Consider the following 128,674-nt stretch of genomic DNA (forward strand, 5'->3'; position numbering starts at 1 on the left):
TAAGTATTGTTTGATTGATATCTATGGGTAAAATACCAGAAGTACTAGTGGCCGGCCAAGGTAATGTTGTTTAGTGTATAATTACTGGTGTTTAGGGTATACTGTATTGATAAATCTAAGGGTTACCTGTACCCTCAGACTGTTGAGATCCAAATACAGAAATGGGAATCAAACCTTTTTCCATGATATGAAATGTAAAATTACATAATTTTAATAAATATTTCATTTGATAAATGTTTCTTGTGCAATAAAAAAAAAACAGGCTCTTAGAATTTTTCTAAACTTAATGATTACATTGAATGAGTTTAGCTTTCTTACATGTATTTCCTTTTCTTAAATTTACCTTGTATTTAACTCACTCTTTCTTTGGTTGGTTATAAGGTCATTAATTTTACAACATCATTCAGTAACGGGTCTTTTCCTTGTTCTGACTCCGTTCTCCTACCACACTACTACTGGAAACAAGGTGGCGCCCTCGGATAGTACCGTTAACAGTTAACTCTACTACGCCGTTAACTTGTGAAAACCACACCTACCCTTCCCACCCCCTAGACTGAGCAAACTGGGACCGCTACAAATTGTTATATCAGTTTTTAAAACTTTAAAAAATATTTAGTTGTAATTATTAGACTTTTCATATACAGATGTATTAGAGAATTTAAAAAGAGAAAAGAATTTTATTTTATTCCAACAGCAACATGTGCAGTTACTATCAAGATGCAATCTTTCGGAAGATTGACCATTTTTCCAAGTATCGAGACCAGTGAGAGTACTTAAATTACAAGAATTAAACTGGGAAGTTAAGCTTTTGCTATAAATTGAGCTAATAACTACTTTTTACGAAAATATATTTTAATAATCAAATCAAATTTTGTTATAGTATATCCATATTGTTACCTTTTGTACATTAATTTGAATAAAGTTAAACACTTTATTTTAAATAGAAGTTGTAATACCAAAACTTCGCATTTAAGAACATGTTTTCCTTAATAGATCGATGTGAACTTGAAATAAAAAACTATAGTACTATGTTTAATGCTATAAATTTCAATAATCCTTCAATAATTGCTATATAAGATAAAATTATTAAACTTTACATAATCCGAGTTCATATCGTGATGTATCACTTCCTGCAAATAAGCCTACCATAAGCAAATTATTTTTGCTGTGTCAGCCGCGGTTCTAGTCCCTGTACGTTACCCCTATTCATTTATTATAGAAAATTCTTCAACTTTATAGGGGTGGAGCTTTTTTGAATCTACAAAAATTATTTTGAAATATGGTTAATTTGGAAATACCATTTTATTTGTTATGTTCAAGAGGATTATTGTGATGAACGCTTTCAGCCTGGCTTAATTAATCTTCCAGCTGTTAATTCTCTGAATAAGCGCAACGGCTCTTACGAATTCGGAGTGTCACCATGTTTAGTTGAAAACTTAAAAAGTGCTCTCTTACTATCAGGGCCGTCCGAAGGGGGGGGGCGAACGGGGCGGTCGCCCCGGGCGCTGCGGCCAAGGGGGCGCCGCGCCGCGGCTAGGATGTGCCTTACTCATAGTCAATATTAAATTTTTAAAACAAAATTTCAACGATATTCTACTATATACATACAAACCCCCAATCCGGTGCCTTAATATTTGTTAAAAAGAACTTGGTTTGAACCATATACTTAAAAATACTGTTTATTTTTAGTAAGTTAAGTTTGGCAACACCGCGCGGCAAAAACAACTTTCGCAACACCGCACTCGCAACTCCAACTGTCACTGTCATTGCGTCTACACCGTATAGGTTAGGTTGCTAACTACTCTCGTGTGTTTAGTGTTTGTAGAGACTTAGAGCTGTGAAATTAAGCGAATGTGTACGTGAGAGGTGAGCTTCGTATTGTATTAGTACCTACATATACAAAAGCTACAGACATGTGGTAGTTAATATGTGTTGGTTGTCATATGTATTGGTAATAATAATTATGTAAATGTTGTTTCAACCAAGGTACTATGTGCACTCTAGCTTGCATGTCGTAGCGTAGGCATAAAAAACTACGCAACATGTAGACCAACAGATTTAAACATTATTTTTTAATTTCATTTTAAGTAAACAAGCAGAATTTTTTGAAGAAGTTTCATTTTATTTGAGATTATTTTATTAAAATGTCTAAAAAACTATCAGGTCTAAAATGTCTAAAATGCAGCAATTGATACTGAGCTCATGGGCAAAATACAAAAAGAAGCCGAGAGATGGCAAAACATACTAAGAAGAATTATTGCTATTATTATTTACTTAGCAGAACACAACTTGGCTTTTCGTGGAAACTCAACAAAACTTTTTACAAAAAATAACGGAAACTTCCTTGGGCTTATCCAGTTACTAGGAGAGTTTGATCCGGTTATGATGGAACATTTAAGATGCATTGAAGAGAGTGAATATCGAGTTCAAGTGATAAGTGTCAATATTCAAAATGAGTTGATAAACTGTCTGGCAAAGGAAGTGAAAAACAATATAATCGAGAAAATAAAGCTGTCACGGTACTTCTCAGTTATGTTGGATTGTACGCCAGACGTAAGTCATAAGGAACAAACATCTCTCACCATTCGCTATGTTCACGAAGAAGAGGAGATCGATGGTGAAATTGTTATTGAAGAAAGTTTTATAGGCTACACGATTACTGAGGAGTCAACAGGGGAAGCATTGACTCAATTGTTAACAGAAGAGGTAGAGTTATGTGGTTTGGACATGAGTAACTGCCGCGGGCAAGGGTACGACAATGGCGCAAACATGGCAGGAGCTAAAAACGGGGTCCAATCACGAATATCCTCAGAATATCCTTTAGCTGTATTTACACCCTGCGGATGCCACAGCCTCAACTTGGTTGTTGCAGATGGAGCCAGATCATCCGTCAAGTCTACTCTACTTTTTGGAATCCTTCAAAAGATTTACACTATTTTCGCATCATCTCCAAAACGTTGGTGCATTGTCAGTGACCATGTTAAAGGTTTAACTTTGAAAAAGGTTTGTGAAACAAGATGGGAGGCTCGAATAAGTTCTGTATCTGCCGTTCGATACCAGTACAAAGACGTCCTTGACGCACTTGTAGAACTGAGTGAAACTGTCAATGACCCTACAATCTCATCTGAAGCTAAGTCCCTCCAAATTCACATGGAAGATTTTTCATTTCTGGTTTGCCTTATTGTTTGGCACGATGTTTTGTTTGAGGTAAACTTGATAAGTAAAACCTTACAGGGTACTGATATTGCTTTAACATCAAATCTGCTGCAAAAAAACTTTACAGTTCATAGATGATTTTCGTAAAGACGGTTTAAATGACTAAGTTTCAAAAGCCAAAGAGATTTGTAGTGAAATTGACGTGGAACTATTGTTTAAAGAAAAACGCCAAAGAACAAAAAATAAGCTTTTTGATTATGAAAGTAAAAGTGACTACAAAGCAACCCCAGAAGAAGAATTTAAAAGAAACGTTTTCTACCCACTATTGGACATTATGCAGGCTTCCCTAAAAGAAAGGTTGATTCAGTTTTCAAACCACAATTTGAAATGGGAGTTCTTATACGACCTTAAACAACTCCCTCACGCAGAACATTTGAAGGAATGGTGTGAAAATTTACAGAAACACCTATCGTTTGGGCAAACCTCTGACATAAGCGGAAAAGAACTTTATCAGGAACTCCTTCATGTAAAAACTATTGTGAATGAAGTAAGCCTAGCTAAGGCAACCCCATTACAAGTTTTAAAAGTGATTAAGAAGACAGACAGAAAGGACCTATACACAAACTTATGGATTGCACTTCGAATCCTTCTAATTGTTCCCATATCTGTTGCCAGTTGTGAAAGAAGCTTTAGTAAGCTTAAATTAATAAAAACCTACTTGCGTTCTTCAATGTCTCAGGAGAGACTGTCATCCCTTGCCATGCTGTCTATTGAAAATGAAGAATGTAAAAGGCTGAAGTTAGAAGACGTTATCAAGAATTTTGCTAGTGCAAAGGCCAGGAAGATTTCTTTTTGAAAATACAACTATCTCTGTCAAAGGTAAATAATAGTTATGACATTAAGATTGAAATAGTTATGCATTGCGTTTATATCTGTTACTACTATTAATAGCCCTAAAGTTCCACAAAAGTATTGTATGCCAAAGAGCCAAAGTAATAATTTCTTTATATCTATGTATATAGGTCTATTCAATATTCTATTATCTATTCTAAAACATGTTTAAATGTACATATATAATATATTTGGTATTTTTTTACACACAGAAAACTGGAGTATTTATTTACATATAACAATTTCCAAAAATTCCTTATCACTTGGTATGGCTGTACTGACGAAATGTAATTTTTATGTGGGGGCCCCCAAGGCATGATTTGCCCCGGGCGCATTAAATACTGGGGACGGCCCTGCTTACTATCCATATTATATATTACGCACATGATGGTTAAAGAATCTAGAACAGCAAGTCTAGAGTCGGGTATCAGAGTAAACTCAAAACGCTTCTACAATAGTCACATGAGAAAAAGGACAAATGAAAAACATCCTTAGAAACTACTACCTGTCCAGTAGAGGATATAATGGTCTTTGAGTTAAACTTACGATAACGTCGTCTGAAAACCTGGGATATCCAGATTATTGATCCAAATGTAAAAGAACAAAATTGTAATTATTCCAGAACTTGTAAGATGCAATCGTTTTTGAGTTAAACAAAAAAGATTATATGGTACATCACCCAATTGAACTCTTCACTTGGATCTGATTACTATGCTGTGAAGGTGTTGCATTATTTTCTATCGTATCATTATATAGTATAAGGTCACTAATATTTGTGTGGAGCTGAAGCTATTCCTTATGACTATATTATAATAATGCAACAAACGGTTGCATAGCCTGGAGAAGTGGTTTGTCTATAAAACTGGTATTCTGTGTATACTCAGGTATACCTTTACAGGGCTAAAATATAGAAATATTGGTGTAGATAAACTCAGTCCCAATCCAACTATGAGTCTCAATCTTAAAGTAACTGACCACTAACAATATCAGAGATTCAAATAAAAATTACTTACAATTAATAGAGCATATTGTTAAAAGATAAGTTTGAAGTCTTATTTTTAACAGCAGGACAAGGCAATAAAAGAACAAAAGGTAGTACTCATAGTTGTTACAAATAGTAATCAATTGTTTTGACTTTCAAGGTATCAACAGCTAGGTTTGATTTTGATAAACACTGATATGAGGCTATCTAACATATAACCTACGTTGATATGCCAATCTCTAATAGTTTAGTCTGAAAGAGCTATGCCAATTTATGATAAACAAATCTGGTTTCACCAGCTCACATATTAGCACCCTATTATCCTGAATAAATAATTAATTTCACTCTAGTCATCTTTCATATACTTTCTGTTCAAACATTAACATATCTTTATATGTTATCTATTTAATATGTCTTCCGAACAGGTATGTTAAAGGACTGTGGCCAACATTTTATTTAAAACTCAAAACAAAACATTATTCCCAATTATTGGGGACACATGTCATTTAATTCTTAAATTAAGGATTTTGTATGCTTATGGGTCCTTCATAAAGCCACCGTATATACTTCCAGGAGAAGGTCAAGACCTGGTCATAATATAATTACAAATCAGCGTATTTAATTGAAGGTAATCTCTTTTTACTAGTTTTCTTTATACTTATTAGATTTTCGATCATCTTAATGTTTGTTTTTTACTTCATAATTGCTTGATATTTAACATAGTTACATATGATTTGTGCTTAGTTCAAAATCGTCTTATTGTTAATGCTATTTATATTTCACTCTGTTTATGTTATGATAAACTTTGCGGTATAGTAATTTTTAACTAAACCTTTCTATACAATAACAGACAAATTTTGATAGGGATAGCAGCGTTTACTGTCTTGTCCTTGAACCACAACGCAGAATCTCATAAACTACCCCCACTATGGCATTAACCTCTAATGCACAACAAAATTTACTTGAGATATCAACTCACTGCAATGGCTTAACCTCCCGAAAATTGCTAAATTCGGGACGGCGACCATGTTTAGACGTGACCAAGCTTCGCTGTGAGCTGTCACTATCCAGAAGGTCACCTCAAATGATCAATGTCTAAAAAAGAAATCGTCACCCTGAATGAGTATGCTAAAGTTAAAGTTTCCATTTTTTGACAAGACATACATTTTTTGGCAGTTGCCAGGATCACAATAGGGCAAGACTGCGGGTATCATTGCACCCTCTAGGAGGTAACATTACCATGGAGAGTATTTCAAAGGGAAAATGTAACAGAACCTCCTGTTAAAAAGTGAACAGAACATAATAGGCAAGTCTGAATATGATAAATTATGTTTAACTTAGATCTTAGAGCATTTACATCTGAGCTGCAGACTTTCACTCCTGGTTATACTTCTTTATTCACATACATTCAACAGTTCTCAAGTTTATTCCTCTATGAAGAATTGTGTTATTATCGTGGCTGTTTTAATCAAATGCTGCTTCTTCATATTATGAAAACATAACTCAAAATAAATAAATATTTCGTTTATTACGTTATATCATTATTATTTACTGTCTACTGTGATATATGTTCGTTAATATATAAACAGGTTTGACACAACATTTTCCTTGCATACGAGTTTCCAAAACAATTGAAATGCCACAACACTTGTTCTTGACGGTCATCAGTACATTTAAATGATGTTAAAGCTACAGAAAATTAACTTGGTAATTAGAACATTAAATTATATAATTATTTTGGCGTAGAATCCTTTAGCATTTCGGTTTTAATTTTTGTACACCATCATTTTCAATTTCATTGTAAGAAACATCTGGTGCCAATAACGTAGCCAGGAAAACATTTTGGAGAGTCTAGACAACTGATATTTTCCCGTAGCAGACAGAGAGTAAGGCCCCATTTTGATCCTTAAAAAGTTCTTGACACGTTTCTTTGTTGAACACGATCTTTCAGCAGTACATGTCAGTAATACTGAATTATTTAAATAATGATAATCGTTTACTAAAAAAGTAATTGAAAAAGTTCAAAATTTGTGGGGGTCCGGACCCCTTGGACCCCTCACTGGCTACGTCCTTTTCTAGTGCGGTAAAACGTAACTGTGGATTGTTTTCTACATTTGTGGAAAGAAGAGAAAGTTTTACAAGAATATTTTCTATACTCGTATTTACTCTAATATTCGAAACGATATCTGTTTGGAGGTCGATTTCGTTAACTTGTTGGTAAAAAAACACGATTGGTAAAACTACCTGAACAGAAAGTTGTAATACTATACCCACAAAAGACCACGGATCTAAGCTAATTAGCTTGGGGTTGTTTTAGGGGGTTTGCGGTCAACTTTTGCTGTCAAAATTTCCTGGTCAATGTTTTATGTTAATCATCCAATCTTGGTGGACCCTGGATATGAGTTCGTCCTGTTAAAAAGAAAGTAACTAATGAGGGAAATTATCGTGAAAGTTTGCGATGTCGGAAAACAAATTTTAGGATCAGGACATTAAGACTATGTGTTTGTTAATAAATAAGTCAATCAGCGATATTCCTCCCAGGCATAATTTCCGTACATAACACCACACTGTTATAAATAAATTATTATTATTTCTGAAGCCCAAGATTTATTTATTGGCTTACACTCTCAGTACTTCCGTATACAAGTTATCTACTTTTTTTTAATGAATGAGACTTTTAAAAGTAAGGGAATTATTGCCAGGATTGTAAAAACTATTTTAACCAATAAAAACCACAGGAAAACATGGGCACGAACAGAACTATGACAAAATACGCCTAAAAAGATATAAACAAATGCTTAAAATCAAGAAACAGTAAAACACAATGAAATAACTACAAGATAAAAAATATTACGTATATAATGTTTTAAAGTTAAGACTTGATTTCAAAAACAACATTGGTCAAGCCATCCCTGCACCTTAGTAAAGTCAATTCAAAAGAAGTAAAATACTAAAATCTTAAATAGCAGTTGTTGTGCACGAGGGAAAAATCGCTGGAAAACTAAAATGAAATATACAAAGTTTATGGGCCATCCAAAAAGTAGTGATTACGTGCAATTAGAAACGATTAATTTTTTTTTATAAGGAATTGATGATGCGATGACGTAACATCCTTTTCTCTCTTTCTAGTTGCCATAAAATGCATTTTATTCTTGATTTCTCCTTATTTTTATCGAGGTTACAATAAAGACACAGTTGTTGTAAAGTACTGTAATGTAAGATAGATTTTTAGTTTGTAAAGAAGTTGTTTATTAAAATATTTGATTTGAGTAAACACTGTTACTATATTATCATTACTATATTACAAATTTGCCCTGGAGATGAGACGCATCAAAAAAATGGTAGTGAGTTGATTTCACCTAATTGTGCGGCGTCCCCAAGCCACACGCCACACGGCACGGCAGTACACTGTTAGCGTCAAAAAATAAACAGGATTTTAAATTTAACTAAAGCCTCGAAAACTAATTTAATATTTTCAAATGTAACAAAATTAAGTGCAACTGGACCTTATTTGCAAGAATATAGAATATATTTGAAATAAATAACGCTATGACTGTTATGTCCTGAATAAACGAACAAGTAACTTTTTTAATTCGGTTTTTTGAGGTATGGATGCTAAGGAAGTTAAATATGTGATCGCATATAAAGATTACAATCGGTTTAAAGAAATAATGTTACAATAAGTCGCTAAAATTCACCATAAGCAGCCTATTGAGTATAACTTGCGTCTTTTTAAAATATAGATCAGCCACATGCCTCAAGTCTTAAAGCAGAGCTATAAACAGAACAGTATAAAACTCACAGAGAGAAGAACGATGAGCCTTACATCCAAATACGCCATTGTCCATCCAAAGACAACTTGTTTAAAGATCAAGTAGACCAAAACAACACAAAGTTATCTGAAGTCAACAAGTAGGCGTAATATTTGAGCGAACCGGTATACTAACATCTCTCTAGATGCTGCTGATGAGTAAAATCCGATCAAATATACAGTCACCTAAACCAATATATTAGACCTATTTTCAGAGCACTGGACATTGTCTAAAATGGAATCTACATTTTCTTCTTCGGAAGAGTATTTCATCTCTTATTTTAAGTTTGTTATATTCCAGGATTTGGTGATACTTCTACTGAACCATAGCTTCTGTGTGACGGGTCATAGGCAAATGAAAGTAAATAATTTATAAAGTATAAGTAAATATTTTTATACTTCATTAGTAAAAATCATAATTTTTTAAATCTACTAAAGAATATTGAATATTGAGCTGGAAGTTAATTAGTTTCCAATGGCAATACACTCTAATTTTCTCCTGCTAATTAACATAGTAAATGATTATATCCTTCAAAGATTAGTTAGTTATCAATGTCTTTTAATGACTACAAATTGGAACAACATTAAAACGTACTACTCTCTCGTAGTTGAATGCTGGCTAATCTTGACTCCTTCCATGTTTGGATACTTCAAATACAGTTTGGTGTCTCGTTTGCCTTCTGCAGGCGCTACTTAATCGTTCCGTTGATCGTTTGGTACTAGTTATTTATTGATCTACCTACGTACCTTGACGTAATCGGTCCTACGAGCCATGTAAAGATCCTGAGACAAGACCGTAGATTGGCCAGGATCAGGCTATGTTGTAAATAGGATTGGTTCACAAAATTAATAAATAATAATTATTAAATAATTCTGTACTGTTCTCCCTCGTGTCCGTGTAAATTTGCAGAACTAAAGCAGTGTTAAGATATGGTAATGGATTAAATTTAATATAATTCCCTTCTATTGAATATATCAAAGCTATCATAAAACAAAACTTATACGAGTTGAAATTTTATAATTCTAAGTCGTTCGGTCAAATAGACACTAGCTTGAGGTGTTACCATGCTGTGTTTTAGATAATATTTATTTTAACTGTGCATTGTTTGTTTGTTGAAAGTACGGTTTATGTATAATTTAATCAAGTCATTACAACAATTAGTGCACGAGGCGGTTGTTTCAGGAAAACGGCTTGATTATGGAAACTATACACTTATTAAATTATTAGTAACTACGACTTCTTTCACAGTTATAAAATTATTCATCCATGTCTTGAAGTGCAGCTCAGTTAACTCATTACACTGTGAATTCTTGAAAAATAAGTTACGTATTGTTGGTGGATTTTAAATTAGTCATAGACAATATAGCATAATGAAGACTGAAAACATTAATATGAAAGTAGTTACAGGTAAGTAATGATTGAGTGAAGCCTCGAGCTACTTTTATTTATTTGTAAGATTTGTAAAAGAGTAAAATACTAAATGTATTAGCGTAATATTACAGTGTTTCCTTGTAAGGCACGTTTTGGTAATATACCTGGAGCTATGTCCCTTAGTCTTATTGCACTATTACTTAGTTTCCAATATTAGGTTTTTTGTTAAATTTTTATATTAGCATCAAGCACCTGCTTTCTTCTGAACTTAAAATAATTCTTCTGATTAAACATGAGTTCCTAATTTCATGGCTGTTGTAATTGTTTAAGACTTTTTTCATCTTAGGAAATGTTTCCCCAACACCTGTTTAATTTTTATATGAAATATTACATAAAACTGTTAGAATCTTATGTGAGAGAATCGTGCATACGTGTACTCGTGTTATATAAGTTAAGTAAGTCTCTGTAGATAGGTAAGTTCCATTTAGGTTTTGGCTTATAGACCAAGCGCTACTATTGAAGGTAATAAAATATATTGGCTTCGTATAGCCAACTATTAAAATTAATTTGATATAAACATAAATATGACATATTAGTTATGAATTAAATGGTTGTTTTAATTATAGACAATAACAATAAAACAACGAATTGTCCATTGCAGTTAACGTGTAATCTACTCGCATATACAGTATTATACCAACACAAAACAAGACGGGTAATAATTAATTCAAACTTACTTTAGAGGTATAAATTCCTTTAGTATAATGCCCTATCACTCAGATATAAAGCTGTAATATAAAGCTGTTTGGGGTTTGTTTTAAGCAAATAATCACAATTGATAATCCACTTCATTGTGATATCTTAAATTTATGTTTAGTTAAAAGTACACTGTTGTTAATATGTACTAATTCAGCCGTACGCTATGCGAATGGTGTGGAAGTGAAAGTTAAGAATGGTAGTCCATGGATGTCGGCGTGGACTAACTGTCCTACTCTGCAAAAATGTGACGTTAGCCACCCTTGTCAAAATCAGGCGTGGACCTACAGTCCTACAATCTGGTTCATCGAGGCTATGTCAGGTACTGGCCGAACTTCTTGGAAGCAACTTATAATAAAACAATTCAAACTGTTTAATAAACAATGTAAGCTTAACACAATTTTCAAGTTATAGTTCTGTGACTTTAAATCTGGTTACTTAGATCAGCGGCTATTCGATATTTCGTAAATAAATAATATTGTTCATGTGAGATTTCTATGTCATAATGAACGTGATTTTATAAACGTGAATCTCCAAAACTGCTTAACTAATTTATATGGAACTTTATATACATGTTTGTCTTACCTCTCAGATGCTTGCTATGGAATAGCGTTGTTTAATTCTGAAGATCAACTGTTTATATAAAGTTATTTGAAACAATTTGTTACTTTCTAAATGTAAAATTATAATTTAACTTAATACAATATCCAGTACATATCTTTTATCAGTTATTTAGTTTTTGTTATTATCGTTTGTGTAATTCATTACAGAAATATTTTGTCTTTTAAAATAATAGTTAAAGTATTGTTATAATAGAGGAATTAATTATACTTGTTAATGGCATACATAATCCTCTCCATTTATTAAATATATTCTTCATTTTTGTCGTATCCGATACATGGAGATGTATCAAATCCGGGCTGACCTTGAGCTTATGGATACATCAGCTAGCCGAGGTTTTAGCCAGTGCATATTATATACCGTACTATGCATCAGTATGTATCACAGTTATGCTTAGATCTCACACCTTTGGATCAATTTCAGAACTCATGACGCCGGGACTCAACATTATTTACAACAAATTTTGTAATACTTCTCGAGAACATTGTGACTTGTATGTCGGGGGAAACACTCTTAGATTTTGGAGTTCCATCTCCTACACAAGATCAAGGAACCACTGTTGTCAACAGTATGCACTTAAGTGAACTGCCATATGATGTCTTTAGCAGTTTCTTTATCTGGTGTTCTCTTCAATTAGAAGCAACATGAACTAGAATTAGAAGATCTCTGTTGAGGATCTTGACAGAACACTCCAGGGCATAAGGCCAAAACAGTCTTATATGTGGTGCTACGTTGGTTTTGCCTGACTAGACAAACTCTAATCCTTAAGTTATAACTATATCTTTAAGAGTAAACTTGCTTGTCCATCTGCACATGACTTGATAGCAGATGATTTTTCAAGCTTATTGATCAATATTCATGATGGGAACCTTTTAGATGAAGTTTGAAGAAAACAATATTCCTGGAAACCTTTGCAATATTGAGAGAGATTGGTCGGTTGAGTGGACAGAGTATATCAAAACATTCAACAGGCCGTTACGGACTGTGTTTCATGACTGACAAAAAGGCTAACTTCACTTCAAAACATTATTCGGCCCACTGTGTTAACAGTTTCCTGTTGGTGAAGCTTCCAACTGAGCTCATGATTCACGGATCCATGGATTATGTAACTGAGGTCAAGGATGCTGTAGATTTCCCTGTGAGAATTGTGCGTACTCCCGATCCACCAGGGGTACTCCCGCATGTCACTTACCTCAAGGTTTTGTTCCAATCATTTAATTTCAGCATCTAAAGACACCCCAAATTAAGTAAGGGTACCAGACAACAATGGAAGACTTAAGAAACACGTCATCGTAGCCACAATTTTCACAAGTGTATACCTTGGAGAAACTTTTTTATACTAAGAATCCTTTTAATTTTACTTTAACTGTAAATGTCTGCAGTTTCCCATAAAAATGTGTTACACCAAGACTGTCAATAAATCTCTTGACTGTTTTTTCCACGGTCAGTTTGAAGTAACTTGCTCCGGAATCAGTTCATCCAATAGCCCGGTCATTCTCCTGCAGGAGAGAAATACCAGGAATATTGTTTTTAATAACCACTTCATAAAAGCCAGTTGTAAAATAACGATAAACGGGTTACAAAAAAAGAAACTGTTCTAATCCAGTGTAGCATAATGCGCTCAGGCCCATTTATATGATTAAACCTATTCGATTCAAAACAACATCAATCAGTAACAAAATTTAAGTTACTCTTTAAAATTGTGGTTTTAAAATTATTTAAATATTCAAGTTTAATAACTCTTTTACTATTCTGTCAACGGCCAAGTTTTTGGAACAGGTTTAGACTAACATAACTGTTGTCAAATGGATTCGAGTTATCCGTTTTCCCAACGCTACCTGCAGTGTAGTGCCTGCTTATCTGTTCGACGCAACCTGAATACAAACTAAACGTTGCCAACTCAGCGCCTTGTCTGGACAAAAGTATGAATTACTGATTTAATGTAGATAGAACATTAAGACTACAGAGAACTGACGTTGCCCACACATAACGTAATAATTCTATGGCATTACCCTACTAGCAGTGTGAAACGTTCTTTATTACACAAACGCTTTTCCAAAAACATTAACAACTCTAAAAATGTTAAATATAAATAATATAGTAGCATGAAATATAAAATATTTATTTGTTATATGATTGACTAATCAATATTTATAATAATATCAGTGTAAAACGTATTGTTTGTGTGCTGAAATGCATCAAGTGCTTTTATAACTTAGCAACGTTGGCTTAAGAACTCATTTACTTTTTTAAACCTGATATTTTCAAACTCGTCTACAGCTCAATCGTCCACTTACAAACTTGGTGTATTAAAATAATTTTCCTCCGCAATGTTTGAGAAATCTGGTTGAAAAAAAGCAGTAGTTCCATTCAGTGAAATTATTCTTTAAAACGGTGATTAGGAGAAAAAAGTTTGAGTGGTTTATGTGTATCTTGAAGAGTCTCTATTACGTTCCCCGGTGGAAGAGGTGTGTTGGAAGTTAGGGAGAGTGGTTCAAAGATAAGGCTGTGATTACAGTAGATTATTCTTTAAAACATAACATTAATATAGCTAATTTAGGAGCAGTCGTTATTTGATACAAAGTCACATTTAAGAGAAGTCCCATTTTGGGCTGGCAGGCTCTCTCCGGCGGTGATGGACGGTCGTCCAGGAGGGTGGTTGGCCGTGGCCTGTAGTTATGCGGGCCTCCGTACGTCGCTGCGATGGTCGCTATCTGTGGATGTTCCGAAGCTGCTGCCGTCTCAAAGAACTTCTCTGCTGTCTTTCTTGCAGATTATTCTAGGGTTTGGGCCTGCAAAGACTTGCGTATTGTCTCGTTACAAACAATCCAGGGCTGTCTCGTGGTAGATCGGAGAGCCTTGTTCTGGATTGTCTCCAGTATCTTACGATTAGATAGGCTGCAAGTGGCCCACCAAGCGGTGGAAGCATAAATAGTGATAGATCTTACAACCGCAAAGAAAATTGTGACGACGCTCATAGGCAGAGTCGACCACGACTTATCAACGGCCCTGTAGAACCCGTGATTCTCTTCGCCTCCTCCGCCTTTCTTTTAGCATTTGGTCTAAAATTTGGTTTGGAGTCAAGGATTACTCCGAGATATTTTTCATGCGGCTTCCACGCAATCAGCTCATCGTCCAGAGTCACGGAAGGCGGGAGTCTCTGTGGCATTCTGCAACGTTTCGTGAAACAAACAGCCGTGCTCTTCTCCGTGTTGTTGGAGATGCGCCATTGTTTAAGCCAAGGCGAGAGTAAATCCATCTGTTGTTGCATGACGTCAGCTGCTCGCGTCGGCTGAAAGCTCCTGCACAAAAACATGACATCATTCGTATACATAGACAACGTTACTCTAGGTACCAGTGGCATGGCATTAGTGTAAACGAAGTACAGTACTGGTTCTAGCACGCTGCTCTGAGATGCGGAATGTTCACCTTGTGAGATATGAGCTAGGAAGGTGAACTATAGCAGGAGGAACTGGTGATTCTGCAGCCTGTACAGGAGTCTTTCGTGCCAGACCCTGTCAAAAGATTTTCTGACATCTAGAATCACTGCAACAGAGCTCAGGTTATAATTAACGTTGTCAATTAACACGTTAACAACTCGAAATATTTGCTGTGTCGCCGAATGATGACGCCTAAATCCAAGCTATTGTGGTCGGATGAAGCCATCCAGGTAAGGAGATATTCTGGAGAGGCGAAGTCTTTAAATAGTTTAGAGATTGTAGGAAGTAGTGATATGAGGCTCAAGTTCTGTGGTAACTGGCAGGACTTTCCTGGCTTGGGGATGAGGATGACTTTAATCACCTTCCAGCTGGCCGCGAAGTGATGCATTAGGACAGCTTAACCAGTGATCAGACACACCAACAGTGATACAGGAATTGCTAGGAGGGCTCTAGCTCCAATACCATCTAATCCGGGAGCTTTTCGCGGTTTAGACTTCTTGATGGAGGCCTGGACCTCTTCAAGAGTGAACTGCTCTAGCTCTGCCCAAGAGAGAACTAAGGGCAAGATTGTGAGTGACCGCGACCGGACAATATCTTCAGAACGGCTCCTACGGTACAACTGAACACCCGGGCGTCTAAGGGACGTTCTAGGACGATGGATTGACAGACAGATGAGATCACGCAATGTGTCAACCAATGAGAGGCGGACATTAAATCGGTAGATCAAACGGTCACTTGGATAACAACAGTGATGTATAACTTGAAATTCCGTAACGATTAACAATAACCAATAACTGCTGTTTCTCTTGGAGATATGGTGGTTTTACTCCAAACATAACAATCCTATTAACTATGACTTAAAAATAATTAATAAAAAGTAATTTCTTTTGTTTAGGGAACTTGCTTTAAGCATGGTGACAAAACTAAGGTGAGGATGGCGGAGGGTTGCTCCATACTATAACAGCATTGCCAGAATATAGCGATCCAACCAATATTTGTAGAGATACAATGGAAGTCAAAAATATGTAAGCATCTTCACTCTTCTCTCACAAACTTCTGCTATGCCCAGCGATACGATCGCACCCCCGTTTACAAATTAGTGTTATATTTCAGCATTGTTCAGGATTTAAAGTTAAGTGAACATCCATTTGCATGAACATTTACATTTTTTTGTAATATGATCTAATAATTTTTGCAATGGCACCTCGGTAGAGTCTTTTGTGACAGAAATACAAATGGAGTAGCAAGCTTTTTCGCTTCTTGTGTAGTTTTATAGGAAGGATATATATTTTACAGGACCTCTATCATCTCATATTGCTTACGTGTCAACTTAGCTTCAACAAATATTGATAACGCTTTCTCAGGTGTAAACATTTTTCACTCATGTTTTTCACTATCTTTTAATAAGTTTTTACAAGATTTCACCTTGTCTGGAGGCGAGCTTACTATTTCTTTAAGAACAGAGAGGTTTGCCAGTAGCCCGAAGGCCCATGTGTATGGCATGAACGAGTTCTTCAACAGGAACTTGAGAATGTAGAGAAGAAGTTTTACAACGCTTTGTCCGTTCACTACTGTCTTTAAAATCCAACACTGGTCGTCCTATTTTATTTACTGATTCTTTGGTTACCGGAAAGGCTACAAACTTATTTAACCATTCTGAATCAAAGGTTTCCATTTATCTGCATATATTTTACCTTGTCCCATCTCATTAAGACGGTGCTTGAAATTAGATAAAATCTTTAAAATTAGGTTTTCCTGATCCTCTGTGTAGATTAAAGTTTCTTTATATGTCTTCCTATCAGAATTTATAACATTGATCATTGATTCTGTATTAGTGAAGAGTGAATGTTTTCAGTTGATCCTAGAACAACAAAATTGTCTTTTAAATTCATATTAGTTTTCTTAAGTAAATTGTTAATTTGAAAATTCAACCAAAATCTGATTAGCAATCTTTTCTTTATGAAAAGAAAGATAAAACAGATAAACAATAGAATATGGTACATTTTGATTTTTGCTTTAGAATCTTACTAAAAGTTTGTATGATCTTAAAGTCATACGTGATACTAGAAAAAATAAAAAAATTATGTGATCCTGTACAAATCAGTAGTTAACTTCTAAATCTATTTTAGTGTGTAAATAGTAAGTACTTACGCCCAAGAACACTCTGCATATCTAACTTTATATACTTGGATTCAAATATATTAAAAATAATAATGTCAAATTTCAGTTACACTTTGCTTTTCGACCACACTCTACAAAGCTACATGCAACATTGAACTTGTCTAGTAGTATTTATTTATTTTATTTATTTTTATTTTACATGCTCCAAAACAGGTAACAACCCAATTACATTGGGGCAGTTCTCTTATTACAATACAATATATTGTGGGTTAAAGTCCCCAACCACATGCAACAAGCAATAAATTTTAAAAGCAATAATAATTGAAACTACTACTTAATAATAATTATACCTACACCTTAATTTTAAGGAATACACACGCATATATATCCTTTATGTAAATAGACATAACTCACTCAAATAATATATAAATACAACAACAAATAAATAACAACAATAAGTAAATAACAACAATAAATAAATGGCCAGAATAAAAAAAAATAACAATAACAATATATAAACAACAACAATATGTGAGTATAACATGCATTTGGAATTCACAAATAAATCAATTGTACTTTAGTTAATAATCAACAAACAAGCATACATATCAACATATTTTAAGTTGTACATTTCAACATGCAGAAAAAAGCAAAACAATATGTTGTGTAATATATCTATTCTAAAAATTTAACAATTTCATAAATAAATTAATAAATAACAATGTTATACATAATTATTAAGATCTCAGTTTAAGAAGCATTAGACACTTGTTTTTAAAAGTAGAATCCGTTTCGAAAAATATATCTATATCACCTCCACCTGAAAGCATCATATTATGTGATCTCACCATCCGGAGCAGAGGCGAGGATGCGTGCGCCACCGTCCGCACGTGTGGCAGTTCAAACAGTAGCCTGCCTCTACTGTTAAAGCTAGGGACCCTAAAACTTATAACCCCCAGACCCTCAGCGCTGTCCACCCGTCCCTGAACCAGGCCCCTCAAAAACATCTGCTCCATCACATCCCTCCTCAGGCTCAGACTCTCAAACCCAAACAGACTCATCAGCTCTTCATAAGGAATCAAATATGTATAAATATTAAAACATTTATAATAGAGGTAGCGTAAAAATCTTTTTTGAACCCTTTCTATGGCATCTTTGTGTATAACATGAATGGGATTCCATATAATACAAGCCGCCTCCAACCTGGACCTGACCAAGGCTCTATATAATGCAATCAATGTTCTAATATTAGTAAAATTTATTCCTTGCCGAATTATAAACCCCATCATTCGATTTGCAGAAGAAATACATCTAAAAACATGTTCGCTAAAAGACAAATTGCAATCAATGTAAACACCCAAATCCTTTATTGAATCAACCCTTGAAATCAATTTCCCATTTAAATAATAATCTTTATTAATACAATTTTTTGACCTACTGAATGTCATAACATGGCATTTAGAAATATTAAATTCCATTTTATTATCCACTCCCCACTGATAAACATTATCCAAATCCCCTTGTAGTTCATTGGCATCAGATTGATTTGATATTATTTTTAGTAAGTTTAAATCATCAGCAAATAATAACGGTTTGGAAAAAGTCACACAATTACACAAATCATTAATCATAATAGTGAACAAACATGGGCCTAAATTTGACCCTTGTGGTATCCCTGACTGAACCTTAAAAGATGACGATACATGACCTTTATACAACACATATTGATTTCTATTAATTAAGTAAGAAACAAAAAAGCGTATTAGACTATCAGAGACCCCATAATAGTGCATTTTCTTTAACAAAATTAAATGATCTACTCTATCAAAGGCCTTGGCCAGGTCAAGGAAGACAGCATCCGTCTGAGTCATCAAATCCAAACCCAGTAGTTTTGTATTATCATTACAAAACTACTAATAACATTCTAAATGCATTATCTATTAGTTGAACTATACCTTTCCGAGAATTGATACTGAAAACCATCAAAGGTGATAGTTGGAAAAACTATTTTTGGCCAGCTTTATCTCTGTTCTGCCCCACTATGTTTTAGTAAGGACTGAAATAAACTTCAGATATTGGACAAGGTATTGGACAAAAATCTTGAATATATTTGAATCAATACATTTAAAGAACACGGTTTATCAGCGGAATATAGAATAGAAACCAGGAGCTAATTGCAGAACAAAGTTGATCATCAACTAGATCAGGTGTTTATAGATTGAACTGCACAGACTGTGAACATTTTTACATAGTCAAACGGTTCATATGTTACTATAAAAACATAGTGACATTCCCATGACCTATGTTCCTATGGTCAATGTTCAAGATCATTTAAAACCCACTTTAAAGAGCACATTGCAGTCCTTAATAAAACTTACAGACAGTCTAAATTTGTTGAACACCTGAAATATTACAACCATTATTTTGCGAGCATAGCAGATAATATGGAAGTATTGCATCATTGCCCCAAAAGACAAAGAATAAATAGATTAGAAGACATAGAAATAAAAAAGGCCATTTTTGAAATAAGAGTTTTCTGGAAGAAGAATTTATGTTTTGTATTTGATCTATTTGCCTATTATTGACCAAAGAACATTTCAAGAAAGAATTGAGCTATAGGCTTGAAATTTTGCAACATTAGCGAAGCTTGTTATGTAACATATGTTGTGCCATACTCCTCTCAATCAATGTTATTTTCTTATTATGGATAGTTATTGACAGTAATAAATTGAAGAGTTTTAGATAAACTGAAGTCATCAGCTAGTTTGGAGAACATTAGTCTTGTGTGAGGTTACAGTTATCTATAGAATCAAAATTATATGTATTGTCATTTTGGTTAAAAGATATAAGACTCAAGTTCAAGCCACCAGCTATATATTCTGCTGCCATATCACTTATATAAGTAAGCTTCTCAAATCAACTGAGTTCAGAATAAATTCCATAACCCTTAAATTCTTGATTACAGTAGTAACTACAGGATGTATGAAACACTATCATCGACTAACTTATATCTTGTATTAAGATTAAAATATAATGTGATAGTGTCATCCAAGATTTTTCAATTTACAATGGGAAGGCTGTTCTGAAAAACTGGTACTACTTAAAGCCTGAGTTATTTGCTTTGTATTTAATGTACGGTATCTGAGAATGACAAACCTTTTAAATAATTATATGCAGGGGAATTTTCTTATACTTATAGATACACTATTTAGATTTGTTTTCAAGCTTGCAACTCACAACGCTTTAAGTTATTCTCATTTTAACTATTTAATCTACCATTATGGTGCAACCCTTACTATAAATATCAACTTTCCCCTTGCTCATTCCCTTCTTACTGACTATTTCCTTTGTTTTCCATACTTTAGGTAAATTTTTATTACAAGTATCAATTTCTATGTTTTAAAAAGACAACGAAAAATAAACTATCTAATAGAAAAGTTTAGTACTGTTTCCTCAAAAAGAATACCTTGTCAATACAGTAAATGGGATCTTTTTTTATCGATCTTGAAGTTACTGATATCAGTTTAGTGATTATACTGGTAGTATATTAACAGTTCAACCAGTGGATATCGAAGTTAATTAAATTTCAATCCGGTTCTTGATAGATATGAGAACAATCTTGACTAAACCAGCTGTAGAAAGAATACAATATAAAAGGGTTTTGCCTTATTTCCTATAAAAAATCTAATGCTTACTTCATTTCCTGTCAGATTGAAAACCAAACAAAAATATAATGTTACAATACTTAAGCAGTTCAGCTTTATTAAATTCCACAGTTAAAAAATAAAATAACATAAGATTTTAACTATGTTTTCTGGTGACTAAATTGAGACTTCAATTTTATCAAACCATAGACTGTGGCATATATATGATCTTTGCAGTTGAACATCTTATCCAGAGTGTAATTGAGAAGAGATTGTCTATTGATTCTTGTATGCTGCATCGTGGGTAAATTGACTGCATAAAAAACGGTCATCTTTGGTTTATTTACTGTACAACAGATACGTATTACAAATAGAGATGAAATAATGGCCCTCATGACAGAGAAACAGGTAACAGCTATCGTACAGAAACAGTCTGATATTGCTCCACTCATCAAATGGACTAAAGACAGAAAACCTAGCAAAAAAAGAGATCTACCAGATACCATGAAAGTAAATTGTAAAAACTATTACAGCTATATCTCTGTGGACGAGGAGGAAGTTGAGAACATATTGGTGGATGCAGAGGATGAAACTTCAACAACTAATAATCAAAGTAAGAAAACCATGAGAAGACATAAATCAAAGAAACATGGATACTCGGTGGAAGTCCTCACTGCAATGAGGAAAGCAAAACTAAGTAGACAAGTACTGATTCTTTCGGACAGCCACGGTAGTGACATATTAAGGGAAAGACTACATCCTACTTTCAATGCCATGTATCTCATCAAACCTAATGATAAGCTATGTGATGTCACCAAGGATGTTATGAACTTGACAGACGACTTTAATGAAGATGTGGTGACTGCCCACCACATTTATCAGACCGCCGAATCAACGATTAGAACCGGTCTTTCTGATAAGCCGCGTGCGGATGGAGGACCGGTGGTCTGATAAGGAGGAGTCTAGATTGAGTCAGGGACGAGTGAGGTCGTCTGATCGGCGAGTGGCGGTGACGGAAATATTACCTGTCGCAAGTCTTATTTTTATTATTTATTTTAAGAATGTTGTGTTACACTATGGATTGATTTAATAATCAGGGGGGGGTTAGGTGCCGGAAAATTATAGGGGGGTCATTGTAAATTATAAATTGTTAGTATGTTGGGACGGGTTTGGTCGTGATGGGAGGTCGGCGTGTCGGTATGTGTAAATTCGTGTCGGTATGTGTAAATTCGTGTCGGTATGTGTAAATTCGTGTCGGTATGTGTAAATTGGTGTCGGTAAGTGTAAATTATCTTTGGCGTTATTAAATTGTTTTACGATTTACTTTTACTGTTTTGTGCTTAAATTATAACTTAAAATTCTTATCAAAGCTGGCAGGAGAATATTGTGTAATTAGGATTATGGTCGCTCCACGGTCTTCATCGTGCAGGCGGGTACAAGCCTAGTCCTGCACGGTGACACGTTGCTTCCAAGAAATCCATCAGAATCGTCACAATTGGTAGCAGAGCGAAAACTATAAATTTTATTGAATCAAATTATTTTACATCTGTTTTCAAAATCCTTGGTTAACTAAATTCTTAATACTTCATTTTCAAATCTTATATAATTTTTTTTAATAGAACCTAAAACAAATCATTCGACATTATATAACTTTTCTAAATTGAATATGTTCTACACTTATTACTAAACAAGGTAATATCAATCTATTTATTTTAAAGAATATTTTATTATCAACAGATTATTATTATCGCGAAGCATTAATTAGTTTGCCTTTTAAATTGCCGTGTTGTTAGTGTTTAACAATTATCTCCTGCCAGCAATTAAATTATTTAGCCATACTTACGATCTTTATGTATTTCATTACCTTGATTATAATACAATAATCGATATAATTAGTTTCCAACGCTGCCGACACCACGCCGACAATGGAGAATTGGCTTACATTTCAAAATTATTTTGTTGAAATTAATATTAAAAAACCTTTCATTTTGCATTACAAACATATTAATTATGAATGATTTATTTTGGAAAGTTTTCGGCCATATTGTAATAGACATATATACGAGTATATAACTAATAAATATGGGGAATTGGCATCATAACAAAAGTAATTACATTTCAAAATTTATTTTGTTTACATTGGTACTAATAAACTTTTATTTTGCAAACATATGAAATATTAAATATCAACACTTAAATTCGTTTATATTTGGTAATACTTCTAATAGTCACATATGTAATTAATGTAAAACAATTGTTCAAATGGCATATTTTCAAATTAAATCAAAATTTCAATTCCAACAGCTATGCTTGAATAAGTACATATACAGACAGTACTGCTAGTCTATAAGAATACAGAGTTGCGATTGTTGTGAAAGTTTGCATAGATCTATATAAACGAATACAACTGGATTGAGCTAAATTTATTTCAAGTATCCAAAATAAACCTATAAAAATACCAAAAAATGCATAAAATTACATAAAATGTAAAAAAAAAAATAAGTAAATGTCAGGATACTTTCAAACCAGTAAATGCTCACTTTCACAAATTTATTTCTTTCCCATATCCACTACACGGTGTGTTTTATTCAAGCAAGCTTTGGAAAACACTAAATTTTATATAATTTAATCTTATTACAACAGTAATCATCATCTTATTATAATAGATATTGGATACTAGATGGCTGGTTTTCTAGTTTTACTAATTAATTAGTGATACATTTATTACTATTTATTAATTTATACATTGATGATACGTTTATTACATTAGCAGTCAATAAGGTCTCTTTAATTCAAACCATACTTGATTATTTTAGAGTTTCCGTGTTTAAAAAATCGATCTTTAATGATTATAACAGTTAATACCATTTACAGGAGTAATTTCACATATAAATTGGGAGGTATGTTTTAACGGCAATATCAAGCTACAATATTGTATTTTCATACTATTCTGTTGATTGAAAACATTCAAAATTATAGCTCTCATTGAAGTATATTTAATCGTATCTATTAGGCCAATAAAACTTTATTTTAGATTAATATTGATCAAAATTATAACTTTTATTCATTCGATATAATTTTAAAACCACTAGCAAAATCAGTTCATATTATATTTTGGTTCCAGGATGGGGTGTAGTCAGTTAAAGTAGAGGTAAAGTTATATTATACTGGTAAATACCATATATTTTTGTCTGTTATCCCAATGTTTCATAAATGTCTGCAATTTAGTATGTTATTTTCAGAGCTACAACATGCTACAATATTAGTAAGTACAAATTATATATTACGTCTCTCTATAATATCAATAAAGCTTACATTATTTATATCCTCTTCACCAAGAATTGAAAAGGTAAGTTAACTGATGGTGCGGTAGTATAGTTGCTGGAAATAAATCTAATCTTATCGCCTTATTATCAGTACCGGAAGTAGGCCCTATTGTTTGCCTTCTGCTGGGATTTTACAACATGCTTTGAGTTTACTTAATTTATTTAGTACACTCATTTCAAACTTTGGTCTTTCATATTATCGTGAGAAAATCTCGGACAGGACAGTTGAGAAAGTGGAAGTTGTGTTTGAGAGTTATTTAAAGTATTGGAATCAATTGAATTATTGAATTTAAATTGTAACGTGTTAATTAGTACGTATACTTAAATAATTATTGTTCTTATTTATTGTAATCTGTAGATATTGAAACTTTGGATATTTTTTCACTGGGTTAAAAAAGTAATTAACTTATAGAATAAGTCGAGTAAAGTTATGATACAACAATATTAATGAAAATTAAACATTATAGATTTTCCTGTTTATTTGCGTGTTTGAAATATCTCTTATATATATGCATACTGTTGGTAATTAATGGTTTGATTTAAACAATGGCTTATTCGCACCCGTTATAGAGATTTGTCTTTAGCTAAAATTAATATATTTTAGACTCGGTATAACTCATGCAATTTAATATATTTCTTGCCTCCTATTTTTAGAAAGCCCTACGCCTCGCTCTTACATAAATTAAATGAATAATTCTCACGTAATTCAATTAATGGGTGACTCACTAGCCCGACGTTATTTTTTCTATTTAAGTAAGTTCAAAAGTTCACAATTAAAGGTTGAGACAAATTTTAGTTTTTCCGGACTTAAAGTATGTGATTTAAAAGATAAAATCAAATCACAGCGACCTTTTTTAAATTCTGATTACCCTCTATTCCTGCTGATCGGCACAAATGATATTCTGAACACCACGCCTGTAGACATTTTAAAGCAACAATTTGTAGCTCTATTGAAATGCATTCGACGGCTATGTCCAAATTTACACATTCTAATCTCTCAGCTTCCGGTTTATCCTCGTATTCAACGGTGCAATCACACAGTTAATAAATTAAATGCCTTCAACCAGTTTTTATCTTCATTGAAGTCGGTAAACAACATTATTGTTCCTACTCCCACGGTCATTTATAATCGAAAGTTATTCCATAAATTTTACCCAAATTCGGACAGACTAGACAGCGTAAATTTTAACAATGAAGGGTTTCTACTTTTAACAATGTTATTGAAAGATATATTAAAAAAAAAACTCTTGAAACCAGTTATTAAAACCAGCTAAAATAGAATATAGACTTGTTATTTTAAAACTGAATTAAATGCTTCATAGGTTTAATATACAGACTGTTGTTATGTTTTCTGTAAAAAAATACTTCAATGCCAGTAAGTAATAAAAGGGTATCCATAAGATAAAATATGATGCATATATAAGCCTTAAGTAATAATATTACTAAATATAATAATTTTTTATCTATCCAATTGAATATTACGCTTAAAATAATTGGCCACTATAATAAAATTGAACTATCCAATGAAGCACTCAATTATTGCAGTAATTAATTAATAACAAATATATAGTAAAAGTGAAACATACAACAATATTAATTGGTAAACCCCTTATGGTTACAATGGTACTGAATACCCCTCCATCTTTACATAATAAATAGTATTGTGATATTAGTATTGATATAATTTAGTAATTGATATAATTTATTTTTATTGAGTCAAGCAATAAATAAGATGTTAGAGTGCGAAGATATCCTCAAAGAAGACTTTAGTGTCACTGATCCACCGTATGAATGGGAAAAACGCCCTAAAGAACTGGCTTGGGTAAATCTATTAAATGCATCTCAGGCCAAAGAACAGTGCTTATGTTGGGGAATAACTCCAGCACCTAAATTAGAGAACAATCGTGTTCTACTAAAAGAGCGTATCAGTGGAGCCAACTGTCAAGCAACTGTTCTTAATCCAACAGAGTCGTCTACTAGCCATACAACCACAGACATTCAGAGTCCCGTAAAGGCGGCGCCAGATATGCGTCATTCGGCAAGCACCGATTGTTTGACGTTCGGCGAACTAGTTGTCTTGCTATTTTGCCGATTAACGAGCAGACGTCTACACACATGTGAGGTTTTCCGAGCACGTGTTCGTTCTGGGAATAGCAAATAATCGTCAACATGGATGTCGATGTTGATGATGCTCTTCTTGCTTTATCACGCTTTTATAATTTTAACTGGAGGATATTTACTGCTAAAAATGAAAAGGAAACCTAGAAGAAGGAGATGGTGGGCGGTATCCGTAAATCGTAATAGAAGCCAGTAAGTACCTTGTGTAAATAATAACTGAATTTTGTTTGTTATCCCTGGGAATGTTGGGACACTTCTCAATATATAGTAATTGCACTAAGATTAAGCTATAATATATTGTAGAACAGCTTACCCAATGTTTTGTATATTTAGTTAGGTATACAGTTTTCAGCTAATACGTTTAAATAAAAAAATACCCCCGTCGCAACTTACGTACTAAGCATATTTAATATTTTCGATGACACACACACATACACACACATAGTATTTATACATGGTTTTATATATATATATATATATACACCATGTTATGATAACTTATATATATATATATATATATATATAAGTTATCATGATCTTGGGCTTAAGTCTTACCATGCCACCTACAGTAATAATTAACACTTTATTGCATGTTTCTGATTTCAGGTACAGCGGTACAAACTTATTAGCAGATTTGTTAAAAGAGCCTTCTGGACAGTTCCAAAACTTCTGTAGAATGTCTAATGAAGATTTTTAGTTCACTACTAGCAAAAAGTAACACCTTTGATTGCTAAGAAAGATACAAAGTGGAGGAAAGCAATACCACCGAATGAACGTTTAGCCATAACCTTACGATTCCTAGCAACAGGAGATAGTTTAAAAGCCTGCATTACTTGTTTAAAGTATCACCCCAAATAATAATCAGAGATAATTCCAGAAGTATGCAGCTCAATAATTGAAGTACTGAAGGATGTTATTAAGGTAAGCATAATAAAATTTTCAAACTCATTTTATTCGTCACGTTGTACAAGAACATTTACATCATTTACGTATTATTGTTATTAGGTTTAGCATTTAAACAATAAGTATATATTATTTAGTAACATATTAAGTAACCAATTATTTAAATTTGGAAAAGTAGTTTTCAAGTCCAACATTTTGGAGGATGTTCACTATTTTCAGCATCAGAACATACTACAACAGTTCCAGAGAGAGCATGTAATTCGTTGGAATCACTTGGAACTGTGTACAATGTTAAAGTTTCATCAGGACATGGGGATGAAATTTAGCAGAAGCTGACGAGGAAGGTGATGGTTGCATGAAGTAGGTGTTGCCCCCGATGTTGCAGGTCCTTTCACCATTCTCATTTCAAAAAGAACGTTGTCAATCCGGTGCATACATATTTCCCTTGTAGACTCGTCCATCGATTTTAATTTTGCCGCAACTAATTCGCCGTATATGTCACATAAGTGTTTTTTCTTTTTTTGGTTGAAGTGATTGTAAAGTAGTAAACGCAGCATCCATCTTCTTTTTTATCTCAATTTCTTCAGCTGTTCTGGACTTTTTTTCGTGGTGGAGGTTTAAAGGAAGATGAGGCATAGTTAGGCGAAGTTGTGGCACAAGCAGGTAGAACAATAGCTGAAAAGAAACATTACAATATAATGGAATAAAATATATATGCAAAGCACAATTTTGTATGTCATGTTGTAAAGTTACAAAAATAATTAAAGACAAATTCATTAAGTATCTTAATAACACCAGTACTACAACGGTGCAAATTATGGGACTCCCACACGAATTACGGTGATGGATAGTCAATAGAAAAAAACACATTACCTTCGTTTCTTTGTTCAGGCTCTTCCCTGCTGGCAGATGGTACATTATCTGATAAATTTGGCAAATCTATGTTCCTTTCGGCTTGGAATTGCTCTTCATTTGGATGTGGAGCCACCTGAAATCACAAATGTAGTAACTTTGTATAATGTAAAGTATTACAATGACACTAATTTTAAATAACATTTTCAGCTTCCTGCTACTGCGACTGAGTGGAGAATAATTAGTCGGCATTTCGAGGAACTGTGGAATTTCCCACACTGCATTGGTACTATTGATGGGAAACACGTAACAATTCAGTCACCCAATCAACAGTGGATCCGAATTCTTCAATTATAAGAAATACTTCAGTATTGTACTCATGGCGCTGGTTGACGCTGAGTATTGTTTTATGTTCGCTGATTGTGGCTGTCAAGGAAGACTGAGTGATGGTGCAGTTTTTAAAAACACTGTACTCTACAACAAAATAAAAAGTAAGAGTTTGAATTTACCTAACGATGAGCCGCTACCAGGGAGACAAAAACTGATGCCGTATGTATTTCTTGGTGATGATGCATTTGCTTTAAGTAAGCGACTCATGAAGCCATTTCCAGGTAGCCATGAACAAGGTAGCAAACCCCGCATTTTTAATTACCGTCTATCACGAGCCCGAAGAATAGTAGAGAATACGTTCGGAATAATGGCTAGTGTTTTCCGTGTACTAAGGAAGCCAATGCTACTACAACCTGACAAAGTGGCACTAGTTACTATGACCTGTGTTATTCTGCATAATTTTTTTAAGAAGAAGCAGGACATCACGATCGATGTACACTCCAGCGGGAACCTTTGATTCTGAAGATAATGGTATGGTTACAGGAGGGTCGTGGAGGGAAGATACCGCTGATATGACATCTATGTTACCTCTACAGAAAGTGCCTAGGAAGCCAGGTACCGCAGCAAAGGAATACAGAGAAGAGTTTGCTGAATACTTTATGAACAATGGAAAAAATCCCCTGGCAAAATGACTACAGTTAAATACATGTGTACCCTGTACCATTGATTTTAATAAATTAATATAAATATTTTACACTCTGAACTAAGTGTCTCTCTTGGCAGGTTCTTATCTTTGAGAAATCTTTCCATGATTTCATAAGCAAACCAATTTGGTTTGTATATATCATCAGATCCGCTCCACTTTTACAGCTTTCCTTAACCTTTTTCAAACACGTTCTAAATGAAGCCATCAGAGAGTCTTTTTTCTTTTTCAATTCGGTGACAGAAAACTTGTTTACCCATCTTGCTTTCGATTCTTTTACATGCATCGTATATTTCATTTCTATTTTGTGATTGGGATGAGAAGGGTTCCAAATAACTGGTTCATTCTCATAGTATTGTAAGAAATCCAACACCAACTCATTAGGCCACTCCATACCTTAAAATAAGAATAAAATTATTGTTTATGTTATTTTTCTTAAGTTCATAAAAATGTTAATGAGTTAATGGGGAACCCCGGTCAATAACTGTATAGGACATGAAAACCCTTAAAATTGTAACTTTAATCATGACAAAATATTAAATATTTAATATTTGTAGGAATTTTTAAAACATTTAAAGAATTCAGTTTATAATTCAGTAGCCTGGTCATTCACTAGTTTTCAGCCAAATAAGAACTACTTTAACCTCAATTTAAGAAAATAAAATTCGTCTTACCCAATAGTCAATGAGGCTCTGATGACAAAATTGGAAACCGTGAACAGTTCTTATCTCCCAACCACAAAGCCGAATGTGTGGATGAAGCAAAGTTTGCCTTTTCCCAAATATTCGTCCACTTTGATGTGTGCAAAAGACCGACACTGAACGGGAAACAACGAGCACTAATGTTTGCTGCTTGCCGAATAGACAAACAGGACATCCACACTGCTCGCGATTCGGCGAGTCGCTGCTCGGTGCTTGACGAATGACGCATGTCTGGCGCCGCCTTAAACCGATTGGATGCAAATAGTCCACACAACGGCAACCGCTGTGGGAAACCAAATTGCGTCAGCCTTGTCGCAGATGCAGGGGACTTCACCGTCACCCTCGACATCACGCGCAATGTTCCCCTCTGTGTTAACTGATTTAATTACAGCTTTACCATCGCTTGATGGAATAGTTATTAGAAAACTACTCGATTTTGTTATAAAATTTAGGGAAATTTTGATGCTAAATTTAGCTAATCCAGACAGCGTCATATTAGCAATTTTACCTAAAACTACAGGTCAATTAAGAAATATCTGGCTACAAGCTATTTCATCAAAACAGAATCCGGAAAGTCTAATTACCACCGTACTCGATACTTTTCTGCCTACTAGAGCTCGTCAACAGGCCACGGTCGAACTTATATATAGAACCCAGAAACCAAATGAAACACTGGTTAGTTTTATCAATGATATCAGACCGTTAGCAGAATTGCTTATACCGGCTATTTCACCCCAGGAGATGCTTGAAATTGTCATTACAGGAATTAACCCTCAAACCAGAGCTCGATTAGCGGGTTTTCCGGCTCCAGCCACCATTTCTGAATTGTTGAGCTTAGCCCCCCGATTACAAGTAATTCAAAATACGGAAAACCGGTTCACACAAGATTTAAATTCACCGGAGTATTATCAACAAACTGGACCACAGGTCCATGGTGGACGTCAACTAAACCAATCTTATAGACAAATAGGGAGAGGCAATGTAACTTATAATCGATATCCTATACAAGATCAGCAAAATAGTTTTCATAACCGCCGCAGTCAATCGGGACAATTTACTCAACATAGACCTCCTTTTCAAAATATGAATACAAACAATAGGAATCAACTATATAATCGATTCTCCAGAAATCAATCTCAACGTGGGTTTTTAAAACTACAAAAGAGGGTTCTAATGGGCGGAGAATCCCCTCTTCTAACTTTAACCGCCCGTTTTGATAAAATCAAGCCAGCAGTGAAGACACCTTTCACCAAGTCGGCTCAAGCTCCTTCTTTCCCGGGAGTTCAGTTTTGTACAGTTCCTTTGACTTTTCGCAAGTTAATCATTAATTCTTTGGTAGATTCGGGTTCTTCATTCTCCATTATATCGAATGCCTGTTTTCAGAATTTAAAGAATATACCAAGGGTGATAAAATCTGTTTCAACCATACATGAGTCAGCCATTTCAGCCTCGGGACAAAATATAATATTTAATTTAAAGGTTATATTACACTTCAAAATTTCAAACTTGTCTTGGGATTTTCCTTTTCTTGTCGCCTCAGAATTACCAATGCCAATTATTCTGGGCTGTGACTTTCTAACTAAAACTAGGGTGATCATTAATATGGCAAATAAAACATTAACTTTTCCATATGGCACTCCTTCGGTCATGTATCTCGCTCAATCAGCTGAATTACCAAGTACAACAATATGTCCAATTAAGTTAGGGGAAAACCTCTCATCTGATCAAGCGGACCAACTGTTAGGACTAGTAAATGAGTTTCCAGAAACAATTACTACTAAATTAGGCCGTACAAATTTGGTCGAATATCAAATCAAATTAAATTCTGATACAATCGTTAGAAATAGGCCCTATCAGTTTGCTCCACCTAAAATGGAGGCAATCAAGGAACATGTGGATCATTTATTGGCCAACGGAGTGATTAGACCATCAATGTCTCCCTATGCGTCGCCAGCATTTTTAGTACCAAAAAAAGGCGGAAAAAACGCGCATGGTAATTAACTATAGACAGCTTAACTCATTAATAGATCTTGAGGCAACTCCCATGCCAACTATAGAATCTGCTTTCCAGCACTTAGGGCAAGCTACTTTCTTTAGTTTGGTGGATTTAAATCAGGCATATTTACAGGTCCCTTTACAAGAGAACTCAAAGAAATATACAGCTTTTGTTCTACCTTTCGGGCAATTTGAGTACAATTTTCTGCCTTTCGGTCTTGCAACCGGCTCTCAAGTCCTAACACGTTTAATTGATCAAATTTTTGGAGATATAAAATACAAATATGTGTTCAATTTTTTCGATGATTTGTGCATATACACAAACGGTACTTTTGATCAGCACTTGTGCCATCTCCGAGAAGTCATAAATCGGCTAAAGCAGGCAGGATTAACCATCAATCCAGATAAAATGACCCTGGCAGCAAATCACATCCAATTTTTAGGTCACACATTTGCCAATCATACCGTGACGATTCACACGGATAGGTGCAAGCCAATAGTTGAGTTCCCCGCTCCTAAAAACTTGAAACAGCTAAATAGATTCTTGGGTATGACAGCCTTTTATTCTAAATTCATTAAATCATTTGCAAAAATAGCGCAACCACTTAATAGTCTAAAGAAGAAAGGCGTAAAATTTACCTGGGGGCTTGAACAACAATCCGCATTCGAAACTTTAAAAACAGCCTTGACATCAAATGCAGTTTTGAAAATGCCGGATTTTAATCGATCTTTTGTTTTACAAACCGATGCATCAACCTCCGCCTTAGGTGCTTCACTCAGCCAAGAATATAATGGCAACTTGATGCCAGTGGCATTTGCTTCGCGACCACTAAACAAGCATGAGCAAAATTATGACACTCTTCAACTTGAATGCCTGGCTGTTGTCTTTGCCTTTTCCAAATTCCAACAGTATCTTGAACATAGGGAATTCCTTTTGCAGACGGATTGCTCGGCATTATCCTGGCTTTTAAACCACCCACGTCAAGTTGGAAAAATTTCTCGCTGGATTACATTTATAAATTCGTTTAAATTTCAAGTACAACATATCAAAGGATCGGATAATGTAGTTGCTGATTGTTTATCGCGCCTGTTCGAAAACAGTGAACCAACTGAAGTGCACGCAAATAATTCATCGGAAAAGCCATCCACCTTACCACAAGTGGCACTCTTGGCAGGATTCCCAGAAATGTTTAAAGATATTGGTACTCATCAACGTGAAGACCCTGATCTCTTAAAGATTATAAAGTCGAGTAATAGGCCCACTAACTATCAACTTAGTCAGGGAGTGTTGATGTACAAAATATCGGACAGACATACAGCTAGAGTGGTATTACCTTACAAACTCATCGATATGGTTATTAAATATTATCATGAGTCCCCAACTGCAGCTCACTTGGGCATTAAAAAGACACAAAAGCGTATTCTTAAAATATTTTGGGCCCAAAAACTTGATACAATAATAGCAGACCGAGTAAGATCATGTCAAATTTGTCAACGTTCCAAGCAGGCTCAAAACTCTAGAGTGGGTAAACTTGCATCGGAAGTAGTTACAAGACCTTTTGAAAAGATATTCATAGATCACATTGGCAAACTTCCTAGATCAAACAAAGGCAACCAATATCTGTTGACGGTAGTTGATGCGTTCTCCAAGTTTGTTATTCTGTTACCAGCTAGAAATGCTACAGCAAAAACTACAGTGGATATTTTGTCTAAAAACGTTTTTTCTCTTTTTGGGTTCCCAAAATTTTTAGTTTCAGATAACGTATCCCAGTTTAAATCTAGACATATGGCAGACATGTGTATGACTTACGGTATCCAACATATTTACACTTCTGCTTACTACCCGAATCCTAGTCATGCTGAGCGGGTTAATAAAAATCTTAAGGTGGCACTACGAATTTTTCACGGACATAACCACAAGACTTGGGATGAGAACATTCACTGGCTGCAGGTAGCTTTTAACTCAGCATCACATGAAAGCACTAAAGCAACTCCAGCTAGCGTATTTCTAGGCCGGGAAATACAGCATCCACTCGAATTGGCATGGAATCTCGATTCATTACTGGCGCAAGAACCGCTACAAACAATCCAACAGCGTTGGGACAATGCACTCTCAAACTTAAAAAAAGCTAGGTCAATTAGGGAACGCTTATACAACGCTGGTAGGACAACTACCCACATCTCACAGGGTGACTGGGTTATGTTTCGAAATAATCCAATTAGTAAAGCTGCTGAGAACATCAACAGTAAACTGCTCCCCCTGTGGTCCAAACCTTGTGTGGTGGAATGCTTTACATCACCTGTCACAGCTAGACTCGTCAATCCTACAAATGGGAAGTTTATAAGAAAGGCTCATATATCTCAATTAAAGAAGTTTTTCATGCCTAAATATTAAGTCCGTGGTAAGCGACCATATTCCTACACAATTCTCCCTAGGTGATATTAGTTCAATGTTTCTTTTCCTCTTCTTTCACACTCTAACATTCTTCTTACACATTATTACACTTTTGGGTCCTCTGTTAGCGGCTGCTTGCACGGCTGCTGAGTCTGAGGGAGTTTTCTATGAGGGCTTCCCTACAGTGGTCTGTGGTTGATCGTTGGTGGAGTATCTAAATATACACTTTGAACACACTATGGAGATGAAGTCTGAGTTTCCTCGGTTGGTGGGTTCTTTGTATATTGTAATTTTTTTTTCATAAATTCTTTCTATATTGCAATTTTACGTAGCTTTTGGGTAAAATAATCTATGGTAAAGATGCATTTTTTTTATTATATTTTTAGTGCGCATCCTTTTACCGGATTGCTTATCAACCAGGAAATGCATAGATTCTTTTGAACATGTTGATCACATGGTCAAATTAATTTTTTTCTTCTCCATAGATATACACAATCAGACAAGAAGAAAATCTACACATCTCTATTCTATCCTTACTTTTACTAACAACTAACGTCTTACCAAAATGTAGGGAAATCTGTAGGAGTCATATTGTACAAAAACTAAAAATACTTTTGTGCTATTTTGTGTAATTTATGTTGTAATATATGTTGTGTTTAGGATTTGATTTAGTTATGTTGAACAGATAGGTTTATCCTGTCTTAAACTATTCAGACGAGTTACGAATATAAACATGATAAACGCATTAATCGTATGAAATACAATAATCGTTATTACTCGTAGCATCGTATGCTGCTCGTATGTGTGTTGTGTGTGAATTTTGCAAATTTAATGTGATCAAACGAACAGTTGCAATATCTATGTTTTTCTAAATAATTAAATGTTATTTATTGCTAGATATATATACACCGTCTACATTCTACGTGAATTTTGTGCAAGCGAATATATGAGTTAGGTGTTGATTGTAAATGGGTATATTTAAAAATACCTTTCCTTGTCATTTCACTATTATATCTTAATGTATGTTTTCCTTGTTAGGGATACCTTTGTTATTTGTGTGCTTATTTATATATTCGTGTATCCGACCTTTAATCGTAAAGTGGATCTATTTTTTTTATATAACGGAGCTATTTTTGGATATCGCATAAGCAAGTTATGATCCAGCCGGACGACCATCCCCAAAATTTTTCGCCGTATATTACGCACCTTAGCTTTGCGGGAACATGGGCAATGTCACACACTAATTTAAAATATACTACCTCATTACTAAAAATACTACAATACTTCGCCACACGACACATCAAAATCCTATCATATTCCAATTAATTCCTAATTTAAGAATATGTGAATATTTGTAAATACGCGCATGTGTATTCCGAGCACTTTCCACATAAATTAATCCTTACCAAATTCTCCACCCTGACAATGGCCATTGTATAACTGAAAGCTATACATACCATGTGAAGAAACAGTGTTGTCACTGCAATTGCAAATGAAGTCATCGGATCAAGAACGGCAACATCTAAAGAAGAGACGTACCCACAGTGTAAGCACCAAAACACATTACCTCAAAAAACTCTCGTCTCTGGAAGAAGACACTATCTTCACTAGAAGTATCGCTAAAACCCACAGGACTGTATACGCAAATCGACTGCAAGCAGAACAAAGACAACCTATAAGGTCGCCAAAAACCAGGCGCGTAAACCACTCTCTCCGCACGGAATCCACATGCAATTTTATTTTCAGGATGACCAGAATTCAATCCTAATCCCTCACATACACTACACATCACATAACAACTTTCTGATTGTATCGAACTCTTTCCTGTTCGGGGGGTGGGTGTGTGACATTTTCCCGTTGTTTCAGAATATATACAAAATATTAACGGTAGGTGCGATCGCCTATTCGGTCATTACTTGAAGGGTGACTAGTACAAGAGTAGACCAACAGTTGGATTTTGTTCCATCATTATTATCAATACATAATTGGTCCTCCTGTCGTCACCCGCTCTTCGATTGGTGGAGAGCACCCAAAATTTTTGGATATTCCAAATTGAAATTTTTATTAACTATATGTTTCTTCCTTCCCACTTCCTCTCCATTTTTTTCCTTTAGGGGGGGAGATTGTGGTGACTGCCCACCACATTTATCAGACCGCCGAATCAACGATTAGAACCGGTCTTTCTGATAAGCCGCGTGCGGATGGAGGACCGGTGGTCTGATAAGGAGGAGTCTAGATTGAGTCAGGGACGAGTGAGGTCGTCTGATCGGCGAGTGGCGGTGACGGAAATATTACCTGTCGCAAGTCTTATTTTTATTATTTATTTTAAGAATGTTGTGTTACACTATGGATTGATTTAATAATCAGGGGGGGGTTAGGTGCCGGAAAATTATAGGGGGGTCATTGTAAATTATAAATTGTTAGTATGTTGGGACGGGTTTGGTCGTGATGGGAGGTCGGCGTGTCGGTATGTGTAAATTCGTGTCGGTATGTGTAAATTCGTGTCGGTATGTGTAAATTCGTGTCGGTATGTGTAAATTCGTGTCGGTATGTGTAAATTCGTGTCGGTATGTGTAAATTCGTGTCGGTATGTGTAAATTGGTGTCGGTAAGTGTAAATTATCTTTGGCGTTATTAAATTGTTTTACGATTTACTTTTACTGTTTTGTGCTTAAATTATAACTTAAAATTCTTATCAAAGCTGGCAGGAGAATATTGTGTAATTAGGATTATGGTCGCTCCACGGTCTTCATCGTGCAGGCGGGTACAAGCCTAGTCCTGCACGGTGACACGTTGCTTCCAAGAAATCCATCAGAATCGTCACAAAGAGGATTATGTAGTAGTTCCAGATTTAATGATATTCCGGAATTGGTGAAGGAAGTGAACACTAATTTAGATCTAAACATAGATTTTATAACAGGTCTAACTTCTTTCACAAATTTAATTTGTCCTGGTATACATTTCCGTTTTAATAATCCTTATTTGAATAAGAGTATTATGAAAATTAAAGATATCGATAACAATCAAAACTGTAAACTAGGTGAAAAAACTTAAACATGGTGCTTATGAGCAACCTCAGGACGTCTAGGGCATGCCATACTAGACATGGATTGCATTTGAACGAACAGGGCAAATCCAAACTTTGTACGCACATAGTGAACACCATTAGAAATGATCGCAGACCAAAAAACATAGTTTAGTTCCCAAAAGTCAAATTGAGAATGAAAATTTTTGTAACGCCAATAAGTCTTTTGATGCAGGAAATACTTCTCTGCCCGATTTTCAAGGGTTATCTAACAAAAGTCTAGTTGAGTCACAGCAAACTTTGCAGTCAGTATTAAGTAGTCAAATAAGTAGTCCTATTGAAATGAATCATACAGGGGAAGTATGTACCAATGACAATTTTTTAGAAAACAGTGTTCTATCAACAACAAAAATTACTCTTTAAATATTTTACAAATAAACAAACAATGTATTAGAAACAAAATATTAGAAATAGAACACTTTTGTAAAGCAGAGAGAATTGATATAGTCTTTTTGGCAGAACGTTGGTTTACTGATGATCAAGTTGATACATTTGAACCTTTGGGTCTTATTCCTGCTAAAATAATTTGTAAGAGTAAGTTAAAGAATGGTGAAGTTGGTATTTATACCAGACCTGAAATAAGATTTACCAATCTCAATTTGAAAAACTTCTATTCAGAAATGAATCTGGAAGTTTTGTGGTATTAAACTGTTAAACACAACTGGTCATATTACTATTTTAAGCATTTACAGGTCACCTAGTGATAACATGGAAAGTTTCTTTAGTTTGTTTGAGCAACTTATAAAACAAGTTATAAAGGGTTTAAAAGAGGAATTTCTAAAATTAATTCTCATTTTTTAATTTATTATTTTTCGATCAATTAATCCATTTTTATAATACAAACAAACATAGACTAGGACAGACTAGTTGGGATAATTGCATTATCCAAACAGGATTAATTTATTTCTTAGATAGTTTAAATGATGATATTCTATATTTATACACATCATTTGATAATGACAGCAAGGAGGAAGAAGATGCCACAAACCAATTGCTTGATATTATTAAATAGCTTTGTGTTCAGTATTATTGACAAGTGGGCAGTAGTAAATCAGTAAAAATATAATTGTAGAAACATCCAACATAAATTACATCAGGTATGTTGGCTAAACTACTGGCTTCCAATATATTGAACAGGCATTATAGCAAAAATACATCCGATCAACACGAACCAGGTTGGTTTGGTATGTCTGTTTTCGGATATTGAACTTAAAAAAGATTAATTAAACCCTATTAGATACACATGACATATTTATTTTCTTTTTTTGGAGCCTCCACTGTTTTAATGATTAATATGATTTTGCCCAAAACACTTTAAACTTGTGGTTTATTCAATAAATTATTAAAAAATCATCTTTTTTAATTAAAAAAAATTAGATTAACGCTTTTGGACTATATTGATGTCTATTATTAAATGCATAAACATAATTCAAACACTTTCTAGGTTGTGTATTGTATTATAAGACTTTAATTTGAGTTTTATCTCACTCATGATGTGGCGCACACCGCAACAAAAGATCAAAGCTGTTAAAATCGCCATAGAAAACCGAGTGATAAATAGTCTGCTTGGTCTGTTCCACACGATACGTGTTGCCAGTGACCTGCTTAGAGGGATTAACTGGGCTGACAAGAAGATGAATATGGTAGTTGTAATAAAGCTTTTATTAATAAAATTTACAATTTTACTTCTATTCTGTACAGAACTTAAATAAAACAGAGAATTAAAACAACAACATGAGCATCTTAAAAGCTAATTTCCTTCAATGAGTAACTGACTGCTCCTTCCTAGAGACTATATGTACAAGTAATGACTCTGTCTTGGCCGAAGCAAGGCAAGATAGTTGAGGTGAGAGGACTGTCACTGACCACTACGTCATTGTCAGCAACATACTAGTCACACTCCAGATTATATTGATGCTGAAGTACGCAAATAACATCTTCAGCCCTTGGTGAGCCCAATAAAATCTGCAAAAAGAAAATAGATTAGTTCTACATTTACTAGATAACAAAATTACGCTCTGTTGCAGTCACAAGGTTTATAATGCAAGACATCAATGCAAGCCTGAGTTGTGGCGCAGTGTTGCCAACTGTAACAGAGAAATAACTGATGATGGGATAATGGATTGAATCCAACAATCGATCAATCGTTACTGCTTATCTTTACCTCTCATCTATCTTCTTGAATCCTTTACCTTCACTACATAAATTATCACAAGTTTACACTACGACACAGAACGTGAGGAGAAAAAATAAAGTAGAAGAACAAAACTGATGAAACAACCAGGACGAAGCGAGACTTCGCGTTGCTTCGTACTGAGAATCAGCTGATATGACAATGCGGCAATGCAGTAAGGTGAGGGGGGAAGTGGGGTGCAATAACTGCCCATACGGCCAGGCTTGAAATGATATGTCTCGTACTTTTATATGATTTAATTATTGTATTAGTAAAAGGTTATTATGATTGTTTGTTGTTTCTCATTCAAAATTTATAACAAGCCAACCAAGTTAAAATATTTTTGTACATGGTTCAGTAAAAAAATACAGTACAAATTAGTATAGTTAATATTGATTAATATTGTGTATAAATCTAATTGCAAGATAACATAATTGAATTCATAATATTAGGGAATTTTGTTCTGACAAATGAAATGACTGATTTATTAGCAGAATTTAGAGACAGGGGCTATTAAAGAGATGGTTATCAATTTACAAGAAATGGAAATAACTACCTGAAAACTGAGATCAATGGTTTGAGCACCATTACTTGTTACTGGAACTGTACTACAAAATTCAGTATTCACACAGGGTTCTGATCCAGTCTGTGTTGAATTATAGAAGATAACGGATTATTATAAGAATCATTATAAAGGCGCTACATAACCTCTTGGGAAAGACGAAAACAAGGTTAAAAACAGTTTAAATGGGATGAAAATAAGATTTAAGTACTGTATGTGGATATTCTCTTTATAGGTTAAACTAAACTTAAAGAGTTTCTTCTACTTTTGGATTTTCTTCTTGTTTAACAGCAGTTTTCCTGTTTCCAGGTTTGGATACTAGAGTTTTCATAAATGTTTTAATATAAACTTTTTTATATAATAAATTAATAGACACACAATCAACACAGGAGTACAGGAGTTGCATAATCCTATAAATGCTAATTAAAATTGCTGGTGATTCTCTCCTTAATCAGCTACAGTTGCATGCTCACGTTTTTTAGTCAACTGAGGAATGTACACAAATGACAAAACATAAAGAACAGCAAACTGCATTACTGCAGAAAAAACTCAATTTAAACTAAAAGCGAAGTCATCCCACTCCCAATCTTGAGTATAGTGCTTGCTCTTCTACACTCTTAAGAGGTATTGCCGCCAAGGCATTGTCAGGTAATAGAATGCATCAAACCAAACAAAGTAGAATTATAGAGCGTAGGGTATATACATTTGGTAAGTATTTTCATGTATTGCAGTTTCTCATACAGAAATCAAATCAGAAAATGTCATTATTAAAAGCTCTCTCTAAAGTTTTGGAGCTGCTGTCCATTTACTAAACATTTATGGTCTATATTATTAGTTAAGGAGATTGTTATTGTACTTGTTTATTTTTGTAAGTTGGATTAGCAAAATTAGTATTGTTTGTTTTTATTTTAAAGTAAATATTACCAACTGGTACAGAATTATAAACAAAGAGTGTTAGAATTCAATATTAACTAGTCTAAAATATCATTTCAAGATAATAACATAACATAAACTATTTTCTTGCTTTTTATAATTACTTAGGAAACAAGAAAAGGCATGACAATACATCAGCAATGTTGGTAGCAACATATTATACAGCTATTGGGGCACTTGCCTTGGAAATTAAATTCTGTTTTATACATTAATGTTCTCATACTGTTACAATATTTTCAATCATAGATTACTTATTGAATTGATCACTTTATGTGTGCCTTTTAACATAAAAATATATTATGGTAGTACCTTATTAAAAAAAGAAATAAGAATATTAAAAAGTTCTCCAGAGGAAAATATCCCGTCCCCCATATTTATTATTCTGATTCAAAAGATATCATAAGTATAAATGAATTAAACTATAATTTGAGCGGATCTACTGTAGTACCTTCTGAGTCGCTTCTGAGCCTGAGGCACTGTGCTGAGGTCATCCTTCAGCAGGTACTGCCGTACACCCCTAGTGTACCAGTAGAAGTATTTGTTCCAATCCAGCTGACTCATGTCAAAGAAGAACAGTTGCTGGTCTTTTGCCTCTAGACTTTGCCAGAGAGCTTGTGTATTTGTGTTCTTGAAGTCCCAGGTGCGGGTGCCAAAGTAAGCTATCACGTCAGAAAACTTGTTGATCTTCTTGTAGATTTTCAACAGACTGAAACAAGAGGAATTTTTTAGAATTGGGGAGGAAAGGTATTACCTAAAACATAAACAGGGATCTAACTGTCAATCAATCAAAGACTTCTGGAAGAAGACCTTAAGCTATGCTATTTTCAGTCTGTTACCACACATGTTCATCTATTCAAATATAAATGTTACAAGAATGTTCTAGAGCTCTAATATTATAGCACAAAGCAATAATTTTATGGAGTCCTTTGTGAAAACTTCAGCCACATTTGCACTGTTTCTGTAGTACATACATCTCTATTTTATTTATTTTTTTTAATAACGTAGTCAGTATTAATATAATATAAGAGTTGTTTTTTACCTATCCCCATGTTTCATCCACTTTTATGAGTTAAACAACTAATGTACTAAAAATTTGAACATTGATTTGTCTGCTGAGAAAATTTTTTACATAGGTAATTTGTAATGTGAAGTTAAACACTGTTTTAAGCCATGTTATAAAACTAAATTATACCATTTTCAAGAAATTTCAATTGCAGAACAAGAAATGAACTAAGAAAGAAGAATGGTTTTTAAATAAGCTGTTTAATGGTTACAAAATAGCTGCTCTTTGCTGTTGTTCTCTTCTTGGGCAAAGCTATTCAGCTGCTACTACAGATTTGAGGCGCTGTTTTAACATAGGGCTAATATTTAAAACTGTGTTATAAATGGAAACTTGTCTGAAATCCATAAATATTTCACTTCTCAGAAACTTAGATTTTAGTGTATCAATGCTATAATTATAAGAATATGATTATTTCTTAATACTAAATGTTTATAGTTTATATTCAGTGTAGATTTTCCTATAAGAAACCCTGTTTCATACTATTTTCAAAGAAAACAGAGCACTTTTTAAAAACTTTACTTCTTTACTATTGAGGGCCTTGGTAGCTTTCACTTGTCTGGCAGAAAAAGCTTAAATATATTGAATACTTCATGAACTGTTTTCCAATTTCCCCCCATTGTTTAAAGAGCTGAATTGTAAAAAATTATATAAAGATATATGAGTTTTTTTAATACTTGGTTGTTTGTCCACAAACATATTTTTTCCTGTAAACACCATTTATGTATTAAATTAAAAATCTTATAATAAAACCATATTGATGAATTCTTGTAATTTGAAAAATTTAAAGAAGGGCTATTTACTATAGAATGGCCAAATTAATTCACATTATTGTCAGAAATATACACAACTGGGAAAGGTTAAAGCGATTCTCTAAAATATAATACTGATGAACAAAGAATTTAACATTAAAAATCAGTTACATTTCCTTCTGGTGGTATGTAAATTAAATGCTTACCATCGATGTCTATATGGATTATTATAAATTTACTATTAATTATAGAGGGCATGTGTGGAGAAAATCCCCATGAGTATTCATTTCTAGCTAGTTTATACCTTGCAGTAGAACTTATACTGAGTACAGCAAAAACTGATGTGTCACTTAAATCTGGGCAACCCTGTGGATGGCAATAGCAGCAAATGTCAAGATATTGGGGTGCAAGGATAGATCGATAGGTCTAATCTACTGTGGGGGGATGACAGTTGGAGTTGGTGGGTCCTTAAGTGTTGAAGACAGTGGCTAGCTTCGACATAAGCGTGTTACACCCCCTGCCTGCTATAACAGAGACTGTACCCTTCTTCCAAGGAGACATTAATGTCCAAAATCCCTCCTCATGGATCTCGACCCTACTACAAACTTTACTCCTCCAGAATATCCTGTAACTCCAGATGCAGTGCAAAGGTCCTTTTAGGACTAAGTGCAATTTCTCAGATTCTTGTCCTTAGAGTACATAAAAACGGATAGAACTTTTACATGGAGCCAGTTATTCCACTGGTAACCACGATATTATTTTGAGCTCCAAGAGAACAAAATCAAGTCACAATGTTTTCTTTCTCAAAGACATAACCTTTCTTTAATTTAAATACCTGAAAACCGAACTCATGTTATCAGTAAGACTCTTCATAGTACTTACTTTGTACGTTTCCCAAAGAGCATGGCAATGAGGTCGATGATGATTGCGGGAAGGAAGTGAAAGAGCACCACAAACAACTTGTTCATGAACCAGCTGGTATGGAGGGTAAGGCAGATATACCACATGGTCTGGAGGGGTGGCACCTGTAGACCATGTGTGTAGCTGAGAGACATAAAGTCTGCCCATGTGATTGGTCTCTCTGCCGAAGGTACATAGTTGAATATTGGAGGCACCATTGGCTCCTCCTTTGAGATGTTCTGGTTTGAATCTTTGTTGGATCTGGAATTAACAAAGATAATTACAATTTCTATTGTCACTAATTCAGCTTTCTATGCCTACAAATAAAATTACTCATAAGTACATCACATTAATCGTCTTCGGATTTCAAGCTCAATTCTGATTATGTGCACCAATTAAAAAAAAATTAATATAAAAATAATTAAATTCGTAAATTTTACTGGGTTTTTAAATTATACTTTTTAAGAACGCTTTTTTCTTAGATCATTAACAGCTAACACGCTATGTAGGATCTATATTAATTTTACAGTATGAGAAACTAAATAACTCTTGATTCCAAAACTCATTGAATCTAAACATTAGAGAGGGAATACAAAGCAACAGATATTTCTGTAATGCGTGTTACAGTACAATCTTAAATTTCTTCATAGTAATGTTTATAAAAATTTATGTGTTAAAAAAGCATTTTCTATTTATTTGTGTTAAACGCTATCCTAATTATTACAGCTTCTATTTCATAATTATCAAAACGCATGTAAATCTAACCCTTAAAAATCGAAATGATACCTTCCTATAAATGATTTGTCAGAAGGAAAACTTTGCAATGGTAACAAATAGCTGAAACTTTCCGTCAAATAAATTGGTCATAATTTCTTTACCATAGCGACCCTTCTATCTGAAAACTCTATTCAGACTAAAAACACAATTATAATATGCTACAAAACCTCTCTCGTCATGTGCAATTTTACTACCAAATACTTTACTTTGCATAATACTATATAGTTGTGGTAATTCTAGTTTGGGATGTTGATTGTGTTCAGTTTCAATTGTATTTTTCCATGAAAACAATATGTAATTTTGTTGAGAGAATATTTAGGCAGATGTGATGTGTGGTATTTTCAAAGTCGCCATTCTTTGTTTAGTGTTATGTCTGATGATGGATGGATTGAAAGAACAGGAATTTCATTTACAACTACCACTGTTGCCAGCGATGGTGTCTATAATTTTTAGTGGGTTCCAGTGGCAATTTGATGAAATTGTTGAGCCTTTAATCTTTAAATTGATGTGACTCATTAATAAATATAACTGGTTAAAGACTTATAAAATAAAATATTTCTGACGGTATCCATAAAATAGACTTTATAAAAAGAGATAATTTAAATTGTGTTTCACAGTTTTAATTAAAATTAACGGAATATTAAAAATAAATCTTGTTACTTTGAAGCAAGAATTTTTGTAACAATGCAGTTGATCTAATATAATAAAAATATATACTAAAATTGCTCAAATGTGACTTAAAATTAGTTTTTTACTGAACATATTTCTTAGATAAAGAACTTCAAAATATGAATGATGAAGTATTTGGCCAGATGTTCATAAACTACAACCATATGCTTGCATTGTGCATTGCTGCATTTTATCCTATATGCAGCACAATAAAATTGTCTATAATGCAACATTATTTAACAATAATTTGGTTGACAACATTAAAAAAATTACTTTGTCTTTGTTTGCTATTAGTTTTCTATAAAACTCAAAACAATTTTACTGTGGGAAAAGCAATCTTCATAATCTTAGTTTATTCTCTATAAGAGTACAAAATTTGATGTTTATTGGATGCAAAATAAGGATAAAATCAAAATTACAACCAAATACACAACACAATCGCCTGTCTGATGACAGTAGGAGTGAGGTTATGCGACAGCATAATTCAATGTGAAAAAGATATAGATGACATATATGTACTACCTACTGTATACATAAATATTTGCAAAAAAGTCATAGTACGAGTATATTTGTTAATCATGATTTTACGATATTTTATGAATTATAAATAAAACAAAAAGCTGGCTACAGATAGCTGATGACTATATATAGCCCGCTCATCCTAAAAGTGTTAATTAGGTAATAAGCACAGGTACATGGACCCATATTATGATGAAATGTATCTTATTTTATCAAGAAACTCCAAATCGGATACATTCTCTGAACGCTAAAACTATATTCGTTAGATCTTTTCCTACAATTTATGGGAAGACAGTTAAGAATACAGTTGAAATCTCCTGATGTTCAAGTTAGAATATTAAGGACTGGCTGCAAAGAAATTACCTTGATTTTTCCCCTTAAGAGCAATGCCTCATGCACTTTTACGCCCTTAGTAGGGGTATGAGAGATCAAAAAGGTATGATGAATACACATACAAACCCCTCTTAGTTTGTCCATTTCAGAGATTTTATTGAAACAAAATACACATGTGTTTTACTTTTGGAAAAAGATTCCTACTAGGAAAAAGGGTTTTTCCTAATAAATTTTTCCAATAACAATGTTGAAAAAAGTAAAAGGCGTTTGGATGCGTATTGACCATATCTTTAAAATATGACACCTCCCATGATTCTACGAATAAAATAAGATCGTAATGCGCTTAAAGTTTAACATTGTTCATATGGGTCTTTAAACAAGATGGCCGCCAGTACTGGTGATGCAGCCAGCCATACACTGTGGAGTACTCACCTGTTGGCGACATGCCAGGTGGCAGCGATGATGGCACTGCAGGACATGTCTACTGGGACGATCTGTGCGGAGACTGAAGAGTCACACTGGAGGGTACGTAGAACCCCTGTACCACAGCCCACCACCACTCCTGTGGCTCCGTACAGGTTGTCTATCCACCCTGGGATAGGTTCCGAGTTGGTAGCCACCACTGCACATCACACACATCACTCAGTATTCCCTCATCCCTTATTCTTAAGCCAATCTCTATGTTTGCCCTGTTATTTATAGCAAAAGCTTCTGCTGAGGATACAAATCATGTTTACTACAATCCAGCATATCAATACAGTCATCATCAAGGGAAAACATTCTTTTCAAGAACGGGTTTTTCACAGTTTTTCATAATTTTATTACTTTGCTCAATTTGAAAACCTGTCCTTACAAGAAGAAATTTGTGTCCTGTCCTAATCAGTTATACTTTATTACCAGCAAGTTTTAATTCTTTGCTGAGTTAATATTGATTTCTAAAACTACGATACAAAAAAGATTATTTCATTTGTTTAGGTTACCTATAAATGTACTAATTAAAATTGCAGTGTAGCTTGGTGTTGTGTTAGAAGCGTTTGAATTGGCTAATTGTGTTTATGACAGACAATGTTTGTGTTATAAGTTGTATCTGAACTTGTGTGGCACACTTCTAGGAAATATTCCTGAGGTCAAAATAATACTTTTTGTACATATAAATTAACTCAAGTGTAATTTCCAGGTTTAAAAGGCCACCATTGTATAAGGACCAGTCAGATTGTTTTTATAAATGGAGATGGACTTAGTTTTTTGTTTTCTTGTAGTAATAATTTGGTCATATGATTGGGGAGGGAGGATATATCTGATAAATGTTAAACTCCTAGCCATTTAGGAGAAAGAAACAAATATAAATTCATGTGTGTCCATAGAACATGAACTGACTTTTCATTGCGAAGAACTGAAGGCATTCCAATGTGTCCATGTTTATTTCTTTTTTCATCCTCTCATGTGATTTTAGATATCATATATTAGCTTACTTAGGTAATAATATGAGTTTTTAATACATATTTGTGTTAGTATGCACATCAGGCAAACACATCACAGGAGACTACTGAGCCAAGAGAATAACTAAAATATATATTATATGATATACCCACATGGTTTGACCCATGGTAAATAAAAATGAACACTGTACTTTAACACGTGGTAATGAAATATCATCACTCATGTATTTTTTTATATGGTATTTTTATAAAAACTGCAGCAATGCCAAGATTTTCAAATACGTTTCTTATTGTCTCCAGTCATGATTATTTATTTTCCTCTCCAAGCATAAAAATTAAATAAATGATGATACAACATTAATATGTACAGAAAAAATTCATAATCAAAGGATGAACCCAGGAAAAGAAATTTTTATCTGGGGCAACTGCAGTAACATTCATAGCATTTTTGATAAATTATAAAAACTTAATAAATGTCCATTTAAAAGAATTTAAATAATTGTATTCACAAATATTATTTAGTTGATCAGACAAATTTTAGTGATCAATAAATTACAAAAAACATTCATTGAAATATTTTATAAACCTGCTTCATTTCTTAAAAATAATACCTTGTTAAGGACTCTTATCACAGTTTTAATTTCATGGTTCCTAAATTAAATTTCAATAATATTGTTGAACAAGAATTTGAAAGGAGATCCATTTTATATAATTTTATAAATCATCTAACAACCAACTGTGATTTTAAGTTTGGTTACAGAAACATTAATCTACTTATACTAATTTAATAGACATTTTTGAAATTTAAATTAAATAATATTTTTCTAGGTTGTACATGTTAAATAAGCAATTTCCAACATTTTTTTCAAAGTTTTCTTTCAAAAGTTAAAAATAATAACATTTTCAATTCACAATGTACTCAAAATAAATCTTATTTAATTCAAGTAATTATTTAGTTGATTGACACTATTATTAAAAAAATTTTCATTAGAAGCGCAGACTATAGGTAGTAAGTTATGCTTAAGGGATAGGGACAGATTCTATATTAGAGTTTTAAATTTTCAAAGAGAAATTGAGTTATTATAATGTTTAATTTTTATCTTATTTTCAACAAAATTTAAATGGTATTTTCTTGTTTTAGACACTATCATAATGGATTTAAACCATTTAATTCTTCATCACGCCTTCACAAAAGCTATTCGACTAGTGCGATACAGATATGTAACAACATTGCATTCCTTTTCTTGAAGGCGTTTAAATAAATCCATAGAAATTTTAAACCACTACAACTAAAACATCAAATTAATTGAGAGAGTTATGCTGTTTTATTTATTATAAAAATTTAATAAATTACAGAAATGACATTTTTAGGGTTTTTATATAGGGAGTTTTAATACAAAAAATTACAAAGAGAAATATATATCCCTTTTGTGTGGTTGATAATGTTTCCATTATCTGCAGTTTAATATCAAAGATAATCCTGTTTAATCATACCATGTGTTAGTACAATTATAAGTAAATATTTGATAAATAAAAGCAATTATATCAATTAATTTACATAACCAAGTACATTTTATTTTCACTGCAATAAAATTTCAAAAGAGTATAAATATACTTTAGAATAACATTATTAAAAGCTAAAAACTAAATGTATTTATTTATTTATTTTATATACATTTTATAATAGATTTTTTAAATCCTAAATTACTCTTTAAAAAATATTTCTTTGCCTAAAACTATACGTAATACTTGGGAAATCTAAAAAAAACACAATACAAACAGCATCATATAACTGCCATAATAATTAGTTTCTTATTTTATGGTTGTTTCCTTTTTTACTATTTATTTTAAAGGTGTTAGAAAATGTATGTTTTTACTAATATTTTTTATAGATGAACTAAAAATGAAAGACAATGAATTAATGTTGTGTTAAATAATAAGTATATAGAAGTAGATATATATTTGAACTGACCGACAGCTGGCCTGAAAACCGCTACTGGGAGCCCCTTGCTGTACCGTAGGACTAGGTCCTCTGCCACAGACTTGGTATAAACATAAGTGTTGGGCCACTTGTCCAGGATCCTGTAACAGGAGAATATAAATTACCTTGTGGTATACAGTGGTTGGTTAGCTTAACAGCCCCATTCAAGATCTATATTTCCTCCCTAAAATCACTTTTTACTTTCTCCCTCTGATATGAGAAGCTGGAAATAGAGAACACGTTTTAGTTTAATGAAAGAGATAAAATGTGGGTATTAAGTAACTACAGCTCACATCTAAATGTTTTTATATTCAGGTATATTATTGTTCTTCCAAACAACAGAAGATTGGATATTTTAATTATCAAGAGATGAAATTCACAAGATTCAACTGACAGTTTTAATTTTTTGTTATTTTGGGTTTTCAATCAAAAGGGAAGAGAAGAGATTAGTTTGTTGGATTTAAGTTTCTGTAATCTCTTTGAAAACAAAATAAGACATGAAATAGTTATATAGATAACGAATAAATTATTTTATACCCAGTACTCAGCGCTCGTCTACCGCCCGAAATATTGAGCAGACATCTGTCTCTCCCCCTCTTTCAAATTAATAAAGATGCACTTTTACCTCCATATCTTCCAAAATATTGAGCAGGCATCTGTCTCTCCATCACTTCCAAATTAATAAGTATGCACCTGTATCTCCCGCACTCACTCAATATTGAGCAGGCATATGTCTCTCCGTCTCTTCATAATTAATAAGGATGTATCTGTATATCCCCATCTTCCAAAATATTGAGCAGGCATCTGTCTCTCCATCACTTCCAAATTAATAAGTATGCACCTGTATCTCCCGCACTCACTCAATATTGAGCAGGCATATGTCTCTCCGTCTCTTCATAATTAATAAGGATGTATCTGTATATTCCCATCTTCCAAAATATTGAGCAGGCATCTGTCTCTCCCTCTCTTACAAATTAATAAGACTGTACCTGTAGCTCCCGCTCACACAAAATATTGAGCAGACATCTGCCTCTCTCCTTTTTCCTAAATTAATCTTTGATGTCAATTCTCCCAAGATTGGACCTCCATAATGTCTGAAATAACTGAACATAAAGAGTAGGCCCAAAAATGTAACAGATCGAGGACCTAACAAGAATACAAGGAAGGACAGGAATGTCACAATATTACCACAGTTTACATCTTTAATCTTTAACAGGTGCCTAGACAAACCCAGTAGTAATTATTGAAGATTATTGATGTTATGCTGGCATTGCCAGAACTTATTCTTTACTGGCTGGAAAGTCTTTTGGAAAACCTGGTTTATGTACGGGAAAAGTTTTTTTCCTGTTAGCTTCCTTAACTAAACAAATCTAAACATTCATATTATAGGTTTGACCAAACATCCATTGGTGTGCACAGGGAATTCACTTTGAGTATGAAAGCCAAACTTGGGTGAGAATTAGGAGTCACAGGGTATAGAATATCTGCACTGGTGAAACACAGGTCCTTCCCTACAAATCGAGTTTGAATTTTTACATTTAAAACTTAGACTTTCAATTACTTTCAGGAGGCAATATTTTTGTACTATAATATTTGTGATTTATTTATGTCCAACCTGAAATATATACTATTCAAAGTTTGTTAAAAGTAGTACCGCATGGCTAATACCAAAAGCTATAGATCTGCCTGAATAATCGTCTTTAAATATTTATTCCTAATATTATTGAAATAGATGTTACATATGGGAAGATGTGTTAAATTATATTTTGATCAAACAGTAAATATATTCTACCAGCAAAAAAAAGTTAAGGGTGAGGAGGTTCTCATAGCGCCCTCTTAAACCCAAACACTGCACAGTCTATAAGCTACGTCACCTGTCACCTTTGAGAGGTGCAACCATTTTACATTTATTTGTGGTCTAAAATCGTTATGGCCCAGAAAAATATCATTATTGATCATGTAGAAACATATTTGATTCAATTATGATCTTACTCTTATTGTACTAGTAAGTGTACTGAGGCTTTCACGATCGGAAGGATTTTTCTTGACATGTTGGCTACACTGCCATGTAGCCGGATTCATCCCCTCCGCAACGAGACCGGTTCGAGTTCAGTACGTTGAGAACTGTCGATCTGACAGTATGTTACGTGAAAAATGTCAATCCAATCTCCCCCCCCCCCCCAGTGCGAAATACGCGGCGTCATCTGTTATTTCGTTTGGATGAGAACAATTGCCGTTGAGGCAATAATGAGGTAAAAACTCCATATGGTGATAAAGATATGGATAGTACAAATGTGCCCAAATAGAGTCTCGAGTTTAAAAATTGTTTTATGACTGTGCAAGAGGAGCAGAAGACCTTCAATTGTGACTGAAATTTTGGAAAAAAATTGAAAATGCGCACCGTAACGGTCACAGATTGACTGTGGATGATTTTCTACGATATTTCTGCAAATCTCCAAATCACTGCTACATGAAACCATCACAGAAACTCTCGGATATCGGAAAATGTCGACAAGGTAGGTCCAAAAACAGTTGACAGACCAACACAAGTTGAATCGAGTGGAGGCTAGGCAAGAGTTATTTGGACGGTACAAAGTCCATAGAGATAAATTTCTTCACTCCATTGTTTGGAACTATAAAGTTTTTACCTCATTATAATCCTCAACCAAACGAGAGGTGGTTGGTGTTTTCATTCCAAACGAGATAAGGGATGAAACCGCGTATATCGCACTTGGTGGGAGATCGGATTAACATTTTACACGAAACGTTTTGTCAGATCGACAGTTCTCAACGTACTGACCTCGAACGAACCGGTCTCGATATGGAGGGGAGGAATGTTGGCTACATGGCTCCTTAGCCAACATGTCGAAAAAAGTCCTTCCGGCCGTGAGAGTCTCAGTACACTTATGGGTATGCCTCGCACATAGAAGTGAACATAGTGTTCAATAAAATAGATTAGAAAAAGCTATATTGCAGCACATTTAGTAAGTACATAAACTACAGTGAAAACTTCTTGCAATCTGATTGTTGTGCAGGTTTACTTGCCAACAGTTGCCTTCCAAACTCTTACGGTATAAAAGTTAACGAGACTTAATAGAAAAACAATAACTTTTATTTCACAAAGAGTTGTTTGATTACGATTTCCATTAGGCAAAAGTGTTTAATTAATTACTTCTTGTACTTGGTATGGAAAGGAAATGTGAATTTTGCTTTTATTGGTTAAAATACTTATTTATTTTAAATGGAGTAAATGTGAACAATAATTAACTTTGCAGCAACGATGCCTGAATAGCAAAGCTACTGCAATTCTCTGTGTCTTACTCCGGTCTTTGTAACATCATTTCCCAGTCCTCACTATTTCTCCCGACTGTAACAATTTTTACAAGTTAAATGTTTCAAATTAAGAACCAGATTTTAAAAAAAATCTAAAAAATAATGCAATGAAGTTTTAAACTGGAATGCAAATTTGTATAGAAGATTGAATAATATCCACTTCTACCCAATTTGCTTCTTATGGAGTTATAAAGTGTGTATTAAATAAGAAATTAGTGTCAAAAATTTTCCAAATATTTAACCTGTAACTATTATTTATTCTACGTAATAATTGAGATGAATACAACAATACATTTAATTTCCATCCTTGTAATTTTTTAGTAGGCATACCTTATGATAAAGTCACTTTGTTTCTTAGAGGGGACCGTTAAAAACGTATATAACTATTTTAGGCGATATGAATATTCAGTAATGCATAAGTTCAACATAACATTGAACAGGAAGGTTCAATGAATTCATTAGGGAGAAAGGGTAAAAGATGGCTTGACATTGAAAAATGTTATTTCATTATTTATGTAAATCCAATCCCGTAAAAAAATCAAATTAGCTACTTGGATTTTGTAAATTTGTAAATGCTAGTTCATATGCCTTTCTTGGAAATGTTTTGGTGTCTGACGGACTATCTTCTGTGTTTGGGACAAAATTAGGATTTAAATATATATCGTGAAATTTATTCCACTCAGAAGTGTTGGTGCTATGTAGTAAATTTGGATAAGAACATTACTAAAGTTAAAAGAATGCATATTAAATTTACAGTGGATTTAATCTCAATAAAAATTTAAACTTGACCAAAATCTGATTACATTTTATAAATCAGATCCAAATTTGATCAGAATCTTAATCAGGTTTTTTCACCCTAGTGCAAACGTGATCAGAATTGAATTGAAATTATATTACAATTTAATCTAGACTGTTCTAATTCATATTAAACCCCATATCCAATTTGTTATCAAATCCTTAACTAAATTTTTAGAGTAGAAAGTTTCCTATGACACTCATTACTTTTGCTGACATTGGATATTGAAAATGTTCTTGCAAACTCTGAAAAACTGTTGAACAAAACTTTCTATTTTCTGGCCACAGCCTTTAAAAATATCGTTGAAAATAGAACATTTTTTCATTGCACCAGGATATTGCATTTGAAGCAGAATTTAGGAGTAGATAAACCTCATATAAACACTATTAAAAATTCACATTTTCACCTTCAGCCATACTTGGGCTTGGTTACATAATTGCTTGGATTTTCTACTTTAAATGCCTGTAATTCCGGAACAAATTTTCTTTTTTTCCAGGAAAGTTACATTTAAGGGACTTTACATTTTTTAAATATTCGAACCAAAAACTAATTTGAGGGTGGCACGAACGTATTTTGGCATTTTCGACAGCAACCGTGGATTATGCTACAGCGATGTTCATTTTGTTCTCGCATGTCTATCACAGAGAATGAGGCGTTAATGGTTATGACATTCAAAATATGAAGCAAGTAGATTGGCTAATATACTAAGTAAAAAATAACTGTCATTTTTCGGTTGATCAACAACTGGTTATTTACGTGCTTGAAATACTTGTTTATAAGATTACAACTGGAGCACGGTCAGCTGATGCCTTGCTTGTTGACATAATCTCCCTCTCTCTCTAGTCATCTCTACTTTCCCCGCGCGCGCCAAGCTCGACTACTGGCGAGGTTATGTCATGGCCTTCGTGAGTCAAAGACCTTGTCTCTCCTCACCCAGTCACAACTCATACTGTAACACACCTTGTTTTGGAATCCAATACCTGGAAACCGCCAGCGGAAACGATTACTACTCGCCACGGCTAGGGATACACGAGTTTTACATTTCACAACTTCCAGTGGAAAAAATTACTAAACACGGGTTGATTGCTTTTCTTCGGGGTCTGTTAAGCCTTCTACTGTAGTGAGTTTTCCTAATTTTCTCAGCCAGGGGGAGAACGTACACTGCGCGTTAGTTTGAACAGCTGCTAATCAGCGAGTCGTATGACCTTGACCTGCACTGAAAACAGAACGCGTTTAAAATTGCAGACGTTTATGAAATGCTGCGTTCTTTCAAATATCACAGTTTTTTATCTGATCAATAATCATTTCATTAATTGATAATCTCTTTACGCCTTCTTATCTTGAACACATTAATTTCGAGGACAGTACGTGGACAATCTTGTAGTCTTGTAGTTAGGTCAAAATTGAATTGGTTAACACAGCTAAGACTAAAATTAAAGATTTTGCAGGTGCCATAAAACCAACATTTGCTCTGTCAACTTATTAGAACAATTCGACCAAAGATTTGAGATAAGGAAGTATAGTAATTCATGCTAGCACACAGCTCATCGTCTGGTAAACAATTATAGGTAGTAAATTTTCGCGGGTGTTCCTTTATACATTAAATATATTTTGAAGTAAGTAGTCGTCCTTAAATTACGTAACGTCCCAGGGTGGAAGGGGGAATTTCGGTAGCGTTACCCACCGTTATTGGGGACGGTGGGAGGTTTTTCGTAACTGTTAAACCTCAATTATTAATTGCTTGAATTTGTTCACAAAATTTGCCTGGTTCCACTCAAGGATTTTAAAGTATTATTATACTTTCCTCCCTTAAAAGCAAACAGAAAGAGTCTGAATGCCTCCTTAAATAGCAAACATTTTGTTTTAATCTCTTTGTGTCAAGCGTTTTTTTCTGATTGGGAGTTTTTCATGTTCAAGCCAAACGTTGATAGCGTTCGATTAAAACTTAGTTTGGAGAAACTGTTTCTCTCACTCAAGCGCTCAGTTGTAAGTGAAATACTACACGAACAGAAAAACCCACGAACGCAAGTCAACAGCAGAAAAGCTTGACTGTCAGGACCTAGGATACCTTCTCCATGCCAACAAACGCTTTAACAAGCGGAGAGGTGGAATTTACGTCAAGTGACGCGTAAAATTCGGCGAGCTGAAGCCCTCATATCTGACTATACGAGCCGAATACTAGCAGAACGTTGGTACGCAACATTCCAAGCAGAATCTTTAGGATTGGACCATGGGCCAAACACAACACGCCGAAGGTTATAGTTGTTTTATCTCGTTCTGTTCCACTTTATTCATAACACATTATGTTTGATACAGAGAATTTACTGTGGAGGAGGACCAACCAGCTCTGTATTGCCAGCTGCAAGAAATATAGTATTAAAAATTAAATGCAGAATGTTGGGTTCAAGTTATGCAGTTCAACACTTTACCACATATAATACCTCACATCCATTTTGATAATGACTTCAAACAACATGGATGAGTGTTCCGTCCGCATAAAGAAACACTCGTATAGTTTGACACACCAAATTCTGCCAATATAGTCACGGTTAATTCGGGCAGTATCGCGGCTTTTCGGTCCGTATAATATTGCCTTAACAGTACAATAAGTCCCATGCCATGTGATGGTGTAGTGATCGTCTTGCTACGTTGTGGTTGCATCTAAATTTTATTTAAAATGTCTAAAAAATTACACGGGGAAAAACTGTTTCAATCGTCGATATTTAATTACAAAAATGCATATACCCAGAAGAAACAGCGAACGGTTCAGAACTATGTTCCACAGTTGAGGAATGCTAGTTTTATATTAATAAATCACGTTTTACTTTGGAGTTTAAAATTGTCTTTATTACATCACAATTTGTATAATAATTTAACCATGGGAGGGGTATTTGGTGGCAGTGTTACGTCATTATTGAGGGAGTTTTGTGTTACCGTTACAAATCCGTTACAACAAGGTGAGGTGGGTTTGAAAAATCCAAATTTTGCGTTACGTAATTAAGGGACAGTCCTAATACAGTTTTAATAAACCTGTCCAAACCTATCAAGATTTTATCCGAACTCACATGAGATTTGAACTTTAGACCTCTTGTACAGAATGCTCAAAACTTATCAAATTTGCCAACTGGAATGTGTTTATAAGCCAAATATAATTAATTGTGTTCACGTCCACTGTATATACGGGCAAATATCACCCAAAAAATAAACTATGATGTTTTGATGTGTTGTTTTGATGCTCGAAACTTATCAAATTTGCCAACTGGAATGTGTTACACGCCGAATATAATTAATTGTATTCACGTCCACTGTATAGGATCAGTTACGTGAAATAATCATAACTAAGCTTCACGCCTTTTCATTTTTCGCAACTGTTTTATCTTAGTTCTCAGCATAAAATTATACTAAGATATCAAACAGTGCGCTCTGTTAATCTTTGGAAACTATAAAAGTACTACGATATAGATTACTATAACTGTAAAAACATATCATACTTTGATCAGAAATCACAAATTTTGATTTCTAGTTATATACCTTGTCAATATTATAACTAATCACTCTGTTGACATGAGTTACACCGGTTTGGCTTGAAATTACATCATACTTTCGCTTGAGCCACTATTCAAAAGATATTGTTCTAATATTTCAGTTTTAAATACTCTTGGGACTTGACCTATAAGCTGTAGTAAGACGCACTTATAATATATATAAACTACAAATCTCAGATTATGGAAAGTACTTAAGAACTGCGAACCTAAGTACATAAGTTAACCTTTACATCAAAGGAAACTGCACGACCTGAATTTTACCCCATATCAACCACACACTTTTACGTGTTTATTTTGTCCCATAGAAGTATGAGAGGGTGTCTCATTCTAAATATATGATTTATATGAGTGAAACCAATGCTCCAAGGTAAGTGTATACGTTTGGTAAAAGTTCAAACAATGGAGTAAATAATGTTTTGAGATTTTTAAATAACAACCGATAACAGTATAAAAACGAAAAAGTGTTTAAATGTGTAATAATCATATAACCGATTAAGATGTCTCCTGTACTTATACGGCCAAAAATAAAAGATTGAAAGTGTTTAAGGTGTAAAGTTGTTGTTATGGACTAAAATAAAGTTTGCTCCGAGACAGTCCTAACATATCAAAATTTATAGTAAGATGTCAAGGTTTATTGTAGTGTGTATTGTATTATAATAGTTTTAGATGTATACCAACATGTAGGTTGTATTATTGATACTAATAATTTTACCCTGTAGGGGTTATATGTAACTAATAATTTCTAATGAAAACCCTACACACAGATAGTAATCTTGACTTTAAATGTTTAAATGTAATCGTATGCAGTCTGGCTTAAGTACAATCCTATATACGCGTATAGCATATATTTAAAATATTTCTTTTGATTTATATTTAACTGGGAACCATATAAATAGTCTACTTACGAGAGTCGAGGTCATCGTTTAGCCGTAATTGCTTTCAGTTTAATACAATTAGTTAACAAAATTACAAATAAAATCCGTAAGAAGAACTGAATAAAACTCGTTATAGATTTAACAGCTAAGACCTAATGAAATAAAACAGATCGAAAATAACCATAACAAAATCATGTGGATGAATGAATTATATTGACGTTGTAAAAAGTACGAAAATCGGTTAGAGTAAACGAACTGGAAACACCTGTGTACATTCAACAAGTAAACGTCATTATCTATAGCGTTAGTGTGTAAATTATCGTTACAACCTGTGGGTGTGGATGACGCAGTTGTGAATAAGATGGATAGTGTGTATCATGTAGTATAGTGTATAAAAATATTACGTAAGTATGGATAAGATAGTATAGCGTATGTATAAGATACTGTAACGTAGAGATAAGATTAGATATCGTGTGATGTGACGGTAGGAGTATGGATAATTTGTGTGACAAGTATACAACGTTATATTTTGTAGTGCTAGCGTTATAACGATTGTATAACCTGTGGATGAAACCGGGTAGCGTGTAAATAAGGTAGATAAAACGTGTGTATCAGAAAGTATACAGTATAAAATACTGTGTAACATGTGGACAAGATTATACAGCGTTCTTTATTTACAAGTTCGTGTAAGATATTAATGACATCGCATAGCGTGTCAATAAGACAGCGGGGAGTATAGATAAGATAGTATAGCGTGTGAACAACACAATGTGCCGAAACATTGCGGTTACAGAAAAAACTTCTTTCTATTCAAAACAGGTTACAAATGTTCACATCAAATGAGTGCGGCCTGAGTGAATTTTATCATCAATCTCCGGTGCGGCTAACCTTGAAGAACCGGAACTGGCTGAATCCACGCACTCCCCCCTAACGTAGTAACAGTTCCATTACAATGACACGTGCTTCACAAAGAACTGAACCACAAAAAGGTATTCAAAACCAAACAATATCAGCTTAATTTTCCGTTTTGCAATTAATTAGATTAAATGTTTTTCTTCTTCTTTACTCCAATAATAATAAAACTAATTAAAATAACGTTTCTCGATTACCTAGCACGATTATTTTTGAAAAGGGGCTTCACGTGTTATGTGCTGGTATTTGAATAATTGGAATGAATTGAAAAACGTCTATATTATGGATAAGAAATTATGAATTAGAAGTCTTCTCTAAATGGTGCTGATGCCTTAATTGGTGGTGGTTTAGATGGCTTTAGTGGCAGAATATTTAAATGCATGAAGTGAGTACTGTGATTGTACTAATATTGTTGGTAATACTCACTGAGGGGTGATCTGATCTAGCAAGTCGGGCTGGACACATTGGGTAAGCTGGCTGAGATTCTCACAACTAGTGGGCGGAGGGTAGAACTTCTCCTCTATTTGCTGAAGATGGCAGTTGGCGAAGGCGGTTGACACGTGTACAAAAGCCTATACAAATTTTGAGTAACTTAGAACATTTAGAGAACAAAAATTTTAAATAACAATTAATTGAGCTCTTTGATAAAATATCTGTTTTCAAAAATGCTTAGAAATGTTTTCAATAATGGATTATTTCTGAGCATGTTCTTTGGTTTGTGAATGAGGAAAAGAGTAAAATGTTAGTAATTAGAAATAATGTTTAATGAACACAATATAAAATCCAAGATATGCTCTACTATACGAATTTGAAAATAGTATATCGTATATATATATATTACTATACAGTATGTCACCTATAACATTGTATATCCTGTAATTTAAAGATCACAAATTCTTCTCTTTATATTCTTCCTAGAATATAATGTTTTTCTATAAATATTGATTTGAAAAAGTTAATGTTAGAACTACCTAGACAATAAATATTTAATTATAATTATCCTTCTATTTATTACGAGGCTGTATCTTCCATTGGAAGGGCGCGGAGGAAAAATTAACAGAACTTAATTACCAAACGTTTCAGATTAGTATGGTAATGGATAGCTCAGAGTTATAGATTATCTGAAATAGTTGTAGTAATTTTTACACGCCAATGCGCCCAGAGGAACAACCAATACAGTCACAAATTATTACAGCAGACATAGGTACCGAAGGACAATAAAGTCTACCAACAAGTGGATCTGGCAAAAGCGGACATAACAGCTGATGACAATATGAGCTATCCACAAAACACAAGGAAAAAAACAAAAAAGTCAAAAAAAGTGTTAACAAATTAATTAATTTAAACCGAATGGAATATTTTTTAGTACTTTTTACTTGGTAACATCGTTATATACAACCAAGATACAAAAATATACAAAATTTGGACTATGTTGGTGTTTGCCTTGCACCCTCAATGATTTGTCTACATTCCAGTGGTCTTTCGTAAGTCAATTATCAGTTTGTGCAATGTTCTTGGATTGCAACATCTGATGCGGTATTACTTCCAAATTAATGAAGAGGTTGTGTTATTAGGAAGAATTAAGAGGAAATTAATGAATTGATGTGTTCAGCGACTTACTTTGAGTCCAGGCATCTCTCTCGCCAGATCAAGCATTTCTCGTGTGCCTCTGACGTTGATGTCGACGGCTATAGAGAGTCTCTCGTCGAAGCGGACTGTTGCGGCGGCGTGGATGATTATATGGACCTTTGATACGAGGAGACAACGGTCCTGGTCCGAGAGCCCTAGGCCAGGCACGGCGCAGTCGCCCTCTATGGCTTCGACTTTGAGGCGGGCTTTGGCAGGTATTTTGGCAAACAGCTGGAACAAAACAAAATACTTATAGGTCAACATTTTTGGTATTATACCTTCATTGATTCAGCTGAAACTGTTTCAAGTTAGATGAAGTTTAGCCAAACAGAAAGAAGTGTAAAGTTCAAAGTGGATAAAAAAGGTGTATGTACTTCATAATGGTAGGGATAAATATAGGTTAGGGGGGAAGGCAAAACTTAGGATAGGATATATAAATAATGTATTGTTAAGGAAAGAAGGATATACGCACTCTCCTCTGAGACATTTTTAGTGAAAGTATATACTTTTAAGCTGTGTTGATAGTAGCATATGCTTATTATTATAAATAAAGCCTTGAACGGGGCAAACATTTCAAAATATATAAAACAGCCAAATCAACATAAAAGTTAGCTCAAGTCCATTTAAAGTTACAACCAACGTTTTGAATTCGAAACAGTTCCAACATCTTTTAATACATTTAAGTCACTAATTTTTCAAGACAAATATCTCAGTATCCATTGTTTCTAACATGGATCGACGAAGTTAAAACACCCAGAACACACACAATTTAACAAACCTTCAACAAACAAAAGTAAATAAAACTCATCCAGGAGGACAAATTTGAATGGTATAAGTACATAACCGAGATTTCCCTGAAATCGATAAGAGAATTTTCTCTAGAAATTGACATTAACCGTCAGCTGTGTTGGGAATCGAAATTGTATAGTGTCAAAACCGTTACACATCAGTTAATAAATATTATAAGTAATATTTTTAAGTTTGTCAACGTAAAAACCCTATATAATCAAAGGTAAAACATTGAAAAGCCCGACCTAAAATGGCAGCTTTTAGACTCTATTTGCCTTAGTCTTTTATATTAAAAAAACTTAAAATAAAACAATTACTGTGAGTAATTAGCGCAATGTAATAAGAATGCAATCATGTTGCTGCAACATAAATAAACTCCTTAAATTAATACAATTTTAGACATTGGACATGTTTCAGAAGCTCCCAAATTGAACATTGTATTGGCTTACATGGAAAATAGTAAATATATAACGCATAAATGCAACGCTTTCTCTCTTTGCGCCAAGTATAGAACACCAAAGTATTGCAAATAATATACTCACTACGCTTACTGCAGTTCTCTTTCCCCACACTACAGAGAGTTGTTGAATTCTAGGTCACTTTGTTTATCGGTCGATAGGTTCACAAAATAAAAGTTCGATTTGGTAGTTTTTTTGTTTTGGTAGTCTTTTGAAAGATGCCATTTTGACCATCTAAACCAATTAATGGGTTAAACACAACAAATATGTATCTATATAAGAACTTACTTTCTAGCCCATAAACATAATACGAATATGTAATTATAACATAACATGATAATACAATTAAAAAATAAAATTGGAAACATTAGAAATCATAGATTAAATTAACACGTATAAACAACTAGATAAACAGAACAGAAAAAGTTATTGGTGGAGGATTAAATAGCATAAACAACAGATTTGTCTATCGTGTAAAATATTAGTAATTTTCATAAAGAAATAAACTTTAGATTAGGGAAAAGAGAATCGTCTTATTTATAACTTGTCTGGTTGCCTTATATGTGGAACTAACTAGCTGGTGTAAGATTGCAAGAGAAATATAATAGTTTCATTGATTATATTCTTTAATTGTTCTATATATTAGAGTCGATTGGTACTACTTATATAGAACGTATTGATCCCGTGGCTTTCACGAAAGCGGCGAATTTCAAGCGTGTACAGAGGTAGTGCACTGCAATCATTAAATGGATGGTGTCAACGATGAATTTAAACCGTTTTCACATATTTCTGGATATTATTTTAAACTCCAATATTCAATTAAACGACCAAAATTGTGAATATATGCACGTAAGATAGTCGAAATTACGTTTTTCGACGTTATAGCACGGAATATTTACAGTAGGAATAAAAACAACGATCGAGCACAGCGAGCTCGTCACTATTGCAAATGCAATTATGAAGCAATTCGCCAGCCACAGTTATTGAGGGCTGAGATATAAACCATCGAGGAGACATACTTCTGCCTAAATGTTCTAGTAGGGATTTGACCTAGTCGTAAATGGATGTTCGTGCTTATTTTAAGTAAAAGCTACTATGTACGACTGTGTTAGAATTTTGCATGAACACTGAAATATACTTCCGTTACAAAATTACCATAAGGCTCCAACATCATAGGTAGTCACACCAAGAAAGCTATGGACTCCGACTTCAGGATTGTTCCCCACTGGCTCAAAATAATTTTAAGTAGCATTGAAACCGTTGGAACTATTTGCTCGAATTTTATTCCAGTAGCATAGAAAATTGAATTCATAATTCTTGAATGCTAATAAAAACTTATTCAATCACGACTTTAGGACCCCGAAACACTGTCCTTTAAACTGAAAATCCAAATATTTTAAATTATATCATGATGTAGGAGTATTTTCCAATAACAATCACTTATGTCAGGAAATCTTAGTATGCCATTTAAAAAGGATATGCCTATCAAGTTCCTGTTTACAGAAGAAAATGCTTGGGGAGCATCGGATAATAGCTATTTATTGTCAATGAATAATTTATTCCTGGAGTTTAAACTCTGCAAAATTAAAAGGAAAAGGATTCTCTGAAGACAAACGTGTATTACAGATACTTAAATTAAACTTCCGTGATGATTTTATGCAAAACTTTTTCAATTGCGTATCGCCAAAAAACTGTACTTTAAACTAACAAGTTCAAAAGCTGCATATATATGTGCATTTAGCAACTGTCAACATCACTTCAAAGACTATAAATGGTAAAAAAAATCAAATAAAACTACAGGAGCTTTTAATTTAACGCTTTTTAACATTCTGACGCAATTATGTTATAGAAAAAACTCCTTCAAAACTTTTACATCTATCTCTATACCGCACTCATAACTATGGAAGTCGGTTTCGAATGTCTTTGGAGAATGTGATTTGTTTTCGTTAAGACATATAACATTTGTTACTCTAATTACTGGATTGCACAATTTAAGTAGCGGCGCCGCGCCGTCTGGACGGTTTAGGGAGAAAGTCGTCCGATTTGTTATTGTTTCGGATGTCAACAATGAAGTTATGTTTCAATGTTTGCGTTGCCAAGTCGGCCGTATCTAAAGGCAGGCCGGCAGGCGAAGTGACGCAACAGCTGACATGAAAGCGGCTGACATAACCTAGCTTTCATGATAGTCTAGCGTCAGTAGAATGGCGATAAGACTACCAATGTCAAGTTGGCAGTGAACCGGCCACTGCCTCCTACCTGCCTCGAATCCGTTCCCTGTCACCGACCTCTGAAATCAGGTCGTTTTCAAATTTTCTATTAAATGACATAATAGGCTACTTCGACTTGTACAACTCTACATGCAAATCACAGTGTACATAACATATTACTCTCCCATTCAACGCACCTGGGTTATTCGATTTACAGTCATAACAAGTGCTTGCATAAGACAATGAGCAATTACTGCTAGCAAACATTCCAGTGCTATGAGTATATAACTATTGTGCAGAATTGGTGAGTTCGCATCATACTATTGTTGTGAAGCATTCAGTAGTTGGAAATGGGAATGAGATAGGTATTTTCATCGTAGAAGTAACTTTTTATATAGAAATTATTCTTTTATAAAACACTGAGAGCAAACCAGATCTGCTAAATGTACAGAAACGCGATTTTATCAACATAACAATGAAAATTATTTAATTCTACTATAAGAACTGCTTATTAAGGATTCAAATACCTGGAGGAGTTATCTGCATACGCCTACATGTATTCCTGAATGGTAAAATTATATTATAATAACACATTAACGTATTATTACACATTAATAAATCTTGGTTTATTCGAGTACGATTATAGTGTGCAATACAGTCATAAATTGTATACTATGGAAACAAGTAATCTACGCCAAAACAATGGAGGGGCATCAGACTAAAGATTAGTTTAGGATTATAGGTCAGGCATTACAGCCTATTATTCCTCAACTTTTGGTGCAGACAAGCAAACAGACGCGCATATTTTGTATGTAAATATGATAGGTACTTTAATTAAGTATTTTTTTCTAGTTAATTTGACGGGTATTTTGCGTTATAAGACCTCATTTCTTTAAACGTTTCCTAAGTTTAATAAGAGTGTTTCTCTGATGCATTAATGCTATGAACACATTTTTAGACCTGTATTACATCAATACATGAAAGTAGGTAAGCAGTAATCAGTGGCTGCGACCAGTAATCTATGTTCCTTATCTTATCGCAAAATCCGGTTTTATCTGGTATTGGTACAGTTCCCGGTCTACCTATGCAGTCGCAGTGTCTTGTTGTACCTAACCTAACCAAACCTAACCTAAACTAACCCAACCTAACCTAAACTAACCTTCTTTAAACGTAGAAAACGATTAAAGAAATGAGGTCATATAACGTAAAAGACCCAATTTGACTTTATTGTTAGGTTTTTAGTTGGTATCAATCCGTACGTGTTCCTTATCATCGTGTTTAGTTATTACAATTATTAAAAATGATTTTGTTATTGTTATTTTTCAATTTACGGTAATTTTATAACTATTGCTCGAACGGCAACACTTAATTTAAATTATGTCAGTATAGAAACGTTTTATTTTAGAAACGTATTATATGGCTGGAGGTGAAAATTATGCTAAATTATGTTTTATTTCGCTCATACTGTATTAAAACAAATATAATTTAACAACCGACGTTTGCTGTTTATTAAAATATATTAAATTAAAGTATTTATGCATTTTTAAAATTACTCAGTAACCTAGGAGTCTTGAGAAATGAGACATGCATTAATTCCGTTTTTACTGAAGACTAACACGCTATCTAAACAAGGTGATAACTTTACCAGTCATTAGCGGCCAGTAGGTATGGTGTGCTATCTTGAGAAAACTGGTTCGTGACATTGAATCACAAATACATCCAATCACGAACGTCTATTCATTTTTATATCCTTAATGAAAATGACATAAAGGACATTGTAGCAGATCAAATGCGTGCATTTGGCCACCAAAATTATAGATACATCCATTAATATATGTGTACATCCGTAAAGTGTGATCTGGTCTGTAAATAGCGTAAGATACTTATTCTAGCGCATATTCTTAATACTAGATCCGTAATGTAAAACCTGGTTTACGGTAAACTTGTCCATATGAATATATATAAGAATGGATCCTTAACGTAAGCCTGGTTTGTAAGCAATGATTCTAGACGAGACACGATAGATCAAACTGGATCCTTAACGTAAGGCCTAATTTATGGGCAATGTTTATAAATGAGATGCAATAGATCAAACTGGATCATTAACGTCAAGTCTAATTTGTCAGCAATATTTCTAGTTGGGCCGCAATAGTTAAAACTAGGTCATTAAAATGTAAGACTTTGTTTATGGAAATGAAATATCTTTTATTGTATTAGACGTTTTATAACAATGTATCGCAATTATCGTTCCTTATTATCTACTACGCTATAACGTGCTAGTATTTTGACACATTTATTCACACATTCATACTTCCTAAAGTTATACAATAAATAAACTATCCTTTAGTAATTCTCACCAATACAATTTAACAGTGCGCAGCCCGGGTATTGACCCTACCGTTATCAATGGTCCATCCGCTGGTCCATGAGCTCTCCAATAATGCAAAGGCCACTAGGTAGCGCCTCAAACGAGCTTTAAATTTTGAGGGATTTGTTTCTTGACATTGTTTCTAGATGATGTGTAATTGATAAGACTGAAGACTTAACATGAAACTTCAGATCCACAGTTATGCATGAACCATCCACACACAAAATGACAAGCAGACCAGACAAAACAACCAGCAAACATGAAGCAAGGCAACAACCAACGTGCTGTAAGTTATTATCCCTTATTACCCGTATTGTCCCCTTATTTACATAATCCCCAATTATGTTTCGTAGGAGTTTGGTCTTGGTCTTTTGTGATGAATCAAATTAATTAATATTAATGCTCTTGGTTATAAAATTATTTATTTATTTACACAATTATAGCTGATACATTAAGTTTAATTACGAAGAAATGTATTAAATCCGAAACGTCTGAAGTTTTGTTTTAATACGTAATGATATCACTTGTAATAATAAACATCGATCACTATTTAGCTCAACTTTGACAAAGAAACCGGTATATCTATTTTAAAAAACCATACACGAGTAATATTTCCGGTTTCGCGGACTAACCGGTTGTTGTATACAACATATCGTTACTCTTTTAGTATACACCTCTATAGCAAAGATATTAGTCATTTAATTGCCATTTTAATTACAAACAAGTCTTACAAACGCATAGTAATCTACCGATTCAATTGTGTTTTAGAGCACAATGTGTATTTTTTTATTAAGTTTACAAACGGTAATAACTATTAAGAGGCACTTCAATAGGTCATTATAGTTATAGTTCATTGTTGATTGACATTTTCTTACGTTAGAAAACATTCGATTAACAACACAGGCCTACTGTATTAATTCTTTGATTGTTTATTAAAATTAATGCACTTTAAATCTAGGATTCGATACAAGATTAAAGGCAATTCGTTAAATGTAATGAATTATATCATGGTATTGCAACTAGAAACCCACTTTTACCACTACAACCTCTCATCACCATGTTAGAGCTCGTGAACGGTGAAGAAATCGAGAGGTGGCAGATATTAATTAACAAGTATTAATTAACAACAGTAATAATGTTTTAAAGGCGTTGTTTCGTATTATCTTGATCAATGATTAATCAAGTAATTAATGAGCTTTCAATACGGTTTATTACTGTTTTAGCTCCAAGGTTGCCACTGCCGGTATCATACGATTTAGCATGCGGCTTTCTTAATGACTGAATTGTGTTTGAATAGATTACACTTGTGGAATGGGTTTCTATTTATGTGTTTTCTATATCATATTACTTGTTGCAGCCGCTTATTCGTGGTGGGCCTCCGTCTGAGGTATAAAATACGATTCTCTGACAAGGGAGATTCTAGTAATTTAGCATTAAATCTAGTTGTGCATTTCATGAATATTTAGATTTGTTACTACAAATGGGAACGTAAATATTGATTTAGAAGTGATAAGTTTGTATTATCTCCTCGATCCTGAGACCCGGCCGAAGTCCCGAGCGGATCAGTAGCTCAGCGGGCGGGCTCGCGCTTCCAAACGTTATACTGCAAGTTATAGCCTAGACATCAATTTAACCTTGACAGCATAAATTGTCTGGTTGATTAATATACATTGCATGTGTTATCTCTTTAAGTGTCAGGTGGGAAAGTATGGACTGTAAGATAACTATTTCATAGTCGAAGGGTTAAGTTTGAGAATGTTTATTTATCAGTGATGGAACCTTGTCTTAGGTAATGCCAGAGAGAAACATAATTTATGTAAGAAATAAGATAAATATGCTTGTTTACGCTGCACAATGCTACATAGTAAACAGGGACATGTTCCTGAACGCATGATGACGAGATGCAACGAAGTATACATCGGTAAAAAGAACGAGAGGAATGTTTTTGTTCTATCACGTCCATTTAACCATCTTTAGAGCTTTGACAATATTTTCAAATGTATTGTATTTTTTATGTGTAAAATTAAAAAAAAGAATAGCCCATTCAAATAAAATATGAGTGCTACGTGCACTCTTCCAAATTCAAATAGTAGATACACCACTGGCTAGCGGAATTAAGTGAACGGGTGCATCTTCTAACAGTAAAAAACGATATTTTTGTGAGACCGAGAAGAAATAATTGTGTAGGATAATTCTAATTCATAGAAATCCCTGGTTATATCAGAAAGTCTGCAGAAAAGGTGCTAAAAATAAAGTATCTCAAACATATAAAAGCTATCAATATGTGAAAAAATATGTTCTTTTTAAATATTATAAGGCGTAAATGAGTTCTCAAAATCTACCCAAGTTGTTGGGACAATGTTGTCTACAGCTAATTTTATGACAGTAAATGTAAAACTAGATTAAATTCACGTTATCTTGGTTTTATAGCAATTTTTGCTCAGGTTTAAACTCTACAATTATATAGAAGCTAATAATATATCGGTCTAAATATTTAAATCAAGAGTGGATATTGGATTCAATAGAAATGCAAAATATCATAGTACAACAAGATAAATGAAATTACTTGTTAGTTGCAAGCAGTTTTTAAATTCATGTTTGAGACTTAAACAATGCAAACAATATGTATAATCAGTCAAAATGTAAGTAATTCCTGCCACTTTGAAGGCAGATCTATAACACAGAAGGTGAAATCGCGGACGGAATTCCCCGATTCGTCTAATGACCGAACAGCTGCGGGCGGAACAGGTCCAAAGATAATCGGTAGGCGTGATTAACATTCCTATAGGCACATCGATGGCCTATAATCTCGAAGTGGAGTGGTTAATCATCGGAGCAAAACACTGGAGCTGATAGAAGTTACGGAACAGTCATCGCGTCATCATGACGTGATTCTCGACATTTGATGAAAAAACTTTTTGCGGCATACCAGAATGGGACATCGATGGCGAGGCCCTCGGAGTCTAAAAGACAATCCAAGAAACAGGACTAAGACTAATTAACGTCCTGTCAGGTCCCAAAGAAGTACCACACCCACTAGAAGCGTGCTGTAAAGTAATTACTACAACTCCAATTTGACAGCTAGTGGGCATATTCTCCCCACTGTTCATAACCCCCCCCCCCATATATCCCCACATATTCTGACCTTCTGAATTTTCAAATGTTACTTATTTATCCTACATTATTACTAAGGATATTCTCCAACGCCCTCAAGCATAATCATTTATATTTATTAAATGTGAGTAATAAAATAAGCCATGTTATTTTTACGTGCCACACTTGGGAATATTCAAAATAACGATTATTAAATAATGTAACAGTTTATCACAACATCCGCTTAAAAGTGTCAATAACATTGTATCATAGAACTCCACTGTCGTCTCAAGCCTCACTGTCTCATGTTATATTTCATTTCGGATTTTTGGAACAATTGGTACGAACTGTTAAGATATTTAATGTACACCATTAAACAATTTTAAAACAGCCACTATTTTTTAGCAACGTTGACACGTAATTTAGCTATTTATTCATATGCTCAAGACGATGAATCTCGAGCATACTTGGTTAATTTCAAGTTTTACTGATTATTCAACTGTATTCACAGGCGGTGACTCGTGATTACTGATGGGGAGAGTCTACAATTATTCCCGAACACTGGTGCCAATGCAATTGTTGTCGTAAAGAGTTATATTACTCATGTCACCATTAGTAATAAATATTGGAAGTAATAAACATAGTACTAAACATTTTTAGTAGTTTTCTCTTTTAAGAGGATTATTAAATTAGCTTTATGAGTATGCTTTACCTATTCATGAGTTCAATTTTCATTTATACAGACGAAGAATATAATCTATGACGATCCCCTAGCCATTGAACATTAGACCTAAACAATTGAAGTATAACGTGCCTTCGAATTTATTGAACCTTATAATATATTTGACTAAACATTTTCATATTAAAAACTGAAGTTTTCGGCCAAAACAACCGTATGCTACAATATAACGAGCTCTGATGAATAGATCTCCCTAGTAAGTCTATTGAAATAAATATTTAGGAAGCATAACTGGGTCGGACTTGGCACACAAGGCACGAACAGCCTTGATATCCCTTAGGTACGTCTGAGCCCGGAGTCAGTCAGACCAAGCGTTTGTACTACTCGACCGATTCATTGACTCTCAGTTATCAGGTGCAATAAAATCATTGTTGTCTAAACTATCGAAATACATTGTCTTGTGGAAAATAAAACCTCTTGTTCAATATTTACTTTTGTATTCGCTTTGAAAAACTTTTTCCAGTGATGTTTAATTGGCAGATAATTCGAAAAAAGTAAAAAGAAAAACCTAATAAGGCAATAAACATTAATGATGTTGGTTTTGTTTCCATGTATCCTAGATAACATTAAATATATTACTGTCACCCAATAAACATTAATAATGTTGGTTTTGTTTCCATGTATCCTAGATAACATTAAATATATTACTGTCACCCAATAAACATTAATAATGTTGGTTTTGTTTCCATGTATCCTAGTTAACATTAAATATATTACTGTCACCCAATAAGGTCTACCATTTGAGGAATTAATTTTACTATCAATTAACTGTAACGAATTGATCAGTTTTAATATGCCTAAAACCATAAAAATGTTTTAATTGTGACTTACGTTTAATGTAATCCATTTTAATGCTTTAAACCTGTATTAATGTACACATTCAAATACTGGAAATGTGATACTTTTTGGTACAATAATATTACTACGTATAAGTTAATTCGTCAAATTGCGTATATTTTATGTCAAACCTTGTTTGGTGTAACGGGTGTTATTTAATAAGTAAAATTAATGAGGCATTTTAGTTTAACACCAATTAGTGACAAAGCATTTCCAAATAAGCAGTCCACCTAATTTTGTCATATCCTGATATGATTATGGTTAACCCTGTGATGATCAGATAGAAGGGATTTCCCCTGAATCATCACAATCCATTAGCCTAGGTAACACATCCGGTTCGTGGAAGATCTTCTAAATCGGCTCGATTTCCAGACAGGTGGTGTTTTTGATTTCGCAATCTATATTGTGAAAGATTGCCAAGATATACGATTCTCATGCGTTTATTTATAGATTAAACATCGGTAGGCCTACTTGTTAGAGTGATTAGTTAACGTCCTCAAACTTCAAGTCCAAGGTCCTTCGTCTTCAGCCAAAGACCGGTAATCGTGACCTTTTCAATCCACCTAAACTGCAAGTGACGTTACTATATATAGACTTACTACAGACTTAAAAAAAGGTTTCACATAAAACGATTCTATGAATAATAAATCTGAAAAGGTATGCTAGAGGTTTTTGGCGTTCTAGATGTTTTTTACAATCCTTAATTCATTTCATTCAGATTTATACATACGAGTATTTACTGCAAACTAATTTGTTTTAAGGTGATTAAAGTCGTTGATATAATTCGATTCTGAGCTATGTATACCAATTACAATTACCAACCGAGTCAATATATTCTGTATGTTAACCGATACCTACGCCTTTCGCGATCTTAAAAATAATAACTCCGTATCATCGTTCATCTCTTTCTGTAATTAAAAAGCAGTAAAACACAGCAATTACGTATCAGTAGAATTCTGTTTATAATATTTATTTTACTCAGTTATAAAAACAAAACCTAGTGGAAAATTGATTGATTGTCAGTAGAAGAAATTCAGAACATTTCTTCTAAACGCATTTTGAGGTGAACCTATATTATGGTATATTTTAGCATTTTTTCCAATCCTACAAATTATTTGCCAAGGCAACCAATTAATTTAGTATTAAAAAATCTCCATATTCATGACATTTTAAATGTATCTTTTTAATTATGAAATTCGATGAAAATTAACAAGTTGTTACAACTTTAATATTTTGTTTGTATAATCTTGGGAACTACTATAACTTTAGTTTTTTAGTATAATTTGCTTTTTCTCCCTTATTGCATTAGATCACACTTTTATTTCTTGCTCTACATAACATAATACTAACATACTTTGATTTAAAGCTCATATTTTAATACCACCTTGCTACATTATTTCACTTAAGATATTAACACACTTCTTGTGATCAACAAAGAAATTACTGATATTTTGTATGTGTTTAGAACCTATACAATGGTGTAATTGTATAACAAATAAAATAGAAATTAACACACGTTGTTGACATTTGATTTAAATCGATCTAGTTTTGTTAAATGGTACTAATAATTTCATAGAGTTTTGTGTAGCAATGGACAACAGAAATACCCAAACTTATGTTTAGAGCAAATTCCTTTTAGCAAAGATAACCTGGAACCCAACCAAATGTGTCTCCGGTGCTAAAATTATTAATACAGTAACGAGTAAGACTCACCGGATCACTGAAGATGTCATCGATCCTCTCATGAATTGTCTTCCCTTTCTTGGGTCGGGCGATCAGGAAGATCTGACTGACCCCGGAACAGCTCCTCAGCAGCTTCTCCGTCAGAACCTTGCCCAGAAATCCTGTTCCTCCCGTGATAAGCACACATTTGTCCTGGTAGAACTGTTGGATGGGCGAACCTTCCGCTTCCAAAGGTTGGGGCATCCCTTCGACCTTCTCTGTCATCTTTATGCAATCTGTAACCAACGACATAACATATGAGATATCTTTGCACTCCTTCAAGTACAATCAAAATTAAAAATTGATGTTTTATGGAATAGTGTATTATCTAGTAAGTTAATTAATATAAATAGTCTACAAATGGATAATACAATCAAAAAGACAGGAAGCTTGCTTGAGATCTGTTACGAATATACACCGTCTCCTAAACTTAAATATCACAACACTATAACATAAACGCAAACTTTCGAATGTGGTCTACTTGTCATTATCGGGCAAAAAGAATGGCCTGTAAAAGTTGACATTACAGTAATTTCATTAAAAAGACTTCTATGAAATGTATCTAAAAGAGTTTAGTTATTTAATAGACTACGTGCACCACAGCCAGATTACCAGGGCTTACGATAAACAATTCAACGAGTCGGTCAATTACTATTATGGTGACACTACACTATAATTTTCAAATTATACAGGAGTTGCACTGACATAATTGTGTAGAATTAAAACATTTAATATCACTGACACATGCGCGATGTGGTACAGTTGTTAGCCAATTCTTTCACAAACTCCATTAATTTTAAGAGATGTATTTCTCATTCTAAAAGCCAATCTTCATTGTATGAGTCACATTTTCAAGATCTAGCCACTTAACGAGTAAGTGGAGGGTTGAACGTTCATAAATATAATGTACAAATAAAATGCTGCACGATCAGGACAATCAACATTGTCATCGTGTTAGAGTTGTATTATAAGTGAAACACAGTGCAAGTAGATTTAAATTAAAGAGTGATCATATATTGCTTGTCAATACGTAAACAATATTCAGACCTCAATTTGTATTGTTCTTTTGGTTCGTCTTAAGTTTTACTCCATGTGCCTTTTTGTATTAAGTATTCCATTTCACAACTTCCGTAACAAAAATGTGCGCAGTTAAAAAATAAGTAAAATGGAAAATACAATACTTAGTACTCGTAATGAAGTACTGGGACAACGCTCCAACTCCGTATTCTATAACTTACTGATGGTCATCTTCTGTTGCAAATCCACTAACGATACAGATGGTCCTAGTTCTCGGAAAACACTGTGAGTGGAGGCGACTGATAAGTTATATAGCCCTACCTCGCTCAATAGGGATTTCCGCAGAACTGAGTTATAAGATGTGGAGGGGAGAAATCTTCCATTGATCATCGGGGCGTTCCCGACTGAATAGGAATTAGTGGAAAACTGCCAAGGGCAACGAACTGTAGCATAACAGCGGAAAGTGGTGGCGAACCTAATTGGGGCTACCCCATTGTTATGCATTGGAATTGTTGTTTATCATCTTCTAACGTATTTATGATCTGAATGGCACTGAGGAATCTGATAACTGGAGGGAAAATAAAGAACATTGTTGTTACTATTCTTTATACTGAAATATCTAAGAGTTGTTATTTTTAATTCCTTATTTTGACGTGCAGACGTGCTCGTCTTGGATCTTACGTTACTATTAATAATTTTATTATATTTAGGTTCTTTTTTCCTTGCACCATGCAAAAATATAATCAATGTACCAACTTCTTACTTTTTTTGAAAATAAATTCACCCCTACAAAGTAATTTTGACTAATAAACATGAGTTTTTGTAATGGTAGTATTTTAAAAATAGGATAATCTTGTTCTCCTTTTTTATAACTATAAATATTGAATCTCAAACATCTACAACAACTCCATCACTTCATAGTACTTTTATACTTTTTCCCTACCTAAATGGTGAAAAATAGTACATCCATGTGGCTAAATTAGATTGATACTAAAAGCAGATTTGTATAAAATATACAAAACCAGTATTTAGAGTACTTAACTGAAGAGTTTATCGTTTAACATTTTGGCGAGAGTAGGCCAGCAGTAGAAAACAATCACTGTTTTAATTGTATAGTTACCGTAATTAACTAAAAGTGTGAGTTTAAGTCACAGTATTCCAAGATTAACGTTGGTAATAAACATTAGCATTTTAATAATTATTATTTGATAATTTTGGTTTTCCTCTCGTTCATTTGAATGCCACTTCAATCACAACATTCCCTGCTGTTGTTTCGTTACTCGGCCTACGTTTCTACCTGTCTTTTTAATTACAGCCCTGTGGAATATCGATCAAAGGCTTCACTTGTAATATTAGCTTGGTCAGGTAGTCACCCATTTAGATTCATTTACATAACTGTTTAAAATGAAATTTTCTATACATATTTGAAAGAATTAAAATAAATTTATGCCTAATACTAATCCGCATTTTGTTCAGAAGTACTAGTTTATATAGAACTAATGATGAATACAAACAATCTGGTTCCGAGTTACATGTTCATGTTGTCAGCTATTCGGTTACTTCATACGACAATAAAATTATAACCTTCTCAATGCGGATGCCTGGGGAAATAACAACTACTGCTGTAAGCTACTATTGCAACTAAGCGGAAACACCATTCATGTAGCCTCTACAGTTAATGACGTCACTCCGAGTATTAATACATACAAATACCAATCATAACTGCGAAGACGAAGTTCAAGCTCGGTTGTGTTTACGCAATTCGATTAGCCTATGTTCCGCGTTGCAGGATGTTTAACAAATGCTGCAAAATTTTTCAAACGCAACATATTAAAAAAAAGGAAAAAATTACTTATAATTTTTGGTTTATTGAAAAAATGGTAGTGATATAATATTTATAAACAATTGTGTAGCGACACTCACTGGTAGGGTGAACTGCTATAGGACGCTCTGTAGCCTGTGACCTGTCACTGTACTGGACACGACGGAAAACAACAAAGGTAGTTCACGACTATGAGTAGGGAGGGGATAATGAGCGCAAAGTGTCTTGTTGGGAGGATTGGGGGTGTGAATAAAATACATTTCCCTTAATTTATTTAATTTAAATACAAATCGTCACTGAGTTGAGGGCAACACATCGTATCTTGATATATGTGTGATATAAATCATATGAAATTATGGGAAATAACCGAAATCTTACCATCCTTAAAATAATTATCCATCATCAAAATAAACTTTTAATAAAGGAGTATACAAACTTGAAAATCCCCATCTAAACCTCCTACAATTCCGTGTTAAAGTATCTTCTGGAAGATTTATTTTTTTGAAAAAGCATAACTACGAATAACATGGCACAAACTTGACTCCTGGAACCTGGAGTCGTTTTCGTTTGAAGAGATAAAAACATCGACGATAAAGAAGCTCAAAACGAACTCTTTCCACATTTCCGATATCAGAGACACCTAGACAACAAAATCAAGTGTAATCTTGGTGAAGAGGTGTTCTCACTGTCTTCCCAATCTACCCTTCCCATCTTAGTGCACTCAGTTGTGCACCTGATGAGACAATGAGAATACCTCTCCATCTATATCATAGGTGTATATTTTGTAATCTAGGTGTCTCTGGTATCGAAAAGGTGGAAAGAGTTCTTTTTGAGTTTCTTTATCGTCGACGTTTTCTGATCTCTTCAGACGAACATGACTCCAGACTCCAGTAGTCAAATCTGTGACAGCGTCAGATTTCAGACTTTGCACTAAGAGGAAGGTGACTGGAGCTAAACTCAACATTGACATTGAATAAACCCCTCACACCATACGAACGTTATATGTGTATGGAGTTTTTTTCGCTTAGTTAGAGAAAAATTAAAATAATGAAGAAAGCAAGAATGAACCATTGGGTTTTCAATAAATAAGAAGTAATTGAACTTCAAGACTGAACTAATATCTTAATATATTTAATTTGCATAATTGTTCGAATGAAACTAATATAATCAATAATTACAAAAAAGTATAACCTTTGAATACTTTCCACTCAGCTGAGTGGGTCTTGTTGTAACCGGTTACTGTATAACATGTATTGGTCTATTCTTAATTAATGTTTACACTCACGTCAAAGCTTGCAGAGCACCACTATAATGGAGCTTCCTTATTAGCAATTGCTTGGCATAAAATTATAGCAGTTACGACAATGCCCACCTGCGCGATTAATTTGCTCATCTTGTTGCATTGTGAGCCTGCCCATTATACAAATTATTACACTCTAAATATAGGAATTGTCAAAATTACATACTCTGGGTTTTCCTCAATTCACTAGCTACACAACGTATCAAATTCAAACAGGAGAGCATTGCAAGTAACAAAATAGAAATTTATTTTACGTAAATCTTTATGGACAACTGCAATTTACCGTTTTAGTATTCTTATCTTTATCTAGACTTTGTGTTTGGTGAAAAGAACCCGTTAAAACAAGTAAAGCCAATCCAGAAAGGCACACGAATTTTGCTTGCCCGTATGTGTTATCATACGGTACATGACTTTAAAATCCTCTTTCTCATACAAATATGTTGTTCATATGTCTACAAGTGGAATATGGATTATATTTTGCCTTCTAATCAGTAGAACATTTAGTCTAGAAACATTCTTATTAACTAAAAAAAGAACAGGACGTTATATTCATCAATTATCTAATTAAAAACCCTCTGGAAATTCAAGAGGTGCTAGATGGAATACATGTGAAGTTAATTCAAACACGAGGCCGAAATTGATCTTCTGACCAGATCCATGAACTCTAACTATGAAATGAACTCTGCTGGTACCAGTGTTCAGAGATGAGGGGATGAAATTTCCACACGTAACCGACATGTTCTTCCTCATGAAAGTAGTTTTTATTATATGTTTCACTTGATATGTAACTGACAAACAAACAATTTCTTAATTATATTTATAGTTATAAATTAACGTAGCTATGGTGGGAAAGTTGAATAAATGTGAAGGCAAAGTTTTGCTCTAGTTCATCTTCCTGTTAATGCAGCCTCTGAAATCTGACGCTGTCACAAAGTCGACTCCTGGAATCTGGAGTCATGTGCACCTGATAAAATCCATAAAAAATTATGTCGAAACGATGTAAAGAGCTCTTTGTCACGGACTTTCATGAATCACTCCAGACAAACATGGCTCGAAGTACCAGTAGTCAGGTCTGTGACAGCGTCAGGTTTCAGACGCTGCACTAAGAAGAAGGCTAACTGGAGCTAAATTGAACAGCCACAATTATAAATTGTTGTAATCTCAATAATACAAACATACACACACAGAGAGATATATTGATTCATATGCCTTGTTACTTTTTGGAATAATGTGTGTTACGTTTTGCGTGCTGTGTAACATTAAAACGGCCTCGATGTTATAAATGAAAGGCATATTAAGAAGTAAAAGTTATTGGTTAATACGATATTCCTGTACGTCCTTGGCTGTGAAAATAATAAATCACGTGCGGAACTGTACATCTTGAAGGAGTAGAAGTAGGTTCTAACTCCGGTCCCCAAATGAGTCGCCTGAGGCCAAGTCACAGAGGTCACAGTCTAGACCGGGGTCACCGCACCTCGGAGCAGTGCGGCGTGGTAGCGTGGCTGGCGATTACCATATTTCCAACATCCATAAAACAAACACAAGCCGGTTCGCAACTGGACATGTTCATAAATTACTTGGATACTATCGAGTTCCGAGCGTCTGACATGTTTCTGGTTAAATTGTTCTTTTAGTGGTACTTAGACATCGACTGAGTGCTGATAACATATCAGTTGATTTATAAATTTCTTGGAGTGTCTGTAGTGGTTAAAAGCAAAGAAAAAAGAATCGCAGAAAATACTCAGTTCTGACAGTAGTCTCCGACGGTGTAGTGATTATATCGCCTCCCACCCGGACCGCAATATGGGGTCCTCCTCTGTGACAACACTGGTATGGACAAAAACAGCATAACAATCGAATTAGGCCTGTAACAAAGACTGTGTGACGACGTCCCGCTATCGCTGCGTTTCGCAACAGCAATTTGGGGTTTATTGTTATTGCTGTACAGCAATCCCGTGTGGCGCTACGCTGGAGCGTTGAACCACTGGGGTCCGATTCGCTGCGATATCCGTAGTCCAACTTCTGCTTAATCAGAACGCATTTTATTCAGAGTCGAACCCAGTGAGTTATCCTAATGGTTGCGTTGATCGCAACTTTAAAATTCATGGAACTACATGTTATGTTGTAGCGCCGTACGTACACTATACCCTTCCTAATATAATAATTAGCACAAAATGGCACAGTTATGTTTTACTGAATTTACTTGAAGAAGAACGATAAAACATATGTTGAGGAGAACCATAATTCAAAAGTTTGACCAAAGTTGAAAGTTCCGAAAAATTTATTGCTGTTTTCTGAATGTGAATTCGTGATGATAAGGTTCAAGTATATACACACAATGACAGTTATTTTATGGAGAACCATGCTCGTTGCTTCTACTGGGAGTTACAGGGTGGTATTTAAAACCCCCGTATGTGTGTGAATACGGTACCTAGTCCATTGTCACCTAGTACAGGAAAGGGTGAAAACCAAACTTAGACGTCTAGTGGCCATACACCATGGGCTGCGCTCACGTGGTCCGAGTTACCACAAAGGTCAAAGTCAATGCATTAACCGTCACGATTCTCCATACTACATTTTGCCTGGGTATTGTCCGGAAAGTGTTGGAATTTGACAGGGTAGAATTTGGTTGAGACAGATGAGAGGTATAGCCGTAATCGTCAAAAGTGCTACAGCCTGCAAGTATTTACAAACGTGTTTGGTTGCACGCCGCAGGATAGTCACTGATTCTGTAGCTCTACAGTGACGTAACAAGTTCAGCCTAATCACGTAATAGCCTTGTCTTGTACACTCGTTAGGCGCGAACCTTGCATTTTCACTGTTTAAAGAAATAACGACGAGGGTCATAACACTTTAGTACGTGGAATACAATTATCGCCAGAGAAGCGTAGGACCCTACGCACTGACCAGTTTCGTTATCCTTTTATTAAACATTTTTGAAGTTGCATGAATGCATAGGGCCAATTTTTACATATGTATATCTATTTTCTAACATCCTTCCATTATTTTTTCCAGTGTACGTTCCCTTATTAATTGTCTCATACAATTCAGCTCAACATATAGAAGCAGATTTAATAAAGCAAATCGAAATTACCTACAAGGAAGAAAAGGATATATACCCCCAAAATTTGAACCATTTATAATAAGTTATGGATAGGTGAGTTAAAATATTAGTTAGGTATTTCAGACATTTGTGATTAGAATCTCTAGAATTTTAATTTTCTACGTAATAGGCACTGTCTGGCGCGACGTTTTCTTCAGTAGCCTTCAGAGCGAGCCGTGGGTGCGGCTTTCAGTAGTCCGTCCTGATGGCTCGAAGTCCCAAAACAAGTAATCTCGTTCGAACAATCGTAAAGATTTTTTTTTTGTTTCCATCTACACTTTAGTTGAATATAAAATAAAGTTTTGGGGGCAGACATTCAATTTTACTGAAAGATTGCTCAATAAAATCAGCTGAGACACAACGTCCTACGATCTCACTCACCCATGTTGTATTTGTGCAACAAACTATTCTGGCATTCTGGAAGCGTTCTTGAATATGTCTAAAACCTTAATTACATATTCTGTGATAAGACTATCGTGAAAACTTCCACGATGTTTATCTATTCGCCTGTTGGCGTGCTGGACGGAGGTGTTTGTCCAAAATTGTGAGCTCATTGTTCAGGTCGAATACTGCTGCCAAGACCTTGGCGTGTAGCTAACAAATCGCGAAACTGTTGTCACAAATGACAGACTACTGGTGGATGCTGACGAATTCACAAGCGAACAATACAGAGTCAGGATTTGTTATGGATTTCCCTCACGAAGCAGAGAAATCTGTCTGCCGACGGAAATTCAGATTTACTCTCACCACTACAAGAATTATCAATTTACTAAATTACAATTTAAGGATCAAATTGTTTACGACATACCTGGTGTTCATTTTCAATGTCTTGTAATTTAAAGTGTAATCCTTAAGAGTGTATCTCTTAACTACCCGGTTATCGATCATTTCAAGGATTTATGCCAACATTCAGGGTGAGCCATGTGGTGCAGTGTTTTTTTTTTTTTTTTTTTTTTTTTTTTGGGGGATTTTTCCATCGGTACTGACTGATCTGTGTGACCTTGGAAATTCATACCACATCTCCTCAAAATTTGTCTCATATCTGTACTTGTGTTCATCCACTAGGCTACCACAAAAGCGTACAATAATTATTATAACTTCTAGACATATCCATCACTTCATCCTCCAGAACAGGTTTCCTCCATGGAAGTGTTTTAAGAATTTAAAGGAAAGCCTTGGAATTTAGTATGAAGAACATTATTTATTTCAACTCCATAAATGTATACAATTTTTAAACTGTATACATTACAATACAACTGTTTAATTCACGTTAGCGAATTCACTAGGTTACGTACCTAAGAACTAGATTGGAACTATACATTTACATACGCCAACATGTGGAAATATGAAAGTAGATGGTCATATGAACTCGTCTCGCGGAGATGATCATAGGTCGATGAACTCGTTCGTCCTTGAAGCTGATTATGAAAGAAAGCAGTCCACCAAAAACCTTCTTATGGCAATCACTGAATTGTAATGAACGAAAGTGCTTGTATTACGTTACTGTAAAAGTAGATTAAAACATTCTTGGCATAATGTTCAGTGCCAAACAGTAAGAGACAAATTTAATATTGCGTTGACAGATCACTACAGATTACTGTTTTATTTACAGTTTGGGAGATCCGGGCAATGGAGATTGAGTTTCAAGAAGAAGGAAAGCACAGTGAATGAGAAAGCATTAATTGGTAATAAAAAATCTACTTAGGATGGGTTTTGGTTTTATTATAATATGTTTTGGGCTCTTGTGTACAAAGGATAGGCTGTTGTTTCAGTTTGTCGATTTAACATATCACATAACACATCACCTGATAACGTGAATATTAATCGGTGAGCATTGCAACTAGACTTGGCAAACGTCTAATCCGGTCTTGTAACTTGTACAACGCTTTAGCTGCCCACCCACACTCAAGATCCTAATTATGTAATCGAAACTGAAAGGATTCTAAGTTGTACGAAGACACTACACCAAGAAGTTTTTAGTAAGGGCAGTAGGGGAGAAGGGCCATATGAAGTGGTCATTCTGGAAATGAACTTTGTAATAATATATCTTATTTTATCAATATTAGACTAAAAGATCTTAATGCTGTTAATCACAAAAAGCCAGTAATTTACATTATTTTTACTTAACGCGAGGTATTGTAGGCGTATAAAGCCTTATCGGACGATCTCCTCATACAGTTGGCCATAACAATTGAAAAAATGACGCCAGTATTGACAGCCGGTAACTGAGTCGTACGCTGCAGCCAGTGACTTGCGTGTAGCTACAGCAGTAAAAACTGATAACAGTTTCGCAACCTCCTTGCGACAGGCAACACACATCAGCTGTACCATTCAGCGTAGTGCCTCAGATAAAACGTTGAGAAAGCTTCGCTCGCTACACGAACAGTTTTTAAGGATACTTCGTAAGTAAATACACTCCTTATAGAGTATTAGTAACCGTGTAATAGGACCGTCACCTGGTTAAGGATAAAATATAATGTTTTCAGAAGGAACATGGATATTCGTCGGGAACACGCTGTTGTTCAACGGGTCATCTGACCAAGGATTGCAAACAGTGTTGTAACCATCCGGTCATCGCCTCAAGGATCTCGCTAGTCAAGTGAGGTATTGTTGATATAATGAGGTTTTGTCATCATCACTGATTGACCTGTGCATCTTGGAAGTCTCTTCTAATTACAATTACATCTATAAAAATTACTGCCCCAATGTAATACGCGTTTATTGGTTTATAGCTACAATACAAAATATTTTTGACATGATCTTCCAGTTATATCCTAAGAGCGTATCCAGTTTATATCCAGTTTCCAGGAAACTGTTCTCAGAATGTTGTAACAAGTAAAAAAAAAAAAACAATACGTTAAACACTCTGTAAAATAACAGCAAAAATCATTAATGATGATTGTTCAAAATTGCCCATGACGGTTTGTCTTTTTCAAAGAAGAGAAGAGGAAGACTTGACTTAAGAGCAGACTTCACTCAGCAGAATGTTGTACCGACAACAAGAGTTCATCAGCAAAACAGGTGGCAGCAAATCGTAAACAAACTTATGAAGGCTTTAACTATTCTGTGAACGTCTCTTGGGTGCTCCAAGAGATATTCCAACCGATAATATTTTCACACCGTGCATGTATACGTGCATATATGTATACGGTATATGTAAAACATACATTACTGTGAACATTATTAACCACAATTTTGTTTCATTATGAACAAAATAATTCTATTAATGGTGTCACTTAATTCTAAATATTTTCATATTCATAGAAATAAAAATCCAAGAGTGATAATCTGATAAAGAGTATAAAGCCTATCGGGCGTTCAATCGGACGGGGTCCTTACGTAAGGTAAACAATAATAGGCAGCAAGTGTAAAATTACTGTTACTTTTAATTCATGAGCACAATCTTCAGGTGGTAATACATTAGCGAATATACCAATAATAAAATGGTAACCAACATATGAAGTGAAAAAGTCAACTCCGCGTTTTTTAGTGACTTGCTAGTTCTATTTTACAACTCAGAGTGGACACCATACTAACTGTTCTACCGCACACTGAACTCTTGGCCGTGATCTGCAGATGTAGGCCATCTCCGCCTACAATACAGCAATTAGCTCTCCCGACAACATCATCGTGACTATGGATCACTGGGATCTGGGGGCCTAGAAAATAGATGACTTGCAAAATGCTCTTTATGCTGCCGCTGTTTCCGATTTGGTTGCAGTATCATCGTGTATCATCTTGCAATCTATCTGGCTCTAATTCTCCATCTGCAGTCCAGCAGCATCGTCATCTGCCCATTTCACTCATCCTGCGCCCGAGTATGGATGGAGCAGTGGAGGAGAAGAATACATCAACATCATCATCAACGATAGCTCTTTTTGAATAATTTTAAAAAGCATTTAATTAATACTTTCTGATTTTTGTTGAATTACAATGACTACATATATTGTAGTAGACCTATATTTGCAATAAAACAGTCGGCTATTGATGATTAGTGATCTATGACTACAAAAATTAGCATAATAAGTAATCTATTAAAATAATTCAATATTTTAATCCTATTTTTGGGGGTCTTAATTAGCTCTCTAATGAGGAGCAGTTTTGTCATCTCTTAAGCAAGTGCAGAAGGTCAACTCCATTTAAGGAAACAATCAGCCTATTCGAGCAAAAACGAGCGATAACCGGTCGAGTAAGGTGAGAAAAATCTGTTCTCTGCTCAGAATCACGTTTACCCATATTTTTCTGTGGTTCACCTTGATTTTGAGATGCAGGAGAGGATCTCAGTCCAAGCGTTAAACATCCCGAATCTTGTGAACGTCGCCCAAAAGCCCGTTTATATTCAATAGGAATGTTTTTTACACTATTTTGGAACAAGATTTTCTAATTACATGTTGGAAACGAAATTGTTCAAGAAAAAGTGAGTATTGAATAATCCCTACTTAAATTAAACTAACGTATGTACCGTGTTTGAGATCCAGTTACAAATGGAATTAGTATATATAACAGCGTATTACATATTAAGGACAGCCATGCAATAATTAAAATTAAGTAATATATTCATCGAGAGAACTTCATAGTCCTAACTTCGCCTCTAACAGCCAAGTTTCATTTTATTTTTTATTTTTAATTAGGTACCAGATTTGTTATGATAAGACGCTTATTCCGAAACCAATACAATAATAATTCTTCTTACAGGATGAAACCGTTGTGTATCAGGAAGTTGGCGTGAAATAAGAATGGGGGGATGGCGAAGGCTATAGCAAATTTTAGATCAAAGATATCTCAAATAGAGTTTTTAGTAGACAACAGTGCTCGCAGGCCTTGCATAAATAAACTTGCTACAACTCTCATTGGAATTAGCCGGCATACGAATTTATCCATTTAGTATAAAAGAAAGCCTACTATGAATGTGATGTCCTTATTATTATCCTGCAGTAATTTATTCTACTACTGTTTAGTAGATTTGAGATAACTACCGGAAACTCAACAATGAACATTGAATCAAGTCTGAATTGGAATTGTAATATTTGGGCAGTAATCCAATGAATATAATTAATCTGCCGAAGGCCATTTCCAAGTTTATAATACTTGACATGGCTTTAAGCAGTAACATTTTTTGTGGCAGAGTGGCAGATTGTGTATGACATAACAGGCTAACCGTCTCTGACACTTGTTCAAATGATAATCAGTCGTTCTGGTCTGTCGATTTTCATCTGAAGACAAAGTGTAACTTTAATAGGGAACATATTTACTTCAAATATTGCTTATGTTCAGACTTAAACCAATTATTATAAAGGTATTCGGGTGAATTTAGAATAATTTAGTTTTCATGCAAGCTACTACCTATAACCACTAGTAAAGCCAATAGACTGTTTACAAATACAAATACACAAAATATATTAGGGTAAATATACGGGTAGCTATGTGATTTATTTAATAACCACAAATAATCAATGGAAGAGTCAAACTGCATGTTTGTAACAAAGTAGCATAACAAATAGGCAATAATTTTCCCAACGACACACAATTACTTTTTTAATATGGTACGTGTAACACTTACAAGAAAAGTAGCCTTGAGAGAAGTTTACCTTCTTTATGTAATAATTACCTATCTTGCGTTGTTCACGTTATCATTCTCGCGAACGTGGCAATTGGCATCTATACATAATTTATGTGTACGGGTGCCAGTTGAACTACAATGGTACAATAGAAACTGGTGCGCGACTGACATCTGGGCAACCTAATGGATGTCCGAGATTGGCACATCTCTAACCGCAAATTTTGAGAAATAGGGATAAAAGCATATTGATCGATAAGCCTAGTTTACTATGGAGGATGAGTGTTGGAGTGGGCGAGGCCCTCGTAGTATTATAGGTTGTTTTAAGACTAAACATTAGGGAGTACCGCTTCTTTGGCTGGAAGAGGGTAGAATAGAGCTAACCTTCCCATATCCCAAGCTGACATGACTATAAACCCCTTATCCTTCCTCATGGAGAATGTTTCATGAGATCTCAATAGGAGGCGGTCCTGTATATCCTATATATCTTGTCACTCCGGAAGCAACGCAAGGATCATTTTAGGACTAAGCGCAATGAAAGGCCACCTCAGTGTCTTTTTCTAAGTGACCAAAAACAAAAAAAGCACCTACTGAAATAAAAATAAGCGAAGAGTCAGATTCCTCGAAGTATGGAAATTCAGTAATGGGAATCAAGCAACGATTTTATCGTTGGTATGATCTAATAATTAATATAAATATCGATATTCTAATTCCTGTATAATTGAGGTTTAAATTATTATAGTCTATTAGTATTATTCTACTAAATTGAGTTTTTAGGTGATGGCAAAATAATTATATACTGTCTTTATTTCCGAACATCGTACAATAATATGCTACGTAGTCTTTAAATTTCGTACTTCAGTAAGTATGCAATCGAAATATTAAAAAGAAATCCCTTTAACTGTTGTAGGTTATTAGTGACTTTTCAGTCAAATGTATTCATTGTAGTGTTTAAACGTGTATTACATTATACAAAATTGTACTACTAAATTTTACCAACATACTCCTGTTCAAGTATCTTAATGTGTATATTTCAAAAATGAAAAAAAATACGTAAAGATCTATTACTATTAATTGAAACCTAGAAGTAGCCAAACTCAAACTTATGACGAAGCATTCGCCGCTCGTGCCTTTGCAACTGCTCAGGTTGTCAACACTATAAACCCGAGACCTTTCGGGATCAGGTAGTATTGCCTCATCGCAGTGGAATTTGGCAATCTGAGCAAAAACGATACTTTTTATGGAGTAAACACCTTCTTTATCCAGGTTAACACGTGGAGCGGCTCGCCTTGAGGATTGAGGGAAACGACCCGCTTGAGTCCCGGTCCTGAGCAAAAAATTGAGAAGTGGAAGGAGTGTTGGGTGTCACTATCTCGCCCTGCTCCTGCTGACGACAACGGCGAGGAGGACAAAAACCGATACTGAAGCCGGCGTAACCGATGGCTTTCTATACGGTACCGGTTGCGTCAGAGCCGCTGTCACCTTTGTTTCTGGGTTACCGGCACTGCCACTGCCATATCTATACCTTTCAGTGGGTCTACGTAAAATTTTGCTGAAGGAGGCCCGATTCAAATCGACCAAAAGTGTTGAAAATAAGTCACCAATGACTTTTGCTTAAAATAGCATTATTTGTTTTAAATTTTCCTTAACTTCTAACTTCAAAGTTTTGGCCAATTGTAAAGAGAAGTTCTAAAGGAGCCTTCGTATGTCGACGAAAGAAAATTCTAAAATCGATTCAGTAAGACCAACAACTGTATTATTGCCTGAAAACTACTAAACAATTGAATTGATAAATTTTCGAGGGCTGTACTGTGAGGTTTGTACAGAAAAACACTCAATCCATTCTAACATTTTTTGTTAAAATTATTATTATTCTCGAGGATTATTTTTATTATTATATTTAAATTATTTCATTATTCCCTGTCTGTCATTTTACATTTACTTTTGTGTGAAATTTTATTGAACATTATTACAATGTACCGCAACATTTCTTGTCTGGAAATTGAATAATTGTATTTTTATTTCACATAAATTACCATCCTTCCGCCATAATTCGTAACTCTTGCGGTCTAATGTGAGTGTTAAAGATAAAAAGAAAATTTCAAGTATCTTAATGTGTATATTTCAAAATGTATAATTTGCACTAAGACAATGTTAAGTTTCTCTAAAAATGTAAAGACTAAACAATACACCTACCGGATTTAATTTTAATAGTCTATTTGGCAAATATGAACAAACGATATGTTTGCAATTTAATGATTAAAAATACAATATCTTTAGAGGACAATCCTAATATGGAACAAATACCTTTTAAACTGTAACTAGCAAAAAGCTATTGCAGACTATAGTTAACTCATCAATCGTAAGTTACACCAACGTTACAGCACACAAAAACCTGCTGAGACACAACAATAAGTTCGACAATTAATGGTCAGTAGATCTCACATTAATTGTGTGCCTAATTAAACTTAATTATCAAATTAAGTAGGCTTATAATTATTAAATTGCCTGTTTAATTATAATTACAATAATGATGGCTAATACCCGTGCGATAGTGGATGAACTTGAAAGAGTTCGCTGGTGTTTGCAAACACAGATTATATTCATCAAATAGATCTCTGTAATGAATATTTGATCATCTCTGCTTACCTGAGCGAATAGTTCTGCTTACCAATCATACGTTTAATTACAACATAAATATTCGATGAAATTAATATTATTTTACTGCTGTTTAGGTTTTATTGCATGTGTTTTATATATTTACATAACATAACAACATACGTACAGGCTGATAAAAAAGTCCACTATCTACTACTTTCTAAGCAGAATAACTACATATATTTCTAGATGAATGATTGTGCATCACTCTTGAGATGTTGGCTATCAAGCTCTCGAGGTGTTACAAAAAGGGACATCCCCTCTCTTAACACGAAATATTCAGACGGAAAACTCTATTTGTGATAAATTATAAGAAAGAAAACTGTATATTTTTTCAATTTTTGTTTATTTTAAGACTTTCAAGATTCAAGACATTGAAATTAATTACTTTTATTTAATCACTTTTAATTAACCACGACTTCGCATATGATTTCGTAGGCTTTGCACATGTATGGCCACTTCTGGTTCGAGCTAATTTCAATGTTGAGTTTCCCTTGTTACCACGATTAAGAAAATACTTTTTTAAACATGTATATTGATGTTCATTGTAATTTAGTGCGGTCTTAGCATTTATTGTTCCATAGTTGATTTTCCCTTGTTTCTCGACAAGGAAAAATATACGTGTATACATACACAGGTCTGAGAAGCCTTCTTCTATCATAACATAAGTAAGATGGGTTTTATAACAGTATTTAAAATTTATAGTAAGAGTTAGATAGTAACTGTTTGAAATAAGAAGTTTTGTTACTATCAAACTTACTCTACGCTATCACTATAAATGCAAACTAATTGAAAACATATGGTTGTGCTGACACAAAACAATGTTTACACAGAACATTTGATTACGTTTAACAGGCTCTTTCAATTAATAACATTTGTTTGCTGTAATGCAACTTTACGGAGACCAGTGGGGCGTAGGCCGAAGAGATTTTCGAAATATGAATAGGCCTATATGTTAACAGGGACCCTAACCTAAGAATTTCAGGTTCAACAACGTAACAAACTAAAAAAACCTCTTTCGTATTTATAATATTAGTTTTTTTTTACCTAACCACGTAAATTAATCCATATTATGTGCTTAGAAATAGTATTTTTTATCCCTATCGGCCTAAATCAAACAATTATAGTTGCAATTCTAAAGGACGAAAACCCAATCATTTTTCCCAATTTAGAAAATAGGGTAAAATAAAAAAGGAACTCAAAACAAAACTAAAGTTTCCCAATAATTACACATTCATCTCTACTTTCAATTGCCACGATTACGAAACTAAGGAGGGGCTTCTCGAACACAACGTACGAGTATCACGAGGTTGCCCAGAGTTAAATATAAAAACCTGAGTTATCAATTTCATATATCACGTGCATCACGAAGCCGTGTGCAGTTCCAAGAATGAATGGGCGATTGCACCGGGATGACGTGGGTCATGTGAGCCAGGAGATCGAGCGGCACACGGGCCGGGTGCCAAGGGGGATCCCAGGTTCCGAGTGCGTGACGAGCGTGAAGGTATTGTCGGGGAAATCCGGACAGGGCCCCAGTCCGGACCCGGGGCCGCCTGCTCCCTCATTAAAGTGATCTTCGTCGGTATCTCGTGTCCGGAGGCGGGAGGTATGACGTCATTGCGTACAAAAAATCTGATGCAAATTATAGTATTTTTATAGAACGTTTCAGTACATACTATTTTATCACCGCTTCCTACTGAAACTTCAGACAAGACAAGCGAATCTGTAGAAAGTTTTAGCGACGGATTTACTGATACAGCCAAAGGAGCATCAAACTCGGATGGATTTTATTGCTATAATCATAAGTACGCACTAATCAATTTCTCGTTGTTTGGTTATTCAAAATGGAGCCCTAATGTTTTCGGGTCTAGTGGACCAAGAAAGTGAAAGCCACCACTGATGAGTGTGAATGTCCTGTGAAGTTTTTCATCATTCGCCTAGGTAGACAGATCCTTCGAAAGAATCCTATTAAAATAATAGACTAATGAACAAGAAAACCGCAAACTCTACCGTTTAAAGTGAACCTCGCATATGTTAGTCTCGTTTTATTGATGAATAATACCAACACTCCAGCCTAGTAGTGCGGAGCACGACAGACTTTAGTGACTCTATAGTCTTATAATTATATTATAACACTAAGTTTTTGGGAAAGGAAATGTTTAAAATCTTTAGCGGTCTACCCTTTAAAATATCGCAGTGGTCTACTTATTTATGATGAATACATTGTGATACAGGAGATATTACCATGGATTTCCACTTCATGGAATACAATGAAACGGTATGTTTTATAAAATGCTCTAATGTATACATTAGAAGACGTTACGATGGCGTTTTATAAAAGATATATTTATGTATTCTAAAAATTTAAAGCATCTCTTACATTACTACGAAAGTGATGAAAAAGATTAACACAACTATGAATTGTAAACAAAATAAAATACGATGCACAAAGTGCAGAGGAAACAAAGTGAGTTAAACTAAAGTAACAAGAGCCGTTTACGTAATGAATTTTTAATATTTTTAAATGTTGCAAAATAAATTTAAACTTCTTCCAAATATTTATAATACCCTAATATAAATTTCAGTTGCTGGATGTCAGACGTATGAACTTAAAATTATTCAACTGGGACTTAGGTTGATAGTGATAGTGATAAGTTCTTCTTTTTATGACATATTGTGTAAAGTTGTCGCAAGTTTTACTACATTGGAAAGATTCACAATAATTTTTTATTTTGGAATTCCCCAGCAGAAGAGACCGCGTTAATCGTGACCGTTTTCGAATGTCCTAGAAATATCATTGACGTTATTAACATAATATTTGGGATACCTGGCAAATCGTTAAAACGCGTTGTAGCAGAGGACATTCTCTTCCGCAAGGTCAAGGTCGAGGAACGGGTGCACATGTCCATGTGTCTCTAGTAGACACATCTCGCCGGCCATGCTCGCAACTGGTATGCAAGAACAAGTGATTTCGTATTACATACATCGTGATACAACAAGCGACGTAGTGGTTAGATTCAATTCGCGTCTCCAATTATACAATATCAAGGTCAATATTTGAATGTTATATAAGCTTTAAAAAAACTAATATTAATAACAGATTATTCTAACGTAACACGGAACACTGGAAAACGAGCCGAAATTAATTCTCATTTGTTTAGTTATTTAAATCGTTTCAAAAAAAGTACTTACTTTCCGGTTATACGCGTATTGTTTGCTTCAGAATTATGCAATTTTTCTTGCTAAAATTTATGTTCTACGAACCTAACCCTGTGTTGTAAATAAATAGCGTTTCGGAAAAGAAGTCGTGTAGAAATCTCAGCATGTAAATGATAACACATTATATAATTTCACTGAAAAGAAATGATTTCTTCAAACTAAAACATTAATGAAACCATGGATGTTTCCATGAATAAATGGAACATGTTTCCATGTTCGATAAATGTTTAGCGTTTTAATCTAAACTGTAATCCTGAACAGGTCTCTGAAACGCGAATACTGAGTGAACATGTAGGTAACATAATAACCATAATAATGAACTTATATTATGGACTTTTACGATTTTGTGGATAATTACGCACACCCTGTTTATTTGGATTTGAAAAAAATCATGACAAATATTTGTTTTCTTTCTGGGAAAAAGGCCCGACCAATCCTTTTAGATCATTACCAAAATATTTAAACTAATTCCCTGTACACGTTAAAATCAACTGTTTTATTTCTTAAATATGTGGGAAAAAATAAGTACGGAGCTCAAAATCCTTTTCATGATTTCCTCTCTTATCGCTAAAATCGTTACTACATTGATAGTATTGGAATTAGATGGAAATTCACCTTTTGTAATGCGCATTAGGGACATTTGTGAGCTTTTGCACCAAAAGGATCTTTAAAATACTAAATTTACCAAAGTTTGAATTTTTACTGTGGATGGATATTCGCAATTGATATTTGTTAGGATAATTTCATAACTCTACGATGTTTAAGGAGAAACGTTAATGTGAGAAAATTAGTCAATAAATGTCGTTGATGGGATATAAAACCACTCCTCTTACTGAATGAAGCAAGTAATGGTAGTGAAATATAAACATCTCTAGGATGATGGCAATACTTTATCTATGTTTTGTATTGAAGAATTTTTGTCCCATTTTGGATAATAGGGGAAGGAGGTTAACATAAACTGTTTAAAAATAGCCCTTGTAACCTATCGCATAAAAATTACAAACAGTTAAATTCGAAAAATGTTGAAAAACTGTGATATTTTATTCACAATAAGAAACAATTAACTTTAAAATTACACGCTGTTTTAAAATCAAATATAAATCAAATTAATGTTTTTTTTATTAATTAAAACAATAATATAAAAATAAACCTTTTTCCAACACGGTAGCGAGGGCGGCAGTAATTATAGATGGATTAGAATCTAATATCTTGTGGACTGTAAAATTAAAAGTAAAAAAACTAGAATCTGTAACTGATAACAAAACATTTCTCCTTCCAATATGATAGTATATAAAATGGTACTCCTTATTTTTGTTGGAAAACCTTTCACTTTTGGTTAGAGATTAATAGATGAAGAATACACGAAAACAAAGTTAATTGACATAGTATATTTGAGCGATTAACTATAACATCTACCTCATTAAATGGTTTGAAATACGTTTGATTAAATAAAAATAAAATTTCAAAACACGAAACTGTCATCGTTTTTTTACACGACTCAATGTGAGTGTTTCCGTACTTTTTACTAGATGAAGATGAGAATTACGTCAAATTTCCCTTCCCATCCCATTTTGGAAACAGATATAAAACGAATTATCATTACTTATGACGATTTTAAAATAGTTTAAAAAAATCAAATGTTTGAGTTATATTTTCATTTTCCCTTTGCGTATTATATTATATATACATAAGTATGCTGCCAAAACTAAATCATATTACGACATAAAACAGTATTTGTTTACACGTGTATAATAAATTACCTGTCCCACAATTTTTATCCCAAACAACAGACAAATCTCATAATATGCTAATTATTATTAACTATTTGCATAATCATATTTACATCATAGCTCACATCTGAAATAAAAGTATTAAAATATTCCTTTCAAGTGGTATTTTCATCAAACTTTGTCGTTTTCGACATATTAATTATTTATATTTACTTTAATATTACCTTCCACATTATTTTTACTTTAAAAAGTGTGTAAAATCATAAAAAATAGTGAGAAGTTTTGATATAAATATAAATCGTAAAACCCCCACCATCGTGCAACTTGGTAAAAAAATAAATGTATGTTATTGGGGTAAAAATTATTTGAGAACAGAAAAGGGGTTTTTGGTAACATTTAGTCAGTCTAATGATTATACTATATACAGCATAATAACAATGGTTTACGAGGTTTCTTCACAATTTCCAAAGTTTTTTTAGTGTTACGTCATTATTTAGAACTTAAGTGTAGAAAAGCCATTGAAGCCCAAGTGTATTGGGACCTTTGAAGTATTTGTAACTACCAATTCATGTATATTTCATTAGGAAATAGATCATTGATAAGAAGAGTAAACAACTTTAAAATAAATACCGATTATTTCTGGTTTAAAAAATTATTAATTTCAAAATAATCCATGTGTTTAATTAAAATAATTATACATGTTGTATAGACAAAGAACTATTTAAATAAATAAATAAAGATCGGCAAAATGCTTACAGAACTTGGAGCGAAGAGAGACTACAACTGGAGACGTCAGGCTCCTGATTCTACCACTGAGCCCTGCACACTGGGCAGAAGTGACGCTCGCTGATACACTAGCACTGACACACACGGCCGGAGTTGTGGAGGGGTATCGGCAGCTCGAGTCCGGATACTCCGGTATGGACACCGGGTTGATTATCCCTCCCCTTATATATACATTATTATGTAGGACCTCGACACCGGTAGTAAACTCATCAATCGTAACGCCAAAAGGCTAATTATAGACAAAATTTAACACAATGTAAATATGATGTTTCAATTATGCAAGGCAACTAACTAGAACTGCACAAAAACATGCACAGTTGTCGAGCGCAGTTTTTAAATTATAATCTACTAAGAATTTATAGTACCAATACTTTTAAACTGTCCCAAAGATGTTTAGTAGTTTATATCAAAATAATATGTATTTTTCTGAATGTAGTCTGTTTTAAAATTCAGCCGCATTAGTTAGATATACTTATTAGGCGGTATCTTAATACTATAATTAAAGAGAAATCGTCAAAATGTACGCCTACAGCGACTTCTATTAACTTGGCACTGATAAATAAACTATCCAAAAAAATATCATAAACCTTATTGGTATAAATTGAATTTGCTCATTCTTTAATTTTTAACGATGCCCTCCGTACTGGTTTGTTAGTATAGTGCATACATTAGTAAAATGTATGCAATACATTTGTATTTCATACATAATGCATACTTAAGTAAAATTAAAATTTCATACTAGATGATAAAAATATTAACTAAATAATATAATAATAAATATCAAATTCGTATACGTCTCGGTATCTTAATTTAATACTAAAAAAGGTTTATGAACAAAACGTACTTGCTCCGCCGGGACTCGAACCCGGGTCTCTCACTTGCCGGGCGGAATGCTGACCATTTTTTCCATAAATTGTTATTTAAATAATAAATATATATACATGGATGTATATACATTTATTTTAAACATGGGAAGAACTGTCATACATTTGTGAAAAGTAAAATGATTTCTTTATTTAAAAAATTCGAATTTGGAATAGTTTACTAATTTTGCTTTGCAGTACGATACTATATAAGTACATGAAACTGGAAATAAAAACGCGTATAACGTCGAGCTATTTTTTTTTTTATTATTGTGAAACAGAAACTCATATTGATTAATATTTAAAAACAACACGAAAGGTATAATCTAAATATATAAGATCATTTCACAGTATTCCAAGATTCCAAAAAGATGTTTTCACAAGGCTTGGATTTTAGACGCCAGCATACCAACTGCCACGGTACTCGAAGATGAGTGTGATGAGTGTAATGACTGAATGTGGTATATAGTCTAGTTATGTAGTTTAGAGTATTAATCTTTTTCCCGGTAAGAAAGTAGACACATTCACGTGGGAACTGAGGGCTTGGCTGCTTTAGTAGTCTGAGAAAACCAGTTTCCATTGCTATACTCTCTACTACAGAAATCATTACGTGACTCCATTCATCCAAGTAGCCAATGTGGAAGTCAGCTGTTGCAGGAAGACCAGTTCCAACTCTACATCCTCAGTATCGGGTCTCCAAGCAGCTGAAGGACCACGCCTCACCACCATTAACGATCTAAGGAAAGAATAAAAAAGGATTGTTAAGTGTTGAAGACAACCTTCTATCGGTATTTTTACTAGACATATGAGTGTCATTAGTTATCTTTCTTAAACCTTTTGAATCCCAAGTATTACATTTCAACGCTTGATTTGTGTATGTCTTTTGGGAAATAAATGTTCTTAATGTATGTCGTCCAATATTTGTCTTATTAACACGTGTTAGGTACACTGTGTATTAGTCACCCATAATTTACTTTGATACTTGACGTTTGCTATACAAATGTACTATTTGTCTCCGCAATAAATACTTGACTATTGACTATTGACTACTTTTTTCTAATGTTTCAGATTCAGATAAACAAATGTAAATAAAGATAAACAGTCTACGTGTAAGGATTTTTAGTTTGTTGTTACCTCTACTATGATACGTCGCAAAAAGAGGTTTGTGTTTTTAAATCTTTAATAAGGAGGTGTCCCATGGAGCTTTAATACGCCAAAAAATAGATATATTTGATGTCGAATTTACCTTTAAGTATATTTCTCCTATCTTTAAAGGTCCAAGAATTATTAGCGGTTAGATGTTTTATATCAGCCTATTTTCGATAATAGATGATTAAATAAAATTATATTAAAGTAATCACAGAAATATTATTAGTTCGAGAACGATCTGTATGATTCCAATATACGATACAATATGATACTGAAAAGACTTTATGTACACATCAATGTCAGGAGTTAAACATGTTATCTTGTTCCGTTATGTGAAATTTCATTTCCACCTTTCACTAGACAGCTGGTGGAGGACGGAACTCTAAAAAGGTGTACGCTCATACAAGGATCGATTAACGTAAACTGTACTATTGTAGTACCGGTTGTAAAGCGATGTCCATGTCGGGTTTACTGCTGAGTATAGCGGCATTGTTATGATTAGCCATTGTCTAGCAATGTGCCTGTTCCTGTTGTCATGATGTCAGCAGTTCCTCGGCGTTTACAGCTGGGTTGGCGGCCGCGGCCTCTACCACTTGCGGGTTTTGGCGTTGCCACCTACCGCGGAAACTGGTAGATACTACCCTCGCTTTAATACAATATTGATGTATCGTGCAATTTCAGATTGTGTTCATAAAATAGAAAACTAATTAACAAGAATATTTGGGACACCGCTTTGTGAAGACATTCGAGTTAAAATCTTGTAATACTGTACATTGAGCACCAATCTTAGGACATGATAAAGTTGCGTTAGCAAAGCATTTCACGTATAGTATACACATAATATCAGCTTTACTTTTTTTCATTTAAATCATTATAAAGAATAAAATAATTATTTAAAAACTTAATCTATTTCAAATGCACTATGAATGAGAAATAATTCCAAAGAAAAAGCTATAAATATATGTCCATGTCATATGTTATAAACGTTACGTTCTAGTTGTGTCTAAAACATTGTAAACATTGAAATACAATTATTATTTAACATTTAGAGCCACTTAAATGCACTAAATAACATTAAATCATTTGAAAGAGATTAAATGGGTGACTGTAGCCTTATAATTGTGCTTTACAAATTATGCCTAAAACCATGTAGGCATACAACTTTCATGTTAAGTTTATATTTCTTTGAAATTCCGGCTGGGCTCTGAACATCACTATTGTTGTTATCAGTAGAAATACAGTGATGGAAAATTGCAATGTAGGTTTAGAAGAAAGACAATTTAGAGGACATTATTTAACTCGGTATCAACACTGCTTGTATATTTGAATAACCTAAATTTGGCATGTCTGGATAATAGACGTTGGAAAATAAATAAATAAAAAATAACGTTATTTGGCTAAGCGATCATAATGTTCAAAAGTTATGAAGAATTTCAAAAACATATCTTCTAAATTGTCTGTTACTTCCCATGTCCTCCCATCGACTTGACTTTAACTTTAGCCAAAAGCTATTTAGATAACCATTTTTGGTTAACTATACTTTATAAGCTGTAATTTGGTACTATCTACGTTCTTAATATTATATTCGTTCTAATCTATAAAATCATGCCATCCAAGTTTTTACGGGGAAATTTACACATTGATTGATTAACGAATAAACCCGCAGCGGTCTCTCCAGTATCAAGTTATTTTGTGGTTTTTCAGTATTTAATTTATACAACGTGTTTTCAACTGAACCTATTACAGCGTCGTTCACATCCCCCTACGAATTAGTGCACACTTTGCGATATATATGTTCCCCCGACTCGTGTTTTATGTAACTTAAAGAAAGATTTGTAACTTAGTATGCAATATGTCTAGAACTATGGTCCTACTCTTTGGCATATTTAAGGGTACCCCAGACACGATCCTCAAGTCACAGTTTCAAAAAATAACACTCCCTTTTTCAATTAATCATAGGAATGGGGAAATAAATCAAGTAGTTTGTAAACCAAAGGTTTGTAAAATTCTCAGACATTGAAGAACAACATTTAATTCCACCTCCCTTCTAAATAAATTCGTAAGTCTTAGTTAAACAAACAAACCCCCCCCCCCAAAAAAAAAAAAAAAACACGAAAGAGGTTAACTATGAGCGAATGATATGAATACATAGCAATACAAGACAACCTCTTATTAATAATCAGTACGTCATATAAGAAAAAACAGTTTATTTTCATGTATTTCACGTATGCAGTTCACGCCACCCAATTAAAAAAACAATTGAATAATCATCAATTTAACTCATACGTAAGTCGGAACATATTTTTATTACAAATATGTTAATACAATTATCATAGAAGTTTATAGAAATGAAATCATACATTAATAACTCTTAGTAATTTAAATCTTCGTTGCTTGGCTTTACTCGTATACCGGGTGATCCAAATTGTATATACGCAGAAAGGAATCTTGGATACTATAAGATACAGCAAAGGTGTATGTACAATGGACAAATCTGTGTGTAATAACAAGACCAACAACTAATGTGGTTAAGTTAATACCACATGTGGTTGCTTCGTTGCTTGGCTTTACTCGTATACCGGGTGATCCAAATTGTATATACACAGAAAGGAATCTTGGATACTATAGGATACAGCAAAGGTGTATGTACAATGGACAAATCTGTGTGTAATAGCAAGACCAACAACTAATGTGGTTAAGTTAATACCACATGTGGTTGCTTCGTTCACTCGCTGCTCTCAGAAAACTGTTTTTGGTCACAATTTTCAATAACTAACACAGCTCTCTTAGTACTATATAGCTAATAGCTTCGATTAATACCTATATTGAAACTTTTTTCATGAAATCTGCGTCAAATTCCTTATAGTTACTAACTAAAAAGGGTATGATAAATAACTTAATTGTTTAATGTAATCGGAATGTAAAAGTAAAGACTAAATTCTGTACCTCAGAACCATAGTATCGTAAGTCACAACTGGTCAACTTTACAGAAGAGCCCCAAAACACAATCCGACTCTAGTTACCATTTAAGGCAAGGTTAAGATACACTATTATAACTATTTTAGCAGTAAAGATTTACAAATCCATAACCAATTTTTTATATTGTCAAAGATTTTTTTCTTTAACATAATTAGTTTTATTTAATAATGGACTTACGATGTTGTGGTCTTTAACATAGGTGACTTAATATGGACTTAGACTCCTATGGCCATAATGGTAAAACTAATTGTAGGGATAGTAAAAAAATGGTAGAATTAATAATAATTTAAATTTATTAGTTTTATTATTACTAAGATTAACACTATTAATAGTTTTAAAGGTCTGATAAAAAAGAGCAGCATTAGGTTAAGTTATGTAAAGCTAAGCACAATTTTTATTTTTTAGAATAATTCACTTTTTTGGTCGGTACACTTCAGTCGATAAAAAAACTTTTTTGATGTCAGATGTGTACACTGCTTTAATCTAGTTCAGTTGAATCTTCTTCAGGGAAGTCACCAACATCATCTCCATGTGGAATGCTTTCAAAATACTGCCTATACTCTTCAGGAGCCCACTGCATGAGAAGTTTGGATGTCCCTATACTTTGCATTGCTTATTCTCTTTCTTGTTCTTCTTAGTTGAGGTATAATCTGAGGCATTATTAAACCTATTCGTTTGTTTCTCTTCAAATCAACTTGTTTGAAAGTATCTTCACTGAAACTAGTTTTAATAGTAAACAACACCTTTATTTTCTCTTCGCAATTGCAGCCAAGAAAATAGAATTTACTTCAGATATCAAAAAATGGTTCTGCTTCTGTGTTTTTTTTTTTTCTGGATATAAAGTGGACCATTTTTCTCTTTTAGATGTAAGAAATTAAGAAAATTTTCTAAAGCCATTCTTTTAGTCTGAAATGGATTTTTTGAATCACATGTCGCATGAAATTCATCCAGTCATTGGTTGTAAAGATAGTGTTTCTTTGAACTTTTTTCTTTGCCCTCTCAATTATACTATGCTTACCATCAACCTCCATGTGTGTATGGCCTGCAAGAAGAAATTTATGATTTATTTACTTCAAGATGGGGGAGCTTTTCCATAAGCCACATGTACATGAAGATCATGTTTTCAGGTTTCTGTTCTGCCCACTGCAATTATCTGTCCATACTGTAAGGTTCTTTGTTTTAGCAGTTAATTCTTGACTTCCCCAAGCAAAAAAGCAAGAAGCCATTTCACTCCCCCCTCTTCCTCCAGCAGTCTCATCCCAAATCATACAATGAGTTTTTTTATTTTCTGTTGTGTCATATAATTGTATAGTTTAATGTCCATAACTTTCTTAAGTAAAAACTTTGACAATTTGTTAATGCTGGTGCTGGTAAGCACTTTTGTAAGTCTGCTGTAATGACTTTAGTGTCTTCACTTTCTTGGCAATGAGTTTGTCCTCTCTTTTTAAAGTATACTCTTCGAGAAGCTTCTTCTAAATGATCCTCCTTTTGTGCTGTTTGAGTTCTTGTATTTTTCCTGACACTGTTCATTTTTTTAGGTTTACAGTCAATTTTGTCACACGTATCACAAATATCGTTATCAGGCAAATGAAAAGAATAAATTAAATTGTTCATTGAACACTTTAGAAAATAACCATTTCTTTTCTGGTTTCATGCCATCTTTATTGCAGTCTTCGACATACATGTCGTACATTTTGGTAATATTTAAATGATTGCCCAAGTATTTCCGCTGTGACCTCTCCCTACTGTAATGGCTAACATATGCAGGATATTTCTTAATATGATTTTTGATCACTTCTATTGCTTCATCAGGTATTTTATTAATCGGTGTGTGGTGTCCTCTAAGGTCTCCTTCTACAAGACCAATGTCACCTGTCTTTCTCAAAACAATTCTTGTAAAGTAAACATATCCGAAATTGAAAGAGTATTTAAAAAAAGGTTACACACTACTTCTTCAACACTGTTCTTTAAAAAAATATATGCATTGCTCACACTTTTATTCTGCCTCGTTCCGTCTCTTTGCCGCTGCCTAGTTACAGGTTTTGATTTGATGCAAGATGCAACAAACTGCCTTTTTAAGTCCCAGGTTCTGTCATATTTCCAAAACTTGGAATGGATATTGAGTCTTTCTTCATTTGTAAATCTTGTGTTACATTTTAATCGACAATTTTGAAGTAGGTTTTAATTTACACAATGTGTTCAATAACGCATTTACATCACTCACATGCAACAATTTCAACATTGCATGTTGTTCTGACCATAAAAACTTTGTTGGTGATTTATTCCTAAATAAATGTCTCATGGTACCAAGTCTTGTGAACGTGCAGGCCAGCGGACTATGAAGTCTTTTAAATCTGTAAAAAATTTACTTTCTTCTTATTACGTAAAAAACTGTTCGTTGCAATAAAGAGATTACTCAAAACCTACAAATTCCTGATTGCTGGTCTTGAAAATTTTGTCAATATAATATTTAAAAGTAGAAGAAGTTTCACGTAGATTTTAGGTAAAAACAATCGTTTCAATATCAGTTTGTTGGTACTTAAATACTCAGTCAGTACTTTTAACATCAATATTCTAAAAGATAAGTTGATCTATCCATTCTTCAAGGAACTGCGACGATGGGGTTTCCCCAATCCAAATTTAAAACCTGGATATGCCATTGGCGGAAAACCTTTAGTGTAATACTCCCTGTTGTTTGCTCACACTGTCGCGTGTTTGTCACAAAATGAAATATAAATAAACTTAACCAGCTGTACTAATGCAACCTTGAGTTTTCCCACAGCGTAGATGTATTCGTTTTACTCCTTTCTTCATGGAAGTCTGTTATGTCTGTCTGCTAGACGGTTGATTTTAAACGCACGATTGTAACACTTATTATCATATTATTGTGCGCATTTTTAACAACGGTTGGATGAAAATCTATTTGGATATTTATGTTGAATAACTGATAACAACAATACCGGGATACCAATAGGTGTTTGTCAAGCCTAATCCACAACTTTTATCGAAGAGAGAAAAGAATTATTTATGAACTTTTATGAGGAAAATTTACAGATTATCGTTAAAAAACAATCAAACATTACACTTGCTGAGTTAACTTAAGTTTTAGCACATCTTTGGTAATGAATATTTATTAGAATATGGACAGATTAATATCACCATTAGACGTCCTTCAGATGAGGAAACTCATATCATGCCTTTATCTTAGTGTTAGCCTTTATAAGTGATCATTCAAGTGTGGATGAATGAACATCATTCTGAGTACTGGAAATAAATTTCAGATGGTACAGACTATTACATTCCCTTTTTTTTAGTGTGTAATTACTGGCCGTACAAGTTCAAAAACTCATGGAACCTCATACGAATGCTGGAAGTCCATTTATACGCTGCAGACCATTGTATGACTTTATCTTAGTGTGTTATCACTAGTCCTACAAGTACAAAAGCTAATGTAACCTCCTTTTGAGTACTGTAAATCCATTTATGATGGTGCAGATCACTGTATGGACATATCTAGGTGTGTAATCACTGCCTGCATAAATGCAACAGCTCATGGATCCTCATTTTGAGTACTGTAAATTCATTTCAGATGTTGCAGAGCATTATATGCCTTTAATTAAGTGCGTTGTCACTGGCCTTAGGAGTTTAACACCTGACTATGAGTACTGGAAATCCACTTCAGGTGGTGTAGACCATTGTATGCCTTTATCTTAGTATGTTATCAATAGTCGTACAAGTGCAAAAGCTCATGGAACCTCATTTTAAGTACTAGAAATCCATCACAGATGGTGCAGACCATTGCATGTCTTTATTTTGGTGCGTTGTCATTTGCCTTACATGCGTAATAGCTCATGGAACCTCACTCTGAATACTGGAAATCTATTTCAGATGGCGCAGATTATTGAACTTCTTCTTTATTTTGGTGCATTATCACCTGCCATACAAGTGTAACAACTCATGGAACCTCATTTTGAGTACTGGAAAATCCGTTTTTGGATACTTGAACTGTGTCGTTTACTAAATTTACCTTTTAACAAATATTTTGTTGTAAAATATACTTTACTCTTTCTTTCTATATATTTAATAAAATTCAAAATAGCACTGACTAGCCAAAAAGTGTTTGTTATCTTAAGTCATCGACTCAAAACCTGTTACTAGTGAATTCTCATTCCTCCCGAATCGGCCGGCCTTGTGCGACAGTTCTGAGCTCCCGTGGCCAACAGGACGATATTTTTGCACGCCCTTGCACAGATACGCTGAACGTCGTTTAAATCATCTCGTTCCTCGCTCTCGTGGCCAGTTCCATTATTTGCGTCAATGCACTTCTTCACCTCTTGCTAATATGGAAACTTTCAAAGACGGCATTCATCGACGATTACGGCTGTTGTGGGGAAGTACGCTGACGCTTGTATTAGGTTTTGCATAACAGTTTTCTTCGTATTTCTTAAGCGGTTCTCGGTACAGAACTGGGATGGGCAGAATAGAACTAAAAAGGGATCAGACTCTCCTTTAAAAACACATATATTGCATAACAACTTGCATCGTATTCACTATATACATAACTACGAAATAATTAACACATAAGTAAACATGTATTACATAACAACGTAATTAAAACCAGTGCACCTAAACAACCAATACTTTTTCATTTAAGGGGTTTTAAAAGACAAGTCAAATTATACACATCAATGCATTTCAGTTTTAAGCTGCCGTGTTTCTTCCATGACAACGTTGGTGCATGCCTTACAAGGGGGCAGATTCGCAATCTCTCAGGAACTCAGACTATTCTCTGTCTAGATGACTTGATCCCCGAATGATTACGAACCCTCACCGATCCCAGAGCTCTCGCGCGCTTAAGCAAAGTTACAATAGTTGGTCTGCTAGTACATTCATCGACTGTATATCCATCTTAAATGTTTTAAATTATCACTTAATTCAGTTACTTTTACTCCATAATGCATTTTTTTTTTTTTCAAAAATAAACAGGTATAATGGGTTATCGAAGAATTCTGTGTACCAAGTTTCTAGAATCTTTCTTCCTAGAGTTGTCGCACAGACAGACAAACTTCCATTTGACCTTTTGACGCCGAAATCAGTAGATATCTTCCTTGGCCCAAGAGAAAACTATCTATGTACCAAGTTCTTAAAATCTCTCTTCCAAGAGTAATCGTATAGACAGACAGACAGACAGCAATTTGACCTTTTGACGCCGAAATCAGTAAATATCTTCCTTGGCCCAAGAGAAACCTATGTACCAAGTTCTTAAAATCTTTCTTCCAAGAGTAATCGTATAGACAGACAGACAGCAATTTGACCTTTTGACGCCGAAATCAGTAAATATCTTCCTTGGCCCAAGAGAAACCTATGTACCAAGTTCTTAAAAACTTTCTTCCAAGAGTAATCGTATAGACAGACAGACAGCAATTTGACCTTATGACGCCAAAATCAACAAATATCCTACTTGGCCCAACAGAAACCCATGTGCCAAGTTTCTAGAATCTTTCTTCCAAGAGTTATCCCCCAGGCGGGCAGACATGCAGACTACCTTTAAACTTGTTGACAAAACTTTTTGATGCCAAATATATAGCGTTCTTTCTTGAACTAGGAGGGATTTATCTACCAAGTTTCTTGTTTGTTTGACCTTTCTATCAATAGTTTTGCTACAGACGGACAGATGGACGGACAACTGTGAAATTAGGTACTGTGTATACTTATGTCAGATTATAGTCGACAATTAAACGTATTAAAATCATCATCACACTACTCTAACATGTGACATTTATAAGATTAGTTAAGATTAATTTTCTTTAGTTTCGTGGAAATAACATAATTTATAATAGTTTCTGTAAGCGATGATAAGCTGATGACTAACAACAGCCAGTTATTAATAACTGCCTTAAGAACAGAGGCGGCAAGCTAGAGTTAGCGGTGAGTGGCTATAATCCTGCAGAAGCCACGATTCACCAGATAGAGTATATTAATAATGTTTTTTTGTTTCAGACAATATACATTGTATTATACAATACCCAACTTCGTTAAGTGTCTAACATTTTTCAGTCATACGGTATACATAAGTCACACCTAAACATTCAACGATCCATTTAGACTCATGCGAATCGAATTCTATCTAACTCTAGCTTATGTCAGTGTGTCCATAGGCCTCTCATAAACGTGTCTGTAGTATAAAATGCTTCTGCGATTACAACTTGTTTTAGACACGTTTTAAATGCCTTTGGCATTGGGGTACTTTTAATAGAATTTTGCAAAATACTGGAAATACTGCCTGTGGAGACAGGAGCTAATGAACCACAGTTCTGTTGTGAACCACAGTCCGGTAGTTGTCCCTGTCCCTAGTTTCGCAGGAGTGTACATCACTACCTTTTGACACACACATTAAACAATCAAAACTGACCCCACTGAACTGGTACTCCACATTTCTATCACGTCAATGATTCTGAGCTATACAATTTAGAACATACTCCCACCTTATATTGTAAGTACTAGTATTTTATCAAGACGTTATCGCGTTATTAGAAAAATTATTCAATATCCAATAATCTCGAAACCATAGACCGTAATTCCTGACTAATTTTAAGACAGTGAAACTTACGTAGGTATTTTAAAGGAAACACAAAACTGTTAAAAGAATGCGTATAGCGGAGAAACAATTAAAAATATGTTAAATTATATTTAAAACTCATCAAATTCCATATATAGCGTGAAACAATAAACACCTAAGTGATAACCAATGTTCACATTAAAAAGTATCGGCTCCTAATTTTATATGTAATATAAATTAGTATATCTATAATGGTGGTATAGATGTTCGTCGTTCACTCTCAGTGGGAAACCGATGAACAGCAAAATAGAGACCCGCTTCTATTTACCAATCTTTACAATATATCGGTATTCAGGTGATAATTGACCTGTTGACGGTTAATTTTGAATACTTCCGGTTGAAAAGTGTTAGTGCCACATGGGAAATAAAAACGTAGGCTACTGAAATAAACCAATAGTTTCCTACATAAACATATCAGTCACGAGTTGTACAAAGACTATAATCAGGAGTACATTTGACCGCTTCTGCTGTCAAGGTTTGCTGTTTCACATGGGTCACATACGTGTGTGACAGACTTTCCTTAGAGTACACCTAATCGTGAGTCAAAGCAGTAGCCTACCATAGAGCACCGTATCAGCAGTGCAATCGTACAATGTAAGCACGACCAAAGAATATCAAGTGCTCTACAGAGGTTAGTCTCACGACGTGTTTCTTAGAACTGAACACTTCTACGTCACCTGGATAGCTTAGCATATATAATATTTTCTGCTTATCATCTTTTCATCCATCTGAAAACGTTTGAAATCAAACAATCCAATCTCTTAATTGTCATCAGATGTAAACAACAAAATTTTATTTTTCTTACTTTTTGGACTCTTAGGATTTTTACCACAAATCCTAATCAAATTTTTATCTATAACTTACAAAAATTAAAGTACACTTACTTAAAACGAAATTAGTCCCACATGGGCCATAGAGGCGTGTGCATTGTTATGAGACTATTTCTATATAAAAATAATAATCAGAATGTGTAATAACTCTGATATGAAAGATACCATTTACAATAACCACGATTTAAAAAGGCGGATAGAGGACCCATGGATGGTTTTACGAATGGCTAAAGTAGACTATGTTTCTGTATGATACAAGTGTATACAGAATACACACAAGTGCACTTTCCAAAAATATCGATCACACGTATGAAAATGTTACGTATTTGGTAAATCTGTTTTCAATGTGAAGATCGTCAGAATCTTCCGTTTTGTTTAAGAATAGTACTTGGATTTGAAGTGGATTCTAATTCAGTTTATTGCAACTATTGTCTAAGTTCGAAACCTACAGCTTTCTAGATAAACCTTAATGTAATTTATGTAAGTGATATCTTTAGTTGAGTGTCTGGAGCGTTCAAAACATTAAAACATCGGATTAAAATTACATTGATATAGTTAACGTAGTATTTTGTTTTTTTTTTAATTATAAATTGCAATTTTAAAAACATCATTGTGGTTTTTTCAATGTTTAAACAAGGTTACAAAAATGTAATTTTTGCACATAGATTTCTTTGCTTTAAATAGTGTTTTATTTGTTTTATATGTGGAATTTCACCTAAATATATATAAGTAATTTAATGATAATTATAATTATAACTAAGTAAATGAAAAATACCTGTGCGTTTCAAGCAAGGACAATAGGAATCTTGGACAGGTAGTAAAACGTGGAGGGGAGAGCGGCGTGGCAGCTGCAATGTGTAAAGAAATTTCTGGGCTAATTTAATTTTAAATAACACGATTTATATGAATGATGTTTATATATATATATTTAATAAAAATTAGCAAATTAAGAAGATTGAAACAAAAAAGAACATTATTAGGAAAATATTTGTTTATATAAACATTTGACATTTTCGTATACCGGTATATCAAATACGTTTTTCACTTTGTTTATTTTTATAATAGGTAAAGTACTGGAGCAATTATTTTCGCTGCATTTTAAACATATTACACTACAGTATAAGCCACTTTAATGACATCTACACACCTCCATGTCCATTTTTAAATTTTCACAATAACATTTGCAGTAGATTATCCGGAGCAAATAATTGATCCATTGTTGTCGGGATGTACATTTTGGATACTTACATTCCAGATTTTCAATAACTACGTCATTTCCTATCCATGTCTGGATTTTTAGGTACATCCTTTTAAGTGTTCAAATGATCCATAAGATTTTTAGTAGGAGGTATTGGTGACAAAACCCACTTGTATTTATGGCAGTGATTTTACGAAAGAATTGAACCTGAACGTATTCAAATCTGTAGTTTTTGTTGTAGCTGCTAATAAGCCCAATGCACATGCTTCACCCTCTTGAAATATCTTATTGAAGTCTTCATTAATATTTTCAAATACTTCTACTGAGTCGTGTATAATTCATTTCGTGTGACAACATTTCTATAACACTTAACATCCTTTATTGAAAAGCGCAGAAGTAGTACCACAATCTTTGAAAGCATGTATAAAAGAATATGTTCTTTATATTTTGGTAGAGATTTTTCCAAAGTTTTCGATGAACTAATTTTCTATTTGCCTCGAGACGACTTTAGAAGAAATATGTCACAATCTACATCCACCAATACCATTAATGCAAAGACATAAATATCTTATGAAACTATAAAAACATATTTATTCCAAATTAAAATCTGTATCAACAATAAATTTGTTGGGAGCGCTTCCAGTTTGACATATAAAAATATTGTTTTTAGCGAATTTAATTTAAAACATTTCTATCAAGCGACTTGTATTTTTTATTATTTCACAAAACTTTCCCTTGAGCAATATTCAAAGGCATGTTTTCATCTAATTCATTTCATATCTGTACATGCCACGTAAGTGTTACTATTATAATTATTCTTTAACGTCTTAAATAATGCTCATATATTAGTGTAAACATTTCATGCATTTTCCATTTACTATATATTAATATGTCTTCATGAATAACGTAATGAACATGTTCTAAAAAATTTAAATTAATAGAAATTTTCGGAAATAATTGTTAATAAAAGCATTTTTTTCGCTGGTCGCCAACTTCAAATAAAGAAAGCGGATATGGTGCCAGTTCATAAATAATATAATTTTTAAGTTCTCATTGGTTTTGGTTTTATATGAAATACGTTGAAATACTAGCAATGAACAACAGTAATAACATCGTCACGATGTTTTGTATTTTTACTTTTTGTCATTAGAGGATTTATTTAATTTGTCTTTAATAATTTAAATTCGCGTAGATCTTTTCCGTTTTTTTCATTGCTTTCAAACCTTCTTCAAAATCAACGTAAGAATGTATCTCTTTATCTCCAGTAATTGGGACAGCAATAGACACAATTGCATCTGTATTAGGTTGTGTTGTTTGCTGAAGTCCACCAATATTTTTACATCGCTATTATGCCTTTCTATTCTAGAATCTGCCGAATCAGTGTGTTAATGATTTTTATTGAAAGATATGTAACGTAATTTTTTATGGATTCAATAACATCTGGCTATGAATAACTCCCCTGACCCATTTATATCAAGCACCTTTAGTGGCACCACGATTAAAAGGACCTCCTTCGACACCCATTCCTTTCATCAAGGCTTGCTCAATATTCTGATCACTTGCAATGCAAGAAAAATTGTGAAATATCCTTCTGTAAGTTTGTTAAACTCCGCAGGGTCCATTTTATGATGTAGTTCTTTTATAAATTGTAGATAAATTTGTAATGTACTTTATCGGCTTCTTGCCCACAAATGAAACAGATTTTCCCAAACGAAGTTAGGTCAATTCATTCTACTTCAGAGCTTTTTTTCAGAGACGAGCATAAATAAATTTAACATAATAATACAATGTACATATATGCGAGGTTGAGTGGTAGAGAGGGCTAAATAGCCCTAATTCCGCCTCTTAAATAAAGGCATATTTTATTTATTTCATTTTAATTATGCTCATCAATCATACTGCTGGTCGTTAGTTTATCCATTGCTCGAAAAATAATATAAACATTAATAAAATAAGAATTAATGCATTATATTTTATTCTTTATTATTATTATATTTGTTTTGCTTCAACTGGTTTTTAATCATCGGTGTATCTATTATTTAATTAATTATCCAACAATGAACTCTAGTTTAAAATCGAATTAAAAACTAAAATACAAAAAATAAGTAATAGAAATGTTTTGTAAAAATTTAATATAAAAAGTCTTGAATACAATTTCTGTTTAAAATATACAAAAATCACACGTAAAAAGAATCAGACTTTTCGTTGTTATAAGAGTATATGTACATAACATATACAGAGAAAGTATCACTTTATAACTAAACTAGCCTAAAAATTCCGCTGCACTTTGCACCCGCCGCTCTGCTCCCCCGCCACGTTTTATTACCTTTTCAAGGGCCCGAAGACCCTTCATATGCAATAGCATCTTCAACCGATATTTGTTCATATCTATTTAGCTGAAACTTCACGTATAAATAAAAAATTACTTAAAGCAAAATGGTTTTATAAGCATTGCAATTTATAGTTTATAAAACAAAATACCCATATCGGCCATATTCATTCACTGTAATTTGTAATCCACTTTTAATTGTTCGTGAGGTCAAAATCCACATGCACTCCACTGTTTGTAATTTAATCTAATTTCGATTTAGTTTTAAATTTAAATTTCTTTAACTCATAAATAATTTAGAAAACATAATTCCCTAAAATAAGTTTTTATTTGTATGTACATATACATTTTTAAAACTACAATGTAACCTTATCTGTTTTTTCTTTGCCACGATTGCAAAATTGTTGCTCAAAATGCTTATAAATCCTCGTGAAGTGATCAATGCTTTCAGTTTATGCTGTCTTCAGAGAATATACAGTATATACAGTATACAAATATGACTTTCAAACTTTAAAATCGTAACCCTGTCACTACCTAATGTATCACCTTAATGAAAGCAAGCTATTGAAATATTTTTGACTAAATTATGCAGAGTTACTGTGATTGGGAAGGCCAAATCTTTATGTAAGAATGTTATGATTTAAAATCTGATATAACACTGAAAAACCCATATTAATTTGTAGTCAGGGAATTAAATGGAGATTTGTTACTGTACATTCAGCTGTCCACGTCTTTTTCGCGAGAAAATCGATAAGGCAAACTCTGTGACCACTTTTGGAATACTCCGGTATCGATTATAACTTCTCGGATAGTCCGGGTTTGAGGGTCGCCACACTCCCGTCCCGCGTGATGACGTGTATGGCGGCCTTCTCTGCGACATTCATTACTCATTTTGACCTCGAGACTCATTTGGGATTTTATGTGTTTCAAGAAAAAAATCTAAACTTTCAGGAAGGATTTGGTTCTAGAAGGAAGAGCATAATTCTTGGTCTATTAGTTTGCATGGCATCTTTCGTTTTATACTAAATAATGTTGCTAACCGCGTGTGTAATTTATTATATAGATCGGTAAAGTGGTCGTGGAGTTAGTTACTTGGAGATCAGGTGTGGATAGTTTGAGGTTAGGATGTATACAAATCGTTCTTTCTATATCACTTCTGCACTAAAATTTTGATAGTCTTGATACCGCAAGGTTCCACGTTGAGCCAAGTCATCGTGTGGCGTGAAAGAAGAAACTTTATATTCAACTTCGATTTTATCAGCCTACTAATACGGCCAAAACTAAAAACCCCATGGTTCGTACTCCATATCAATCCCATTCTGTATTTTCTCAATATTTGCTGAGTTCATTGTTTTCAGACATTGTAATTGTCAAACTTCTTTAAATTTTGTTGTAACACAAATATTCTTTTCGTGATCCGTGTGAAAGACCAAAAACTCTAAATCTGTTAGTGTAAATCAGTTATGAATGTATTGATTTACACACACCACAGAGTCGTATATCAGTCAATGACGTTTGATCCAAAACGCTTTGATGCAGTAGTTTATGACCCATCAATACTGTTGTATTTTGTTATAAACAGAAAGAGAATCCACAAATAATATATCAGTTATATTTTTGTATACCCATTTTTTGTGTAAGGCCGAGTTATGAAATACTACTTAAAAATGGCAGCTATTTACCAATAGTATTTAATGTTGCATTTTTCAGTGTTGTTTGCAGAAATCTAAGTCCATTTATTATTAAATCGTGAATAAGTAACTCATTTAAAATGTTTATTTTGCATAAATATCAAATATTAAACATATTGACAAATGAAATATTTCTTAAAAAGTATACCACTATTTTGTCAAAAGGAGGATATAATGATCTTATGACTTCAGATCTCTCTAAACTACAAACTCTTTAGATAATGTAACAATTTATTACAGTATCTGTGAAACATGACCTACTTAGTGTACTTGCCAAGCTTACTTAATTACGAGTCACCGCTGGAATTCCTCATGACGGAACCAAATGACTTGCGTAAGCACTTCATCTATGGTTCAGACACCTCTATATTATTTCCTTGTATAAAACATCCCCTAATGCTCTGCTATGTGGCATTTGGTCGTATCTTCATCTTAATAAGATGAATATTAATTATTACGTTGTATAATGTACAAGTGTCTTTGAACATTAAATGTAATAGTATAAGTATTTATTTGAAACCAACTGAGTCAACATTCAGACAGACTATTCAGTAAACAAGCAACAAAGCTAACTAGAAAAATACATAAATAGAAAAACGGCTAAAAAGCACCAGAAGAAATATTTTAACTTGCGCTTAGCTGTCTTGCAATAGATTATTTGAGGCTAGTTTTGATCGTAGTATTTGTGTCATTTATTTTCAACGGCATAGCAAAATTTAAGATACTAAACAAACGTAATTTTAAATGTATACTTGTTATACATGTAACAGTAACCATTACCTATCAGATCTAAAATATATAGGAAATATTAAATACATAAAAACCGAATGTTATTCTGAATATACTGAACAGCTAATAATGCTAAAACTGGAGTAAAATAAGATTAGAGGTATTATCATATAATTTATATTGAACAAAGCTCAAAGCAGTTTGTATGATACAAGTGCGTTTGTGGATGTTACATGTGTGGCGCGTGTTGTGTGGCAGATTGATTTGTATAGTGGTTCATCTTGCAGTTTGAGGATGAGCATTCTCCAGAAGAACGGGGAAGGGGAGGCGAAGAAGCCGAGTTGCTCAAGGAGTATTTATGTGTACTTAGTCCCTTTGCATATTATGATGCATGTGCATGGTTGGGCAAGTAAAATGTGGAGCAGACTACTTGGCGATAAGAGAGCTCGACTTAATGTATTTAGACACTAGGAACTCTATCCTCTGAAAAAGTGCTGAACGGTCCTCACTCCAACTTCAGCCACGGCAGATAAAAGGATATCATGAACATATCGCCTAGACTCCCGGTGGGATATTCAAGAGCAGATGTCATGTGAAACGAAGATTGAAGAGAATCGAAGTATTGCCAGAGCTTAAGACTGAAAATTCTCCATAATGTTTATCAATTACTATTAGTGGGATGAGCAGATTAAAAACGATACTCCTGATAAGCAACATTATTCGTACTAAAACATAATATGAGTCTTAAGACCTTATTGTTTGTGAATTTTTGAGACAATATGTGTATAAGAAGGTTATTAATTACGCGTTCTATATTTGCAAGGCTCCGGACCTGGACGGTGGTGTAAATTTACTCCAAATCTTTCTCTGAGACAACTCTTGAGAGCATTCTACAGCACCAAAAATAAAAGTGAGCCATGTGATTATCCAATATAACCCATGGTAAATGCTTTTGTCCAAGATCCATTTTTCCTCTGCACCAAATTCTGACCAAAATAAATCATCTGATTGTATCTGCATTTTAACAAATCCTCATTTATATGTGTAAAGCTTTATTACCTAAGATATTTGGACAATTTTAAACATGTACTTGTACAATACAAACGGACGGAAGATGTTAATAGAAGAAAACGTAATTAATCCTGCCTATTACAAGTCAGCAATTAAAGATGCAAATTTACTGATTCAAGTGTTAAAATTCTTAAGTACTAGTATTTAAGTATGACATTATACTATGATGTATTGACATTACATTTACAGTAAATAGCTATAGATAACCTGGATATCAGTTCAGCTAACTTAAATTTTGGTGATTGTATGACTTATAAAATAGAATACGTATTTTATAATTTATAATTGTTTAGTCAACTGGGTGTTTAACTAATGCGGTGAAGACAATTCTACCGGTGTGAGTAACTGGTCGTTACATCTGTTAGATTTAACACGTTGTAGAGTCTTTTCGTAAGATTTAATGATATGAGTTGATGATGAGCTGTGTTGTAGACAAAAGTCATAGAACTACGCTGTTTGGGCCCCATAATAATAATTAATGCTGGGCTTGGCATAAAGACCTTAGCTCTTTCAGCCACCGTTGACCTGCACGAGCACTAATTCGATTACTTAACCCAATGGGACTGTCAAAATATTAAGTTTTAAGTTTGTTCACACATATTTAGTTCAATAATACAAATATTCAATATCCCAATTAATTGAAACAGCAAAATTTGAAACACAGGAAAATTTTGGAATAATACGAATTGTTCGAAAGACTTAGCACAACTTTAAGTAGGCAACCAATCAATGTGAACTTGAGAAATAAGATCCTTGAAAAGATCATAAATGACGAGAGAAATTTGAGAAGTATGTCAATACATCTAAAGCCTTTTAGGACTTAGCAAATACATTTTCCGGTAAAGTAATACAGAAAGAGTAGTTTGCGATTGAAAAAGGTTTATCAGAATTTCCTATTTAATGTCCGTAGTGAAGTTTTATCTGTCACACAATAATGTTATCATATTTTTAGCAGGTGTCAATGTCTAAGGGTGCTAATGCTAGCAACAAAAGCAAGAAAATTGCTGAAGATATCTGGCTTCAATCACTCTTCCTATTGGCTTTTTACTCCATACTAAACGAAATTACAAGACATTTTACTACACTTTTGGGAGGATTAGCTTTTGGCGATGATGTTATATTTGACGAAATACTTAAAAAAACACTTTGAATGAATGAATGAATAATTTTTTTATTTGTAGATGAGTACAACTCTAGTAAAATAGTCAACTTAAATCTGGCTACTAATATTACTAATATTACTTTGCATAGCAACATATGTTATATAGCAAACAAGAATTGTTTTAACCCATTCATTCGCCCGCTTACACTGACGTCCACGCCATCAGGTTCGTCAGCCGCGGTCATCCGATCTAAGAACATTACTTAGTCTAGCAATTCACCAAGGGGGATATTTTGTTCACTTATAGTTTCGAGCTTGCAAATTCATTCATTCACATACATTCTTTGCAGTAATAGGGTAGCATGCAGTAATTTGTATCTCAACCTACTAATTTATAAGTTAGTAAGACCTAAAGCGCATATTTAAAATTAATTACTTTTTTATTATTTTAATAAATCCCACTTTTGTCGAATAACACCTACGGGTCAAGTAAGACAATATATATTGGATAATTGTTAACTAACACAAGAGACATAAATCAGAACTTAAATAGGAATCGTTATAATAAATATCTTTTTATGTATAATTTTAAATTTATTTCACTGTCAGAAACCAGATCTTTAGTCAGTTTGTTACAATTGGAAAAGGAGAAAACGTATTATTGTCCCGGATTCGAAGCTATATAGAATAGTGACTAAAATTTCTTTATTCAGGGTTAAACAGTGATTCTGGTATACTTCAAGGCAGCATCCTGAACCCAATTCTGTTTGTTTTAAACAAATATCGTGTCCAAATTCGGTACTAATAAAAAATAGTTACGTTTCAAATGACTATTTAAAGGTAAAGATACGGTAAAAAGTTTTTATAAAGGTAATCAAAAGTGGTATTTTGGCAATAAACAAATTACTTAATCAAATTATTCTTTCTTTCCTCTAACGCACAAAATACTAAATTTAAGCTCATATATATGAGGAACAATAATGATTATTTTTAAGATTGTATAATGAATACATAGATGCTACGATTTACCTCAGGAGAATCATAAGACTGACCTCAAAAGACTTGAAAAAGTCAATTATTCTATTTAAACACTTGGGTGTAATGGTTGTGATCAAATAAACTAGCCATATTATAATATCTTATAAAAATAAATTAAGAAAATATGTATTGCCTACAACCTTTGAGGAAGGTTTCAAAAATGAGATGGGTCTGACATGTCAATCCTACCTTTTGGAGACATTGTCTAGATTGGTGTTGATAAACTATTATAGAACCGTTATTCGTTATAAAAAAACTATAATGAAAATTGCACTGGAAATAGCCAAACGACAGACTTCCGACACTACTTCTCGAAACAGAACTACTCTACTTCAACTTTATCAGAAATATCTGTTATCTAGTATTTACAATGCTTTTAACTGTATTTATTTTCCCAGCCTCTACACTCGCACTGCACTAGGTATTTTTATAACCTATAAAATAATAACTAAGTAAATTAGGCATAATAAACTGAGTAAACACGACACACTATTTGTATAGGTTTTTATACAATAGGCATATCAGTTTCCCCCACATTTCTACAGATTTATTCAAAAACACTCTGAAATCGAAAATGTTCTCAAATTTTGCAAATTTTCCCGTGCAGACATCTAAAGCCCTGTAGCTGCTGAATTGTACGTTGAAGCTTGACGAAAAATGATAGTGCGGTGTGAAGTGATATAGTATAGTCAAATAGTTCTCAAAAAAACTTTAGTAAATTCTTGTCAATTTCATAGCTAAAATATTCTTTTACGTTGTTATACTACTTCATTTCGTCTGATTAAGTTTACTTTTCTACCAAAACCATTGATTATTATTATATATCACAAAAAATGTATTAAGCTGAGCGTTAGCATAGGTTTACAACCCACCTTATCTTATAAATAATTTAGCTGAGAACATGATATTTGGCTTGTTATTACATTTTCAAGTAGCCAAGAAGGAATTCGATGACGTTGTAACTCACTCCTACTAATTTAGTTGAGAGTTAGCGAAGCTTTAGTGAGCCTTTACCCTCATGATATCTCGAGGACTAATTATTGAGCTGTGAACAGAAAATAAAGTAATTTTCACGTTAACAATAAATAGTTCAATGACTGTCGACTTCCCGCAGAGAATCGTCACTGATAGATAGAGACAGACTAAATTTAATTTACGTTCATCTTATAGTTGTTTACTCTTAAATCACTTCAGGAACTCCTTGGAAAAATCCTCGACAAATAAATAAGGAGAGTAAATTTCATAATGTGCAAACTTTTCGTGTATGATAAATAGCGACCGAATAAGAGCTCATAGCTAAAATATAAGTGCAGAACGTTCAAAGGAAATTATATTTCCTACAAAAAATGTTCAGTGTCTTTCTATTGTATTTCCAACGGTCATGCGACAAAACGCCCTCAAAGGCATAACTGGGGAGAGTTCACGCCAAATCGGTAAAAAATTAATTTTTTTTATTTGCTTTTTTGTATATTTTGGTTTTATATTCAGTTCTGAACATAAAAATATAAAATATAAGGTCCTACGATTTTTTAAACTTTGAAAATAATATATTTGAAGTTCACAGTTTAGGATTGATTGTTCTGTTTTATATGTGGAAGTAGTGTGATATATTTAGCAGTCAGTTACGATGGCAGCTGGCATAAACGTGGATTTACGTCCAACTAGGGAATAGGTAGTGTTATAAGCATCGACACTGGATTAGTAATCGATTTTTGTGTACTTTCAAAGTTTTGCCGCAACTGTGCACTTACTAAGCAACAATTAGGTGAGAACAGTCCTGAATTCGATATATGGTTTCAAGGACATGCTGCAGATTGTGAAAAAAAACTACATCGGATCCTCTCCAGCCATGGAAGTAACTGCAGCAGAAATTTTGTGGAAACGTTCAGTTGAATACAATTTCTGATACGACAGTCGTCGTAAGTGATGGCGACTCAAAAGTATTTAGTCACTTGAAACAACTAGATGTATATGGTAAAGAGGTATCAATTGAAAAAGAGGAGTGTATCAATCACGTTTCCTAGGCTTGGTACTGCGCTGCGTAACCTAGTAAAAGATACAAGAAAAGCCGATAAAGTTACACTTGGGGGAAAGACCTTTGGCAGTCTGACTGACAGGACAATCTCAAAATTAACTAAGTATTATCACAATGCAATATCTGAAAATATACACAAAGATGTAACATCAATGAAAGACTCTATTTTGGGCACGCTCTATCATTGTATTTCGACAGATAGATTCCCAAAGCATTTCAAATGTCCCCAGGGGGAACACAGTTGGTGTTTTTATAATAGGGCTCTAGCCAACAGTGAAACGCCAGGAAAAAATAATGAACATATAAAGACCCCCATTAATAATACCATATTGAAGTACTTGATACCAGTTTATAAGAGGCTGACTGATGCAGAGCTTTTACAAAAATGTCTTAAGGGACAAACGCAAAATAGCAATGAAAGCTTGCATAGCAACATATGGCGTAAGTGTAACAAGGCAAGAAGTGCATCCAGAAGATTAGTAGAGATTGTAGCAGGTGATGCTATCAGTGAGTACAATTTTGGGTATGGCAGCCATTTCAAGTCTTATAAATGCATCACTGTCACCTGAGAGGAAGGCATCTTCATTGGCGAAGCTACGCAACCGACGTCGTCAAATAAAAATAGAAAAAGCCAAATCAAATCAAATCAGCTTTATTGCAGCGACAATATTACAATGTATAGCAAACGTCACAAATTTTAATCTAAAATTTCTTACATTCATGCCACAAAATTCTCATTTACACATACAATTTTACACTTATTTTTTACTTTCATCCTTCGCCAATATATCCCACTTTAAACAGCAGAATCAGTCGTGTAATTGGGCGGTCTCCCAGTTAAATGCTAAAAACTCCCCTGCATTATAAAATGCTTGTGACACCAAGAGGTGTTTAAGGCGCCTTTTGAATGCCTTGGGCGTTAGGGAATTTTTTATTGAATTTGGCAGTCTGTTAATAAAATTAACACCTGCCTGTGAGGGCAGGTGTTCAAAAACCACTGATCTGTGGCTTGCAGTTCGTAGTAATTCTCTACCTCGTGTCTCATGCGTATGTATGTCCCGGCCTCTGGTTAAGGCACACTTATACATACAAAACAAAGTGGTTTCTAAAATGTACAGACACGGGAGAGTTAACAGCTTTAATTCCTTAAAAGCTTGTCTGCCCGACTCTCTGAATTTTATTTTTGCAATTATTCGAATAGCTCTTTTTTGGAGTGTGAATGCTCTCTGAAACTGAGAGCTTGCGCACGCTCCCCACAGGACCACTCCGTAAGACAAATTGGGGTAAATTAAGCCATAATACGCCGTTATCAGTACCTGACTTGGGCAATATTTTGCTAAGGATCTCAAGACATAAATGCCTGAGGAAATTTTTGCGCAAAATGTGCAAGGTTGAAGAGAAGAAGACACTATTTAAAGATAAAGTACATTCAGGAAGAGGAGAACAGGAAGGAAAGTGAAGGTGTAACATACGGACCTGGAGAGTTTTAAAAGTAAGTTCCAAGCTGAACTGATAATACACTGTTTTGGTTTTTGTCAATTTCCGAAAGTTGTATTTTTTTTACCTTAGAAATTACACAGCTCACCTTCTACAGCAGATAGAGTTATGATTCTTTTTTGTTTTGTTTATTTGGTTCCCCTCTGTGATCTGTAGGATGGATTTAAAGAAAAAATAAACAGAACATATTTAAAAAATTAATTTATTATAATTTTTTCACGGAAAATCAAGCTTTTACATTTAAAGATATACAAGACTATTATTTACTATGATGCAATGAACCCCATCCTACAGATCACAGATTATACCTTTAGGAACACTTAGAAAAAAACGGAAATTAATTATCATAAATAAATTTTTATCGGTACGGGATCTAGAAAACCCTTGAAAAATATGGAAAACCAACCCCCCCCTACTCACAACGGGGGTTAAAAAAGTTACCAATTTTTTATTTGTTTCCATGTTTATATGTAACAACCACACACAGTATAGAAATTTTAAGTTTATAAATAAAGATTTTTAATATTTTCATGAACTCCCCCTTAAACTTGGAGCCCGGAGGGATCTGTAAGGTACGTAACAAAATAACGTTAGGTTTTAAACTAATATTTAGGTGATAATTCGGGTTCTTGAGCGTACTGCGAAATATTGCATTCCATTGCTGTATCAATTAATCATTCCATCTGGTCCAGTATTTAATATTCATCCAGTCTTCTATTCTGTATCCAATAAAATATCATTATTCCTGGATACTTACCATTTTTTAGAATCCATTGATAATGCATTTTTTGTATCCATTCATATTGATTATGGTACAAACCATGTCATTGTGTTGTCTTGCTAAGTGCTCTTTCCATCAGGGGAATGATCAGCTGCCAAGGACCAAATTCGCTCAATTCACTGCAATTTCTGCTTATGCCCTTCTGTGGAAGGATCTTGGGCTGTCTATACAACGGCCATCGACACTATTCTCATCACTGTGATCCCGTTTACAATACATTGCGGGATGAGAATCCCATGGGTGTAAACCGGTATAAATCGGAACTTCTGACCGATTTTATCATTCAGAGGCAGACTGTATCCTTTCTAGAAAAATCATATAGGGGGGGGGTGTAGGACCCCTATATCTTTTGCTAGTGGAAAGTATGGCCGACTATTTTATGTCTCTGTCCTATGTTTTGGAGTGTTTGACAGCCGAAGACACGTTGGGGTTCTCTTCACTGGACAAACAGCACTCCCAGGAACCTGGTTGATCCACATCCAGTGAACAAGAGCAGAGTACGATTTGGCCGATGACACCAACTACCAGGTCCGGCTCTTCCGGTGCAAAACCTACTGTGAACTGGTATCGTTATTGATGTAAAATGCTGCTCTGGATGGTTCAATGAAACAGTTACTGAGATATTCATTGTAAGTAATAACAGTGGATTTGTTCAAACCAATTCCTCAACATTTGAAGAGAACAAGAAATGGTGTTATGGAGAGGGAGCGTACAATGTGGCCAGTGCACCACCTCCCAATGCACTATGCTACTCTAACCACCGTGTACTCAACAGAGTGCGTGCCTAAAAGGACCTCTTTGCACTCTGTGCCCTCGAAATATCTGGCGGATACTGGCCTCTTAGTGGTCTTTCCTTCTTAAAAATTGAAGGGATAATGTACTACCAGGTATACAGTATGTGCAGCATGCACATTGAGGACGGCGAGGAACGCAAGTATATAATAATGGGTAGATCACTTAATACCGACATAATCGATGCAATTAGCCACTTGAATTCATCAAACCCTTACATTCGTAAATTCCGGTAATTGAGTAATGAGCCGTCCGACAAAGCACATTTGGAATTTCAGGTTACAAGTCGAGCTACTCATAGGAATTTTGTTGACGACAGACAAAGAGATAATGAGGTGGACACCGTACATAGTATTGATGATGCAGTCACTGAGCCTCGTCCGCTCACCGTCTAGAAAGTGGGAGCTGGAAGGCCTTCTACCATCGATCTCTTCAGTCCTCTTATTGAACGCTTTCAGTACCCAATGCTCTCTCCGTAAGGCACTTTGGGTTTGTATATTGGCATGCTGAAAAAAACTCTCCCAGTACAGTTATGCTCGTTGTCTTTTGCTCTCTAATCCACGTTTATCTTATCTTGGCCGTCTTTCTCAAGCTTGGCATAGGAACGACTAAGTTTTATTAGATTTTCACAGACAAATTCCTCAGCCCAAATTGCATTCGGATAGGGCAATTGAACGAACTTCTTGAACTCAACGTGATAGTTCTACAGGAAGGCAGGTTGGGATGACATCCCTCGGGGGAAAAACAGCCCAAGGCGAGGGAGCACATCCTGGAATAATGTTCATCATAACGCCACACTATTACTAAAATATGAAGCCAGTATTAACTTGGAGCTTACGTCTATTCATCAAGTACTTAAATAACTGATTATGGATTGATCCCTTTACATTTACTCGTTTGTGGCAGCAAGATATCGAGGTAGAGTACTATATGACACAGAGAATGGTTGGGCAAGCGATGCCTGCTGGCGTCTCTTGGCCTTTCTGATCTCCAAGTCAGAAGCAACAGTTTGAGTGTCTACCCGTTCATATTGAGGGGCAGCAGCACGTATGTTTACGTTTCGGTGATCTGACAGACACGGTAAGCAGATAAAATACCAAGTTATTGCTGTACTTTAACAGGCCTGTTCACAACATCTTCGACAATATGACAAATATTGTTTGAAAAATACATAATACACTCGAAACGACCACACAATAAACATCTATACTCACACCCAGAAGGGACACAATTCGTCACGGCTCGCCAACGTGGACAGAAGGTATGTAGAGTTTTTTGGGTCTCGCCCAATCGTGGAGAGCTCTACTACCTTCGGATTCTTCTGACGTCTACGCCTTGCCGTAAACTACTCTGACCTCCTGTAATACGGTAGTCCTGGCTGCCGCAAGTTTCAGGAGGTCTGTCTTCTCCTCGGCTTAGTGAAAGACGAAGATGAGCACCGCGAAGCCTCTTATTTCATGGCCGTTCATTTTTGTGCTACTATGCAACATGAATACTCCCGCAACTCCTCTTTGGGACGCGTTTCGCGACACCCTTTAGGAAGACTGCTTAGAAGGAAACCCTTTTGACCCTGACACAGCATAAAAACTCTCCTTATTTGAAATGGATGGCAGCGTTTCACTGTCTAGGGAATGGGAACCATACAGGTCTTCTTCCTCAACGATCCTGGGGATATGGCAAAACATAATTCTCCGTGTCATACTTTGCGCACGTGTGTAGTTGTCGTCAGGTTGCACTAGGCGTATCAGCTCGGGCATCTCTGCCGAGAACATGCCAGGAGTATCAACAGCACATAGCATGTTTCGGATTCCGCTCGATATTAGCAACGGGACTGGCGTTTGGAAAATGAACAACGGGTTTCAGCGTGCAGCTCATCGTCTTTGACGATGCCCCGATCGCCCATCGCTACTTCGGGATTCACTCGCGTTCACTTTGAGATCCCATGAACCGCGATGACCAATTCGGAGCAAAGATCTTTTGTTTTCTGGATACAATGGATACCGTTGATCACGCCCGTTGTTGTAAAATCACTAACGGTAGCTACCGTTGCGTGCTCCTTCTTTGGGCCTTGGATCTGTGGCGACTGTTTGAAGTCTTTTCTACGACGACACATCACAGGACGAGCAGTTCCGTTGGCTATTCCGACTTCCTTCTCGCAGTAGGCAACGGCATTGATCCGTCCACAATCTTCGGGGAGGGCAAAGAGAGTGACACTGTTATTCCTCTGGCCGGGATAACCTATGTCACTTTTCTAGAAGCCCTATCTCCAACTTTTTCTCTTTTGACGTCCTACGTGATCCCGACCAGTGTGCTTCCTCGTGTGATACTCTCGACCATGAATGTGAACGTCAAGGAAATCAACGATATCACAGTAAACTCCGTTGACGGTCGCCTTCATGAGTTAAGAAGTACCGACTCTGTGAACACACGGAGAACCATGAATATGGAGGCGCCGGAATTCCTTTGCTGAAACAGGCTACATGTAAAAGTATTTCAGATCACGTGATGAGACTTAATATCGGCTTAGTGTGCCTAATCATGAAGATGCTTAATGTCACCGGCGGACTTGTTAACGGCACTAAGGTCATTGTGACAAGTATAACCAACCGGTAGAATACCGTCAGACGCCCTCACGACGCGCAACCTATCGGGATTCGTAGGATAATGTTTAGATTAGCGATTGTTGAAGGTGTGCCGCTACTTGTCCGACTTGTCAAGGTCAGTTTCCTCTGATTGTGACATACTTGATGACCGGTCACAAGAGCCAAGGTCAGACAATCTATCTAGTCTGGGCCGACCTTTGCACTGACTGTTTTACCCACAGCCAGTTATATGCTCTGCTAAGTAGAGTTGGACGCCCAGTACACATCGTGGTCGTTGTCCGCCCTGATAAGGTCTCATTTGAAGTCGCCTATGAGAATAAAATCGTGTACGGAAAAATCCCCGTCGTGATTGATTCAAGAAAACAAAACCTTACAGTATGCTAGGGAGCTTGCCAAAACAAAACTCACCGTTCTGATTCATAAAGCAGTAGGGTAGAGACCAATAAAACCTTAACTCCTCGACGATATAAATAAGTTTACTGGAAATATATGCCGGCCTCGCCGTGGTGAGACTGGATACGTCATGATTACACATATAGCATTGAAAAACTAACGGGCAAACAATAGTTTTATCAACAATAAGTTATCAGAAAATAAATATGATAACTTATAGACGTGATGCGAGAACAACATTAACCATCGATTGTGTTAATGTGGTAATAATATATGGTCTCCATATTTGCTGGCTTACATGTGATGAGACTGGATACGCCATGTTAAATTTGAAGCCATCGGGCAACACAAGTATAGTAACTATTAGTACCAATCAATACACAAGTACGAACCTGTAAATATGTCTAATTACAAACGAGATTTTTCAACTTTTTCCGCAAACAATATTAACCATCGGTTGCTCTAAATCTATTACAGTATCTGCCGGCCTTTCCGTAATAATATAATAGAGAATTATTGCCTGTCTTTTTAACTTGAGGAGACACTCGATAAGCCGTCTACTATTTCGACCTTTCTCGACATTGACTTACCTCTAATTCAGTTATTATGGTATTATGTTATATTTTCCGGCTTGCCTGTGCCGATACCAGTTATACGACGCTAAAGTACGATGTGTTATCAACAATTCCTAATTAGCTGCCAACCTCGTGTGACACTGAATAAATCATCAGTTAACCAACACTTAAGTTTCTCATCTATACGTATTAGGAATAAAATAACCTTATTACAACCACGCATATGTTATTCTACAAATACATATGTTTTTATCTTCAGCAAGGTCTCAATAAATTGTATACAATGTCAAGTTATATCTGCCTACATATTGGCCTGGAGGCTAGTATTTTTATAAACTAAGCAAAAAATACGTCTACAATACACTAGTTATAAATGTCGAGGGGCTGTACGACATCCTCGGAGTTGAGGAAATTAAGAGAATAATAGTAAACAAGCTAACGGATCTGAATCCCTTGTCGAAATGTGTAGCGTTACCGGTTAGAACAAAACTGTTTAAGCTTGCTTTAAGCACATCCTATATCATTTTCGTACACTTAGTTACACGAACAAACGTCAACAACGAGACATACGATATATTTTCAGTTTTAAAAATTATTCTACCTAATTAAATTGATCTGCATTTTTCTATGTAGACATTTAACTGTAGCTTACGGTGAGACTAGATTGCTTGTATTCAGACTTCCAATAAAGTAATGTTAATTCTCTTTTTATTGGTTTTCTTGTGATACTAATGGTGGATAATAATTACAAACTTGTCATTTACAATGTTGTACAAGGGGTTTCATATAAATATGTTTGGATAAGAACACTGTTTGCGGATATAATGTTTAAACATGTTATGAGTATTTGAATTTGTTTCTAAATCAACTCTAGTTTAATTTCAATGGATAACACTAGAGGGCCCCCGATGTTTTAAGGTGTTGGAATCGATAAGAGTTAGGGTATAAAACATTAAAACATCATTATTCTCATAATACTTAACATAAAAATAAACTTATGTCCAAAATCCAAACCAATCGTTGATACTAGCACTTTCCACCTCTGTACTGACTCACCCATTCCTCGCCTGCTCTGTCCCCCAACAGGTTCATATCTGTGAATGCATGTAAAATGTAGTATAATGGGAACATGAACAAAATACTAAAAATGAATTAGTTATTATTATTACAAATCATAAAAACTGTTGGCTTAACAGTAATATGCGCTAAATTTTAATAAATAAATTTAATTCAGCATAATAACTGTCAGTATTTTGAACGATTTTTATTTCATTAGTTTATTTTTGGATGATGAATAACTAAAAATTATTTTACTATAATGTTCCATTCATATAAGTTTTTAAATACTGTAAATGGCAATTATATTGTTATAACTTGTATATTTCAATTAACATATGAGGTTAGCCTACTCCTATAACAAAGGTATTCTTATAGCTCCTCAAAAAATATGTATTGTGACGTTTATACATAGAAAATTCCTGTTGGCTTGTATGCTTTCATCTGATGTGGGAAAACGTCTTAAACACTGCTCTTAAACATTTTAATGTAACTGGTTGAATTACTCCACCTTGGACCTTAATGACCTAGATATTGTTTTGATCAAGAGAGCCATTATACAATATTATCTGTGGCTTAAACGGACCTCTTTATTAAAACCATTAAATAATTCATTAGTTCAATACACTTTTTTAGAATTTAAAACATAAGTTTTTACTTAAAAGATTTTTTTTAACTCACGATCCAGAATCTCTATAAAAATAATTTTAGATAACACGGTTTCTTGGGCTAATGACACCTTTTCTATAATACATAGGTACAAGCACACAAGGAGTTGTTGTCTAACAACCGGATTAAGTGTTGTTGTTATGTGTATATAAGTGGTATTCATAAACTTGTATTAGAACATTTTCCCACACGGTTCGAAGCCTAAGATCTTTTAAACATTTCCCGAACTAAACATGCAGCTTCGTTGGCCCAACAGCCATCGGTTAAAAGAATTACAAATGGGTCGTTGGGCAAAGTGCTGCTTCTGCTTTCCCCAGAAATCACAGAATATTCAATAGTGTGGATAGTTGCTAGCAAAAATGTTGTACAGTCTCTGCCTTATCCGCCGGGAGTCTCAAGGTGTTTACTAATTGCAAGAGCACGACCGCTCGCCGATGTCTGTAAAAAGAGTACCAGGACGTGTAGGCTACGTGTCTTCAACTTTTCCGGGATCGTTTTGCATTTGTAAATTCGAAACTAGTAATCTCGCAAAGGTAAAATGGTGACAAGCGGTCTGAGGAAATAAACAAATCATTACGAGACAAATCTTGGCGTGTTGAAGGTAATTTCCGAGCGAATGTATCTTTGTTATTACGAGAATCCTACCAGCTGATTGAAACACAGATTGCCCCAGACACGTCCCAAATATGTGATGATACGTTCCTCGCTACGCACTTAGTTGTCCTTCATGTCTCAACAGGAAAACATCTGCACCTACACTTGGAACTGGAGGGAAATAGGAATATGTTTTTCCACATTAAACTACTAGTTTCAAAGGCGTTATAAATTTAGCCTTTGGTGTCAATCTGAAAAGTAAATCCTGTTTATTTTTAAACAAATTTCGTTTGTACTGGAAGACCAGGGTCTAAAAAAATATCCTGAAGGTCGAAATCAAAGAGTTAATCAATTTTACAGATTTTAATGTAAGTATTACTTCACTCTTTTACTTTGCAGAACCGCCCGTGGACCAAAGCACAGACCATCTATTAAATTTGAGATAAATAATTTAGTCTCTAAAAAATATTTTATAATATAAACACCAGTTTACCAAATCAGATCAAAATCAAATTTATTTATATAACTTACAAAGAGACTTAGTACACTTGTTATGCACTAAATTAGTCCCACATGGGCCACAATGGTTGCATGCGGACATTAGTGAGACCGCAGATCCTTTATGTTTGGCGGATTATTTCTGAACAATGTAATATGGATTGGTATAATTAAACGATTTTACTATTCTGGGGGCCTGCAGGCCTACACTAACCGCATTTCTTGTCAGATATCTATATGTGACTGGTGATAATCTCCTGCCCGTGACTTCTTGCGAAAACCAGTAAGCTTTTGATAATAACTGTCGAATTAATAGGCATTGTGTTTCTTTACAAAACAAGATAGTCGGGTATAACAGATATGTTTCCAAACACATACCTTAATAACTAAATTTGGAACAATCAGTAACTGATCTAAAATAGACCTGTAAGCCTCTTCCACACTATAATACCATATTGCGAAATCTATTTGGTATAATAAATAATTTTCATTTCATTGAGATTTAATATTTAAATCTTAGATATATCTGATTTATATCTTAAATCTTATTTAAATCATAGTTAATTTATGAAAAACTTAAATCATTTTCCTTAGTTTATATTTTAACATGTGAATGTGTGGTTCCATTTGAATTTTGAATTTTTAATACTGCACAAATAGGAAAGTGGACTGTAGCTAGACTCAACATTTCTATTGAATTAACCCTTCCCACCATATACGTTATGTGCAGAAACCTCGGTTGTTCCGTGCTTGGAATAATCGTAGTGCACTTAGGTGTGCAGCTGATGAGACAATGAGAATACCTCTTCACCTAGATTTTACTCTATTCTTTAGTCTAGGTGTATATGATGTCGAAACGACTCAAAGAATTCCTTTGAGCTTTTTCTTCGTCGACCTGTTGTTGGATCTCTTCAGACGTGCATGACCACATTCCAGGAATCAAGTCTGTGAAACCGTCAGATTTCACATTCTGCACTAAGATGAAGGTAAGAATCGCTATTATTTGTTTTATTACCAGCAATATTAATGGAAAAAACGAGGAAATGGATTTGACTACAAGAGAGGAAATAAATGGAAAGATAGAGTCATTTATATAATTTTGTAATATAAAAACATATATTAATGTATATAAATAATGGAAAAAACTAATCCTTGCAGTTTTCTTTGACCTAGTTAAAAATTTACCAACATGACAACTTTAAATGCCTATAAACTGGTGATGGAATGATAAAACAACGAGTTTATCCTAATTTTATTGTCTTTAGAAAAAGTGCCTTAAAGAGACGTGAGTATGAAATGACACCACCTACAACTAAAACTGCCGATTGCAGCTCAGCGCGTTTTTTCACAATTTATCAGTAATCATCAACTTACATATTATTGTTTGTTTGTTAATTTACTCCCTCATAAAAATAATGTATTTAAACCCAATGTTCAACTAACTTAGGGTGACTTAATTTCAGTAAAAACTATTCACATTTAAAGTCACAGTTAATATGTACGTGTTGCCGGTCTCAGAAGATATTTCTTAAAATGACTTTTTGTTTTTTATTTGAAGCGCGTGCAAGAAGTCATTTTTTAGTAATAATTTGTATTACTCGTATTGTACACCAACAGAGTAAAACCTCTATAGAGATAAAGCGTACAAAATCTTATAACATTATATTTACGCTATTGGAGCTCACTTGTGTTTGCCTGAAACAGTTCCTCATTATTTTTAAGGATATCGGGCTACTTTGCCTCGCTCGTGACGACAGTACAGATCAGGGTCGCAGTTAAAATTTCTGTG

General features: G+C 34.3%; 1 protein-coding gene and 1 long non-coding RNA gene across 4 annotated transcripts; both read right to left on the reverse strand.

Annotated features, from left to right (window-relative positions):
- Positions 1-29,343: 29,343 nt before the first annotated feature.
- On the reverse strand, positions 29,344-29,891 carry LOC124368561. The gene is made up of 2 exons (XR_006922964.1): positions 29,701-29,891; positions 29,344-29,422 (listed from the first exon to the last, which is right to left on the reverse strand). It is a non-coding gene; the product is annotated as an uncharacterized LOC124368561 (long non-coding RNA).
- Positions 29,892-38,842: 8,951 nt separating this feature from the next.
- On the reverse strand, positions 38,843-115,712 carry LOC124369777 (fatty acyl-CoA reductase wat-like). 3 transcript variants are annotated; one of them, XM_046827865.1, is made up of 10 exons: positions 115,582-115,712; positions 95,268-95,393; positions 72,594-72,838; positions 60,381-60,620; positions 59,187-59,332; positions 49,291-49,400; positions 46,312-46,501; positions 43,564-43,842; positions 41,318-41,575; positions 38,843-39,166 (listed from the first exon to the last, which is right to left on the reverse strand). In XM_046827865.1, the coding sequence occupies exons 2-10, from the start codon at positions 95,275-95,277 to the stop codon at positions 39,070-39,072; spliced, it is 1,575 nt and encodes a 524-aa protein (XP_046683821.1). In that variant the 5' UTR covers positions 95,278-95,393; positions 115,582-115,712; the 3' UTR covers positions 38,843-39,069. The 3 variants fall into 3 exon arrangements, with proteins under 3 accessions (XP_046683821.1, XP_046683822.1, XP_046683820.1); XM_046827866.1 differs by lacking the exons at positions 95,268-95,393; positions 115,582-115,712 and adding an exon at positions 93,765-93,881; XM_046827864.1 differs by lacking the exons at positions 95,268-95,393; positions 115,582-115,712 and adding an exon at positions 73,841-74,119.
- Between the last annotated feature and the right edge of the window lie 12,962 nt (positions 115,713-128,674).

The sequence above is a fragment of the Homalodisca vitripennis genome, chromosome X (genome assembly GCF_021130785.1).
Source record: "Homalodisca vitripennis isolate AUS2020 chromosome X, UT_GWSS_2.1, whole genome shotgun sequence".
Taxonomy (NCBI): domain Eukaryota; kingdom Metazoa; phylum Arthropoda; class Insecta; order Hemiptera; family Cicadellidae; genus Homalodisca; species Homalodisca vitripennis.

Bases quoted from the DNA above. Each gene is read 5' to 3' on its own strand.
- LOC124369777 (XM_046827864.1), bottom strand. From the start codon at position 74,009: ATGATCAATGGAAGATTTCTCCCCTCCACATCTTATAACTCAGTTCTG. The intron at 49,401-59,186 runs GTGAGTATTACC...CTCCTGTTACAG, and splicing joins CTAGATCAGATCACCCCTCA to GATCCTGGACAAGTGGCCCA. The intron at 46,502-49,290 runs GTCAGTTCAAAT...TGTGATGTGCAG, and splicing joins GGTTTTCAGGCCAGCTGTCG to TGGTGGCTACCAACTCGGAA.